This window comes from Carassius gibelio, chromosome A22, assembly GCF_023724105.1.
Source record: "Carassius gibelio isolate Cgi1373 ecotype wild population from Czech Republic chromosome A22, carGib1.2-hapl.c, whole genome shotgun sequence".
NCBI classification, from domain to species: Eukaryota; Metazoa; Chordata; class Actinopteri; order Cypriniformes; family Cyprinidae; genus Carassius; species Carassius gibelio.
The window spans coordinates 15,879,780-16,023,958 of NC_068392.1; the positions used below are offsets into that span (position 1 = coordinate 15,879,780).

The following is a 144,179-nucleotide window of genomic DNA, read 5'->3' on the forward strand; positions in this document are numbered from 1 at the left end:
AACAGACAGGGTATTTAAGCACACAGAAGATAATGAGGGAACTGGAGACAGGTGGGGAATAATCAATTAACCAAAACGAGGAAGGTGACCAAATAAGGGAACAGAAAGTTCATAAACATAACAGTTCCCCCCTCCCGGAAAGGTGCATCCTCGCACCGCATGAGGAATACCAGCAGAGGGAGGGTGGGGGTTCTGGAGGCGGACGAGGAGCAGGTAAGGAGCAGGTAGGGACCAGGGCGGAGTGGGTGGAGGGAGGAGCCAGGGAGGAGCCCGGACCAGGAGGAACCAGATGGTCCTCCAGAGACCAGCCAGGACAGAGATCCGGGGTGAAGTCGATGACGGGAGGAGCCATGGTGGAGAATAAGCCGACGATACCAGGGGGCCGACAGGCGGAGACTGCACCGATGGGTTAGGAGCCCAAGATGGAGCAGCGCAGCCGCAGAGCCAGGGTGGGCCAAGGTGGAGCAGAAGGCTCAGGCAACCAAGGCGGAAGCGGGGTCCTGGAAAACCGCTATGGAGCCGGAGTGACCGAGGATGGAGGTGGAACCAGAGGGAAGGAGGAGCCTGACAGAGCCGGAGGGATGGAGTGACGAGGTGAAACCAGAAGAATGGAGTCCCGAGGCGGCGGATGGTCGACGACTGACCAAGGTGGAGCCGGAGGGACGAGGGAGCCCGGTGGAGCAGGTGGGATGCCAGGCCATGGTGGAGACAAGGGAACTAAGAGCCAAGGCGGAGCCGCTGGGTCGAAGGACCGAGGAGGAGTCCAGGGCTCAGAGGCTGGAGGCGAAGACAGGGCCTTAACACGCCAAGGCTGAGCTGGAGACTGGCAGTCCAGCGGCGAACCATCGCGCCCAGATGGCGCGGACTGAGGATGAGCTGCGGGACTGACTGGCACCAGCAGAGATGATGTCGAGGAACTGGCTGGTCTAGGAGGAGAGAGAGGAATGATGTGAGGAAACACAGGAGGATCAGGGCTGGACGGAACCAGTGGAAGTGGAGCAGGGGAACTGGCCGGTCTAGGAGGAGGTGGGAGAGGGAGGCTGGGGGAAAATACATTAGATACAGGAAATTCAGAAAAAAATGCCGCTAACTAAACTATACTGTTTGGTCTGTGATTCTGTCACAAAATGGTGTGTGTGCTAAACGAAAAACTAAAAAGCTTGAGGAGGATGGTGATCAAAATGAGGAGTTTACTGGATGACGACGGAGAATACAGACTATACACAACACCACGTTAACTTCACAATAGGTTACAATAGACATTCACAATACTATCACTTGTTAACATGCACATCATGGACCAAGAAGAACTAAACAGACGGGGTATTTAAGCACACAGAAGATAATGAGGGAACTGGAGACAGGTGGGGAAGAATCAATTAACCAAAACGAGGAAGGTGACCAAATAAGGGAACAGAAAGTTCATAAACGTAACATCTGGTTATTGTCCTGGCATCTTCATCTGATGGGATTGGACAGTTTGCTTATGATAATCCACCAAGATCCAATCAAAATGTAACAAACTTTTGTCCACTATAGTGGTTAGAGAGGGTCCCCGCCTCTCTATGCGCACTTATGTGCAAATTTGAAGTGTAGACTAAGTATGTGTGTTAGATCAATATGTGTATAAATGCATAAATAGTGTTGTGTGTTCGACAGTTATTGTCAAGTGTTCATGAGATGGATTGCCTGGAGGAAGAAACTGTTCCTGTGTCTGGCCATTCTGGTGCTAAGAGCTCTGTAGCATCGACCAGATGGCAACAGTTCACAGAGGAAGTGTGCTGGATGTGAGGGGTCCAGAGTGGCAATAATGGCAGTCACCAATTTGTGTGCCTGGGCCATACACACTTCTGAGGTGATGGGTTCCATTCCAGTTCACAAATCTGCTTCAGAGCTCACTCGAGTCCATAAGTCCCCTGCTCAGCCTGCTCCATTCCATAAATCCACTCCAGAGCCCGCTTCATTCCATAAATTCACTCCAGTCCCCGCTCCATTCCATAAATCCACTCCAGACCCCACTCCATTCCATAAATCTACTCCAGACTCTGCTCCATTCCATAAATCCACTCTAGAGGCCGCTCTAGTACGTGAATCTGTACCCGAGGTCACTCAAGCCCCAGAGCTCAGTCCTGTGTAGGTACCAGACCTGTGTCAACCTTTGAAGTCACTGTTGAACTCTCTGTTTGCTTTGTCTCAGCCATGGAGGTCGTCCTTGACCTCTTTGCTTGTTTGTTTCGGTCAAGAAGGCCGTCTCTGAGTGTCTGCTTCCTCTGTCACTGCCAATGAAGCTGTCTCTGAGCTCTTCACCTATCCTGTAATCTGACATGGTGATCATCTTAACCAGTCTCTTTAAAAACACTTAAAAAAGTACTAATCCATTAATCACAAACTGTGATTGGTTCAAACTGGCTGCCACTAAAAAAAAAAAAAAAAAAAAAAAAAAAAAAAAAACAGGTAAGACATGATATAACACAGTTTTCCACTACTTCACCTGAATAATTTAGCAAAAATTATATAATTATTATTCATACTCTAAACATTAAATGTATATTGTACCCATGTACTCCAATTTTTATTTGATTTATAATGTCTAATTGTAAAGCTCTAGTAATGTTAGTCTTAAAACATTCATGCAGACAGGAAATGTATTTCTTTAAAATAACATTCATGCATTGTTGCTTATAGTTTTTAATCCCCTAAAACTTATAACTGCTGATTAAGTAATCATGTGGGAGAAGTGAGAATTGTTCTTTAAATGAACTGAGTAACTTACATTAAAAAAAATAAAAATAAAAACATATAGTCAGTTTTTTATATTTCTATATCAGCACTTGCTACCTGGTAATAAAAAAATTGCTCAGTAAAAAAATTAGGTCCTAGAATACATATGTAAACTGTGTTATAATGGCTAAATGTGAATAAAAACACATTTCAACTTTTTCTCTCAATGCACAAAGCTATTTTAACAATTAAACAAACTCTTTCTTTTGAGATTATTAAGAAAACTGTGAGAACATGTTGTAGAATAAATTAAATAAATAATAATAAAGACATCTCAGTTTACACCCCCTCTTTTCAAAAAGTTGAGACGTTGTGCTTCTTTTCTTGTTACATGTGATAAAACATTTTCCATCTCTAAACACCTTACATGTGTACTTCATATGAAGTCAACAACTCTAAAGAGGTGTTAAAGCCACAGGTTGAGCTAAGTGCTGCAGAGACCAAAATACAAAGTTAGAAGGCTGTTTGCATTGTTCATTCGAGCTTGGAACAAAATGATGATGGCAAAATGTTGACATTTCATTTCAGAGGTAAACAATGAGCGCACAATATGTTTTGTAACAGCTTTAATGAACAAAAGCAACAGTATGTGTATGTTGCGCATGAACATGCCTTGTGTCTCACACACACACGTTTGTTTTTGTGAAAAGTGGGGACATCCCATAGGCGTAATGGTTTTTATACTGTACAAACTGTATATTCTATGGCCCTACACCAACCCTACACCTAACCATAACCCTCACAGGAAACTTGGGGACATGGGTTATGTCCTCATAATTTACCCTCTCCTTGTGATACCTGTGTCATACCCATGTCATTATACAGAGTTGTGTCCTGATATGTCACAAAAACAAGAGCGCGCACACACACACACACACACACACACACACACACACAGACACACACAGACACATTTCATATACTGAAACGTATATTACAAAAGGGATCATGTACAATCAAACTGGCCGTTCGTTATCCTACTCATAAGATTCCTTACAAAAAAAAAAATGGAACTGAAATTAGAATATTACAAAAGTAGAAGAGAATTTAAAGTAATGAGAAACAATAAAGGAGCACAGCTATGTAGGAAATAAGTTTAATGATCAATATACAAAGACATCTGAACACTGAATCACCATCAAGAATACTAATAAGTTATCATAAATAAATACATTTTGAGCTTGTTCTGTTGTTTGGCTTACAGCTTAAATCTACAACAATTGTGATAAGCTCAACATTTTTTTTAAAGCACAAATCAAATAAAAACTTATCAACATTACAGTATTGAGCAGTATTTCTGCCAATGCAATTGATCATTTTTCAAGCTCAAAAAATAAAAATAAAAGTCATGTCAGTTTACTATGTCACATCAAAGTAGATACAATACTGAATGAAACAACTCTTTGGGTCAAAAACATCTAATGAGCTTAATATGTTAATTCAAGAGATCTACATGTGTATGGTTATGCAATATCTGATTTGTTTTCAAATATAATGAGAAAAAATAAATAAAAGGGTCAGAGGTTATTATCTGTTGTTGATTCTGGCAGCTCTAGAAGTGCATATGTCTCATTTATTTGGCGGGGCTGAAACTTTTTACATGGTGTGGAAAAGTCTGCCACTGTGTCCTGAAAAAAATAAAAATAAATTAGTACCATTTAATTTTAATGCAGATGTGATAGTTTTCTGTATCACAATTTTCTCCAAAAATATATTATTTTGAGTTCCATGGAATTAATAGAGACAGGTATGAAACAACATGAGGGTGAATAAATGATGAGTGAATATTCATTCCGGGGTAACTATCACTTTAAAGGGTACATATATTTTTTTCTCTTATTTTGATTGTTTCAATTTTAATTGTTTTACCTGTGCTTGGCTTGAGTTCTGTGGTTCTTCAAGATCCATAGCTTGAGGCTGTTGTAGGTGTGCATCTTGAGATTGTTTTGAGTTGTCTCTGGTTCTCTTGCTTCCAAGAGCAAACATCTTTACTAGTGCTTAGAAGGACAGTGAATCCAGATTAAATCCAGGTGTTCTAATTTTTAGAGACAGAAAACACATTTCAAATAACTCACCTATGATCACAAAGATCAGAAGAGCGTTGATGCCAGCAGAGATGAGGAAAATATGCCATTGTGTCTGATTCTGATCAATATACTTCACCACTGTATGATTCTTGTTCTCTAGATTTAGAGTTAGTTCTGTGCAATCATTGAAATGGTTTAAAATTAATATTGAATATTTTGTGTCTATCAAATGATTTAGTGTTTAATTTCAGTGAATGGTCACTCACCAGTGATGTACAGTCTGGTGCCGTTGTTGTATTTTGGAGGTGGACTTGAGGTCACACAGTAATAAAGTCCTAAATCATCAAGAGTGACATTATTTATGAACAGATGATGTTTACCCTGCACTGAATATTTGTGTTTAAATGTTTTATCGTAGTAAAAAGTAGCTGAAGTTGTAGAAGAGAGTAATATCATCACTGGAGGATCTGGTAGTTTCAGTAATAACCAGTTAACCTCCTGTTCATCAAAATCACAGTTTATAGACACATTTAGACCCAAATCTGTGAGTTGATCTGTTAAAGTCTCTGCTGCTTGACACCATATGAGCAGAACTGTGAAATAAAACACACACACATGTACAATATTTAACACAGCACTGTTAAACATCAGAAATCAATGTAGTTTAAAAGCTCATACAAACACATTTATGAAATATAACTCACATAGATGAAGCTGCATGATCTTCATGATGCACTTCAACATGATGCAGTGTAAATTTCTGCTGTTTGAGAGGAACCTTTACCCCAGAGGTTTCAAGCGGGGAATTCAGCCACATCAAGAGGAAGTTGAACTCAGGTTTGCACTGCCCACATTTTGTAGTTACTTTGCAATTAAATTAGCTTTCAGTCTGCTTTGAGCTATTCTTTCATGGTTGTGTGCTAGTTATACATTAATTCTTCTCAACTGGTTTTACACCGAACATGTAGTGGAAACCCAAGTTTATAGTACAATAGTATAAAAAAATCTAACTTTGAAATAGGAAATACAATTAACTGCATATATACATAAGTATGCTAAATTGTAAACATGACAGAAGCTGAATAGGAAAGCTGAATCTTTAGTTTAACATTTTCTGCGCAGTGTGTGTGTGTTGTGTGTGTGTGTTTGGTTTCTGTCTGTTGAATGCTGATGGGTTTAATGCTGTCTGCAGCCAGTACTCATTGTGGTTGGCACAAACCTTGTTTATTTTCACAGTAAATGAACTGTTTTTTTTTTTTTTTTTTTTTTTCTAGTATTGTATCTAAAGTTGACACCTACAGTAGGGTCTAGGGGGTCTACCAATTATTGATTAATCTCAAACTAATTGTGAAAACAATTAGAAACATACATAAAAAGATGTTCATTTAGAACACACACGCATTCTGAAGCAGAATACCCCTTAAAAAGGTTCCTGGCCTCAAAAATGACTATTAAGCAAACTTTACTACAAGGGTGTCAAAATCAATTCCTGCCGGAGCCATGCAGAGTTTTGTTCCAACACTGCTCTAACACATATAACCATGTTTTCAAATAAGCTTAAATGACTTGATTAGTTGGATCGTTTGTCACCCCTTCTCAACAAGATTGTGAGGCTACTGTGAGAAATCAGGAATGGCCTTCAGAGGACAACAAAGCTTTGAAAAGGAAAATTTAGCATTTGTTCTCTTTTAGTTAGCATTATTATTAGGGGCCAGCACCAAAGGTTCTTCTTGCGTTTGTTCCTCCAATGCGTCCATGGCAGGGGATCTAACCATTTGCGGGAAAGTTGTGAAATTTAGCACATAGATAGAGGACAGTCTCATTATCAACCATAGCAAATTTGGAGTCTCCATCTTAAACTCTCTAGTGCCACCACTTGTCCAAAAATTATTTTTTCCTCTGAACCCTTGGCTCATGTTGCGTCAATTGGATATTAAAATGCAATGTTTTTTTAATTGTTCATAAAACCTACTATTTCAAACTCATCCTAGACAGTTTGTCTGATTTTCTCCAAAATTGGCTCATATCATCTTTAGACCATGCTGGCAAAAAGTTATGAAATTCAAGTTGATTCGTCCAACAGTTCTCGAATAAGAGGCTATATCTCTGCAATGGTTTGGCATATTGAGACCAAACTTGGTGTGTGTCCTAACAAGCATAACCTGAGGCTACCTGCTGTGTCTTGGCACAGTGCCACCTAGTGGTCAGGAGATATAAAAAACTAATATTTTTGTTTATAACTTCTGAATGTTTCAACTAAAAAACACAAATTATAGTTATAATGAAATTTCTAAAAATGCTAAGAACTTTTGCTTAAATTAGCCTATTGCAATTAGACTGATATTGATAGATTCCTTGAATCATGCCGAGAATATCAAAACCAATTTTCCCATAATTGGCTTAACTTATTGTCTGCCATTTTGATTTATGTCACATAAATTTGTAACAGCACTACATAAACCATAAACCATTTATTAACCATTAATTAGGAAATTTACAAAAAATTCTGATAAATTTTCATAGTATTAGTCTATGCTTATAGTCTGTAAAAGAGAGCCACTCGAGTGGGTTTTATGGGTGTTGGGGGGTGGGTTGGGGAGTTGTGTGGGTTTTTCCTCCACCATGGATGTGCTTTGGTGTCACCCCTTCAGTTTTTGTGTTGTCTCCATTATAACTGACATTTTGTGACAAATTCTGTAACAAATAATCTACATTATATAGTTTCTCAATGACTTCTATGAGTGATTTTCCTGGAGGTGGCATTGTTTGTGGGTGGTGGGTGTGTGTGCATGTCTAATCATTCTGCATTGTGAAGGTGTATATGAGTTGTGGTTTCATTTTGTTGAATTCTGTGGTCTGAGTGTGACTTTTTTTTTCACACTTACATACAACTGTCACACCCATGGACTGTTTTTTGTTTGTTTTGCTGCCTCTTACCTTCCTCCATGTTTGCATTTACATTTTTTTTTTTTTTTTACCATTAGGTGTGTCCCCTGGAAATTGAACTCATGACCTTTTGCGATGCTAACACAATGCTTTACACAGTCCCACAGTCGTATTATTTATGCCCCCTGTTTTCCTTTGTCCAGCATCTAGTGTTAAACGTCCTTAGGTTCCTGTGCTACATGTGTGTTAATAAAGTATGTTGTTTCTGTATTCTCAGATGTCTCTTCACTCCTTGTCTCCCACACAGTAGCAGCAGCAATGTGGCAACCAGATATCAATCCAGTTATTTTTTTATTTTACTTGTAAAGCTACCAAGTGTTGACAACCTCATGCCATTTAAATAAAGGGAACTTTATTTTTTATTTTTTTTATTTCAGCAATGTCAACAGCATCTAAGGGTAAATCAAGCAGCTTTACAGTATTAAACTTAAAGAAAAAAACTGTGGTAGTGTCGCTTTCAAATGAACCGGAGAAGATTTCCACATCATGAGCAAACCTACCTATTATGTAATTGCCATGGACCAGTGGTAGTTTTAAGGTATTGACCAGCCAGTACAAAGTTTTCTTTGATGAACTTCACTTTGCATGACCCTGTTATTTCCACATTTGACTTAAGGTTAACTGGTATGTCCTGATTTTGCACAGTTAAGCCCCAATTGGATGAGACCGCTATTATACTTAAATGTGGGTTGATGTAATAATCAACAGATTCTCTATAATTGTGAATGCCATCTGAATGACCATTTCAGTAATTGTTACAGGTTTTCTCTGGACTGCATGTTCATGTGCCAGTAAGCACATATTTTACCCTCTGTTATGACCATCTGGGTCAGTTGAAACAAATCAAGGATGCTCACTTGCATCAGTTAATGCCAAACAGTAAATATGTTTATTTACAAAAAAAAGCTAAGAAATCCACTTCAAGGGATCAACTTCAGAAGTGGACCAAGCCAAAATAAACAAATATGGCTAAACTGAAACCCCTTTATATTACCCAAAAGAATGAAAAACCACATCAAAAGAAAAATACAGTGTACCTTCCCTAACTCCCTTAACCCCAAAACATAGAAACAAACCATATGTACAAGAGAAAAAAAAAAAACCCTATGACTTTGCGTTGTGTAATAAAAAAAACCCGGAGTCCAATGGCTGGTTCAGAGGTTCTTTATCTGCATGAGTTGAAAAACACAGTAATCATTTGTTGCTTTCAATGAAGTGCATATTTGATCAGTCTTCTCCTGTCAACAGCTCGCTCTGCTCAGACCTCCTGCGGACTCAAGCTAGAGCTCACAAATGTACATTTACAATAATAAAGAATATAAAGAAAATAGTAACAATTAATATCACATCAGGTGTATCAACGGTCCATAAAAAAAAAAAAATATATATATATATATATATATATATATATATATATAGACGCTGATTCCTCTGGGCCGTTCTGGTCCTGTGAAGACATGTAGAGAGTAGGGGTGGAATTAGGGGAGGGTGGGGAATGACCCCTGACAGACCTGCGTAAGCGGTCCAGATCCGGGAGAGGCCAACGGCATTCGTGTTGGCGGCCCCGGCTCGATGGCAAACTTCAAAGTGGAAGTCCTGGAGCGCTAGGAACCAGTGAGTCACCCTGGCGTTGTAGTCCTTGGCGCGGGCCATCCACTGCAGGGGCGCATGGTCGGTTACCAGGGTGAACTTGCGGCCCAGGAGGTAGTACTGGAGCTCCAGGACTGCCCACCTGATGGTCAGGGCTTCCTTCTCCACGGCGGCGTACTTCCTCTCGGCAAGGGACAGCTTCCTGCTGATGTAAATGATAGGATGCTCCTCACTTTCTTGAATCTGGGAGAGGGTCGCACCCAGTCCCATGTCGGAGGCATCCGTCTCCAGCAGGAAGGGGCAGCTAAAGTCCGGGGCGCGGAGTACCGGCGAGGACGTGAGTGCTGCTTTAACCTGGGTGAAGGCCTCTTCCGCCGACGGGGTCCAACATATTTTCTCAGGCTGCCCCTTCCTGGTCAGGTCTGTCAGGGGGGCGGCTAAAGAGGAGAAGTTGGGGATAAAACATCGGTAATAACCCGCCAACCCCAAGAAGGCTCGTACCTGGGTCTTTGTCTGGGGTCTTGGGGCGGCGCGGATGGCTTCGACTTTCTTGTCTTGCGGCCGGATGAGTCCTCAGCCGAATTGGTAGCCCAGGTACTTGGCCTCAGAGAGGGCAGAAATTTGCAAGCGGAGCTGGGGACCAGGACCATGACGTGGTCTCCCGGTTGGAACTCCCGTTGTTGGGCTGCCCGGTTGTAATGCTGTGCCTGCTGGGCCCTGGTGAGGTGTTCCCGGAATAACGGCATCACCCAGTCGATCGAGGGGCCGGCTGCTGTTCCCACGCTTCCCAGGCCATGTCCAAGAGGCCCCGAGGTTGACGGCCAAACAGGAGCTCGATGGGGGTGAAGCCAGTTGAGGCCTGGGTAACTCCGTGGATCCCAAAGAGCACGTAGGGGATCATGAGGTCCCAATCCCGCTTGTCCTCCGCCGCTATGCGTCTGAGCATTTGCTTGAGGGTCTGGTTAAATCTCTCTACGAGCCCATCGGTTTGGGGGTGATAGACTGTGGTCCTCAACTGCTTCACCCGCAGCAGCCGGCAGAGGTCTGCCATAAGCCGGGACATGAAGGGGGTTCCCTAGTCAGTCAAGATCTCCGAGGGGAGGCCGACTCGGCTGGCCAGCAGAAACAGCTCCTGGGCGATGGACTCCGCAGTGGCCTTCCGCAGGGGGACTGCTTCAGTGTACCAGGTGGCATAGTTGACGATGACCAGGATGTGCTCATGCCCTCGGGCAGACTTTGGCAACGGCCCCACTATGTCCATTCCAATCCGCTCGAAGGGCACCTCAATGATAGGCAGCGGGATGAGCGGGCTGGGGGGAGGAGTGCTGGGCGACGTGGCCTGACAAGTCGGGCAGGCTTGGCAGAACCGCTTTACTTCGGCCTCCAGGCCCGGCCAGTGGAAGCGGTCGCGGATGCGTTGAGCGATGTTGTCTGTGGCGAGGTGTCCTGCCATGGGGTGGGAATGGGTCAGTTCTAGGATGGTCTCGGTCTTGGCTCGAGGCACGACTAGTAACTTTTTCTCCTCCCCCCTCCGCTGGGCGACACAATACAGCAGGCCATTCTCTACAACAAAATGTGGGAGAGGGTGGGGCCGGGGGAGGACATCCTCTCCATCTATTACTCGCACCTGATTCCAACAGTGCTTGAGTCGGTCATCCTCCCGCTGTTCCTTGGCGAAAGAGCCCCCTCCAGCGGCCTGTTGGTACACATCATAGAACAGATTAGTAGATTGGGAGGGGGCCTTACCTTCTCTCCCACTGTCGGAGACGAGCAGGGCCGGTCGGTGGCGGGGTCCAGGCGGCCTTCTTGGTCTTCGACGGTTCCCCTTCCAAGCAGTACGGCCACTGGCAGGTCCTTCACCAGGCCTACCTCCACCGGCCAGGTGCCTTGGGGGGACGAAATGACCATCTCACGGGCCGGTACATGGCGAGTGTCTCCGTGCACACAGGTAATCGTTAGGAAGTTTCTCCGGCCGCTTCGAGGGGCGCACAGCCGCGACTGGATGAGGGGGGCCACACTGCCTTAGTCCAACAGGGCCCGGAACCGTCTTCCATCCACCTTCACCTCTGCTTCGGGGGCTCCCGCCGGTACTCGCTGGTGGACGATGCAGCCTGCCAGCCAGGCTCGCGGAGGCGATGGTGGATCTGCGCTTGGCATGGGCTCATCTCACGGTGGGGCAACCGTCGGCCTGCTGACTGGTCGCGCGGTACCTTCAAGTGGACGTCGCTCCTGGATCACCCTCCGGGAGAATGGCGGCAGCCGGTCCCCTGCCCCGCTGTGATGGACAGCATCCGCCAGCTCAATCGCCTCCACTAGTTCCCGGACGTCACTTGGGTTCCTCATGCGGATGGCCTGTCGGTGGGCGTGAGGTAGTGTGTGCAGGAGGCGATCGACCACCACTCGTTCCGCTACCTGTGTTGAGGTGGGGTCTCCTTCCAACAACCAGTGCTGGGTGATGCGGCTGAGCTCGGCTGCCTGGGCACGGGCTGGCACCCGGGGCTTGTATTCCTATTTGTGGAACTTCTGGGCGGCGCACACAGGGGAGAGGTCCAGCCTCGCCAGGATCTCTCGCTTAACTTCGGCATAACTGTCGGCAGTCGTCAGGGGGAGCGAGAAGTAAGCCCTCTGTGCTTCACCAGTGAGGAGGGGTGCCAGCGCACTTGCCCACTCATCCTCGGGCAATCCCTTGCGGTGGGCAGTGTTTTCGAAGACCTGAAGGAAGGCCTCCACATCGTCATCGGGCTGTCATCTTGGGTAACAGGCGGGTGGCTTGTGCCCGAGGCTTAGGTAGGCAAGGCAAGTTTATTTATATAGCACATTCTGTACACAATGGTAATTCAAAGTGCTTTACATAAAAGAAAGTAAAATAATAATGAAGAAAAACAACAACAACCAGAATAAAAGCAATTTTAAAAAACTTGTAAAATTATTAAAAAGTGTACTGATTTAAAATGAATTTAAAACAGTTAGAAAATGATTTTACATAAAATAAAATAAATAAAAAGACCTTGAAAAAAAGGTAGCGGAACGCGCTGGGCTGCAGCAGCCCGGACGGCGGCAAGTTCATCCTCCGTCCTGCCCAGGTGAGTGGCGAGGTGTTCCGCTATTTGCTGCTGGCGGATGCTTACTTCAGCGAGGCGTTGGAAGACGTCCTCCATTGCGGGGACGCGCACGCCGCCTTCCGTGGTGCTGGTGACACAAACAGGGAAAGAGGGAAAAAAATTAGGAGTTAGCTTTCTGGTGGCAGGTGCTTCCCGTGAGCTCTCCGTGCTCTTCGGTGCCAGTTAAGGTGAAAGTGTGTGTCCTGACGTGCTCCAAAGTGAGTGGGCTGTCGGTCACTTGCTGCTTTCTGTGAAGAGGTGAGACAGGGGTTAGACCAGCGTTGCATTCGGTTCGAGACCGTCATTTGAGTGCAGCGTGTGCTCCTTAAGAGTGTGCAGGCTGATGGGGAGCAGCTGTGACCGATCAGCTGGTGACGAGGACGTGCAGTTGTTTTCTTTTGGTTGCCAGGGCGACGCTGATTCCTCTGGGAGTGCTCGTCACTATATATATATATATATATATATATATATATATATATATATATATATATATATATATATATATATATATATATATATATATATATTGACACTAACCAAACTCATAAAAGATAGATCTTTAAATCACCCACATTCCAGCATTTTATATTTTCAATTAGGTTGAACACCTCTAACAAAGAAATCATAAAACCAATTCATAAATATACATGCATAAGTTGAAAAACACAGTAATCATATGTTGTATTCAATGTAGTGCATATTTGATCAGCATTCTACTGTCAACAGCTGAACATAAAGAAGAAATATCAGCACACATGGTTCACAGGCCAACTTTCACACTAACATACAACATGACTTGATACTGCATTCACTCGGTTAAACTTTCACTTATGCAGGAAAAACAGCTACAGTTCTTTGTAGTCAAAAGTCTCATTGGGATATTAATAATTAGATTGCAGATATCTTTAAATGAGTTTTGACTAGTCATAATTCCAATTCAATGTTTGAATATGCTTTGCCTAGTCAAAACTCCAATTCTAGATATCTACAACTGTAATTTGACTAGTCATAAATGAATTGCAGATATCTAAAAATTTATTTTGGATATCTTTATAAATTGTAAACAATTTTAAGGCCAATGCACGCTGGAACCGTGCTCAAAGAACAGTGAAGACTAAAAGCATGGCTAAAATCAAATGCTAGGAAGCAAAGCTACAAGCTAAAAGCAGGCATGACTAATAGCAGAAGCAAGCAGAATTTTATGGTGTCCTGAGTATTTAAACTGGCCTGTTGGCCACACCTCAAATGTTGTCTTGACCAATCAGATATCGTCTTTGCTCAGGGTATCATAAATCATATGTTATCTTATCAAGCACCTGGTCCGAATTTTCCCGCTCTTGCAGGGTATAATTTTGGACATGATTCCTATAACAAGAATATGATACATTTGACAAATAACTGATGGTCAGATACATTTCAAGCAAGTAGATTCAAACACATACATACTAGGGGTGTAACGATTCAATCGTTTTCTCGATGCATTGATTACAAACCCTGTCGATTCATATGCATCGATCTTGAAACATGATTTTTGAATCGTGAATCGCCGATCTTGGACAGTAATCGATTCAAAATGCTAAGAATCGAATGAATCGCGATTTCTATAGCGATTCAATGCTTTCAAAATGTATACACATTAAATTGCTACACGCACGAATTAATGGAGACCTTGAAGAGTGTTTGTGAATTGTGCCTCTTATCTGTCCTTCACACGCTTCACTGTTTGCCACCTGAGACTGTCACAGGATTGCGCTCACGCTCCGTTCGTCTCTGACGCAGCTGACGTGTGATCTATAGGACTCGTGGCCAGTAATGCTAACGTGAAATAGTTTTACTTTTCTGTAGTTTGTCAATGGCTCTCTGCATTTTACCGACGGAGTTACCGGAGCCGTCGACAGCTGTATTTATTGCATGGACGGAGCAGAAATGTAAGTGTCTAAATCATACGCACAGATCCATTGAATGATAAATGTTTTTAAACAATGCGGATGAACCGAATATACGAAGGAAACTTTTAAAATTAACCACAGCATTAACAACGACCTTGAAATAAGAGTGTGAGATTTATCTGATAATCAGATGTATGAAAGTAGCGTTTGTTTCATTAGCAAACAGACATCTGGCGCGTTTTCTCTCAGAATCATTCGCTGATGGAGAGGAAAAGTTAAATAGAGATGAAGACGTTTTCACACTGAAAGAGAAGCGATCTCGCTCTCATAGACGTGCCAGGCTATATCTGCAGCTAAACTAAATAAAAGCAGAATGAACTGATGAAACAAACAAACAAAAAAACACAAACAATTTATGAATGATGCAGTGCTAATTGGAAAAAAATATCGATTACAAATGATTGATTATTGTCCAGCAGTGTATTTGATTTATTAGAGCTAATTAAAAGTAATTAAAAAAGAAGATAATTCCTTGTAAAAAAATAAAATAAAAATAATAATAATAATAATAATAATTATTATTATTATTATTATTATTATTATTATTATATAGGCTACATACATTATAAGAAACACAAGACTTTAACAGCCAGTGACATTTACAGCTGGGGAGCTGGGGAGACTGATTTTCTACTGCTTAGTGTTAATCATCATCTTACTCAACCAGTCAAGTAATACATTTAGCCTTAGATGTTATAAGAATATAGTCCCTGAAGCATAGGTTTTATTAGCTGACAATAATAATAAATAAATAAACATTATAGGCACAAATACAAATGTACCTTTAGAAATAGTTTTTGCAAAATTTGGTGTTATTGATTTGGCAAGTTTAAATTAAAACTCTAACTATGAAAACTTGTGTGATATTCCTTTAACATAACGCCTACTATCAAATAAAAAACTAAATGAATAAATTATATTATTTACAAATGAGAATTGTAGCTCTCGTCATTTACCTATGGCTATAACGTTATTATGACTCTAATTTATTTTATAGTCTCAAGCATTCAGATATCATGCAAAAGGAAATTAAGCATTAAATTATCATTTACTATGATAAAACCATGGTTTATTTTTGTAAGGGTTGTGATATGCACTTTTTTTGTTGAAGAAATTATAAAGCCTGTGTCATCTATAGCAACAAGGTGGCCAAAAATTAAAGATTAAGTGAATATTTGAATTAAATGTTTGGTCAGTAGCCTAAACAAGATTTTGATTGTCATGTAAGTCTAAACAGCAGCAATTACATGGCATTTGGCTCCCTTTGCAGGCATTTGTAATAACATGTAGATAAATTGTTTATTTTGTATTTGCCTACATTACGTATTTTAACAGGAATGTGCCTGAAAGTGATAAACTGACCTTGTTTTTACCTAAATGATTTACAATTTATTTTAATATATATAAAAAATGTATAAGGTGTTCATTGTAGCTGACACCTAAATGAATTTTAACTAAACCAAATTTGCGTTTGAGTCCATGTGAAAAAGTAGCATAATTTACATATGATTTACAGTTTATTTTAATAAATATCAAACATTCAATTAAATTGTGCATTATAGCTGAGAACTAAATGAACAATTAAAAAAATTTATAAGGTGTTCATTGTAGCTGACACCTAAATGGATTTTAACTAAACCAAATTTGCGTTTGAGTCCATGTGAAAAAGTAGCATAACTTACATATGATTTACAGTTTATTTTAATAAATATCAAACATTCAATTAAATTTTGCATTATAGCTGAGACCTAAATGAACAATTACAGTTGTTTTTGTGACTGTAAGTCATTCTCCTCAAATGCTACTGAAGTTAGAAAAGTGTATAACAATACCGCATGTAACTTTACAGACGGTCCCTAATTTTAAGACCCTCGAACTTTATACCTGTTTTTTTTTCTTATTTATTTTTTTATACTTTCTTTAGTTTTCTTTTCTCTGCGTCGGATTGCTGATGTCCTTTACCCGGGTATAGATGTCCATCCATCAATTATGCCGCAAATCATTCAGCTGCAAACCTGAGGTGCGAGTGGTCGCGAGAACGGATGGGAGAATGGCGGAAGGATTTTTTTTTTTTTGAGCTACTGGGATGGTGCCCCTTCTGGGAGTTGGTGCCCTACGCAGACTGCGTACTCTGCATGTAGGGAGCGACGGAACTGAACACCTTTAATATTCACAGACACTTGTCCATATCGAGATTTGATTAAATGTACTTTTGATTTATTCATTCAAAAATGGCTGAATTCCGTGATGTTCTGCTTTATATAGCATTTATATAGCTGAATTCCGCGATTCAATCCGCTTTGCAAACACAGACGGCTGAATTTATGAATGAAAGTGTGAAAGTTCTGACACAAAACGAACTTGTTACTTATCCTCACGTTTTTTAAAAGTGGGTAACGTATCACGTAGTAGACTAACGTTACACCACTGTAACGTTAGTTGTTTATCGTCGCAAAGTCTGTGCTTTCATTAAACCTTCATTTTTCTTCATAGATAGATAATCCATTTTTACCTTTTTCCTCCTGTGTCTCATGGTTCCCTCGCTTTGCGCACACTGAGAAAATTTTCCAAACAAATCAGTCTCTTGCCGCTCTGGCGTCCTCTCATGCTGCTGCATTCATTGCAGTCGGACATTGGAGATTTGCGCTCGTAAATTTTCAAATTGGCCATAACTTTTAATTTCGTTGCTGCCAACTGGGGTGGCAGCAGGGGTGGCAAAGCTTTCTTTTAGGGTGGCACTTGCCACCCCATGCCACCCCGGTAGATCCGCCCCTGCATGTCGCATCATTAAACTATTTTTAAACTAAATCATTAAACTAAACTTGTTTTTTTTTCTAACCTATGGTTCTCTAACCATAAATGCTACTGTAATTTGCCCCCTGACTAAGCATTTAAAGAATTTAGTAGAAGCATTTAAATAATCCCATGAATGCACTTAAAGAATGCAGAATCGAAAAGTTATAATCGAATCAAATTTAATTGTGAATCGAATTGAATTTAATCATTCTAAATTTGCAAAAATCGTTCTTGAATCGAATCGAAAACCTATGAATCGTAATCTAATCGAATCGCTGCCTTGCCAAAGATTCACAGCCCTAATACATACTAAATATGAATATGAATCCTTAAGCTATTCAATAGTTATTAAAAGACATACACAATAAGTGATTATAAACATGATAGTCAAATGTGTGGGTTACATATAAATGAATATAGAGTTAAGTGATGGACTGATATTCATTTATAAGTCATTTTGAGTTCATTTTGGTCCATTTATATCTAGAAAAGACAGTTTCTGTGCCATTCTCTGACATAAAAATTTCTGTGGAGACCAGAGGTTAAAAGGCTTACCTTAGGAATTTCAGTCTGGTTCTGCTAGGTGGGGGGAAGTCAATCCAAGGATCTTGTTTATTACTCTCATGGGTTCACATGTGATGTCCGGCATTGCATTACTTGCCCCAAATTTGACAATCTCTTCTACGAATTGAAATTGTCAATAATTGTTCTAATGGTGTTAATGTAGAAAGCTGTTCTGTGAAAGAGTTGGTTGGTTGGTTGGTTAACTTGTTTGTTACTTGTTACTTGACTTGTGGCACTAGGAATGATTTATGACCTCCTGTTGCCTTTCTAAGGAATTCGGCTCGTGTTTCAACCACAGTCCTGATCGACTCTTTAATTTGTCTGATTCGGGTCAGATACACTGTACTAATGATCTGAGTGGTCTGATAGGTTTTTATTCAGTGAACATATCTGCAATGTATTTTGGTCCTAGGTCATTGAGTGACTTATAGATGAGTAAAAGTATTTTAAAATCAATCCTTAATGTAACTGGAAGCCAGTGTAGGGAACTGAGGACTGGTGTGATATGCTCAGATTTTCTGGTTCTAGTCAGAGGAGCTGCAGCTGTCTAATGTTTTTATTGGGAAGGCCAGTGAGGAGATCATTACAATAGTCTACCCTGCTGGTGATAAAGGCATTAACAAGTTTCTCCAAGTCTTGGCTGGAAACAAAACATCTAATTCTTGCAATGTTTTTTTAAATGATAGTATGCTGATTTAGTTACTGCTTTGACATGACTACTGAAACTAAGGTCTGTCTCCAGAATCACACCAATATTCCTGACTTGATTTTTAGTTGTTTGTCCCATAGAGTCAAGGAATGCAATCACCTTGAAAACTTCATATTTGTTTCCAAATGCAATGACTAAAGTTTTTTCCTTGTTTAACTGAAGAAAGTTCTGGAACATCCAACTATTAATTTCAACAATGCTTTGGCAGAGGGAGTCAATGCGGCTGTAGTCATTTGGAGATAAGGCTAGGTAAATCTGGGTATCATCAGCATAGCTGTGATAGGCAATATGGTTATTTTACTTATTGGAAGCATATACAGGCTAAACAAGAGCGATGCAAGAATTGAGCCTTGTGGGACTCCACATGTCATGAACGTCCACTTAGACTTATGCTCTCCTAGACTCACATAATAACCTTCTAAGTATGACCTGCACCATTTGAGTACCATCCCAGAAAGCCCAGTTTCCCAGTCACTCTAGTAGTAAGTTATGATCGACAGTGTCAAATGCAGCACTGAGAACTAGCAACACCTGCACTGATATTTTGCCAGAGTCAGAATTTAAGCCAATATCATTTATTATCTTAATGAGTGCTGTCTCCGTGCTGTGATGTGGTCGGAAACAAGATTGAAAAATGTCCAGGTATCCATTTGAGTTTAAGTATTTATTCAGCTGATTAAAAACTAAATTTTCTATAATTTTGCCTATAAAAGGAAGATTACATATTAGTCTATAATGGCTCAAAATGATGTTATCAAGAGTGCTCTTTTTCAGGTGGGGCTTAACATCTGCTGTTTTCAGGGAGTTTTGGAAATGTCCCAGAAAGAATTGAAGTGTTCACAACTTCTAAGAGATCTGCTTCTAAACAGTTAAGCACACTTTTGAAAAAAGATGTGGGAAATGTGTCAAGATAACAGGTTGACGATTTTAGGTGCTGCACTATGTCTTCCAAAATTTTGCTATCAACTGCTTCAAAAATAGACATAGTATCTTTTCATTACTTGAGGATGGGCTAATCGCCTTCCTGATATTGATGTTTTTCTCAGAAAAGAAGGAAGCAAACTCATTGCATTTGCAGTCTAAGAGCATTTCACTGGGAATTTGACATGGGGGGGGGGGTTGTCAGTCTCTAAAGAATCAGTGGCAAAAAGAGTATGAATGTTGTTTAAGTTACTGTTTATAAGGTTTGTACTGACCAAATAACACTTTCTTACATTGATATGTTTAAATAGAGCAGCTACACCTCCACCTCTCCGTACAGTCCTGCAGAAACTCATGAAAGTAAAGTAAGGAGGGCTGCTTCATTGAGGATTGTTGCACTGCAGCTGTTTTGCCATGTTTTGTTTAGAAACATAAAATCCAGTGTGTTTATAAAGTCATTGATTAGAAATGATTTTTTTTTTTAGTGAGTGAATGTTTAAAGATGCTAACTTGATGGCTGTGTTTTGTGTCTTTACATCAATCTTAGTTTGATGCATAATACGATGCAGATTAGATGAGTTTGCCCTTCAGCTTGAGAAGGCCTTAAACTTAAACTTATCACATGATAAAACTGAAATAGAGAAAGCTACAGGCACACTGGGCTCCCTCTTATTCTGTAAACATTTGTGAATGTTGCTGCTATTATAGCAGGGAGCTGACACATATCACTGAGAGCTGCTATCAGTTGTTTTTGGCAGGGGCCACAGGCTTTGGTGGTTGGGGGCCCGCCATTTTTTTATATCTGCGGGCTTGCAGCTAATGAATTTAGTCCCATCATACATCTTCCATTTTCTTTGAGAAGCACAGAAGTGGAGATGCTGGAGAGAAGGATAATGTGTCTGCTGAGATGGGATGTGTCTCTGGTGTTTCCGGTGGCTGTAATATGTTGTCCTGGCTTCCCTGGCTGTTTTCCAGAAAGTCATCCTTGGGTGCTGAGTCTTGTAGCTGTTTTAATACATCACAGTCTGTCTGTGAGGAGCTCTGTGGGCAGGGCTCAGCCGGGATAGTCAGCAGTGCTTGTTGTGGCTGCATGGTGTTATCATTGTCCTTGTGGGATATGGCAACCTCATGATGACTCGGACCCGGTGTGTGTGTGTTGAATGGATTGACTCACTCTGCTGAAGGATGACGGAGTGAAAAGTATATATTGTCCTTAAGCACTCTAGAACCAAGTTTTCTTGGGTGGAGGCTTACCAGTTAAAACAGTTGTCTATGGCCTCAGAAAAGACTGAAATTATCGATGAAATTCACTTCTTTTATATTGCAAGATATTGGTAGCCATGTGTTCAGCCCAAGCATCAGTGAAAACATATTAGTTCCCCTTGCTGGGAGTTGTCCACAGATGAAAGACTGAACTTTTGAGTCTTTGAAGTGTTTCAAAAATTTCAATGAAGTCCTTCTTAAGGAGTTCGGACTGCTCTTTCCGAATATCATTCTTCACCACATGGATTATGATTCGATTTGCAGTCTTCATCAGAATGCTCTGAAGTTCCTTGTTTACATTAGAGACCATTGCTTGAGGAAGGCAGCATGTTGTTGTTGTCCTGCTACTAATGTTTCTGATAATAGAGTCAGCCACTATCAGAGTCCTGGGCTCGGCTGCGCTCTGAGCTGAATGCCGCTGTCTGCTCGACCTTGAACGCCTGTTAGTAGAGGTGTTAGCTGCTGGCTGATCCAATCCATGTTAAATCACATTTTGGGATTCCTGTCCCGCATTCATTAATGTTTCAAATCTGTTCTCAAAATGTATATAGGGGGTGGTAGAATAGCAGTATTCACAAGCCATGTCATAGTCGAATCTGGGGTAGAGGAAGCTAAGGCAGCAATTCAAGAAACTTGTGACAATCTGATGTCTCGTGTTCCTATGGGTCTCGCTCCCTGTTTGTGCCATTGATTTGTGTGGTGATGAGTTTTGGCTTGTTCCTCTACACTTGGTATAAACTGTTGAGATTCAGAAGATTCATGAGTCTCCATGACGTTGAGGAGTGTTCCGCCTGTTTTGGAAGTTCAGCAAGTAACTTTGTTCCAAGAATCACAATCCTTTGTAGAAGTTTGATCCAACAGGAGACATTTTCTCTCGCTTCTGTTTGAATGTAGGTAGTTTTTATCCCATCTCCGGAATGTAAGCTGCTGGCAGTGGGAGGCAAAGTCTTCTTTCTGTAGTATTATTCCAGTCACAAAGAGTTTTTAGTTTTAGAGTATGTGTCAAAAATCTGTTGTTTGAGCACTGTGCTGAAGTAAAAATTTTTAGAAAAATCTGAGAAAAGTACAGAAATAAGAAGTAAAGCAGAGAGCAGTAAATAATAACGTCTGAACGGTAGTGAAGCCGGAAGCAAAAAAAAAAAACAAAAAAAAAACATATATAATATCTTGAGTTTGAATTACGACTAGTCAAAACTAATTTGAAAATATCTTAAAATATTTTTCAATGAAGTCAATGGAAGATTATAGAATTGTAGACATCTGGAATGTGTTTTATGACCAGTCAAAATTACATTGTAGATATCTACACTTACACACAAAATCATCTCAAAATAATTGTCTCTGCAAGTATTCTCGTAAACACAGTCACACCATAAAAAATTATTGTGATTCTAACAGTAAAAGACTGTAAAAATACTACAGTAAATACCTTTTAATTGGTTATCAGTAAGTTTCCATACTATATACAGTGAATAACTGTGATTACATATAATGTAATTTTACAGTAAAATACTGTTAAAATCATGTTTTTTGGAATTGAAAAAGAAAAAGTAATTTTCTAGTTTACAGTGAAAAATAAAAACATAATTTGACACTCCCAGTATTTCCTGCATGGCACTTCATATGTTGTTTTTTCGTTGAAATAACGTTTCTTATTCATTTTTTTTCTTATCAGTTGTATTAATTAGGATTTTATCTTACATCTAAAGTTGTTAAATTAATGTTTATTGCATTATTTCAGTATCATGTGTGTTACCATGATGGAGTTTAGTGTTCCTGTGAATAACACTGTGCACCTATATAAATATATAAATCCCTTCTCAGCTTGTGGAATAGCTGTTTGTGATGAGCTTTGATTCATCACCACCTGTTTGGTGGTTATTAGTATTGCAATGGTTCAAAACAGGTATTAGCAGGCTACTTTAAGATGCTGGTTCATTAACATTACATCAGTTAATTAAATACGGTATTTTATAATGAATTTAATTTAAGTTTGTAAAACCAAAAATGTTGCTACCATATTTTTAACACTGAAGTTCTGGCAACCACAGCTGCCGGTATTTTACCGTAAATGTCAGATTTTTTTTTTTTTTACACTGCAGTTTTGTCTTAAGTGAACATATACAGTGGAGAAAGAAATTATTGCTGTGCATTATTACATTGGATCCGTGCAATCAGTCTTAAAGGGGCAGCAGCCTTTAAATACCTGCTGTTCCAGTAGTGGCACCTGCTGTCATAGAGTGACATTTGCGTCTCATTTACAAAGGTAAAATCAGACCATTCTGCTTTTACAAAAAAAAAAAAAAAAAAAAAAAAAAAAAATTATATAATCCAAATAACATGTATTTAGCATCTTCTTTTATATAGCAATTCAAATGGTTTACTCTGATTTAAAATAGAGCACAGACAATCTTTTTTTGTTTAAATTTGGATATTTCTTTTAGTTGTATGATTTTTTAAATTTGATTTAGGATTTTTTTTTCATGTTCAAGTTTCAATTTGACAAAGAAATATGCAGCATTTTTTTCTGAGAAATAATAAAAGGACACATTTTTATTTATAATTTGTCTTAAATCTCATTTGGTAATAAATAAACATAGAAATAAATTGTAATAAAACTGTTTGGTGTAAACTGTACTGTGAATGTTATTGCATCATAAGTTTATTGAATAGTAACATCTGGATATGCTACTAGTTTTTGCTGATAATGCTGATTTGTCCACAGTAAAGTGCATCCAATGTCTTTTTTTATTTTTTATTCCGAGCTAGTTAAATAGATTTTTGGCTATCAAAACCTGAAGAATGCTTGCCAGAAGGGCTACCAGGCAATTTGAAATTTTGCGACCCCTGAGGTGTGTTTCCCAAAAGCATCGTTAATAACAACATTGCTTGTGACCGCGGGAAACGAGCCCTGTCAATTTTGACTCAGCAATTCATTTGCGACTTTTTTCACTTAAAGTTTGGTCCATTCATTAAACAAATCTATTGTATAACCTGGATAACTGTACCAGCTGTTTTAGGTACTTTTATTAATTTTATGTTTTGCTTTTATGTGTTTTATTACTTTTATGTATTTGGTGTGTCTGGATTTGTTTTGAAACTTGGAATGCAACATGAAACGCCGCAGAATCCCATTCATTGTATTCAAATTTAATTTATATTGATTTGGAGATTTAAATGACGTAAAAAAAAATTGTTGTCCATAGAAATTCTGTGGAAAAATTGATGTTCTTAAAATAAAATGCAAAGAAAACACAAATCGTATGGCTGGTAGATGTCGGAAAGCATAAAAGCAAGACATCAATTTAATATGTTCCTTTGTGTTACAAAGCTAAAGTACTCTAAAGTATTTAGATGAAGTTACTAAACCTGAATAATCTAACAAAATATGTTACTGATTACTTTTCAAAGCTTGTATTTTGTAATCTATAGTGAAATACATTTTAAAAGTAATTTTCCAGCCCTGGAAATATGTAAAATCTCCGGGTCCACACCAACAAACCTTGTTCTTTTTCTGAGTGGGTCTCGAACTCGGGTCTCCGGCATGGGAGGTAGACGCACTATTTAATATAGATAAATAAAGATTAATTCTGATCTTATTCATCATATCTCACATGCACTGCAGCGTCGCAATTACTAGTTTAGAGCACTGACACCCTGTTGTAAAACAACTTGTTTCCAAATGTTTTAATGATGTTCGATTCTTGAGGGAATCGTTCTTTTGAGCCAGTTCTCAGGAAGTACCCGGGTGAGTTGTTCAAATCGAACTGAATCAAATTTTAGATCTGGGTTGATGATGCAGGATGCAAGGCTGAAGTAGCGGGTCTGACTCAAAAAGAACCGAACTGGTTTAATGAACTGTCTAAGTATTCAGAGGATTCTGATGAACAAGTTGACTGCATGTGTATCACCGATGACTTGAACGAGCTTGATACATTAAGTTTCTTTAATATAACATATAGGCTATATATGCCATGAATAATTTTATTGAAAAGTCCTGGATTTTTACTAAAACATGGAAAAACCTCAATTTGAGCAAGGATTATTCTGCATGCAGATCAAATTTTTAAGTTGTTTAAGTGAAATCAAGGATTTTATAAGACAATTTTATTTTTTTCTTTATATGTCAGATATGACTGAACAATATTGACTAACCTTGGCTACAACACATGCTAGATAAGAACTAAACGAATAGCACATCTGCGTTTGTGCAGTTGTGTGTGAATTAACACGCTGCACCTTTAATTATAATGCAAGGCGTGAACGCAGCAGTCTCATCTAACCCCAATCAAACACACCTGAACAAGCTAATCAAGGTCTTCCAGATTACTAGAAAGCTACAGGCAGGTGAGATTGATCAAGTTTGGAGTTTACATGATCTCCTTTAATCTTTAAAACAGAGTATTTTTTTGATGCAACGACACGTTTATTCATTTTATTTTCGTGTCTCTCATTGTCTGCTTTTCCTGATGCACTAATTCAACGCATTTCCCAGCAGAGATCACTGTGAGACCGCAGGTCGGGAGGATGACAGCACGAGTGTACCGCTCATTGATGGCTGTTTTATCATGTCTGTCTGGAAACTTGATCATAACAGAGGCCACATGTGAGAAGATCTGTTAACTGCATTATACTGCCTGAAGGGATTCAGAAATGTGTCTTTCGGTCTTTGAAAGTAACTCTACTATATTAGACCCAAATGTTTCAGGAGTCTGGACACAGAATAGGACCTACTTCTTTGATCGCTAGACATTCATTTCCTATTAGGTTTTATGCATATGCTTTATATTAACTTTTAAATCTTTGTTTAATCCTCAACAACAATTTGGTGCTAAAGTCTAATTTTTGTGGGTTTTTTTTTTTTTTTTTTTTTTTTTTTTTTTTTTTTTTAATGGGATAACTTGTAATCTGTAACTTATTGCATTTCCAAAGTTGGCTTCCCAGCAATGGTGTTCGGTTTCTGTCCGATGAAGCTAACTGTCGTGCCGTCTCGTCGAGGATGTTTCTTTGATGGAGATTGCCCTGGAGGAGAAAAATGCTGTATATTTGAGTCTGGGTCTGCGTGTGTGCCACCTGTTTCCAGTGAGTTAATAATTGATTCAAGCCCCACCCCAAAAAAAGACTGAAGTGTAATTAAATACTATAACTGTTATTTTTATAATATATAGTGGATAGAATTATTCAGCAGTCATGGATTAAGCCAGGACTGTGTCCACCCCCAACCTATGGAAGAAGATCGTGTACCTCATTCTGTAACGGTGACTCTGACTGTCCCAACAATGAGAAGTGCTGCAGCAATGGATGTGGTCATTACTGTACAGCTCCATATACAGGTGTGTGTTAATACTGATTTGGTTACTTGTTGTTGTTGTTAATAATAATGATAAACTCATTTTAGTTTTATGTTCTTAAAAGTATGTCTGAATTAATCACTTAGGACAGCTTTAAATAGTATTGCTGTAGGAAATAAAAAGTACTAATATAGTACTCATTCTGTAGGTAAAACATGCTATTCTTGCTTTGAGTGTTTCTTGCTGTATACTGAAGTGGAATACAGTGCATATGCATGGACTAAAGCTGACTATCTGTGTTCATGCAGTGAAGCCAGGTCAATGTCCCAAACCGAAGAAAACTCCAGAATGTGCTGAAAGCTGTTTCCATGATGGCCAGTGTCCTTTCACAAAGAAATGTTGCCCAACCACCTGTGGCCATGCATGTAGTGAAGCAAATGATCTAGAACATGATCAGGGAAGTGTTCACGCAAGTGTTCACGTAAGTGTTCAGTCAGATGATCATGGAAGTGGTTCTGGAAGTGCTCAGGGAAGTAGTTCTGGAAGTGGAAGTAGTTATGGAAGTGGAAGTGCTCAGGGAAGTGGTTCTGGAAGTGGAAGTGGTTCTGGAAGTGGAAGTGCTCAGGGAAGTGGTTCTGGAAGTGGAAGTGGTTCTGGAAGTGGAAGTGCTCAGGGAAGTGGTTCTGGAAGTGGAAGTAGTTCTGGAAGTGGAAGTGCTCAGGGAAGTGGTTCTGGAAGTGGAAGTGCTCAGGGAAGTAGTTCTGGAAGTGGATCAGATCAGGGAAGCGGTCAGGCTCAGGGAAGTAGCTCTGCAAGTAGTTCTGGAAGTGGATCAGATCAGGGAAGTAGCTCTGCAAGTAGTTCTGGAAGTGGATCAGATCAGGGAAGTAGCTCTGCAAGTAGTTCTGGAAGTGGTCAGGCTCAGGGAAGTAGCTCTGCAAGTAGTTCTGGAAGTGGTCAGGCTCAGGGAAGTAGCTCTGGAAGTGGATCAGATCAGGGAAGTAGCTCTGCAAGTAGTTCTGGAAGCGGTCAGGCTCAGGGAAGTAGCTCTGCAAGTAGTTCTGGAAGTGGATCAGATCAGGGAAGTAGCTCTGCAAGTAGTTCTGGAAGTGGATCAGATCAGGGAAGTAGCTCTGCAAGTAGTTCTGGAAGTGGTCAGGCTCAGGGAAGTAGCTCTGCAAGTAGTTCTGGAAGTGGTCAGGCTCAGGGAAGTAGCTCTGGAAGTGGATCAGATCAGGGAAGTAGCTCTGCAAGTAGTTCTGGAAGTGGATCAGATCAGGGAAGTAGCTCTGCAAGTAGTTCTGGAAGTGGTCAGGCTCAGGGAAGTAGCTCTGCAAGTAGTTCTGGAAGTGGACCAGATCAGGGAAGCGGTCCGGCTCAAGGAAGTAGTTCTGGAAGTGATCAGGGAAGCGGTCATGCTCAGGGAAGTGGCTTTGCAAGTAGTTCTGGAAGTGGAAGCAGTCAGGCTCAGGGAAGTAGTTCTGGAAGTGGAAGTAATTATGTTTTTGTGTCAATATAACAAATTATGATGGCTATTTCTAAATAAATGCATTACAAAATACTTTTGTAATGACACTTTCATTATAATATGAAACTGAGAATAAGAATAAATCTATAGATGCAAGAGGAAAAATGTACTGTTCTCTACACTGGCAGTTTTTTTTTTTTTTTTTTTTTTTTGGGGGGGGCGCGATTAATGAGAACTGAATGAAATTTAAATTGTCGCCAGAGGGCGCCCTTGCATAGAGTCTCCACGAGAGACTCTCTGATGACCTTTCGAGGAAATCCCTTATGTGGACAGACTTTAACTGAATAACACGCAGATATAAGTTTTACTGATGTAACATTTAAGAAGAGAAACTAGGACTGCGACAAATACAGGGTACACCTGTTTATGATCTCTTAAAATGAAAATCTCTAAATTTCACACTAGTTCTTTTGAGGTTGAAGATGTTTCCAAATGAACCGGGAGTCATCGTAGTTCTGTTTTTGAGCTTTTAATTCCTGACTAGTAACCATTGCAATAGTGACTTCCCAGCTATACTATTACTTTTTCTGTAGGTGAAACATGCTATTTGTGCTTTAAGTGTTTCTTGCTGTATACTGAACTGGCATACAGCGCATATGCATGGACTAATCTGTGTTCATATGGTGAAGCCAGGTCAATGTCCCAAACCAAATAACTTTAGTTATCCATCGTGGTGATGTTCTAGTGGAATGTTGCTGGAACGTGATGAGTATGTCCTAACGACCAAACTGGCATGTTGTGAGGACGTGACATTACTGGATCATATTGGTCACAGCAACGTACAAAGTATGTCCCAATGACCAAAATGCCACGTCCACCTTTATTTGTAATATTTTTATCTCACCATTATCATGAAAAACAAACTCAATCCACCTCTGGTGCAAAATAAACCTTATGAAATCTAATTATGGGTGATTCATAGTTAATGCATTCATTACATACATGCAATGCAAACCAATACAAAAACATTTCCTAATTGAAAATAGACAAAAGCACACTGCATTCGTTCACAAATCAACATTTATTAAGCACTACTTTCTACAAATGTTAAGCCAAAAAATTTTGAATGATGCACCTGTTCTTTAACCATGCAAAGCATTACCTAGTTATGAGCACAGAAAACCAAACGAATCAATGCCTAGATTACACTATAAAAACAACAGAAAATGTTTGTCTTCTTAAGGATGGGGATAGTTAATGACATTATCGGTGAAAATTATAAATAATTCAGTACACTTATTGTAACAACTCTACACAATTTGGTGCAAAAAATAAAGACATGATAAAAATATATGAAACAATTCAGCAGACACTGCATTTCTTTTCAAAAAAGTTAAAATTGTTTGCTGAGCGTCGTGTATTTGAGGCACCTGGTATAAATGTCTGGTGGTGATCTGCATTAATTACAGTTTTATTGTAATTAATGTAATTAACACTGCATGCAGGAAAAAAGTCTGCTAAATCGTGTGCACGATTACTATTTCATTCCCTCGATTTGCTTAATCGTACACTATAAATCTAGAGAACGAATTAGTAAATTGTGCGGATGGTTTAGCAAATCCATGAAATGTAAAAGTAATCATGCATGTTTTAGTACATCAAGGGAACGAATTAGTAAATTGTGCACAGTTTTTTTTTTTTTTTTTTCTTGCATGTAATTTGAGGGGCCCCGTGCTCTTTATCAGAGGATAAACCTAAACAATATTGCTATTACCTTAATTCTTGAGCTTCTCACCATATTAAAAATAAATAAAACCTTCATAAAGAGTAAATATATGAAAAATTAACAATATAGTGATTTCTAGCATCTCTCCTGTATTATCTGTCCCACCCCAAAAAATATGAACAGTTTTTAAGAAAATGAGCGTATTGACTTTCTCAGGAGAATCTGTGATCTCTGATAACTGAGTGTGGAGAAGACACTTTCAGACAGTGCTGAGGAGGCAGAGTTAGGTGCTGGACAGCGGTGAGAGAAGAGGAAGAGTGTCTTTCTTACCCCAGCAACAGAAGACAGGCTCTTCTGAGGGAAGGACATGAGGCTTGATGCAGGCTGCATCTGAAAACTGAAAAAAAAAAAAAGCCAAAATAAAGATGGCATCTGAAAGTTGTGGTCGGTGGTAATTTTTTGTGTAAATGTATGTTTCTGATCAAAGTTTTCCACTTTTTATTTCATTTCTAGCAAAACATTAATATTGCAGTAATGAAATATCCACTTAGTTATCACCAAAGCTCTCTATATTTTGCTGTAGATCATTAAACCATTACTCTGCCCCAGATGCCTGTCGGAAATCCATTTCATGAGGTGCCTTCGTTCAAAAACATTGTTGTTGTTTGTTTTCCTGAAAGCATTGTTAGCTTCATTAGTTCCACTGAACTCTATTTGTAACGATGGAACTTGTGACCATAGTTGGTTTTGGGAAATGCACCCCATATTAGAAATGATGGGGAAGAAAACCACAAATCAAATAATACGAATAATGCAAATTGCATGTAAACAGGAGTGAAGATCTTTGCTCTTGAGATGTAAACAACATAATGTGATTAATTCCTTATTCTGACTATTGGAAATAATCACATTATTTGTGCACATGGTACAGTTGTGCTACTTAATATTTTTGTGTATTTCATGAATTTTTTCTTAATGATTATTTTATAAATACAAAGTTCAAAACATTGGGAAAAAAAACTAATCATTACAAAACTATTTTCTGAAGACTGGAGTAAGTATGCTGAAAATACAGCTGCACATTACAGAAATAAATTATACTTTAAAATATATTTCAAACTTTTGACCAGCAGTGTACATTGCTACATTTAAATGTAAACACAACTTGTAATAAACAATGCACACATTATCAAAGAACTTACATTCTGGTGATAACTTCCTTCCCTTACTGTTGTCTTCTTTAGTCATTCCCAGACCTTATTTTTCATCTTTCCCTCAAATCTACACAAACATACAAAAATAAATTAAACAATTTTATAGACAATTTGGATGTCACCAATTGCAATGGTTATATAAATCACAATACTCAATTATGGCAATATATATTTAATCGGCACACAAGTATCGGGATAGTACTGAATCTGCAGATTAGCGAATCGTCCCAGTCCCAGTTAATATATTTGAACAATGAAACTCTCTTCAACATTCCCGCTTCAACATTCCCAATGGGACTAACTACCGACGTCTTTTGAGGATGTGCCCACGACATTTCTGGGACGTTATCCGCGATTCCCAAAAATGGAACTTTACCACGATGTCCTCACAACGTCGCCATTTAGTAAGGTCGAACTGACCAAATGATGATGAACTGGTGGCGTCCTCACAACGTTCTGTGTTTGCTGGGTTGTATCTATTTAAATATTAATAGTAAGCATTCATTAGATACAGGGATGTAAATAAATAAAGATACACATGAGTATCGCAATATTTTGTTTGGAAACACTGCATCAATTAAAAAAAACGGAATATATATTTCTGTTTATTATAAATCGATTTTTTTACAATTGATTTTCATTTGTCATTATTTTCTATTGATTAAGTCTTTCTTTACAGACTTTCTGTGTGGATACTGTTTTCATTTGTTGATCTGGTTTCATTTCAATTCATTTTCTTATAAATGCATTTGTTTAGTTTATTTCTTCTGTTTTCTAAATGGATATAAAGATATAAAAAGTTAATTCCTGTCTTTATTGTTTGTGGTTATACACTGGGGAATATACTAAGATTTTGTAGTAATGTGTTCTTAGTTGGTGGGCCCCTCCTATTATTCTGATATATATATAACTGCATGCTAGTAAAGGGGACAGTGGTTATAGTGTGTTCACATCAAAGACCAGGGGTCATCAACTATATTTGTCCAAGGGCCAGAATTTTTCTCTGCAGACACTGTTAGGGCCAGATACTAGTAATATAAAATAAAATTCGAATTGTATCCTAATATGTTATTATTTGATATTTTATGTTATTTTTTACATATTACCTGTACTGTAGCAAGCCACCAGGGGGCAATAGCGATATTTTAGGCTTCATATTTGTGAGGCTGTCAAGCTGTCCATCACTGTCACTAGACAGATCACTAAAAGGAAGGCCTTCTGAATTTGAATGAAAAGTGTCACTCTCAAAGAGCCTTAAGCGAAAAGTTGTTTTAATAAAGAATGGACTGATAAGTACGTATTCATAGTGCCTACTTTTAGAAATGCTGTACCTGTGTACCTCATTTGCAACGAAACTGTCGCTGTCGCTAAAGAGTACAATCTGAGGCGTCACCACAGCACAAAGCATGCAAGCTTCAAGGAGTCTAATCCTGAACAGTCAGAGGCCCATCAGAGAAAAGTTGCTGCTTTGAAATCTCAGTACTCCCATGCCAGCGGAATTATTAACCAAACTTCAACTGAACAAGACAGTGCAACAAGTGCGTCTCTGCAGGCTGCCTGGATACTCTCCAGGCATAACAAGCCATTTACCGATGCAGAGGTTTTTAAGGAGTGCATGGTGGCTGTTCTGGAGGAACTTGCCACTGACAAATCTACGGACAGGATAATTGCGTGTGTTAAGCAGATACCTCTGTCTGCTAAAACTGCTGTTCGCCGTGTCCATGTTTTAGCAGAGGATGTCCAACGACTTGTAATTGATGAGATCAAAGAAGCCAGATACCTATCGCTGGCTATTGATGAGTCCACCGACAATACTGACATTTCCCAAATGTGCGTTTTCGTCAGATTTTTTAATGGCAAAGATTTCAAAGAGGAGCTGCTGGCCTTGATTCCACTGGAGGGCCTGACCACTGGCGCTATTATCTTTGGTAAGCTAGAGGAACTATTTCAAAAGCATGGACTGTCATTTGAAAAAGTCCATGTCACAAAAAATGGTGTAAAGATGGTGCTTCTGCCATGATTGGCAGAAACAGGGGAGTAGTGAGCAGAATTAAGGCTGTCGCTCCCAGCATTAACGCACTTCACTGTCTCATTCACCTAAGAGTGCTGTGCGCAAAATTAAGTGGCGATCTTAAAGAGGTTATAGACAAAACAATGAAAATAATAAACTTCATCAGGGGGAATTCAAGCACACAGCACCGTTTATTCCGCAAATTTGTGCAGGAATCTGAAGGCTCTTATGATGACCTCTTACTCCACAACGACGTGCTCTGGCTCAGTAAGGGCAAAGCACTGGAGCGTTTCGTTGAACTCAGGGATCAAGTTGTAGATTTTTTAATGCAAATTCAATCAGAAGCGGCAGCTGACCACCTGCGCATCATTCAAGACACAGAATACATGTGCAACGTTGCATTTTTAACAGACATATTTTCTCATTTGAACGCACTAAATTTACAACTACAGGGGAAAGAAAAAACTGTGGTGAATATGGTGGAAAAACTTGATGCCTTTGGAAACAAACTGTATCTTTTCCACGAAGATTTGTTGTTGGGGAGGCTGCTACACTTTATCACACTTAAGACAGTGGGTCACAGCAAGGTCACAGAGAACATGAAGACATTTATCACACAGCTGAGGGAAAATTTCTCTGCCAGATTTGATGACTTTGCCATTTCCAGGGATGTCATTGGATTTGTGCGTGACCCGTTCACTATCAGCCCAGGTGGAGAATTCTCCGCTAATGTGAGGAAGGTGATGCTCCTGGACAAGGCGGCTATTCAAAGTGAACTGATTGACATCCAGGCCGCTGGTGACATGAAGGCAGCTCTCCGTGGTTCTGAAAGCTTGAGCGCCTTTTGGGTGGCTTGTCCCCAAGAGTATAAAACAAAAAACTCAAAAATGAACTCTATAAAAACGCATGAGAGGAACCGACAGTCAAACCAGTCTTTGGAGGACTGTTTGCATATGAGCCTGACAGCTGTCAAGCTGGATTTCAAAAAGATGGTGTAGGAGGGGAAATGTAACTTCTCCCATTAAGCAAACGTAGGTATTTTAGTCTGAGATTTTCTCGGTTTTATTTCATTTGTGTTTATTGGTTGGATCACAGGCTACTTTAATTGTATGTAAATAGTAACATTTCTAATAACTGAGGCCTGTCGCTTTTATTTGTCATTAGAACTATTTGCTGATGTGCAAGGCTTGCAATTACCATGTTCCTCTCTGTTATGTTGATGGATGTTATTGAGACACCGCTATTGTGCGCAAATCCCAGACATTTGTGAAAAAATGAGCACGTGAAACAATAAACGATGTTCAATGAGAGCAACGCTTTTATCATTATTCTTGACTGAAGGCAGGCTATGGCACAAGCTACTTTTCAGAAGGCTTTTTTTTCGATAGATTTAAAAATAATTAAATATGGAACGGACCCGAATAATCGAATATTCGTACGGTGGGTTGGTATTCGACTAGAAAATGTGACATTCGAATATTCGTTTTTTTTTTTTTTTTTTTTGGCACACCTGGGATTCCACGAGAAACAACCCCCCCCCCCCCCCCCCCCCCCTCTGAGCCTGTGTTTTGTTGCTTTGGCATTGTGGAAAATAGAATAATAGAAACAAAATGTATTAGCATTTTTATCCGTTATCAATCTAAATTAATCTCGTTTTTAATTTAACTTAATTTTGTTTTGTCTTCATTTAAATTTCGTTTTTTCTTTATTTAAATTTCGTTTTTTCTTTATTTAATTTTCGTTTATCTTTATTTAAATTTCGTTTTTTCTTTATTTAAATTAATTTTTTTCTTTATTTAAATTTATTTTTTCTTTATTTAAATCTGCCCTTATTGTGCCAATTTGTTAGTCAGAAAAATATTAGACTACCTTAAAAGTATTGCTTAATTTAACATACATGTGTGTGTGCGTTTTATATCACTAGTGCATTGTCCGTTCTTGGAGCATAAGCCATCCCCGCGTGAGGTGCGCTGCTTCCCGCTCGCGCTATTCTGACTGTAGTTTACTAAAAGTTTATTAATTCTGAATGTGTCGTGTCTCGCGTGTCCATCTATATTGCACCAAATGCGACACGGCACTCCCTTGTGAAGTCAACTGGATGAACGGTTCTTGAAATAATAAAAATGCAAATGTGGTACCTGTACTCACTCACATCATTAACACATCCCTCCACACTGGTGTTTTTCCCTCATCATTTAGACAGGTCATATAATTCCACTACTTAAGAAACCCACCCTCAACCCATCTCTTTTAGAGAACTACAGACCAGTTTCCCTTCTTCCTTTCACTGCAAAAACACTTGAACGAGCTGTGTTCAACCGAGTTTCTTTCTTTCTCACACAGAACAACTTTGTTGACAGCAACCAGTCTGGCTTCAGAAGTGGACATTCAACTGAGACTGCCTTGCTCTCAGTTGTAGAAGCCCTAAGACTGGCAAGAGCGGAATTAAAATATTCAGTACTTATCTTGCTTGATCTTTCCACTGCTTTTGACACGGTTAACCACCAGATCCTTCTGTCAACCCTACTGGTAAAGGGCATCTCAGGAACCGCACTCCAGTGGTTTGAGTCTTACCTATCCTTCAAAGTATCTTGGAGAGGTGAGGTGTCCAAGTCACAACATCTAACTACTGGGGTGCCTCAGGGCTCAGTTCTTGGACCACTTAATAACAATAATTCCTTACATTTATATAGCGCTTTTCTAGACACTCAAAGCGCTTACATAGTCAGGGGTTATCTCCTCATCCACCACCAGTGTGCAGCATCCACCTGGATGATGCGACGGCAGCCATATTGCGCCAGAACGCCCACCACACACCAGCTTACTGGTGGAGAGGAGACAGAGTGATGAAGCCAATCAGCAGATATGGGGATTGTTAGGAGGCCATGATGGTCAGAGGCCAATGGGCGAATTTAGCCAGGATGCCGAGGTCACACCTCTACTCTTTTCGAAAGACATCCTGGGATTTTAATGACCACAGAGAGTCAGGACCTCGGTTTAACGTCACATCCGAAGGACGGTGCTTGTTGACAGTATAGTGTCCCCATCACTACACTGGGGCACTAGGACCCACACAGACCACAGGGTGAGCACCCCCTGCTGGCCTCACTAGCACCTCTTCCAGCAGCAACCTAGTTTTCTCAGGAGGTCTCCCATCCAGGTACTGACCAGGCTCAGCCCTGCTTAGCTTCAGTGGGAAACTGGTCTTGGGCTACAGGGTGATATGACTTCTCTTCTCTGTCTACATAGCAGTGGTATTAAAAGCCATGTTTCTGAATGACAGAACCTAATGATGCCATGCTGATAACACCACTCTACCTTTCATTCCATTATGATGATCCGACGGTAGCTACTCGCATCTCAGCTTGTCTAACAGAAATTTCTTACTGGATGAAGGGACCATCAACTTCAACTCAACCTGGCCAAGATAGAACTGCTTATGGTTCCAGCATACCCATTGTTTCATCACAATTTCACCATCAAGTTGGGCACATCAACCTTAAGGCCGGCGACACACTGGATACATGGCGTAAGCGTCTCAGCTGCGTGGCGTGTCCATTTTTAATTCGGCTCCCATGTTAACAGGTTAAAGCTTGCAGACTGCCTGCGTGAGATGCGCGTCTCAGAGCCGTGCGGAAAATGTGTGCATGCTAGAAATAGAACCAATGCCTATTTTTCCCGCTCGTGTTGGAAGCATTTCCAGGAAAAATAGAATAGGAAAATATGTTTATATGTCATTTTGTACACAAATGCATATTAATTCATGACATTTTGATGTTTGAAAGTCTATAGGTTGACATAAATTCAGATATAAATGTAATTAAATAAATGAATAATTATCGATTTTCAAGTATTGCACCTGCCAAACATAGTCTTTTTTGCCATCAATACTGTTGACAGTGTCATTAATCAATATGCTTTATATTTATGCTCATCATGAAGTATAGATATTGTTGTCTTGAAGACAAGAGCCTGGTCTGTCGGCGGCCTCCCTCCATGACACCTACAGCAGCAGCAGCGCGCCAGCGCCGTGTCAGGCACGGTTCTGGTGTGTAAAGACACAGAAAACGCGAAGCAGCCGCCACACTCACGCCACGCAGCCAGTGTGTCACCGGCCTAACTACTTCAAAAACAGTCAGAAACCTTGGAGTTATGATTGATGATCAGCTAACATTCTCATTCACATTGCTAAAACTGTCCGGTCCTGCAGATTCGCTTTATTCAACATTAAGAAGACCAGGCTCTTTCTTTCGGAACATGCTGCACAACTCCTTGTTCAAGCTCTTGTTCTGTCCAGGCTGGACTATAGCAATACTCTCTTGGCAGGTCTTCCAGCCAGTTCAATCAAACCTTTACAATTAATCCAGAACACTGCAGAAAGATTAATTTTTAATGAGCCGAAGAGAATACTCATCACACCTCTGTTTATCAGTTTACACTGGCTACCAATAACTGCTCGCATAAAATTCAAGGCATTGAAGTTTGCCTACAAAACCAACACTGGGTCTGCACCCATTTACCTAAATTTGTTAGTTCAGACATATGTGCCTTCTAGAAGCTTGCATTCTGCAAGTGAACGTCGCTTTATTGTGCCATCACCAAAAAAGAAGAAAGTCACTTTCATGGACTTTTAAATTTAATGTCCCCTCCCGGTAGAATGACCCCAACTCAATCCGAGCAGCTGAGTCCTAAGCCATCTTCAAGAATATTCCATCTTTATTTGACTCTCTAACTTTAGCATTCACTGTTCTAATTCAATTCTTATATATATATATATATATATATATATATATATATATATATATATATATATATATATATATATATATATATATACGTGCTAGGAAACACTTGTATGTTTACTGTGTTGAGATGTGCCACGAATGGTCTCATACTCTATCTTATACGTTGCAAGTTTTGTTCGCTTGCTTAGACCTTTGTTGTGATAAACATCAAAGTGCGTTCAGCTGAATTCATATTCTGTTTTATTGGATATAAAAAAGATAAGTATATTGCAGCAGCCCTCCAGTTCAGTCCTCCTTGTGTGAAGACCGAAGAGTGTAAAGACCATCGCGTCTACCGTGCAACTCCACCGGGCAGTGACACCGACAGGGAATATAAGTATTGTTTTGATTAATCTCTTTCTCCTTCTCCTTGTTTCATTTCTGTTTCAGTTGTTTTTTTGTATATAATCAATTCTTACTATGTGTTTCCAGATCCCTACTATCACTACCACTCGCAAACCACACATCACACAATGTAGGCAGCACAATCTTAACAACCTGCGCACTTTGCCTATATCTGCTAATACACTAATTTATTTTTCTATTGGTCTCTGGAATTGCCATTCTGCTGTAAACAAAGCTGATTTTCATTACTTCTATTATTAGTCATTCAAAGCTTAATCTCATGGCCCTAACAGAGACCTGGATCAAACCAGAGGACACTGCTACACCTGCAGCACTCTCCAATAATTTCTCATTTTCCCACTCCCCCGTTTGACTGGAAGAGGTGGAGGTACTGGTCTGCTCATCTCTAATGATTGGAAATGTAATCCTTTACCATATTTGGGTATCAACAGTTCCTTTGAATCTCATTCAGTTACTGTTACCTACCCTTTTAAAATACATTTTTTAGTTGTCTATCGACCCCCAGGACCACTGGGTAACTTTTTGGATAAATTAGATGTGTTGCTCTCAACCTTTTCTGAGGATGGTACTCCCCTAGTTATGCTTGGAGATTTCAACATTCATATAGATAAACCTCTGTTTGCTGATTTCCAAACTCTGCTTGCCTCTTTTGATCTCAACCGAGTGTCAACTACTGCTAATCACAAATCAGGCAACCAACTGGACCTTATTTATACGCTACACTGCTCTACTGATCATATTCTGGTTACTCCACTGCTCACGTCGGATCACTTCCTCCTCACTTTAACCTCAATATGGTCCCTGACACATCACCCCTCCACATGTCATCTTTCGATGTAACCTACGCACACTTTCACCCTCCCAACTATCTACAATGGTTTCATCTTAACTTCCTTCCCTTAAACTGTTAGCTTCTTTTGATGCTAACTATGCTGTTGATACTTTCTGCTCCCCCCTACATCTTGTTTAGACACTGTTTGCCCCTTATCTTCTAGGCCAGCCCGTAACACCCCTTCTGCCCCTTGGTTATCTGATGTTCTACACGAACACCGTTCTAAGCTTAGAGCTGCTGAAAGGGTGTGGTGCAAATCCAAAAATACTACTAACCTTAATGTGTATCAGTCACTCCTACCTTCCTTCTATGCCAATGTCTCCACTGCTAAAATGACATGCTACCATAACAAAATTAATAATTCGTCTAACTCTTGCATGCTTTTTTAAAACATTTTCCTCACTTATTTGTCCTTCTCCTCCCCCTCCTAATTCATCTCGAATAGCTGATGACTTTGCCACGTTTTTCATTAATAAAATTAAACACATCAGTGCACAATTTCCCACACCACAATCAGTCAAGCTCATATCACCAGCAAACATATACTCATTTACATCCTTCTCTTCATACTCTGAGGCAGAAGTCTCAAAACTCATCCTTTCTAATCACCCTACTACTTGCCCGCTTGATCCTATTCCATCTCATCTCTTTCAAGCCATTTCTTCTGCAGTTGTACCTGCACTCACTCACATCATCAACACTTCCCTCCACACTGGTGTTTTCCCCTCATCATTTAGACAGGCACGTATAACTCCACTACTTAAGAAACCCACCCTCAACCCATCTCTTTTAGAGAACTACAGACCAGTTTCCCTTCATCCTTTCGTTGCAAAAACACTTGAACGAGCTGTGTTCGACCAAGTCTCTACATTTCTCACACACAACAACCTCCTTGCCAGCAACCAATCTGGCTTCAGAAGTGGACATTCTACTGAGACTGCCTTGATCTCAGTTGTTGAAGCTCTAAGACTGGCAAGAGCGGAATCCAAATCTTCAGTACTTATTGGGACGAGTGGGGCGGGGCCGAGGGACGTGAGAACGAGGAGCAAGGCCGGTGGAGTGATTGGAGATGAGCTACACCTGCGACCCACCACCGGTCTCGAGTCCCACGTAGGAGATGGAAGGATATAAAACTGGAGCGACGACAGTGAAGGACGAGAGAGGACCAGGCCTGGGCTTTATTTTATGTTTTGGCTTTTATTTGTGTGCGTCAGTCGTCCGTGAGGGGCTGATGCGCTGTTTTGTGTTTATTTTGAGTTATTAAAGTTTCATTTTGATTGTCCGCTGGTTCCCGTCTCCTTCTTCCTGATGATTATGGAGTTTTTATTATTACAGTGATGCTGGAACCTGGGAAAAGGAGGGACGCGCTGCTGAAGATCCCTCCCCGCTGTGGTGAATCCGCGGTGCCATCGAGCATGCGAGGAGGGTGCCGCCATGGACGCTTGAGGCGGTGGGCTGGAGTGAGTTGCTGGGGACGGGCGAGCTCGCTGCCGGCCGCCTGCGATGTTGAGGGGCGGCTGCCGTCCGTGAGGGAGCGGAGGAGTCGGCGCCGTTCGCCAGAGATCCAGAGCCTGCTGCCGTCCGCCTGAACGGGGAGGAGCAGAGAACGGGGGACTCCTGCCGGCTTCCCAAAACCGGAGGAGCCATTGCCGTCCACCGGGCGGCAGAGGAGTGTCGTGCTCTCCGCCGAGGGCCGTCCAGTGCCACCGCCAGGCACCGCGGAGGAGATCACCCAGTTGGTGAAGGGCCGAGCAGCAGTGCGTCTGGGAACTGGAATTTTTCCTCTCTCCCCTCTCTCGTCTCTGTCGCTCCTCCTTCCATCTCCTTTTCTCTCGCCTCGTCTGTCCTACCCCCAGGTTCCCGCATGTCCCCGTGAGCGGTCCCCCCCAGAGGGAGGGGGTGGGGGGAGCAGAGCGCAGTCTCGGGAGTACCCCCGGCCTGCGAGGGGCGATGGGGGTATGTGACGAGTGGGGCGGGGCCGAGGGACGTGGGAACGAGGAGCGAGGCCGGTGGAGTGATTGGAGATGAGCTACACCTGCGACCCACCACCGGTCTCGAGTCCCACGTAGGAGATGGAAGGATATAAAACTGGAGCGACGACAGTGAAGGACGAGAGAGGACCAGGCCTGGGCTTTATTTTATGTTTTGGCTCTTATTTGTGCGCATCAGTCGTCCGTGAGGGGCTGATGCGCTGTTTTGTGTTTATTTTGAGTTATTAAAGTTTCATTTTGATTGTCTGCCGGTTCCCGCCTCCTTCTTTCCGATGATTATGGAGTTTTTATTATTACACTTATCTTGCTTGATCTTTCCGCTGCTTTTGACATGGTTAACCATCCTGTCCGATCCTGCAGATTTGCTTTATTCAACATCAAGAAGATCAAGCCCTTTCTTTCAGAACATGCTACACAACTCCTTGTTCAAGCTTTTGTTCTGTTCAGGCTGGAATTATTGCAATGCCCTCTTGGCAGGTCTTCTAGCCAATTCTATCAAACCTTTACAATTAATCCAGAACGCGGCAGCAAGATAAATTGTTTTTATTAATAATAAAAATAATACATGTATGATAAATGTTCCCTCCTGGTGGAATGACCTCCCCAACTCAATCTGAGCAGCTGAGTCCTTAGCCATCTTTAAGAATCGGATTAAAACCCATCTCTTCCATCTTTATTTGACCCTCTAACTGTAACACTCACTATTCTAAATCTTTTTTTTTTTTTTTAAATCTAACTACCTTTGTAATCTTTTTGTATTCTATTTTCTTTTCATTTATTATGCAATTGTGTATGCAAATGGTATGTTTTTTGTGTGTGTAAAGACCTCTAACTCTAGCTTGCTCTATTCTTTTTTTATTCTATCTGTTTTCTTTTTTTCTATAATATTATTTAAAAGCCCATGCTACGTGTACTGTGTTAATATAACTGAGACTTGTTATAGCACTTATATATCATTGCTCTTTTTGTTGTTTTTGATTGCTAACAATGTCCTCATTTGTAAGTCGCTTTGGATAAAAGCGTCTGCTAAATGATTAAAAAAAAAAATATATATATATATATATATATATACACATTAAATGTAATGTGTGTATATATATATATATATATATATATATATATATATATATATATATATATATACTCTAACTACCTTTCTATTTTTTTCTACTCTATCAATTTTCTTTTCATTTATTATAAATAAGACCTCTAACACTTGCTTGCTCTATTCTTTTTCTATTAAATCTGTTTTCTTTTTATTTATTATATTATTTAAAAAGCCCTTGCTACGTGTTCTCCGTTTAAGCTAACTGGACTTATTATAGCATTTATATATCATTGCTCTTTTGTTGTTTTTGATTTGCTTCCATTGTTCTCACTTGTAAGCCACTTTGGATAAAAGTGTATGCTAAATTTCTAAAATGTAATGCAAAGTAAATGTAATGTAAAACACTGCAAACTATTTTCACTTAAAGCGGGCATGCTATTGCGTGACAGGACCAGTTGCGTTTCCACTGTCACTTTCGGGGCTTGAACGCTTCCTCGGGGCCAATGGCCAGGGTTTTTTGGCCCGACGAAAACCTTGGGCCAAAGCGGGCCAGCTGGGGCTGGAGGAGGGGTTATGAACAAAGGCGCAGTTTCTCTGAGTCTGGAGAGCGTCAGCGCTGCAGATTATTTCAGAGAGATAACAGCTTTAACACCGGTATTAAAGACTTTTTAAAATAAATTGAGATCAAAACTCACTCTTAGTCAGCAGCGAGTGATTGAAATAACTTGATCCAATGTGGATTATAATCACTAAACAAGGCAGAAATATTTATAAGCGATGTAAAAGACATAAAACATAATGGATAAACAAAAGGATAAACATAATGTTACCATAGTAAACATGATAAATGCAACCACTTGGAGAAATCAGACGTCAGCTTTTTATTCTCTATCACAATTGTGTATTTATTTAGCAACATATTTATCTGTCGTCTTGTCTCGAGAGTTTAGCTCCACGTAGCATAGCCTATAATCAAATATTATAATGATTTTTGTTCGGGAGCTTTTATAAAAATATAGAGTCTGTGCTGCGGATCATTTCTATAACACCAGCATTAAACACTTTCGAGCTCAAAACTCACTTTCAGTCAGCAGGAGTGATTGCAATAACTTGATCAGATGTGAATTACAATCACCATACAAGGCAGAAATATTTATAAACCATGCAAAAGACTATGAACGCTGGGCATTAACATTACCACAGTAAACATGGTAAATATGACCATTTGAGGAAATCAGATGTCAGCTTCTTATTCTCTACCACAATCGTTTAACTATTTAGTAACTTATATTATCTGTCATAAGTATCGTCTCGAGAGTTTAGCTCCATGTAGCCATTCATAAAAATATAATGTTTTATGTTCGGGAGCTTTTATAAAAATAGACATATTATCATTCATTCTAAATGTGACTTATAGGCCACTGTGGCTACAAATAAACAGAAACAGACTCAGCTGAATAATCAGGCTATTTTCATAAGCGTTAGAAAATAAATAAATAAAATAGAAATAATTTTATTTCTGTGTGATTAATTTTGAGTCCTGATAAATTAATTAATTATGATCAATCTATCACTTATTCTACTTTAGTAAAACATAGATGCTTTTGAATTTGAATATTTACCAAAGCATGCAAACAAACGGCCGCTTTAATCATGTTCGTGTGTGATCCCGCATGTTCCAGTGACTTATTTTTTTGTTTTCTGATAACTTCACTTTGGCGGTGAAATGATGAGGTTGCGTGACGTTGTTCCTGAGAGGCGTATAAAGGGCATGTTTTAGTGACGCGCAGCGGAGCCTGTCCCGTTTTAAGCCCTGGCTCACACTGGCCCGACAGTGGAAATGCGGCTATTGTTTAACCACTAGACGGCCTTATTGATGTTTAATATATACATGCATTTAGCTCTACTCTAGTTGCTCAAAACAGTATTGCTAGTCATAACTGCTTATTTTTTAGGTTTTGCTTTTTAACGTACATTTAGACATTATCAAACACTCGCAATCAAATGATGCATTAAAAAGGTTCATTACTGACAAGCAAATTAGGAATTTAACCCAATGAAGAAGTTTAAATTCTTTTAACAAAACATAATAATAATTAAAAACAACAGAGTTATATTGCAACTCTGGTACAGCGATACGCAGTAAGATATACATATAAAAGATGTTGCATTACTTGTCAACCAGAGAATACCTGAATGACAAGATGAATCTAGTGTCTTAAAACCTATAAAAGTGTTTTACAAATAACTGATACATATCATAGAACACAAATTTCTTTCTTGGCAAGTCGTGATAGCTGGCGTTGTTAATTGTTCGGGCATCGACCAATAAAATGTCTTAATTTGCACCAAAGCCCCGCCCCCGGCTCTGCTCTCTCACATCTGCATATACAAGTGCACAAGTGAGTTTTGCTAAAGGAATACTGGGAGCAGCAAAAGTCAGAGCACTAAGATGTGAACTTGTCCTGCCAGATCTGAGAGGTTGTAAATGCTGTCTTGACGTTGTGCAGTGAAACTGAAGTTAAGTGCAAAAGAAAAAATGTTGTAAACATTTATGTATGTCATTTTCTTTGTGTGAATGTCATTTTACACATTTGTAAATTATTAATCTACAACATCCAATTCAAAACACAGTTGTTTTGATCATTGTCTGTGTGTGCAAATTGAAAGATTCAGCTTTTCACATTAGAGCTGTGAGTGTAAATTTCAACATACAAATATTAATATGACAAGTTCCTTTTGTCCTGACACTCGTAAAGAAAAACTTCCATATCTTCCTTAATTTGGAATCGAAACATGAAAGGCTCTTTGGGCAGTTGTCTATCATCATTCATTTCTGCCTGATCAAGTTGAGGAAGGGCTTTTTCCTGGTCTTTCTTGTTTGATTTCATACACAGCTCTTCCACACAGTTTTTTTTTTTTTTCATTTTCATTAACTTTTGTTTGCGGGAATTGAGAAACTTGTGTATTAAATAAATTCAATGCAGAAAGACTGAAGTAATTTAAGTCTTTGGTTCTTTTAATTGTGAGGATTTTGGCTCACATTTAACAAAAACCCACCAATTCAGAATCTCAAAAAATGTGAATATGGCGACATGCCAATCAACTAATCAACTGCAACTAAAACACCTGCAAAGGTTTCCTGAGGCTTTAAAATGGTCTCTCAGTTTGAATCACTTGGCTACACAATCATGGGGAAGACTGCTGATCTGACAGTTGTCCAGATGACAATCATTGACACCCTTCACAAGGAGGGTAAGCCACAAACATTCATTGTCGAAGAAGCTGGCTGTTCACAGAGTGCTGTATCCAAGCATGTTAAAGGGGGGGTGAAATGCTAGTTTTCACTCAATATCCTGTTAATCTTGAGTACCTATAGAGTAGTACTGCATCCTTCATAACTCCAAAAAGTATTTAGTTTTATTATATTCATAAGAGAAAGATAGTCTGTACCGATTTTACGCACTAACAAGGAGGCAGAGATATTTTAAGCAGTTTTACTCACCGCCTGTGGTTCCAGCACACAATCGTGACCCTTTTTCGTTGGGATTGCATCATCCTTAAGAAATAAACGATACGCAAATCCGTCGTCAAACTGGGCCTTGTTTGTAAAACAAATGCAGGGAACAAACACAAACACTTGCACAACTCCATTCATGCTCTGTAAAAATAAACTCCATCCACTGGTCCCTTAATGCTGTTTTTTCTTTGGTAATCTGTGCAGGGTTGTCTTGCCCTAGCAACCAAAAACACACTCCTTTTGTGACATTTCGCGACGCTCTCACTCTGATCAGTGATCGTCTGTGCACAGCCTCTCTCTGCTCTACTATATGGGAGCGCGCGCTCTTCCAGCAAACGTGCACTCAGGACCCATATAAGGAAATTCCGCTCCATCTAACGTCACACAGAGCCATACTCGAAAAAAACTTTCCGAAACTTGTGACAAACCGGAAGGAGTATTTTTGGAACAGAAATACTCCTTCAAACGTACAACTTAATTTTTGAAACTTTGTCCATGTTTAGCATGGGAATCCAACTCTTTAACAGTGTAAAAAACTCAGTATGCATGAAATAGCATTTCACCCCCCCCCCCCCCCTTTAACAGAAAGTTGAGTGAAAGGAAAAGTGTGGAAGAAAAAGATGCACAACAAACTGAGAGAACTGCAGCCTTATGAGGATTGTCAAGCTTAATAAATTCAAGAATTTGATTAAACTCCACAAGAATAGACTGACGCTGGGGTCAAGGCATTCAGAAGTGTCAAGGAATTTGGCTACAGTTGTCATTTTCTTCTTGTTAAGCCACTCCTAAACCACAGACAACTTCAGAGGCGTTGGGGTAATGGTCTGCTTGTATTGGTGCATTGTGTTTTTTTGAAAACCAAAGTCACTGCACCCGTTAACCAAGAAATCTTGGAGCACTTCATGCTTCCTTATGCTGACCAGCTTAACAAGAGACCAAACAATGCAGATGAGCTGAAGACCACTGTCAAAGAATCCTGGGCATCCATACCACCTCAGCAGTGCCACAAAATGATCACCTCCATGCCCCGCCGAATTGAGGCAGTAATTAAAGCAAAAGGAGCCCCTACCAAGTATTGAGTACATGTACAGTAAATTAATATGCTTTCCAGAAGGCCAACTATTTCCTAAAAACGTTTATTATTTTTTCTAATAGCATTACATTCAATTGATCTAACACTGTAGGGATGACAAGCGAATAGATGCATATTATAAGTATGTGTGTACATATATATATTTATTTTATTTGATATATAAAATAAAACACTGCTCCCAGTGAATATGATTGCAGAAAAGATCTGCTCATTAAGGTTTGTTAATGAGCGGTGCTGAAAGCTTCCCTGAGGAGGAGAGAGGAAATTCCTGCCTGATCATTTTCTATAATCAACTTTCAATCAATCTTTTTCAATCAACAGTTGTCTCCGCGGTGTCAAGTCAAGTTACCTTTATTTATATAGCGTTTTAAACAAAATACATTGCGTCAAAGCAACTGAACAACATTCTTTAGGAAAACAGTGTGTCAATAATGCAAAATGATAGTTAAAGGCAGTTCATCATTGAATTCAGTGATGTCATCTCCATGTTCAGTTTAAATAGTGTCTGTGCATTTATTTGCAATCAAGTCAAAGATATCGCTGTAGATGAAGTGACTCCAACTAAGCAAGCCAGAGGCGACAGCGGCAAGGAACGAAACTCCATCAGTGAAAGAATGGAGAAAAAAAACCTTGGGAGAAACCAGGCTCAGTTGGGGGGTCAGTTCTCCTCTGACCAGACGAAACCAGTAGTTCAATTCCAGGCTGCAGCAAAGTCAGATTGTGCAGAAGAATCTTCTGTTTCCTGTGGTCTTGCCCTGGTGGTCCTCTGAGACAAGGTCTTTACAGGGGGTCTGTATCTGGGGCTCTAGTTGTCCTGGTCTCCACTGTCTTTCAGGGCAGTAGAAGTCCTTTCTAGGTGCTAATCCACCATCTGGTCTGGATACGTATTGGATCCGAGTGACTGCAGTGACCCTCTGATCTGGATATAGACTGGATCTGGTGGCTACGGTGACCTCGGAATAAGAGAGAAACAGACTAATATTAGTGTAGATGTCATTCTTCTAATGATGTAACAAGTACATCGGGTGTTATGGGAAGTGTTCCCGGTTCCGGTTTACCTAATTAATGCAGCCTAAAAATCCTTTAACAGATTTGGATATTAAAAGCATATTAGTATTTTATGTGTAAGCCAGGTTAAAGAGATGGGTCTTTAATCTAGATTTAAACTGCACGAGTGTGTCTGCCTCCCGAACAATGTTAGGTAGGTTATTCCAGAGTTTAGGCGCCAAATAGGAAAAGGATCTGCCACCTGCAGTTGATTTTGATATTCTAGGTATCAAATTGTTTTGAGAACTTAGCGGACGTAAAGGATTATAATGTAAAAGAAGCTCATTCAAATAATGAGGTGCTAAACCATTCAGGGCTTTATTAGTAATAAGCAATATTTTAAAATCTATACAATGTTTGATAGGGAGCCAGTGCAGTGTTTACAGGACCTGGCTAATATGGTCATACTTCCTGGTTCTAGTAAGAACTCTTGCTGCTGTATTTTGGACTAGCTGTAGTTTGTTTACTAAGCGTGCAGAACAACCACCCAATAAAGCATTACAATAATCTAACCTTGAGATCATAAATGCATGGATTAACATTTCTGCATTTGACATTGAGAGCATAGGCCGTAATTTAGATATATTTTTGAGATGGAAAAATGCAGTTTTACAAATGCTAGAAACGTGGCTTTCTAAGGAAAGATTTCAATCAAATAGCACACCTAGGTTCCTAACAGATGACAAAGAATTGAAAGAACAACCATCAAGTCTTAGACAGTGTTCTAGGTTATTACATGGAGAGTTTTTAGGTCCTATAATTAACACCTCTGTTTTTTTAGAATTTAGCAGTAAGAAATTACTCGTCATCCAGTTTTTTATAATCGACTATGCATTCCATTAGTTTTTTCAAATTGGTGTGTTTCACCGGGCCGTGAAGAAATATAGAGCTGAGTATCATCAGCATAACAGTGAAAGCTAACACCATGTTTCCTGATGATATCTCCCAATGGTAACATATAAAGTGTGAAGAGTAGCGGCCCTAATACTGAGTCTTGAGGTACTTGTGATCGATATGATACATCTTCATTCACTGCTATGAACTGATGGCGATCATATAAGTACGATTTAAACCATGCTAATGCACTTCCATTAATGCCAACAAAGTGTTCAAGTCTATGCAAAAGAATGTTGTGGTCAGTTGTGTCAAACACAGCACTAAGATCCAATAAAACTAACAGACTAATAGAGAGATACAACCACGATCAGATGATAAGAGCAGATCATTTGTAACTCTAAGGAGAGCAGTCTCAGTATTATGATACTGTCTAAATCCTGACTGAAAATCCTCACATATACCATTATTCTCTAAGAAGGAATATAATTGTGAGGATACCACCTTTTCTAATATCTTGGAGAGAAAAGGGAGATTCGAGATTGGACTATAATTAACTAGTTCTTTGGGGTAAAGTTGTGGTTTTTTGATGAGAGGCTTAATAACAGCCAGTTTGAATGTTTTGAGGACATATCCTAATGACAATGAGGAATTAATAATAGTCAGAAGAGGATCTATGACTTCTGGAAGCACCTCTTTTAGGAGCTTAGATGGTATAGGGTCTAACATACATGTTGTTGGTTTAGCATCTACTTTAGATGATTTAACAAGTTTCTTTAAATTCTTCCTCTCCTATAGTAGAGAATGAGTGGAACTGTTCCTCAGGGGGTCTATAGTACACTGTCTGATGTGATACTGTAGCTGACGGCTGAATGGTTGCAATTTTATCTCTAATAGTATCGATTTTAGAAGTAAAGTAGTTCATAAAGTCATTACTGCTGTGATGTTGGGTAATGTCAACAACTGTTGAGGCTTTATTTTTTGTTAATTCAGCCACTGTATTGAATAAATACCTGGGGTTATGTTTGTTTTCTTCTAAAAGAGAAGAAAAGTAATCGGATCTAGCAGTTTTTTATGTTTTTCTGTAGGATAGGTTACTTTCCCGCCAAGCAATATGAAATACCTCTAGTTTTGTTTTCCTCCAGCTGCGCTCCATTTTTCGGCCTGCTCTCTTTAGGGTGCGAGTATGCTCATGTGCCATTTTTATATGAAGAATAAATGCAACATCAAATGCTATATTAATCCAACTCTAGTAGACTGTGACGTGTTGCATTGATTGAACACCACCAACAAATTAATCTCACAGTTGTTCATAACACCACAAAATTATTTAGAGCAATTAAGGTTTCTGGTACCACAAGGTACAACACCAAAGTTAAAAGCAATATGATTAATGCCACACTCTAAAGAAAGGAAAGGTTTTTCTGGAGATTCATCATGATTTCTATTAGCAGACATTTATAAATATAACCATAATTGTAGTTAAATAAAATAAACAAATAAAGATGGTCACGTACCGAGCCTCGTCTGGAGTCTGCTCTCTAAACAGAGCCCTGTAGATTACTGAAGCTGACATTCCCTCAATAATCATTCCCTCAATAATCCCTCAATAATCAACCGTAAACTTTCTGCTTACTTCCCATACAAGGGCTTTTATAATCACATATAAAGTATATGGTGTTTAGTCATGGTCTTGGACAAAAGGCCAAGTTCAGCAAACAAAGATTCACAACAACACATGTAAACAGATTTTAAACATTTATTGTTGTCAGGAGCATTTAATTTGTGCTGTGAGTTAATTATCTGGTTACTGACTGCAACTTTATACAAAATAGAAATAGACAGATGAGAAAAGCACAGAACAAGTCTTGCAGAAAGTATGAATATCACATTATTTCATTGTTCCTGACACTAGAACTATGTGATTAGGACAAATACAGTCTCTCATGCATATTTAGGTATTATGTTCATTTATTTATATATATAACACACACTGGTGTGTAAAATTTCAGCACATATACATAAGCTTTATACTTAAACATGGAGTGAGATGTGTTTATATACTTTATATACTGTACAGACTTCATATTTTCATGCAATTTATCCGTGTTTGGCTTGAGTCTTGAGATCCTGTTCAAAATCCAGAAAGTGAAGATTTGTATCTTGAAATGGTTTCAGGTTGCTTCTGTTTCTTCCATCAACAAGAAGCTTTAAAAATCTTTAATAGTCCTTAAAAGTTAATTCAGATTTAACATTCAGCCAAAAACATATTTGTTCTTATTGACATAATTATTGTAGTCACTATTAAGAGCTATGACTGTAAGAGCTGTTCAAATATTCCTTAACATTTTTAAAAATAGCACACACAGATAATATAATCTGAATTTAGGCCCATAATATGTGGAGCCATTCAGGTGTAATCAAAGACTCACCTATGACCACAATGATCAGAAGAGCGTTGATTCCAGCAGAGATGAGGATAATCTGCCATTGTGTCTGATTCTGATTAATATACTTCACCACTGTATGATTCTTGTTCTCTAGATTTAGAGTTAGTTCTGTGCAATCATTGAAATGGTTTAACATTAATATTGAATATTTTGTGTCTATAAAATTATTTAGTGTTTAATTTCAGTGAATGGTCACTTACCAGCGATGTACAGTCTGGTGCCGTTGTTGTATTTTGGAGGTGGACTTGAGGTCACACAGTAATAAAGTCCTAAATCATCAAGAGTGACATTATTTATGAACAGATGATGTTTACCCTGCACTGAATATTTGTGTTTAAATGTTTTAGCATAGTAAAAATTAGCTGAAGTTGTAGAAGAGAGTAATATCATCACTGGAGGATCTGGTAGTTTCAGTAATAACCAGTTAACCTCCTGTTCATCAAGATCACAGTTTATAGACACATTTAGACCCAAATCTGTTAGTTGATCTGTTAAAGTCTCTGCTGATTGACACCATATGAGCAGAACTGTGAAATAAAACACACACACACACACACACACACACACTCAATGGCTTATTATAGTCTCAAAAAACATTAGAAATCAACATATAAAGAAAAATAAACCATTCATGAAGAAGAATAAACTCACAGAGAAGGAGCTTGAAGATCTTCAGGATGTTCAAACACTTCAGCATGATGCAGTCTTGTTTCTTTCACACGGGTTTAGAGCAGCTTTCTAAATAACAGGGACCTGAACCACAGTCAAGAGGAAGTTAAGACAGGTTTGCTTCTGATCTAGTGTTGTGTCCGTTTGGTCAAATCTCAAACACTGACCCACGTATAACCTGTTGTCATTAAAAATAATGATGATAATAATAATAATAAAATAGAAATCACATTTTTCCTCTTAATGCAAAGCAACAGGAGAAAGCCACACTGGTCTCTTCACATAGCCGCTCCAAACAATCATGTGGTGAAATAATCTTTGTTAATAAATAAAATAAAGCTGTTCATTGTTAGTTCATTATAATAAATGGAAACTTGCTGATTATTGCCATGATATTTTGTGTCCTTTTCACTCGGTCAAACTTTAACCCACATGATGCATGCAAGTGTGTGAGATCATGCTGTTCATCAAGCCACCAAACCAGTGGAAAACGTAATTTGCAATATACATGCCAAAAAAAATCTCTTTAGCGTGACATGAGCAGATTGTAATTGGAAGACGGACACAGAGGATCTAAGCACAAATGAACATTTAATGGAAACCAAACCAAGAACCAAGAGAAGATACAGACATGAGCAGGAAAAACTACAAAGGACTACAAACATGGTAGTAGAAACAGGAAGTACAACAGAAGTCTATACTTTGAGTTTACTCTGAATACAGTTTTATGAGAGAGGTCTGGCACTACACATATCATTTTATGAGATCCGAGACTTCATGAAACTGAAAGCATTTCACACAATTTGATTAGTTCTGTCAATCTCACCGATGGTAAGCACTAAAAGTGTCCCTGCTTCCGGGAGTTTGAGAGTTTGAATACCCTCCAAAAATGTTTTCTGGCATGTTTGAATACTTTTGACTCCAGCTGGACTGCTGGAGGGGTTGAACAGTTATGACTAACATGTCTGAACTATTTAAACAACTGTTTCTACACATTCAGATACTGCAAGTCTACATCCACATTCATCCGGATAAGATATGGACTTTGGTTTCAGAAGTTCTCCATCCACACTAGTGCAGGCTACTTCCAGATATTTTCCAAAAGTTGTTTAAAATGCTGATATTACCTTATTGTGTGTTTGTTTAACATCATAAAGTTCATTGAGACCTAGCCTAAAGTTATTATAAACTATAACATAATAAAACACAAGCACACTGCTCAAATTGGACACCTTTGAATGACCTGATCTGTTCTGTTTTCTTGTGGTCAATAACAGTAAAAGTCTTTTTGATCTGTCCATGTTTCAGCTTCATGTAAGTTGGAGGAAGATGGCCACTTAAGAACAGTGTAACTTTTTATTTAATTCTATTTTATTCCATTTAATATTTTTCCTGAGGTCCACTTATAATGTCAAGAGTTTGTGTTTATTGACGACACTCTTTATGGCCCTTGTTTCCTGTTGTTTCAGTATTAAACAAAGGAAATAGTTAAAGGAATAGTTCACCCAAAAAGAACATTTGCTGATATTTTACTCTCAGGCCATCCATGATGGAGATGAGTTTGTTTCTTCATCAGATTTGAACATATTTAGCATTATAACGATAGTGATTAGTCATTACATCACTTGATCAGAATGGATACCGGGTGCCGTCAGAATGAGAGTCCAAACAGCTGATAATAACATTGCAAAAACATAAGGGTAAGTAAACATTCCATATATGATAGGAACAATATGAACAATTGTTGGATAATTGTTGGATCAGACTTTAAAATTTCTGTCATGATCACAATTAAATGAAAACAGGCACAATAAAAATATATTGAAATATATTTTTTCACTCTTTCTCTCTCTCTCTCTCTCTCTCTATATATATATATATATTCACTGGCCACTTTATTAGGTACATCTTGTTAGTACCAGGTTGGACCCCTTATTCCTCAGAGATTTTGGTCCATATTGACATGACATCATCACACAGTTGCTGCAGATTTGTCAGCTGTACATCCATGATGCGAATCTCCCATTCCACCACATCCCAAAGCTGTTTTTGTGTATCTCGACAACAATCTGATGTTTTTCTCCCTCTCTCCAAGTTCACGTAAAACACGTATGCCGGGTCCTCCAGTGCCTTCTTGAGAACCGACTCTTTGTTAAGGCTGAGAAGTGTACCTTTCACGCGCGCACAGTTACTTTTTTCGGTCTGTTATCTCGGCAGAGGGGATTAGCATGGACTCTACTAAGGTTCAGGCGGTCACCGATTGGCCAGTCCCTGACACAGGCGCTGCACTTCAGTGTTTCCTTAATTTTTATCGACGTTTCATACAAAACTTTAGCCAAGTGGCCGTGCCGTTGAGTCCGCCCAGAGGCTTTTGATCTTCTTAAAACTCTTTTTACTACCGCTCCTATTCTTATGACCCCCAAAGTTTCTAGACAATTCATAGTCGAGGTCAACACTTCAGATGGGCGTTGGTGCTATTGTTTCTCAACGTTCCTCCTCAGATGAGAAGGTTCACCCCTGCGCTTATTTCTCTCACCGCCTATCGCCCACACACGTAATTACGATGTGGGGAATCGTGTACTGCTTGCCATTTGTTTAGCTTTGGGAGAATTGCGACGTGGTTGGAGGGGGCGGTCGTTCCGTTCATTGTCTGGACTGACCACAGGAACTTAGAGTACATCCGTTCCACTAAGAGACTAAACACGCGCCCGTTGGGCTTTGTTTTTTGCTCATTTCAATTTCTCAATTTCTTACCATCCCGGTTCTAAGAATGTGAAACCTGATGCTCTTTCCCGTCTTTTTGATTCCTCTGAGGTCCCCTCAACCCAGGAGGTTATTATTCCTCAGGGTCGTGTAGTTGGCGCTGCTATCTGGGGAATCGAGAGACTGGTAAAGCGCGCTCTTTCTCACTCCACCTCTCCTGAGAATCGCCTTTTTGTTCCTGTTTCTGCACGTTTAGCGGCCCTTCAGTGGGGTCACGCGTCCAAATTGACTGCCCATCCTGGCGTTAGGGGTACACTCACTAGTATTCGCCAATGCTTTTTGTGGCCCGTGCATGAACGAGATACGCGTCGCTTTATTGCCTTTTGCGCCGTGTGTGCCCAGACTAAGTTGAGTAACTCTCCTCCAGCGGGTCTTTTTAGACCTCTCCCCATCCCGTCACGTCCTTGATCACACATTGCCCTTGATTTTATCACTGGGCTTCCTCCGTTGGTGGGTAATACTCTGATACTTACCGTCGTTGATCGATTTTTTATCCCACTCGCTAAACTCCCCTCTGCCAAGGAGATGGCTCAGATTATGGTCAGTCATGTTTTCAAACTTCACGGTCTCCCCTCTAACGTTGTTTCTGATAGGGGCCTCAATTCACGTCCCAGTACTGGAAGGAATTTTGACGTTTAATCGGAGCTTCCGTCGGTCTTTTCATTGGGTTTTCACCCACAGACCAATGGTCAGGCTGAACGAGCCAATCAAATTGTCGGTCATATCTTGCACAGCCTGGCTTTTCGCAACCCTGCGTCCTGGACTGAGCAGCTCCCCTGGGCTGAATATGCCCGTAATTCCCTGCCCACGCCCGCCACCGGTCTGTTGCCGTTTCATTTCAACCTGCCACTCCCGTCTGTCTCCCGCAAATTGGCACCCCGGTTTATTGGTCCGTTTCAGATCATTAAGATTATAAACCAAGTTACTGTCAAACTCAAACTATCTCCTAACCTATGTCGCATTCACCCAGTCTTTCACGTTTCGTGCATAAAGCCTGTCATGCGTGCTTCTCTTCGCCCTACTCTTTCTTCCGTTCGTGTCAAGAGAGCTCCGGTTTACAGGGTTCATAAGCTCCTTGATATTCGCCGCCGGGGTCATGGACACCAGTTCTTAGTGTACTGGGAGGGGTATGGTCCTGAGGAGAGAAACTGGGTTCCCTCCCGGGATGTCCTGGACCTCTCCCTCATTAAAGATTTCCTCCATACCCGCCAGGGTCCTCCCTTGGTATCCGTCTCAGTCTCCCTCTACTGGTTACTCACTAACTCACACTCTCCATCACACTCACTCTCTTCCACACGCACCTTCACTCACCTCAGCTGTTTCTAGTTTGCTTTCAGCATTTGTGTTAATTCTCTCGCACCTGTTCTCCTTTCCCTCTGATTGTGTTTGCTACTTCTAGCTTCCCATTTCCCTGCTTCATTGCCAGATTATTCCTAGAGTTATCTATGCAGACGCTTTCTCTCCTTTCCATGTTCCTGTCTAGTCTGAGTCCTGTCTGGATCTGGTCTGTACAATTTACTGCTCTGTGTTTGCTGATTATTTGGTTGCTCTGCACTCTGTCCAGTTTACCTGCTGTTGTCTGCCGGCCTGAGCTTCCTACCCGCCAGCTGTGTGCCATACCTCCTCTGAGAGACTGGGTCTTGACACCGCCAGACCTGTTCCCTCTGCTGTGCTTTTTCTTTGTTTTTCATGAGGATATTGATGAATGATTTGCATTAATGAATGTGAGTGAGGAATCCCCAAATGTGATTAAACATGGATCTGATCAGCCAGCAGCTAACACCGCTACTGACAGGTGCTCAAGGTTGAGCAGACAGTGGCATTCAGCTCAGAGCTCAGCCGAGCCCAAGAGTCTGATAGTTGGTGACTCTATTATCAGAAACATTAATAGCAGGACTACAACAACATGCTGCCTTCCTCAAGCAACGGTCTCTGATGTGAACAAGGAATTTCAGACTATTCTGATGAAGCACAAGACTGCAAATCGAATAATCATCCATGTGGGAAAAATTATATTCGGAAAGAGCAGTCAGAACTTCCTTAAGAAGGAATTCAGCTAACTCTTTGAAACACTTTGAAGACTCAAAGTTCAGTCGTTCATCAGTGGACCATTCCCAACAAATATGTTTTCACAGTTGCTTGGGCTGAACACATGGCTACAAAGATCTTGTAATATAAAAGGAGTGAATTTCATCAACAACATATTTTCTGGGGAAATAGACAATTGTTTAAACCGGATGGCCTCCGCCCAAACAAACATGTTGCTAGAGCGTTTAAGGACAATATCTACTTTTCCCTCTGTCATCGTTCAGCAGAGTGTGTCAATCCATTCAGCACACACACACCGAATCCGAGTCATCATGTGGTTGACATATCCCACAAGGACACTGATAACTCCATGCAGCCAAAACAAGCACTGCTGATAGACACTCTCCCGGCTGAGCCCTGCCAACAGAGCTCCTCACAGACAGACTGTGATGTATCAAAACTGCTACAAGATTCAGCACCCAAAGACGACTTTCTGGAAAACAGCCAGGGAAGCCAGGACAACTTTCACAGCCACCGGAAACACCAGACACATTATCCCTCTCTCCAGCACCCAACTTCTGTGCTTTTCACAGAAAATGGAGGAATTGGTGTATACTGGGACTAAACTCTCTCACTCTTTTGCTGTAAGCCCGCAGATATCAACAAAAAAACGGCGGGCCCTTCAACCACCAAAGCCTGTGGGCTCTGCTCCTGTTAGAGCTCTCTGACCGCTGCCACAACTCCAGGGCCCAAACCCTGTATCTGCTGAAAGTGAACCAAAAACAACTGATAGCAGCCCTCAGTAGGGCTGTATTACTCTGACTTGTCTCAGACTTGTTGCGTTTGCACTTGGACTTGGCCATTTGACTCACCAAATGTTATCATTGGTCTCGACCGAGTCCAGCAAAAAAATTAAAAATAAAATAATAATAATATTCCTTCAAAACAAAATCACATTTGCATGATGTTGCGACTGAAAACGTTTGGAAACCGCTAGGTGCGCTGCTTTTTCCTTTTTTTCCAAAGCACTCTGTAGCCTGCTCTACACTTGAGCTCCAGTGGCGTCTGCTGCTGCTAGGCAACTGTGACCTGCTCTCCATGAAGACGCAGAAGTTTCAGCAAAGGATAAATGGATTTCCAGCACTAAAAATTCCTTCCAGTAGATCTGCTAATAAATTCTTTTTTAAAAAAAAAATGCTATCCTTGTATAGCTATGATCAGCTGTTTCTCCATCTTGGCTTAGCTTTCAGATTTGTTACAGGAAAGGATGTTCGTGACCAGTGGTTGTCACAGTCTTCAGCTGGTGGTAGTACAGTTTCCAGTCTGCCTGTTTGTCCCCCTCGGGGTGGTTTTTGTTAGTTTTGTTTCATTTTTTGTATTAAAAGGACCATTCTGCCTGCATTTGAGTCTTCACCTCTTTCTTACCGTGACAGAACAGATCAGACAACTTGAAGACTCAGTGGGAATTTTTTATACCCGGCTGCCAGACAACAGAGGATCCAGGCCCGTAGAGGGAAACAGAGAGAAAATAGACAGGAGAGAGCACATGGCACCAAATAACACACAACACTCACAAAAGGACAGTGTCATCTGGTTGCTCTCCCGGGCACACCAGCTGAAGACTGTGACAGTGGTGAACTTACTGCATTCTGAAAAGTTTAGATGTTTCTAACTTAATTTTCTGCCTGTTAGATTGTGTTTTATTTACGTCTACACCTAGATAGCCTTAAACTTACCATATACAATAATGAAATACTAATTAATGTTGTACAGTATAGGGGTTGCAAGATTAATGATTTCTACAAGTCGATTTTTTTATTAAAACAAATGGTTCATGCTACTGTAAATGAAAACACATTAAATGGTTGTTTTTTTATCAATAAATGCTTATTAATGTATAGCCTTATGCAACAATTACATATGTAAATTTTATACATATTTAAATTTGCATGTAACAGCCAGTATTTGTATCTGTAACAATCACAACATTTTTCGTATCTGCATTTGGATACAACATTGTACAGTTACTTGATAAGACCGTTATGACTTTTTATCTTTTGTCGTAGTTATCACTGAACAAGTATGTCATGTTAAACTAAAATTATTTATATTTAGAAAACTAAAATTTATTTTATATATTAAATTATTTATAATTATTAATTTCTAAAATAATATTTATCATGCAAGCAGAAAGATATCATGACAAACGCAGAACTCTTTAAGCGATTCTTAATGTTTAGTGAAGTGTGCGTGCCGCGTAAAAAAGCAAAAGGTAAAGATGCAAACATGCAGGACAAGTAGAAAATGTATCTGTATCCAAGCTGATTATTAGCCTACTCTTGAGAGAGAACTGGTTTGGTTTTTGAGAGACTGAGATGCGCAGCATGGCTGTTTGATTGTTGAGCGCGATGTGCTTATTAATTCATTCGTTTTAGGCAACAGCAATGTGGTGTTTGATTTGCGCACTCAGATCATTAGGATCGAGTCAGTTAGAAATACCAAGGGTTCACACCAAACAAGGGGAGTCCGCCTTTAGTTACTATACCGCCTGCAGTTGGAATCAGCTGCCAGACGGGATCAAATGTGCTAAAACACTAGTCAAATTTAAATCTAGATTTAAATCTCATCTGTTTAGCTGTGCATTTATTGAATGAGCACATTATATGATGATTGCACTATATTTTCACTGTTTTCTTTTTAAATGTAAAATCATTTTCTAACTGTTTTAAATTCATTTTAAATAAGTAAATTTTTTAATAATTTTAAAAATGCTTGTTTTGTTCTTGTTATTATTTTTATTCATTATTATTTTTCTTTCATGTAAAGCACTTTGAATTACCATTGTGTACGAAATGTGCTATATAAATAAACTTGCCTTGCCTAAGCTGACATCCAAACAGTCAAACCTATGTCACCAGGAAAGGTCCTCAAATGCAGAGGGGAGGGGCATTTTCATATTTTCCATTGCATTTTTTTTAGTAAATTAGAATTTTGATTAAAGACTATGAAGCCATTAAGATTTCTTAATTTCATACAGCAGTAGTGTTGTGCTTGTGAAATTGACTTAACTGTTTTATAGTGCATGCAAAGTTGAAAATATCTTCAGTTGTGTTAATATTCAATTATTATCAAAGAATTGCAGACTGTAGTTTCTCAAAACACTCTCGTGGTACTTTGATGAAACACTTGACTGTCATGTTGGCATCGCCGCCGTCTCAAGTCAGACAAAATTTCTTACCGCCACTCCATTCAAGTCAGATTGTTATCGTTTTGCGCAATGCTGCATGAAGTCGAACGCAACTATAGACCCCTTAATCGCTTAATGTCACTGTGGCGTCACCACTCTCGCTGGAGGCAAAAACAAAAGGCAGAACTCATAGCAGGTGCGCTAAAAGTTTGAGGTTTTGACTTTAAAATGTCTTCTTGTTGGGTTTTTGGCTGCCATAATAGAAGGAACAGCACTTTTGTTTCAAAACTAAAGTTTTACCGGATCCCAGCAGACATTCCTTCACAGAAATCAAGAAGAAAATTGTGGTTGAATGCAATATGGCGTACAGACTGGATGGAGATGATCATAAATAACGTGTTTGCAGTGCACACTTTATATCAGGTAAAATAATCTATGCATATGAACTGGTGTGTTGGTTTTATCTAGTAAATCAGCAAGTTTCTGTTTTATAGGTGAAAAGTCGCCAACCTTCAGCGCACTAGCTAGTTTAAATGTTAAACAAACATACAAACATAGTTTGGCTGGTCCTGCGACTTATAGTCAGTTGCGACTTATTTATCAAAATTAAATTGACATGAACCAAGAGAAATGAACTAAGAGACATGAAACAACAGAAAACATTACCGTCTACAGCCGCGAGAGGGCGCTCTATGCTGCTCAGTGCTCCTGTAGTCTACACTGAGCAGCATAGATCGCCCTCTCGCGGCTGAAGACGGTAATGTTTTCTCTTGGTTCTTGGTTCTAAATAAATGCGACTTATAGTCCAGTGCGACTTATATATGTTTTTTTCCTCATCATGACCTATTTTTGGACAATGCGACTTATACTCAGGTGCGACTTATAGTCTGAAAAATACAGTAAGCTGTTAACTTTTTCAATGTGGCTGACACTCTCTCGGAGTTAAAAAACAATATCCCGAAGTAATTAATTTACTCAAACATTACACTGAATGAACTGCTGTGAAGAGAGAGCTGAAGATGAACACGAGCCGAGCCAGATATCAAAATAAACGAAAGATTGACTCGAGTCAATCTTTCGTTTATTTCGTTTTCTGGCTCGGCTCGTGTTCAACTTCAGTTTCTGTCGGACGCGTCCGATTAGAGAACCGAGGAGCTGATGATACTCAGAATGTGTGATTCAGTGTGAAGCAGACTGAAAGACAGAGCGTCTGAACCAAACTGATTCTTTTGGTGATGGATTCTGAACTGATTCTGTGCTAGACAGGTCCAAATAGATACTTTGTGCACTCGGCTACAATAAAGAATGTATTTTTTGAGAAGGCTCAGACTTTACGGTGTCAGTACTAAGATTATGATGATGTTTTACAAGGCTGTATTGGAGAATGTGATCGGAAACGGAATACATCTTTGGTATGGTAATTTATCAGTACATCTGAAATCTAGGCTTGGACGTCTTATTAAGACAGCCATGAAGATCATGGGCAGAACAGAACCTTTTTATCTCCAGACCCTATATGAAAGATCTATACTGAGGGAGGCAAATAAGATTCTGTATGACATAACACATACCCTGTATTCTGAGTTTGAATTGTTGCCATCGGGGAGAAGATTACGAATGCCTAGCTGTAGACTAAACCATTTCAAGAACTCATTCATTCCTTCAGCTGTTAAGTTATATACAATAATATCAAGTAGAAATTATTATTCTAAGTTTGGTATTTGTGTAAGTTTTTTTTTTTTTTTTTTTTCTAATTGTGTATTTTTATTTTCTATTATTATATTATGTGTTTGTTTTATATTTTTTGTCAATGCAGTGGTTGTATACGTGAGGCTAAAACAAGTTTCCCATTGGGACAATAAAGTACACATAACCTAATGTTATGAGCCCAGGTAAACCGAAGGCTTGAATCAAGGGCAATCCTCGCAAATGACGTCATTACATCGAGCGCAAATGAACCAGTGAACCGTTTTCTTCAACCGGTCTATTGAATCGAACTGTCTGAATGAACTGGTTTGCGGAAAAGAACCAAACTTCCCATCACTACTGGTGATCCGAAAACCGATGCAACCGGTTCTTGACTCGTGAATGAGTCAATCTTTCGTTCATTATCTGTCTCGGCTCGGTGTTCATCTTCATCTCTCTCTTCACAGCAGTTCAGTCAGTGTACTGTTTGAGTAAATTACACCAGGATATTGGTTTGTTTTAACTCATAGGGAGTGTCAGCCACATTAAAAAAGTTAACAGCTTAAGTCATTTGTGGATTAATGCTTATTGGAGACACGGTTTGTTTAAAACGATTCAGTTATATTTGGTGAACTGGTTCAAGAAGATCCGGTTACATCGAATGATTCGTTCACGAACCGGATATCACAAACTGCTTTGTTTTGAACTCGCTCACAACAGACACGACCGAGAAGACAATGCTGAATAAACTCTTAGTTTTTGCTATTTTTGGATCAAAATGTATTTTCGATGCTTCAACAAATTCTAACTGACCCTCTGATGTCACATGGACTACTTTGATGATGTTTTTCTTATCTTTCTGGACATGGACAGTATACCGTAAACACAGCTTCAATGGAGGGACAGAAAGCTCTCGGACTAAATCTAAAATATCTTAAACTGTGTTCCGAAGATGAACGGAGGTCTTACAGGTTTGAAACAACATCAATAATGACATAATTTTAATATTGGGTGAACTAACCCTTTAATGTCACTTAAAATAATGTTACTATTATACTCTGACTAATTTTTTAATTAGATAATTTAGTAATTCTAAATATTTGACAAACCTAGTTTTCTAGAGTAACACTTTACAATAAGGTTTCTTTTGCTGACTGATGTATTAACTAACATTAACTAACTTATTAAACTTTGTTAGTTAAAGGGGGGGTGAAATGCTATTTCATGCATACTGAGTTTTTTACACTGTTAAAGAGTTGGATTCCCATGCTAAACATGGACAAAGTTTCAAAAATTAAGTTGTACGTTTGAAGGAGTATTTCTGTTCCCAAAATACTCTTTCCGGTTTGTCACAAGTTTCGGAAAGTTTTTTTCGAGTATGGCTCTGTGTGACGTTAGATGGAGCGGAATTTCCTTATATGGGTCCTGAGGGCACGTCTGCCGGAAGAGCGCACGCTCCCGTATAGCAGATCAGAGAGATTCACTGATCAGAGCGAGAGCGTCGCGAAAAGTCACAAAACAAGACAACCCTGCACAGATTACCAAAAGAGAAACAGCATTAAGGGACCAGTGGATGGAGTTTATTTTTACAGAGCATCAACGGAGTTGTGCAAGTGTTTTTGTTTGTTCCCTGCATTTCGAAGATGCTTGTTTTACAAACAAGGCCCAGTTTGACGCCGGATTTGCACATTGTTTATTTCTTAAGGATAATGCAGTCCCAACGAAAAAGGGTCACGATCGTGTGTTGGAACAGCATGTGGTGAGTAAAACTGCTTAAAATATCTCTGTGTTGTTAACTTAGCTATTAGCGCATAAGCACATCAAGTAAACAACATGCGATGTTGTCATCAAACTGCACTTTCCACATGTACAGTTTAAAAAAAAAAAAAAAAAAAAAAAAAGACGACATAAAGTGGAACTTAGTCATTTTCCAAAACCATACAGTTTCAGTACATACCACATAGAGACGCCTTTGCTGATGCTGCTCTTGTTAAATTTCAGCCTCTGGATCTGTGTCACAGCTACCGAACGCTCTCAACGCAAAAGCCTACTGGCGCTAGTGATTCTTTAGCTCCGCCCACACGTCACGACTCCAGCCGGTGGTGTTTTTCGGGAAAATCGGTACAGACTATCTTTCTCTTATCAATTTAATAAAAATAAAGACTTTTTGGAGTTATGAAGGATGCAGTACTACTCTATAGGTACTCAAGATTAACAGGATATTGAGTGAAAACGAGCATTTCACCCCCCCTTTTATAAAAAATACAGCTGCTTGTTGTTTGTTCTTGTTAGTTCACTTCACAGTTCATTAACTAATGTTAAAAACAACTTTTGACTTCAGCTTAAGAACAATTAGTGCGACTATAACCGTGTTAAGAGAAGTTCTCGAAAAATAATTGTAATTTTGTTTTTGATTACTGATAAATCAAGACCGACACTGGCGGCGGTGATGACGTCAGTAACCCGATCCATGAAGTTTTAAGGGTACTTTCAAAAGTAATTTAAAATAATATTCTTAATATTTTAAACGCCGTTTTTATCTTGGAAGAATTACTTTTTTTAGAATTATTTTTTAACAGCCAGATTTCGCATTACATTTTTCGTTTCACCAATGAGAACACTTTTGGCACACACCCCTTTTGGCATGTCCATTGCTCCAGGCTGCAGCCACCCCTAATGCCTCCGTTAGTCTAGTTCAGCGTTTCTCAAACTGTGGGGCGCGCCCCACTGGTGGACAGGAGAAGGGTCTGGCTGCAGACCATGGGCGAGTGGAGCTCCACTCTCAAACCGGAAGTACGTCACCTCCACTTGAAAACATCAAGATGGCGTCGCCGGGAGTACTTCAAACTTAAAATCAGGTAATTTTATCTCTGCATCGCTAAAATGGTGAACTGACGCTGTTGTAACGTGCAGTGTAATAAAAACGCACAGGGCTTACGTGAAATTACTCACAAAAGGATTAATAAACACTATGGATTTATAGATTTATATCGCGAGCAATGTTGATGTCAATCCTGTAATGAAGAGACTTTGCAAATATCTTTAGTTCATTCTTCCATCCGCTGAAGTGAGGTTTAACCTTTAAAAAATTTACATCTATGAATCTAGTATTTGCACAAAGTAATTAAGTTATTTATCAAAAAGTCTAGGATCTTTTCCTTCAACAATACTCCAACCTTAACTGAGATCACAGTCAAAGGGTGTATTGATATCTGTTTGAAATGAAGTCAGTTTTGAAATTCCAGCCAAAAAGTCTGTACAGATTCACATTGGAAAAACATATGATCTACAGTTTCAATATCTTTCTCACAGAACCTGCATGACTTGTTCTCACAATTAAATCTTTCTTGTAGGAAGTTATTAGATGGATAAATGTCCTTTAGGATTTTAAATGTTACTACTTTTGGCTTTAGGAAGAACTGGATAAGTAAAATAACACTTCCTTATTTTCTTTGCCTCTTCTTCACTAAATTCTTGAAGAACATACTTTCTTTTCAGTTGACTGGGGAAGTACAGTTTGGATAATACATTTCTGAAAAACTTATTTGTTAATTGTTTGCTCTTTAAATTTTTACCTTCAGTACATGATGGATAGCATAGATGTAACTTAGTTTTTGGTGGCTTGTGGTAAAATAATGTAGTAAATAATGAAAGGACACGATTGTTTTGTATGTGTATGCCTTTATCATTTGTTATATAATGTTAAAAAGGTCATATGAGGTGGTTGTTTTCATATTTAATTTTTCATTCACTTCCAGGGATAGGATTGGCATGGAAGATGCAGCACTCTTTACATTTTAAATTTGTTGCCACCCTAGAAGTCAAAGTCTTTTTACATGTGACATTAACATGTACATATTTATTTTTTCTATTTTGTTGTTCTGTTATTCTATTGTTTTACTTTTTGTTTCAGATCAAATGTATATCAAGTGTTATCCATCCTTGATAACACCTCCACAAATAGAGACTGGAACTTCTGAGCACCATCACCTTGTCTGCTTTGGGACTGTCATAGGAGAATGATGCAGTACTATTCTGTGTTGAATTTACAAAACGTCAGTACACAGACATAGTTTTGTTCCAGTTTTGCTGTGCTCATGTCTTCTTTGTGTCCCCAGCCCAGCAATCAGATGCATCAGAACAACAAAGCACAACTGTGGTGGACCAGGCACCTTCAGCAACAAGTAAATTGCTTTAACTTTAATGATAATGAAATGTCAGTATTGTAATTAAACTTGACCCATCTGACGTAATTGTTCATGCCAGAGATTTAACAACACTGTCAGTCAGGAGCATATTTAACAGGAGCCACACTCAACTGGCTTGATGGTGACTTCAGTAAGTGTGGTTGACCCTCTTGTTTTTGTGGCTATAATAATTAGGCTAAGTAAACTCACTCTCTTCCATTTCCCTAACATGAAACTTGACTGAAACATGAAAATGATACTTAACCGGTGCAGTGAAGATATTTAAAGAAACACTATCACTATCTAAAGTACAGAAAGCCTTACATCATCTCTAGGTCCAGTCGCCTACAGTGCAGCCAGCTTCACAAAGACTGTGGGGCTGGTCACCAGGAAAATGGACAACAGGGAGTGCTTTTGGGGTTTTACTCCTCAGATGACCACCCTGGCTACTGTAGCTAGGATTGCTTCACAGACGATGGAGGTCTTGAAGAGTAAAGTGTGCGTGCGTGCGCACACATTGTGTTTTTACTGTAACAATTATGGTCACTTGCAGTTAATTTGTTTTTAGTGTAGTGTAAGATGTGTTAATTATTATTATTACTCAAAAACCATTAAAACTTCTAAATTGTGGAAGTTATTCTTCATTATGTTACTGTGGTTATTTTGTATATGTTATTATTTCGATTAAAATACAAAATTCAACACACAAATTCTGGTTGAGGTATTATTTTAATAATTTATTTAATATTTCATTATTTTTTCACTGCTAAATATTACAAACATAGGGTTAACTTTCTAAAATGTATGGAATGTTACATTGTCAGTTGTACATTGGTAAAACAAACATGAACAAAAGGCAGAAGCCCTAAAAATATGGATTGTGGATGTCGGTAGTGCAAATTGCTGAGGGGAAATAAAAAAAAAATTGCTGTCGTGTCATAAACCGTGAAAGATTAGTATATTATTATTTTAATTATTTCTACTAGGTAAAAGTAACAACGATAAAAGTACAGGACATATGAACATTACGTACAAAGAGGTGACATAACTTGCAAAGCACCCCTTATACATGTATATAACAAGTAATAATATAAAACGAAAGTTTGGTGGAGTTGACGTATTTTCGCTCTTGAATGGAGCTCCACTCGCCGCCATGGAGGTGACGTAATTCTACGGAAAGTGTTGCCCGGTCCAACATGGCGGCCGCATCATTAGTGGAGGCGACGTAATTCCACGGAAAGTATGGCCCGGTCCAACATGGCGGCGGCGTCGCTAGTGGAGGTGATGTATTTCCGCTCTTGAGTGGAGCTCCACTCGCCCATATGTCTGCAGCCAGACCCTCTTGGGAATCTGGAGCAAGGCCGCGCATTATGGGCCTTTCACACAGGACGCGGCTTGCGCCGCACAAGGACGTTTTGTTGCTGCGTCGACCAAAGCGCAAGTGCAGCGGTGCGCATCATTTGCGTGCTTGCGCGCACGCCGCGGTTCTCTGGGATTTTTATTTTATTTCGGTCCCACATATGGGATTTAGAATGTTCAGTGTCGTGACATCACTGCCAGATTAAAATTATGCTTTCGCGCGTTGGTTGGCGCTGAGCCAGAGACGGACGCGCTCAGCGCTGTCATATATCACAACTATACAGTGTTTTCAACCTCATAAAGTTTATTTTAGGTTTCAGCCATTTTAATACACCTAATCACTAGTGTAACAATACATTTGGAGTTTGTAATACACACTGATATCTGTAGAAGCAGCAATAAGAATCTATTCAAATATAATTTGCCGACGTGTGTTATTTCATGGATTATGGATCCATTCAATGCAGCAGGTTGGTATTTTGACATTTTATTGAATATTATACTCATATATTATACATGCATTTTATTTATGGTATGCCACTTATTAACTGGAATAGACTGTTGTCAAATATATTTCTTTGTCTTTATTATGCAATGACAAATAAAGTAAGCCTATTTATTTATGTTCTGTCTGCAGCACCTGCTGATTTTGGGTCTGCTGAGGAGGACCAGTTTATTGATCTGACATGACTCCACCCTGAGGCTCAGGTTTATAGCTCAGAATCTTAGTGAATTCGGGTTTGGAGTGGAGAGGGAGTATCATCCACTCCAGTGTTCGAACTATACCGTGTCCTTTGGGGGAGCCCACTTCTTTTTTTTGGGGGGGGGGGGGGGGGGGGGGGTAGAGGTCGTGCACATGCGCATGCCTCAAATAAGGACTTACAACAGCTACAAGTGTATGCACTTTACATTATCGACACGAGTGTCTCAAAAAAGGACATATAATGACTTACAAAGATACATAACAGCTACAATATGCACTATTATACTTTATCGACACAAATTGATAGGTCAGGATGACAGCCTTGAATGATGTTGCGCTCTCCTCCGTTAATTTAGAATTCACCTCAATTACTTTATTTGCCAGAATCGCCTTTTGCTTAGTCAATGCCACTTCAATGGCCATCTTGTGTGCAATGCTGTCCCTGTATTTATATATAATTTTTCGCGACTGGTTCTGAGCATTAATCATTAATCCACTCCTCAGACAAGTGCGTGCCAGGTACCTTTTCAGACAGAAGAAGGTTTTTTGCGTCCTTACAAGTTGTAACGAGTGGAAAAAAATGTGGCCCCTTTAAGAGTTGCGCGCTCCCTGTAAAACGGTATGCACTCTGTATGATAATGTATACACGCGCGACTCGAATCCCCCATGTATGCGGGTAATCTCTGTTTGGAAATCATTTTGTTTTAATCTTGTTTGTTTTGTTTTGGTTACGCTGTGGACGGTGGAACATGGGACAGACAATTGCCCGAGTTCGATTGGAGAAATAAAACGAGTCGTTGTTAAATGTCAATCGCCTCCTTGAGTTTTGTCTGGCCTAATAACTTTGTGAGCTATCCATATTTTTTCCCCCTCCTGACACAACGCGTTACAAAGTGATACACCCCAAGCTTCCATCCTTAACACACAGCCATGTATATTGGCTCTTCCAGTCTCTCCACTGCTGGCTGTTCCAGTTTAACGCGAGAGAGGACTCGAAGCAAGAGGGGTTAGGATCCCAGAGATTACTTTTCTTCAGCTTCATGCGTTTTCACAGTGGGCATGGCTTGAGGTTTACCAGTGCTTGCAGCAGGTGAATCAGTCGTGCGATATATCACTACACAATTTCTTAATAATACCAAAATTAATTGAACTACCTTGTTTTCTTTTTGCCCTGGCTATGATGCTATTACTGCATAATGGAAGGACTTTGCGCACGATAAATGGCCTCCAACGTTTATTTTTTTCTACGAACCTATAACATACTAACATGGAATTTGCAGCGCAGCGCCCCCACACCTTGATGCTGTGACGTCTTTAATCTTTATTGAAGTTAATTAGGTTTTAATCGCCGTCATGCATGAATGAATAATATTTTTGCCATCATAATCACGTTACAAAACTGAAATTGCACTTAAAAATATTCACATTGTCAGTATTTTTTAAGACCCCCCAAAATTTCAGATTTCTCGTTTTCAGGGGAGCCCATGTCTTATTAAGGGGAGCCGAGCTCCCCCTAGCTCCCCCGTAGTTCGCACTATGATCCACTCATCGGGCAGAGAGCTGTGTGCATTCTTCTTCCCTTTGCCACATCATATCTCTGTGAGATGGGGTTTTCAGCTGTTGCTTCACTGAAAACGAAGTACAGATCTCAGCTGAAAATTGAGCATGACTTGAGTGGCAGTATCAAGCCTGCAACCCCGCTTTGAGAAATTGTGCAATGCAAAACAGGCCCATTGCAGCCACTAATGCAGGGATAACCTGCCGAATGGATTTCTTTTCTTTTTCTTTTTTTTACAGATGGCAAAGTGGCACTTTTATATCTTATCTATTTTTGAAATTAGTAAAAAATTTGACACAGCTGCACTTTTATTTTCTCTATTTTTTTTTAATTTCATGCAAGTTATGATGACACAGCTGCACTTTTATTTTCTTTATTTTTGAACATTCTGTTGTTTTTTTTTTTTAATATATAATAGTTTGTATTTTAGATACATCTTGTTACTCTGATAATACTTGTTAGTTCAATAAATTGGAACATGTTAAGCTTGTTGCGCATTTCATTAGCATTGTGTTGGGGCGATGGGGGTAGGTGGGGCTTTAAAATTCCCCCTTGTCTAAAGTGGGGAATGACCAACCACTGGTCTAGTTTATGCCCGTTTCCAAGAACCGAACTTCCCACGGGTCTGGCTGCAGACCGTGGGTTAGTGGATTTCCACTCTCGAATTTCTACGGGAAGTGTTGCCCGGACCAACATGCCCGGACCAACATGGCGGCCATGTCTCTAGTGAAGGTGACGAATTTCCGCTCTTGAGTGGAGCCAGTGCCACCATAGATATACATAATAAAGGCTAGATGTCTTACGGCGGAGTCTCTAACGTCATCACAGGCAAGCTCTCTGACGGACTCTACAGTAACTGATGTAAGGTGAGTGATCTGCTCGAACACAAATACTCTTATTTCGCTGAAATCTTGACGGATTTTCACTTGGTTTGGTTTATTACAAATGTTATTAACGTTGCTGTATAGTGCGCGTGCAACTGTAGCACGCATACTCTGAACAGCTAGTAACGCTCAAAGAGGAGAGGAAGCTGAGAAATCGAGTGATTATACCGTTGTTTAACTTGTTAAAAGTTTATTTAAAGACGCTAAAAGGGAAAATAAGAAATAATGATACTTATGTCAGCTGCATCTCAAACGAACAATTTGGGGTGAATCAACTATTGGTGAGTTGTTGATCTCGTTACTGTATTTGCTGATTTGTACAGTAGTAACGTTATGCCATAACAAAGCAAATTATATTTTTCATTTTTTTCCCCTCTGTTTTTACATTACACACAAACAGAACTTTACTACGTTTATGGGATGAAATGAACAGTATAATACACCTCAAAGGGAATTTAAAATGAGTTATAATATCAACTTCTACATATTGTTTAATGCTTTATTGTTCTGTGTTGGGATTGTATTTGCTATTATTATTGTTGTTGTTACAGTAAAGTGTTGTTTTTAGGGATGCACCAGTTGACCGGCCATAAATCGGAACCGGCCGGTTTTTGCTTAAAATACGTGATCAGTTTTTGTTCTTTGCCCAGCCGATTTTTCTGGAAGAGAAATCTGAATCACCCACCGAATCAGCAATCGTGAACAGGAGCACATTTTGGTAAGTATTCTGATTAATTATCTCCCTTGACTTTATGCCTCTGCATCCCCCCGATTGCCTCTTAGAAAGTAAAAGATTTTCTGCAAGCTTCTCCTCCTGTCCATACGGTAATTTCTGTTCTGTGCAACAGAGAGTCGCAGGTTATGATGCAATCGTTAGCCTATTAAAAAAAAAAAAAAAAAAACTGCTTCAACGGGACCATAACGTAAGATAAAAGGTTTGAAAAGCCAGAAGTAAACGTCAGGGTTTTCACGATGCGTCATCAATCCGGAAGTCGGCCATTTTGGAGGCACAGAGCGTAAACAATGCCACTGTACGGACTCGCAAATTTGACTGATTATTGCTGCTAAAAAATGGTCACGTTTTGATCTGTACTAATCGGTCGCATCGGTTCAAAACATTTCGAGTTCTGTCAAAAGTTAAAGAGAAGAGAGCAAAAAAAAAAAGTGATTAAAGAAGGCGTGTGTGGTTGAGAGAGGTACAGTTACATCAAATGTGTAAATGAAGCGTCGACTATGGCTTAAATGTTGACGTAGTTAACTATGGCTACATTCACACTGTTAGTCCAAATACGATCCGATTGGAATCTGATCTAAGATAATGATGTCCACACTGTATATCTGTTCAGATCTGTTTTGTGTGTCCATGCAGCTCTTTGGCAATACAGGAATGACGTTGCGTTGATGGAGGTGTTTACATTTGCGATAGATATGTTGTTTTATTAAAATTTTACAACTTGGAAATGCGTAGCCGACGCGCTGGACTACTGCGTCTTAAGCTGCAGAACTGTAGGAGGCTGGTATGTAACGTTACAGCTTTTTTCCGCTCTGGTTTATAAAATACTAATTGTCTGCTCGTCCGGTAAAGACTTATTTCAGCAGCGACTTTAAGCATGTTCCCTATAACATAATTATTTTATAATACTTTGTATTCAACAGTTGCTCAGGTCCACATTTTAAGCCTGCTGGAGCACATTAAGCAGCAGCAGGACCGGCTGGTGGCCAAGGTCAGTCACCTGAGCAGCAGGTTGCTCAAGAGCCAGCGTGTCCTGAATGCATTCAGCTGCCCATTGAGTCACTGGAAAAATTAATTTACACATGTGCATGTGGTTGATGAGCTGATGCTGTAACTGTACCTCTCTAAACCGCAAACGCCTTCTTTAATCACTTTTTTTGCTCTCTTCTCTTTAACTTTTGACAGAACTCGAAATGTTTTTAACCGATGCGACCGATACTTTAAAAATTGACTTAAAATGAATTTAAGACCGTTTAAAAGTAGAAAATGATTTTACATAAAATACAGTGCAACTGCCTCAAGTGGAGGAGTTCAGGTATCTTGGGGTCTTGTTCACGAGTGAGGGAAGGATGTTACGAGAGATTGACAGACGGATCGGTGCAGCTTCTGCAGTAATGCAGTCGCTGTACCGGTCTGTCGTGGTGAAGAAGGAGCTGAGCTGTAAGGAAAAGCTCTCGATTTACCGGTCAATCTAAGTTCCTACTCTCACTTATGGTCATGAGCTGTGGGTCATGACCGAAAGGACAAGATCCCGGATACAGGCGGCCAAAATGAGTTTTCTCCGTCGGGTGGCTGGGCGCTCCCTTAGAGATAGGATGAGAAGCTCGGTCACTCGGGAGGAGCTCAGAGTAGAGTCATTGCTCCTCCACATCGAGAGGTGGATCGGGCATCTATTTCGGATGCCTCCTGGACGCCTTCCCAAGGAGGTGTTCCAGGTACGTCCCACCGGGAGGACATGCTGGAGGGACTATGTCTCCCAGCTGGCCTGGGAACACCTCTGGGTTCCCCCGGAAGAGCTGGAGGAAGTGGCTAGGGAGAGGGAAGTCTGGGCGTCTCTGCTTAGACTGTTGCCCCCGCGACCCGGCCCCGGATAAGCGGAAGATGATGGATGGATGGATGGATGGACAGTGCAATACATAAAAATATAGTGTAATCCGTTCGCATAGTGCTCATTCAATAAATGCACAGCTAAACAATGAGCAATAGTTACATTTGATATAGATGTTATTATTCTTCGTTAAAAAAGCTTAAAAGTTTTAGTTCATGTTAGCTCATTAAATAACACAGTTGCAACTTTAAATTTTAACAATATGTTATTAAATATTGGAATACCTAAGATTAATGAATGTTCAGAATAATTTTTTCATTGGCAGTGTATGTTAACTAATGAAGCCATAATGTAAAGTGTGAATGAACAATAAAAAATCAATACACTTTCAAAGAATATCTAGGGCATTTGTAGTCCAGATAAAAAAAAAAGAATGTTTGAAGATAAATGGCCTATTAATCTAAATATTTCAGTAGTTGGCACTGTAATAAACACCATAGGGAAAACATAAATCTGAATGGTTATTTAAGAATATTTTTGTTTACAGGGTAAGGGCTGCATTTAGTGCCATCTGCTGTCAGAGAGTGAATGGGCTTTCATTAGCGCGTCTCTCACGTGTTTTCATCAGAGCGCATGCGCTCTTTCAAGCAGCATACAGCGATGTTGAGCATTTTAAGCAGCTGATGGGAATAATATTCTTAAAATACATTCCAAATTCTGAATAATTTGTAATGTATATTTATATTTATTCACGGTATTGTGCCCACGATAACAATATCGTGCATATTAATCACCGCAATATATCGCATTACCGAATACCGGCACAAGTCTAGTACAGACCAAAACTCGACCATTTTTTAGCAGCAATAATCAGTCAAATTTGCGATGTCCGTTCAGTGGCATTGTTTACGTTCTGTGCATCCAAAATGGCCGGCTTCCGGATTGATGACGCGTCCGTGAAAACCCTCTATAGGATGATTCATTTTATTTCACCTTAAAATTATATTGACTTAATTTGATTTAAAAATCACCTGCTGGAGCACACATAAAAAAAAAGTGTTTAATTCATCCAATTAAAAAAAATTTGGCTAATGATTCACATCTATATTTTTTTTTTTAACTTGAGCCAATAGTTATTTATTTTTCATTGGCTCAAGTAAAAAAATATAGATTTGAATCATTACCCTATTTTTTTTTTTTTTTAATTGGACGAATGAAACCCTTTGCATCTTTGTTTTATTTGCACCAACATTTATTTGATTTTAAAATTTTGGAATCATTTATTTATATAGCGTACTTATATTTAGTTTCACTGGTAAAGACCTTTTTAAAACTAAAACAACCTTTAAAAACTAAAACAAATACCAAATGCTGATTAAGAAATCTCTTATTGAATGTGTGTTGATTGTGTTTGGACTACAGAACTATGCATGGCCTTTAATTTCGCATGGTTACAGTTAATGTTTTCATTTAAGTCCAGTTCTATGTAGTTTCAACCCAATTCAAATAGAAAAGCTAAACGCTGATGTCTGTACCATCTATGTTTGTATTGAATGTAGGCAACTTACTGTGCAGTTACTGCCGTTAAGTTCAGATGGTTACGGTTGTGGTTTTCAATAGCCAAAAGCCAGTTTGGCCTATCAAATACCAAATAAACATATTGTTTATGCATACTTTACTTTTTCTTGTTTGTCTCAACTCAAGGATTTTTATATTCAACTTTTGGTCTCTTATACGCTTATGTTCCTCCTCACTCCTTCCGAATCTAGAACTGGTCCAGTGGATATTTATATTGGAGGACACAAGTGCTATATACTGTGTTTGTGTGTGTGTGTGTGTGTGTGCGCGCAATCCATTATCAATGCCTTAGACATTTTTGCACTGATGCTGTGTGCTGCACAAATGACCTCTCATGTTGTTAACAATGTTAGCACAAGGTTGTGTTAAATAAAATGAACAATGTCTACTTCAGGGCAAACTGCAAGTACACAATTTTTTTTTTCATGAAACAAATACAATGGACAAGTGTACCTTTTAGAATAATAATAATAAAAAAAAAATCCTATATAAACAGTCAACCAACTGGAGCCCATTAAAATCCTATAGGAATGATCCTAAAGGAGATTTATGTCTTGTTCTATAAGACTATTCCTATTGGAATCCTATAGGAATGGTTCTAAAATATGATAGAAATTCCAATTAGAATGCTGTAGAGTTTTCTTATTGGAATCCTTAAGGATTTTTTTACAAGGGAATTCTGGATGCCTGAACATGTTGAATTGCAGCTTTCCTTTCCAAGAAACGACTTAATCATGCAGAATAGTTGTGTATCATGGCTAACGCTACATGCGCATGTTATCAAGGCTGAGACCAAAATCGAGCTGTACAGTAATATCGGTTTTACTGAAACAACTAAACTTTTATCTATTACAATAGTTGTGGATGTGTTTGTAGTTATTAGCTGGCTAAAACACTAAGTGACACAAAGTGTCAGCAAATGCTTGTATTGTTTTCAGTTTGTCGGTCCATATGTTCTTAATTTTTGTAAAATGTGTTACCTGGAAGAGTCACAAACCATTTTGAGTATTTAGTAAAATGCCTGTGTTTGACTATCTGTTTGCAGAATTCATCACCACTGATACAGTCTGAATTATATGATAATGTCATCCAACTTAATGTATGTGGTAATATCATTCTGGGGTGGCTAGTTCTAATTAGTCTTTTTTTTTTTTTAAGCCTAAAACATTTTAAAGCATGTATTGAATATCTGTATACTATACTCCTATATCGTGTGTGTGTGTGTGTGTTTTTAAGGTGGCTGGAATAACAACCCTAATGCCGGCCAGTTGAAGTACATCTTTAGGAAGCTAATGGCCCGGTGTGGGGTTGTTAAACCATGCAGAGTCAATGTGATGACACAGGATGATCCAGAGACCTTCCCAAGTGTCATTGACACCTCTACAATTCTGTCAGCTGTGGATATATCCTCTTCAGCAGGAGGAGATCATCTTCCATCCCCGTTTGCTGACATTCCTGCCCTATTACATGACCACAGCTACCTCCCCGTCCACTTCGATGGTCTTGTGGACAACGCTCTGGTGTACATTTCAGTTAAAGGCTGACTGAAAGTCAATTTTTCAATAGTGCCAATAGTCAAATTCTGGGGGAAAACGATCTCAAGAGCGTTCAAAAAGAAAAATGTTCCCTTAAATTTCACCTGCTTATTAATTATTGTTATTATTATAAGTTATGATATTATTATACTAACTCTAATTTCAGGATTTGTTGTGCGACGGGCTCTGAAGAAGCTGTGACGCTGCATCTGTCATCAAGGACCAGAGCTACCACCTGCTGATTTTAAAACGCAATGGAGGTCTGGTGATTCCCTCAGAAGGCACAGTGAGGGTCAGCAGAGTGGGTCATTCGTCAGGCATCAGCCAGTACCAGACAATCACAGCCCATCAAACTGCTAGAGGTCATGTACATTGTACGGAGGAGCATAGGGCCAGAGGATGTGTTTGTGGAATCGCAGTATGGCATAGACGGCCACCACCATACTCTGTTAACATTAGCTGTGTCCCTGCACCACATCGCTAAATTGACTAACCTTACCTCACAGAGCAACAACATGCTACTGAACAAAACAGTCTTTTTCAAGGGGCATAAGCCCTTTTTGTTTATGTCCTCCACAGTTGTTTAGTTCTCTCTACAGGGTGGGGATTTCAACAAACCGCATTTCTTTATGTATATTTGTAAAGGGGAATCTTTGCAAATAAATGTCACTTTTAAAAGAAGTTTAAAACTAGAGACTTTTTGTGTAATTATTCCATATTTTGTGTAGTCATTCTATATCAGAACCCCTACATACATAGTGTTCCCTTTCATTGGAGACCAGGATTCTGCTTCTACACCAAGAGGTTGTCACACAGTAAGCCTGTTATTGTCACTATGCATTTTGGGTAACCAAAAGTCCTACGGGGAGTTTCCACAGGGCATTTTACAAAATGCATGATCATACTTTGGCAAATAAATGGTCTAAAGTACTCATAATTCATTCTATATTAATTTTGCTTTGCACACAGCTTCACAAGACCGTGTTTGGGCTCAGTTGTGTTTCTAAAGTAAAACCTAGAGGGCTGAACTGTGGTCAGTTGAGATGCTTGTTATCAAGCAGAAAGAAAAAAACAATATAGCCTCTATAATTCTGTGCCACACAGACCACAGGGTGAGCACCCCCTGCTGGCCTCACTAGCACCTCTTCCAGCAGCAACCTAGTTTTCTCAGGAGGTCTCCTACTGACCAGGCTCAGAGAGAGAGAATTTATTCATTGCACCTATCAATGTTATTTTCATATTGAAGTCCATGGTTATAAGTATTCTTAAGTATGCAGTGTCATACATCTCGTTTATAACAAACCAAACGGTTTGAAAATCGGTTGAAAATTTTGCAAGTTAAGGTTATTTAAAAACTAAAGCATCATTAAAACAGTGTTACGAGTGAGCGAGCTGACTGTGACAAGATGGCCGCCAGGTGCGGACGTGGTCCTCCACTGACCAGCAGCGCGGACGAGACATCTAGCCTTTATTATGTATATCTATGGAAGCCCCAGTCGCCCCTATGTCTGCAGCCAGATGGGAAATGTGGAAAATACCATAGGGAAGGTTCCGAAGCCTTACAATTTATTGATTTAAAAGAACCAATCTTTTTAATTTTTTATATTCACAACATTTATTTTATTATTTAACCTTTTGAGACATGGCCTCCAGGTAACGTTATTTGGTCCGATAGAAATCAAAATAAAAAAGTTCGTAGCCTCGGCTAAATGCTAATAGATACAGACCACCCGATAAACAAGAGTTCAAAACGGTTTGAAGTGGACAGTAGAGGGAGGAAAAACACCTCTAGTTTTAAGTTTTGTGACATGATGTTTGAAGACTGGACTGGACTGCTACAGAAGTAACTGACTAGACCTTGTGTATATTTGAACTATGTAAATGTTTTCTATACAGACAGATACCGTAACTATAGTCTACACCCACATAATTACGGATAAAGATACGATCTTCGGTTTCAAAACACTTTCCGTCCACACCAGCTCTATTTCAAGCATTTTCCAGCTGTAGTTTCCATAACGAACTTTTTGGACTTAGCCTAAACATATGTTATGTCGTTTCTGACAATCTGCATCCAATTGAGAAAATCCTAGACGATCTTGTGTGCACATACACACTCAGACATTACATGTGATTTTTATAGACAACAAATTTAAAAAGATATCACATTTAAAACGTTCTCTATCCACTTGACATCTGATGACAGCATTTCTAGGTGCAAACAACTGCCATATTGTCCATTAGGCCTAGCACAGATAATAATTCCCATTTTTGTTTATAGTGATACCTTAACCAAACAAATCACATATATACATATATATATATATATATATATATATATATATATATATATATATATATATATAGTGCTGTGTGTGTGTGTGTGTGTGTGTGTGTGAATTCTTTCTGTTTACAGGGGCTACATTGTTTTACTTCATCTGGCAATAGTGACAAAAGAAGGTTAGCACTAAGGATATGTCTTTTAAAAAGAAACCTTTTGTTAATAAGTTTTGTTTTTGTTTTGTTGTGTTTTTGTTTTTTTGCATAAAAACACGTCTCTTCTCTCTGTTTTCAGTGTCTCTACTGGACACCGTCGTGGGTGTCATAGGAGGTTCTGTGGTTTTACCGTGTTTCTCTAAAGAACCTCAGCTTACACCTGAAGACATTACAGTCAACTGGAAACACCATAACAGACTGAAAGTATATGACATTGTTAAGGGTAAAGGCTCTGTGGAAGGACAGGATCCACAGTACAAGAACAGAGTTGAAGGTGACTCTGAGCAGCATCTGAGAGGAAACTTCTCGTTCAAACTCAAGAATCTTCTGTACAGTGATGCAGGACAGTACCAGTGCTACATCATAGATGAATCAGTAATGAAGAAAGTGGAGCTACATATCAAAGGTATTTTTTTTCTTATTTTTATTTAAAGGTCCCCTTCTTCATGATTCCATGTTTTAAACTTTAGTTAGGGTGTAATGTTCTTAGAGTATAAACAATATCTGTAAAATTCTAAAGCTCAAAGTTCAATGCCAAGCGAGATATTTTATTTAACAGAATTCGCCTACAAAAACGACCCGTTTGGACTACAGCCCTCTAGTTCCTGTAGTAATGACGTAATTAAAACAGTTTTTTGACTAACCTCCGCCCACATTAATTCACAAAAAGGGGGGCGTGGTCTTGTTGTGCTCCGACGGAGAAGAAGGACGAGCTGTGTTTGTGTTTGTCGCCATGTCGTTGAAACGCTGTTATTTTCATCTCGGAGTCCAATTATCTTTGTTTGGCCTTCCTAGGGACACTGTACCTGGAGATTAATGGTTACAATTGATGTTTAACTCCTTTCCCGAAAATTATAATCTACATGTAAAACTATGTGCTGTTCATTTTGCTGAAGACAGCTTGCGGAGGACAACTTCCTCAATCTCAATCAGTTTAATGCCGGATTCGCAAAAAGATTATTCTTGAAAGAAGGAGCAGTTCTCTTTGTCTGGAGAAGGCGTTGTTTATGGACCACAACCGTTAAGTGTATTTTATTATTTAAGTTGGTGCGTTTAACAGTTTCTGTAACTTACTACACAAAGGGCAACACTGTTTAGCTTTGTGAACTAGATGTTAGGGCTGTGCAAAAAAACGAATGCGATTTTCATGCGCATCTCGTCAGTAAAAACACTCCTGTGATTATAAATACATCTTCAGCACGTGCGTTCTAGCCCAATCACGTTACCAGGAGGGCAGCGCGCGCTCAGCTGCTGTCGAATCACAACACAGGAACCGCTGGCCCAATCAGAAGTCGTTACGTATTTCTGAAGGAGGGACTTTATAGAACAAGGAAGTCATCAGCCCGTTTTTATGATAGTGAAAACAGCGGTATACAGATAGGTGAATTGTGTGAAAAATACTGTGTTTTTTACACGCAAAACATGAACACGTTATATTGTACACTGTAAACACAATCAAAGCTTCAAAAAAAAAGCGCTATTATGCCTCTTGATTTAGTTTGTGGGGTGTACTAGAATAGGTTATCATGCTTGATTAGCCCAAAAACGTGTTATTTTTCACATATTTTAAAGTATTTCAGTTGATTATTGTATATTATTCTATAGGTGCTTCGTTCCTGTTTCAATGAAACCACTCTTTCCGAAAGGCGTGCTGTTATTGGTTATCTGGCCCAGTGTGTGAGTAAGGGTCTAACTGCAGAACCGCAAAACCGTTTGTCATATCAGTGAGATCTCAACAGTCTGGTGCAGGAAGTGTGTGGAGCAAGTGCTGCTTTACTAGGCATTCCGCTACTTCTGTGTTTTGGACCATTTCAAAGTTTAAAACCACGTTTTTTGCTCTTAAATGGCAAAAGCATCACCCGCTAGCTGTATCTGATCCAAATACAATTAATTAAAAATACATAATTACAATAATTAAAGAAAATAAACAAGATTAAATCAGTCCAAAGAAAATAAATTGAATACTAGTTTTTCAGGCAAAATCTGAGGTGCCCTTTGGCCGGACACTCGTAAAGAAAAACTTCCATATCTTCCTGGATTTGGAATAAAAACATGAAAGGCTCTTTGGGCAGTTAATGTCTGTCATCAAGTTGAGGAATGGCCTTTTTCCTGGTCTTTCTTTTTTAATTTCATACACTGCTCTTCCACAAATCCTCTGAAGGCATGGTGGTTTTTTCCATTTTCATAAACTTTTGACTGAGCAGTCTACTTATGCCATGATCGACTTCTTACAGTGTTTTTCATCATTATAGTTTACATGAGCTCTGCCCACTTCCGATCTGATACTGCGACTCCACTCATTTCCTGCATTAGACTGTTAGGCTGGCACTGTTGTCTTAACACTGTTGTCCGAACTGCTTCGAGTGTGTTCCTGGAATGTCACGCCTCTTACCATAACCACAGATTTCATCTGTTCAGCTGTAAAAATAAATGATGGGATTGATTTTGCCATTACCAGTTTGAGCTCAGTTTATACCTTGAGAATATTTGCAAACAAGAGGAGTATGCAGAGCAAGCACAAATTTTACAGGACGTTTTTAAGCTTATAATATGGTCTCCAGTGCAGTTTAAACAGGCCTTGTTTATCATATTGAGTGATATTATGACTTCACAATTTCCAGAGGAAGCATGCTGCAGTCCTAACGAGCCATTTCTTGTAGTTCTTGAGAAGTGTTTTCTGTTTACAATTAGGTCTCCTTCAGAGTTGACTTTGAGCTTTGCAGGTCTTTTTATGCTCAAGCAGCAATATTACACAGTAACTAAAGTTGAAAAAGAGAAAAAAAAAGTCATATGGTCTTCACAGGTTTCTTCAGTTAGAAATGAAGTGGGAACTGCCAATTAAGATTGTTTGTTTGGTTGCATGATGTTTTGTTACTTTAACAATCGCTGTGTTGTTCTTTGTAATTCACTTTATGCCCAATAAAACCAATGGAATAGCATTGTTGCTGAAAGTAAACTCTAGTCCAGTGGTTTTAAACCCTTGTCCTGGGGACCCACTGCTCTCCACATTTTGTACAGGTGCATCTCAATAAATTAGAATGTTGGGGAAAAGTTCATTTTATTCAGTAAATCAACTCAGATTGTGAAACTTGTGTATTAAATAAGTTCAATGCAAACAGACTGAAGTAATTTAAGTCTTTGGTTCTTTTAATTGTGAAGATTTTGGCTCACATTTGACAAAAACCCACCAAATCACTCAACAAATTAGAATATGGTGACATGCCAATCAGCTAATCAACTCAAAACACCTGCAAAGGTTTCCTGATTCTTCAAAATTATATCTCAGTTTGGTTCAGTAGGCTACACAATCATGGGGAAGACTGCTGATCTGACAGTTGTCCAGAAGACAAACATTGACACCGTTCACAAGGAGGGTAAGCTACAAACATTCATTGCCAAAGAAGCTGGCTGTTCACAGAGTGCTGTATCCAAGCATGTTAACAGAAAGTTGCGTGGAAGGAAAAAGTTTGGAAGAAAAATATGCACAACCAACCACACGCAGCCTTATGATGATTGTCAAGCATAATGGATTCAAGAATTGGAGTGAACTTCACAAGAAATGGACAGAGGCTGGGGTCAAGGCATCAAGAGCCATCACACACAGACGTGTCAAGGAATTTGGCTACAGTATTCCTCTTTTTAAGCCACTCCTGAACCACAGACAATGTCAGAGGCATCTTACCTGGGCTAAGAAGAAGAATAACTGGGCTGTTGCCCAGTGGTCCAAAGTCCTCTTTTCAGATGAGTTTTGTATTTCATTTGGAAACCAATGTCCTAGAGTCTGGAGGAAGGGTGGAGAAGCTAAGTGGAAGTTTAATGTCCATGCTGTTAGTGTGCTTGGCTGGCCAGCAAACTCACCTGTCCTGAACCCCAGAGATAATCTATGGGGTATTGTCAAGAGGAAAATGAGAAACTAGACCAAACAATGCAGTTGAGCTGATGGCCACTGTCAAAGAAACCTTGACCTCCATACCACATCAACATTGCCACAAACTGATCAACTCCATGCCACGCTGAACTGAGGCATTCATTAAAGCAAAAAGAGCCCTTACCAAGTATTGAGTACATGTACAGTAAATTAACATACTTTCCAGAAGGCCAACAATTGACTAAAAAATTATTTTTTAAATAGGTCTTATGAAGTATTCTAATTTGTTGAGAATTGGTGGGTTTTTGTTAAATGTGAGCCAAAATCACAATTAAAAGAACCAAAGACTATTTCAGTCTGTGTGCATTGAATTTATTTAATACACAAGTTTCACAACTTGAGTTGAATTACTGAAATTAACTTTTCCACTACATTCTAATTTATTGAGATGCACCTGTATGTCTCATTTATCTGACACAACTGAGTTAATGGATCTCTTTCCTAATAAGCTGATGATTTTAGGGTGTACTCTCACTAGGCACAGTTGCCTTGAACCGAGCCTGAGCACGATTAATGATGACCGTAGCACTCACAAAATAGTATCTTGTCCATGCTCTGGTACAGTTAGCAATCACACTACATGTCTACTGTGCCTGAGCCCAACTGTACCATACTCTGGCCCACCTCTTCCAACCGGCCTCGAGCGTGGCACGGAGCAATCACAGTAGTCAAACGAACCGAGCTTTGGGAGTTAAACATGTTCGGGCATGGTTAAGATTTAGTGTGAGTACACCCTTAAATCAGGTGTGGAGAGATACAAAATGTGCAGAGGACCAGGATTCAAAACCACTGCTCAAGTCTATATACGCTATTTAGTCAACAGTCAGTCATGAAGCAAACTTTTTGCATGAAAAACGTTTTCATTTATCACAACTTTTCTCTGTTTTCAGAGCATCTACAGCAACGATGTGTGGCTTCTGTTGGCGGTTCTGTGGTTTTACCTTGTTCTTCTAAAAAATCTCAGTTTACAACAGAAGACATTACAGTGGGCTGGAAACACAACGACACCCTGAAAGTGTATGACATTATTAAGGGCAAAGTCTCTCTGGAAAATCAGGATTCAGCATATTACAACAGAACTGAAATGATCCATGAGAATTATCAGAATGGAAACTTCTCCCTCAAACTCAGCAACGTTCAGCTCAGCGATACAGGAATCTACACATGCCACATCACAAATGAATTTATAATTCAAAGTGTGAAACTAGGTTTGTGAGAAAAAAGCTAATATAATAATATAAGTTTGTTGGGATGATTTTAATGAAGTCAGAATGGAATTGTTTAACAATTTATTTTTATTTACTTTATTTTTTGTCTTTGTTTCCAACAGAATTTAGCCGAACAGAATTTAGCCAAGGAGCACAAGCAAGACCAGAGAAGATTTTATTAGTGCCTTTACTTTCTGTTGTGATTCTGCTCTGTATGTGAGTTTTGAGAGGAGAAATAATTTGTCTACAGTATTGAAACAGTCAATGAATATTATTCATCTCAATGTATTATCAGCTCAGCACATACATGCTTAAACTAAAAGTGATGCCATATAACCTTTGAGTGAACGGTTAATTTTTACAGTTGGCTAAAGCATTTCAGTGTTCTGTGAAAAATCACACAGTGATGCAAGTCTGTATATGAAAATGCAATACAAAACACTAAAAGGAAAAAACAAAAACCTTTATAAATGGAATGTCAATGAATGTTACAGGACAGAACTTGTATCGTATGAATTGACAGATAATAGTTTTACTGAATGTGCAACATTTACTCAACTATAACCTTAGTGTTAGCTGACAGGGACGTGTTCATTTCATATTTACATCTAATTTGCTTTTAGTTGATGTAGGTTGGCTATTTTTTTACAAATTTTGTTGTTGTTGTTTAAAAAAGTAAATGTATATAGCAAGTCTAAGCCCACGTCCATGTTTTCTATTAGCATTACATTCACTTGATCCACACAATAGGGATGACAAGCGAATAGATGCATAAAGAGGAAATTCCTGCCTGATGATCTTCTACAAATGATGCAGAAAAAGCTTTCCATTTAGTTTAGTAAAATTCATTATTATGTTCACTGTTGGCCAAAGCAATATTTCTGATATTTATTTTGTTAGCATTCTCATTTCCAAATAGTAGATTTTTATATTTATGCATTTAACTATTATAGTTTTTTTATAATTTATATGTAGTATTTATTTAACCTTCATTTAAATGAATAAATGGATTGGTATATGAATAACTAGTAAACAAAACACATCCATAACATTTGTATGATAAATACATTCACTCGGTTACATATAACGCGCAACCCAGAAGAGTCCCATAAAAACAATAAAATCACATTTCAATTTCACAAGAACACACTCAATGATAGAATTAACACTGAAATTCAGAATAAACACAACATCAAAAGCTGTATTAATCAAACTCTAGTAGACTGTGGCACGTTGCATTGATTGAATCCAAACAGCACGACTAAAACTTGTTCCCATATTCCCAAATTAATATACAGCAGTGATCCTCAAATCTGGTTCGCGAGATCCACTTTCCTGCGAAGTTTAGCTCTAACCCTAATCAAACACGCATGAGTTTGCTAATCAGTTTCTTCGGGATCATTAGAAAATCACAGGCATGTGTGTTTAATTGGAGTCGGAGCTAAACTCTGCAGGAAACTCGCGAGCCAGATTTGAGGATCACTGATATACAGCCATCACCACCACAAACAAATTAATCTTTTCACAGTTGTTTATAAATTATTTAGAGCAATTAAGGTTTCTGATACAACACCAAAGTTAAAAGAAATTGGATTAATGTCACGCTCTAAAGAAAGGAAAGGTTTTTCTGTAGATTCAGCATGATTTATATTAGCAGACATTTAAAAATATAACCATAATTTCAGTTAACTAAAATAAACAAATAAAGATAGTCACGTACCGAGCCTCGTCTGGAGTCTGCTCTCTAAACAGAGTCCTGTAGATTACTGAAGCTGAAACTCCCTCAATAATCACTTCCTCAGTCCCTCCCTCACAACCATAAACATCTGTTTACTTCCCTTTTATAATCACATATAAGTATATGGTGTCAAGTCATGTCTTGGACATATATTTTATACCAGAATCAGAAAAAAAGAAAAAAAAAAATTAAAGTTTGAGACATGTTTCATGTCAACTAGGCTACTTACAGGCATATATGTAGCTCAACCAAAATCCAGATCCTTAGATGAAGTCTTTACACAAAACATGTTCAGCAAACACAGATTCACAACACAGTGGAAATGCAAACAGATTTTGAACATTTATTGTGGTCAAGAGCATTTAATTTGTGCTGTGGCTTAATTATCTGGTTACTGACTGCAACTTTATACAAAAATAGAAATAGAAATAGACCGATGAGAGAAGCACAGAACAAGTCTTGCAGAAAGCAGGAAAATCACATTATTTCATTGTTCCTGACTTTAGAACTATGTGATTAGGGCAAATACAGTCTCTCATGCATAATTAGGTATTATGTTCGTATATACATACATATATATATATATATATATATATATATATATATATATATATATATATATATATATATATATATATATATATATATATATATATATATTGACATGCCCCTAAACAGCACATACACTGGTGTATAAAAGCATTATCAGCACATATACATAAGCTTTATACTTAAACAAGGATTGAGATGTTTATATACTGTACTTCATATTTTCGTGTAACGTATCCGTGTTTGGCTTGAGTCTTGAGATTGTTCAAAATCCAGAATGTGAAGATTTGTATCCTGAAATGTTTTCAGGTTGTCTCTGTTCCTTCCGTCAACAAGAATCTTTAATAGTCCTTAAAAGTAAATTCAGATTTAACATTCAGCCAAAAACATATAATTTGTTCTTATTAACATAACCATTGTAGTCACTATAAAAAGTTATAACTCTAATAGATGTTCAAATGTTCATTAAACATGTTAAAAATTGCACACACAGATATTATGATCTGAATTTAAGCCCATAGTGTTCTAATGTGGATTCATTCAGGTGTAATCAAAGACTCACCTATGACCACAATGATCAGAAGAGCGTTGATTCCAGCAGAGATGAGGATAATCAGCCATTGTGTCTGATTCTGATCAATATACTTCACCACTGTATGATTCTTGTTCTCTAGATTTAGAGTTAGTTCTGTGCAATCATTGAAATGGTTTAACATTAATATTGAATATTTTGTGTCTATCAAATGATTTAGTGTTTAGTTTCAGTGAATGGTCACTCACCAGTGATGTACAGTCTGGTGCCGTTGCTGTATTTTGGAGGTGGACTTGAGGTCACACAGTAATAAAGTCCTAAATCATCAAGAGTGACATTATTTATGAACAGATGATGTTTACCCTGCACTGAATATTTGTGTTTAAATGTTTTAGCATAGTAAAAAGTAGCTGAAGTTGTAGAAGAGAGTAATATCATCACTGGAGGATCTGGTAGTTTCAGTAATAACCAGTTAACCTCCTGTTCATCATGATCACAGTTTATAGACACATTTAGACCCAAATCTGTTAGTTGATCTGTTAAAGTCTCTGCTGATTGACACCATATGAGCAGAACTGTGAAATAAAACACACACACACACAAACACTCAATGGATTATTATAGTCTCAAAAAACATTAGAAATCAATGTATAAAGAAAAATAAACCATTGATGAAGAAGAATAAACTCACAGAGAAGGAGCTTGAAGATCTTCAGGATGTTCAAACACTTCAGCATGATGCAGTCTTGTTTCTTTCACACGGGTTTAGAGCAGCTTTGTTAATAACAAGGACCTGAACCACAGTCAAGAGGAAGTTAAGACAGGTTTGCTTCTGATCTAGTGTTGTGTCCGTTTGTTCAAATCTCAACCACTGACTTATGTATAACCTGTTGTCATTAAAAAAGATGATAATAATAATAATAAAATAGAAATCACATTTTTCATCTTTATGCAAAGTAACAGGAGAAAGCCACACTGTTCTCTTCACGAAGCCGCTCCAAACAATCATGTGGTGAAATAATCTTTGTTAATAAATAAAATAAAGCTGTTCATTGTTAGTTCACGATAATAAATGGAACATTATTGTAAATTATTGGCATGATATTTTGTGTCATTTCACTCGGTCAAACTTTAGACCACATGATGCATGCAAGTGTGTGAGATCATGCTGTTCATCAAGCCACCAAACCAGTGGAAAACGTCATTTGCACAAAACCATGCTTGTGTTAACCACAGACAGAGAGAGTGAAACTGTGTAGAAATTAGATGTTATTAAATATGTGTGGGAAAATATTTCAAACAATATGCATTGCCAAAAAAATAAAAAAAATAATCTCTTTATTGTGACATGAGCAGATTGAGAATAAAAGACGACTCAGAGGATCTAAGCACAAATGTACATTTAATGGAAACAGAGCAAAACCCAAAACAAGAGAAGATACAGGGATGAGCAGGAAAAAACTAAAGGACTACAAACATGGTAGAAGAAACAGGAAGTACAACAGAAGTCTATACTTTGAGTTTACTCTGAATACTGTGAATTATTGAAAGTTTCACACAATTTGATTAGTTCTGTCAATCTCACCGATGTTAAGCACTAAAAGTGTCCCTGCTTCCCTGAGTTTGAGAGTTTGAATACCCTCCAAAAATGTTTTCTGGCATGTTTGAATACTTTTGACTCCCGCTGGACTGCTGGAGGGGTTGAACAGTTATGACTAACACAAATGAACTATTTAAACAACTGTTTCTACAAGTTCAGATACTGCAAGTCTACATCCACATTCATCCGGATAAGATATGGACTTTGGTTTCAGAAGTTCTCCATCCACACTAGCACAGGCTAGTTTCAGATATTTTCCAAAAGTTGTTTAAAATGCTGAAATTACCTTGTTAATGATCTGATCTAAAGAACACTTGATAATAACTGTGGAACACATTACACTATTTATATACACATACACTTATTTATATAACACACATACTTAGTATACACTTAAAGGGGGGGGGTGAAATGCTCGTTTTCACTCAATATCCTGTTAATCTTGAGTACCTATAGAGTAGTACTGCATCCTTCATAACTCCAAAAAGTCTTTAGTTTTATTATATTCATAAGAGAAAGATAGTCTGTACCGATTTTTCCCGGAAAAACACGACCGACTGGAGGCGTGACATGTGGGCGGAGCTAAAGAATCACGAGCGCGAGTAGGCTTTTGCGTTGAGAGTGTTTGGAAGCTGTCCAAAAAAACTTTGTCCATGTTTAGCATGGGAATCCAACTCTTTAACAGTGTAAAAAACTCAGTATGCATGAAATAGCATTTCACCCCCCCCCCCCCCCCCCCCCCCTTTAAACTTTTGCACATAATATACCTGTAAATACATAACTGCTCATTGTAATATACCTGCCATACCTACTTATTTGTGTTTTTTGTATTTTTTATTCTTTTATTGTGTTTTTGGTTCTGTCACTGTCATTAAGTTGCACTGCGAAGCTTCTGTCACGAAAACAAATTCCTCCTATGTGTGAACATTCTGATTCTGATTCTGATCTGTTCTGTCCTCTGGTGGTCGATAACAGTAAAATCTTTTGATCTGTCCATGTTTGAGTCTCATAATGGGGGAGAATGGCCACTTAAGAACAGTGTAACTTTTATTTAACTCTATTGTATTCCATTTATTATTTTCCCTCAGGTCCACTTATGATGTTAAGAGTTTGTGTTTATTGACCGCACTCTTTATGGCCCTTGTTTCCTGTTGTGTCATTATTAAAAGAAGGAAAAGAAGATTCATGTTAAAGGAATAGTTCACCCAAAAATAACATTTGCTGATATTTTACACACTCTCAGGCCATCCGTGATGTAGATGAGTTTGTTTCTTCATCAGATTTGAACATATTTAGCATTAGGTGGGTAGAGTACCCAAAAACTGATGTACCCAAAAATCTATGTAATGTGTGTATGTATAAATATATATATTTCATCAGCCTTTACTCCAGTCGTCAGTGTCTCATAATCCTTCAGAAATCATTATAATATGTTGATTTACTATCAATTATGTTCTTTTTAGCTTTCTATACATCAAATAATCCTAAACAAAATGTCACAGGCTCCAAAAAATATTAAGCATCAAAACTGTTATATTTTGAAGGATCCTAACTCTGAAAACTGGAAGAACAGCTGATGAAAATTCTGAATGCATCACAAAATAAATTATATTTTAAAGTCAGTGCTTTAAGTGGGCCGATATGCACCGGTACTCAGTACCGCCACTTCCAAATATAGCTCTTGAGCGTACCGCCACCTCTCCGTGCGCCAGGAACGTGCTTTTAGCGTACCGGTACGCTCATTTGGACATCTGTTTTAATAGAGGTTTTAATCCTTTGCCAGTGCTGCCGTTTTTCAGAGCGCCCTTCACAATGTAAGCTTCCTAATTCATCCCACCGAGAGCAGACTACATCACCCACACACCCAGGGGCGTAGCAAGCTTTTCAAAAGTGTGGGGGATGGATGTGGTTTGTTTATAAACAATAAAAATGATGAACACATTGACAGAGGGGTACAAAATGCAGGGCTTAAAGTTCTCTGGCACTGTGTGAGATTTCCGGCTTGCAGTGTTTGGCTGGGAAAAAAATAATCCTACATTAAAAAAAAAGAAAAAAGTAAAAAAAAAAAAAAAATCAGAAAAGGAGAGAAAAAAGACGCCCACACAAAGCTTTTTCTCTGGTGGTATAAATAATGTAACAATTTGCTGTTTTTAAACATTAAAATAATATACACTTTAATTATTTCATAGTTCTTCAACAGGTATGCAAACAATACCCAATAATAGCAATTAGCATTAGTCTAAAAAACTAAATATAATACCAAAAACACTCGACATGTCAACAAAACGATTAACAGAACATCTTCCCAAACGGGACTTAAGGCAGAACAGCCAATCATCAGCCGGCCACACTCAAAGCCGGTGTCAAGTTTGAGAGGGGGGGGGGGGTGGGGGAGGAGGCAGTCGCGGCGAGCGCAGACACAGAGCGGTCAGAGAAACGGAGGAACGACTGTAGTAAGGCGTTTGTGCAAAACTGCAGAAAAACTGCAGAAAATGGGGCCTCTCACCGGGAAAAGTGTGGGTGTTAAAACCCACACATCCCCCACGGGTGCGACGCCCCTGCACACACCCATGACTTTTACAAGTGAGAAGCGCATGCGTTGCTTTTGTCGCTGTCAGTAACAACCTAACGTGGCCGGAGAGAATTTGTGAAACGCGCACAAAAATTCAAATATAGTGAACAAAACGTAATATGCTCTCCTGGCTTCAGAGTACTACAACAAAATGTTCAAACCCAGATGACTCGCTGGCTGACACCCTGCCATATCGTTGAAGGTCAGACACAAACTAATGAAGTAATGCAGTAGCTCTTTCAGGCAGGGTGACCAGATGTCCCGAAAAATTCCGGACAGTCCCGAAATCGAAACTGTTATCCCGAATCTGGCCCTAATTGTCCCGAAAATTATACTAAAGCAAAATCTTGAGTAGTTATTGTCTGAAAACTGTCTGCGGAGGTTGAGTCGTTCTGCAACCAGGCCCCGCCTGCTGCTCATTGGCTGCACGATCTTTTTTCTAAGTTCTAAAAAAATACCGTAGGCGGCTAGGCTCGAATTTAGATATTCATTTATCGAAATAATCTATATGCACAAAGACAATACGACCTTTTTATCCCCTTTTTGTTTTAAAGCTTGATGAAGAGAGCGCAAGTTGCTGCAGCTGCGAGGAGGACAGTGATGCACGCGCACAGGAGTGATTGACAGTTCGCGGCACTGTGTACAAAAAAATACTCCGTTCCACATTTATATTTATAATAAAAACAATAATAGAGTACCGGCACCTCTTTTGGGCCACTTAAAGCACTGTTTAAAGTATGTATAAATTATGTATAAATACCCTCTGACACAGGGAAGAGAGAAAACTCCTCACATGAGCACTAATTTACTGAACATCTGAACAAAATTAACCAAATGCACATTATTGCATTCATAAGCTCAACAAAATCGTGTGTGATTGGTTATAATGCACAAAGCTTCTGTCGATGGCTCAGCGCCAGCAAACGCAGATCTGAATTTAGCAGCTGCCCAGCAAACACAGAACGTTGTGAGGACGTCGCCAGTTAGTCGTCATTTGGTCAGCGCGACATTACTTTATGGCAACGTTGTGAGGACGTCGTGGTAAAGTTCCATTTTTTAAAATCTTGGCTAACTTCCCAGAAACGTTGTGGGCACGTACTCAAAAGACGTCGCTAGTTAGTCCCATTGGGGACGTTGTAGCGACGTGGTCAGCTGGTCTTCAGATAACTTTTAATATTATTGCACTAGATGTATTATTATTATTAAGATACCATTTGAACAGCATATTCTTTGGGAAATATACAAAAAAATTAATCAAGCATGTTAAAATAATTATATATATATATATATATATATATATATATATATATATATATATATATATATGCCATCAGTTTAAGAACAATCAAATAAACAATTTACTGAGCAAATGGTGATAATGTTTGTTAATGAAAGAGAGTACGGGACAAATTAACATTTAAACCTTAAACTAGCAGCGCACGTCACTTTCTGAGTGAAGTGCGCGACGTGCGCGTGCCCGTCATTTTGTAACGGTCAACTTCCAGCGGACGGACACGGAGGAAAGGTAAGTCCTGTAAATCTACTTTTATTCATAGATTTTAACTGATATAACGTTAAATGCCATCAAAGAGGAGTAGTGTTTTGTATTTTTGTAGGTTTTCTCTTTCAATTTAATAAATAAATGCTCTGTTTGGTTAATTAGCTCAAAAGCATTCTCAGAGGTGGTCTAAGGTAACGGTAACTGTTAAAATCGAATATAACCTTACCTGTTTTAAATTATTTGACATTTATCACTATAAACTATACAGTATTAATACTAATTATTAATACTAAGGTAACGGTAACTGTTAAAATCGAATATAACCTTACCTGTTTTAAATTATTTGACATTTATCACTATAAACTATACAGTATTTTCTAATTATTAAATGGTTAACCGTAGTAACGTTAATTAGTTTGTTTGAATACCTGCTGCTCGAGCTTGATGATGCTCATGCTAGCCATGCTGTGAACTTGAATATAAACCGATAGAACGTTAAATATAAAGTTTAACGTTAATTAGACCGAGGCTGCCGAAATCATGTTCAGTGTAACGTTATGTGGGATTAAAAATTTCCCCTTTTCTCCCTCAAGTGGCAGGCTTGTAAATTCTGTCATCTGTTCATTATTGGTGTTGATGGTGTTTTTCACATGCATGCTTTTTAATGCTAGTTTAATTCTCAAATTGATCTGATACTTTCGTTTCACAAAAAGTAAACAAATTGTTCACTTTCTTAGGGCCTGACAACCACCAGTTGAGTCCATGATCAGTGAGTTCCTTATAAGGAAATATATTTGTTACCACCTAGTAATTTAAATGTATTATTTATTGCTTTAAAATGAACACATATATTTATCATCAGGGGAAGAGACAGTCTGGGCAGCAGCAACAAGACAACTATTACAAGTAGAGATGGGTTTCAAGAACTGGTACTAATTTGGTTCCTGACTTGTTCGGTACTGAAAACATTTACATAAGCTACAGGATCAATAGTGCTCAGGCCCGTCGTCAAGGGGGGGCATCGGGGGGCAGTGCCCCCCCAAATGACTTTTTGTGCCCCCCTAAACGTAACGCACAGAACAATTAACCAAACTTGCATTACTGTGCATTCACACCGCCGGCGTCGAGAGCGTCAAAGTGGCCGGAAGTCATTCATTTTCAATGTAAACCAGCGAGGAGCGGCGCGGCGCGACTTGGCCAGAGCGTCGAGCAGAGTTCAAATCAAGGCAACTTTATGGTAATGAGCTATGACGCGGTTGGGCAGCAACCAATCGGAACGTAGAAGTCAACCGCTTGAGAGGATTCCAGAGGACGCAGCTCCGATCACATTAGTTCCCAAGCAAAATAGAGGACAGGTTGATTATTGCTGTTTCGCGTTTGCAGTAATCTATGATGTGTCCCTGTTTGGGTACAGGGACATAAAAAAATAATTAAAATTGATACGTGGACCAAGGTGTCTGAGATCGTTCATTTTAAGTAAAGGAACTTAATATTTCGTCCACAACAACATTTAATGAGATCAACTTATAACGTTAACCTCCTTGTGGTTAGTCTGCATAAGATCAACAAGTCTGTTTGCTTTGCTTCCACTTTTAGTACGTATTCGGTCTACGTAAGATCATCTGAGTTCTCACGAGTTTTTCTACAGTGTCAAGAGCAGAGCGACAAGAGCGATGTTTGACGCGCCCGACGCCGCCGATATGAACGCGCAGTAAGACGGTCGATGTTGAACGTTATTAATTTAGTTCATTGCACTAATAACATTGTTTCAGCAGAACTTCACTCACAGGAACAGTAATCACTACAACGGTAACACTAGAAATGCATAACACATTACCTTCAGAAATGATTCAGACGATTCATTATTCAACGCATTATTACACAGAACATAATTTTAAATATAATTATATTCATAAATGACTGTTAAAACATCCCAAAACAGCACCCAAACCTTGCAAAGACCTACCTCATTAATTATTCAAATACAACAGCCAATGGCAAGTCTCCAGCAGCAGACCTTTCAATATGTTATTTTTGTGTTAGTAGTTTTATTAATTCAAATTACAATATGCAGTTTGTGTGCAAGTATATGTATATATAAATCATGCAATTCATTTAGTTAAGCATACAGTATTGTATTGTTTATATGCAATTCCTTTGCGCAGCTGAGCTGTGGGTTGCATGCGATCTCAGAATAAATTTTTGGCGGTTTTGGAAATGTTAAGAGACAATAAACAGAGACGTTGAGATCAAACGGTGAAGTATTTTATTTGAATAATTGAACAAAACAAGACTATTGTGGTCTATTTTAGTTATAGCCTAATATGGGTTTATGTTATGGTCTGTCTCAGATCATTAAAAAAATTGTGCCCCCCTATGAAAATTAAATGCCCCCCCATTTGGTTTGTTCTGGCGACGGCCCTGATAGTGCTGCTATCAGTATTCTTGTAACATTGATTCATTACCCTTTAGACAGAACCACATATCCTCCAAATCATCTCTGCGTGGATGGCAGCAAGGATCCAGGATCAAGAGATCATTCTTCATGGAGACTGTTCCACAGGAAGCAGTTTCTCCTGGGTGAAAAACTAAACCTGGTTGTTTCAGCATCACTCAGGCAAGACTAAATACTTTTAAATTGACTTCAGTTGGTTATGTGTTTCAGGTCATCCTGACCATTCTGCTGTCCTGGATGTAAGGCCGTGCTGGAACTACATTTCTCGTTGTTGAAAGATTAGTGCAGCGGTATCCAGGCATCAACGCCTCTCGTTTACTTTTAAATGAAGTGACGTCAAGGATGGTGAAATTAATTCTAGAAATTAATTCTAAATAGAAGTTGAAGACTTCTCAAGCACCAATGCAGCCGTTCTCCAGTCAGAACATCTTATGCAAATACCCAAGCGCAGACGCAAGCCAATCAAGTGCATGCAATACCAGAAAACTAATGTGATTGGCTGTCACTATGAGAAGAGACAGTAATTCTGATCCGATATCAGTGTCGTTTTTTGCTAAAAAAAATTTAAATCAATGTAGAATTTTCTATACTTCTGTGTAGGGATGTCAATTTTCAATCATTTCCATGATCGATCGTCGTTTAAATTAATGATCAAATAATCGATTAATCGTTAACCTTAATGCTGCAAAGTCTATTGCAGTAACTCCCAGTCACTGGTATGACAGGATGTGCAAAAGTGTGTGTGTGTATATATATATATATATATATAAAACTGTAAAATATATATTTTACAGTAAAGACCAAAAGTTTGGACACACCTTCTCATTCAAAGAGTTTTCTTTATTTTCATGACTATGAAAATTGTAGAGTCACACTGAAGTCATCAAGGGCTATTTGAGCAAGAAGGAGAGTGATGGAGTGCTGCACCAGATGACCTGGCCTCCACAGTCACCGGACCTGAAACCAATCCAGATGGTTTAGGGGTGAGCTGGACCGCAAACTGAAGGCAAAAGGGCCAACAAGTGCTAAGCATCTCTCGGGGAACTCCTTCAAGACTGTTGAAGACCATTTCAGGTGACTACCTCTTGAAGCTCATCAAGAGAATGCCAAGAGTGTGCAAAGCAGTAATTAAAGCAAAAGGTGGCTACTTTGAAGAACCTACAATATGACATATTTTCAGTTGTTTCACACTTTTTTGTTATGTATATAATTCCATATATAATTCCATATGTGTTAATTCATAGTTTCGATGCCTTCAGTGTGAATCTACAATTTTCATAGTCATGAAAATAAAGAAAACACTTTAAATGAGAAGGTGTGTCCAAACCTTTGGTCTCAAACTGAGATATATATATATATATATATATATATATATATATATATATATATATATATATATATATATATATATATATATATATATATATATATTAGACAGTTTCATCGGATGCACGCGCCTGGACCTAAGTTAACTTCCGGTCTGTGTTGTGCCTTCTGCAGTGCCTTCTACAAACGCAGTTAAAGGCAAGGTGATGAGTAGACTGAAGTTGTGCTCAGGTGGTTGTGCTGCGGGATGTTTCCCATACATTTATTTATTTTTGGAGACTCGCCACAATTTTAAAACTGATCGATTTTCAAAAAGGCTTCGTTGAATAAACATGAGTAACGTTACGTACTGCACGTTTAATAATTCCTAACATTTATATGTTTAAATATCAAAGCGAGGCACAGGTGTTTTTATATAGCTGTATTTCTGAAGGAAGACTTGCATGTTATATGCCTGATAAAGCAGCGTGTGAGCGTACCAGCTCTGCTTTGTTTACAGCTGTTAATGGGGAAACCTCTATTTCTCGCACTTTATGTCTATGCTTTAAAACATCTCCTGCTGGCAAAGGATGAATTTGCATTTTCATCAAGTCCGCCTGATCCACGCAGCAAACATATTTTGTTTGTTATCAAAAAATATCTACTCTAGAGGGACTTGGCTGTTGTTATTGATTCTATTTGGAAGTCTACCGGTTAGGTCAGGTCCACAAAAGCGCGCATGTGCAGTAACGTTTGTTTATGTTGTTGCCGTTGAAACCGTCTATATATATATATATGTGTGTGTGTGTGTGTGTGTGTGTGTGTAATGTATGTGTGTGTAAAATACATTTCTTTTAAATGTATAGCACAGTAATGAAGGCAGCAACATGTGGTAGATGGGACAGAACAAGAATCTATCATTGTGCTAATGTATTATAATACGAAAGGGAATGGCTCCTATACAGCGTGCAGCGCGTAAACACAACCAGTGCGCAGAATGATGCACTTGAAGCAACACAAAGTCACAGCGTGTAGCATTACTCATAGAAATATTCAAAACACCAAAGGAAGAGATATTGTTGTGTATTATATGTGTGCAGTATTTTGAGCCTTTTCTTTTAACAGTTTTAAATATCAGTTATTGTGCGCTCTCGAAGAGAGTTTCATTGATTTGACTGTAGTAACTAGGGCTGGGATGATATGCTAATCTGCCAAATCAATACTATCCCGATACTTGTGTGCCTATTCAATATATATTTATAATTATATATATATATATATATAATTTAGCATTGTGATTATAGTTATATAACTATTGCAATTCGTGACTTATCCAAATTGTTTATAAAATGATCTTTGTTTCTGTAGATTTGAGGGAAAGATTAAAAACAAGGAGGTCTGGGAATGACTGAAGGGAACTGACAGCAGTGAGGGAAGGAAGTAATCACCAGAATGTAAGTTCTTTGAGAATGTGTGCATTGTTTATTACAAGTTGAGTTTTCATTTAAATGTAGCAATGTACACAGTTGGTCAAACGTTTTAAATATATTTTAAAAGTTTAATTTACTTCTATAATGCACAGCTATATTTTCAGCATTAATTACTCCAGTCTTCAGTGTCACATGATCTTCAGAAATCATTCTAATATGATGATTTACTGCTCAATACATTTTTCTGATTATTATCAGTGTTGGAAACAGTTGTGCTGCCCAAACATTTTGTCTACACTACAGTTAAATTTATTTATTTATTATAATTTATGTGTTTTATAAAATAATAATGAAGAAAAAATTCAACTTTCCAGAAATGCTAAGTTTTCTTCCCCATCATTTCTAATATGGGGTGCGTTTCCCTAAAACCAACTTTGGTCACAAGTTCCTTCTTTACCAATAGAGTTCAGTGGAACTAACAACCGTAGTAAGCTAACTGCAGATGTGATTCACATCATGTATGTCATGAGCAGATGTACACTTTGATCATAGCGCCAATAATGTGATTAGGTGCATGTAAATGAACTGATTTGTGATAATCAGCAATGTTTCCCGATCAGCAAATCGGTATATGAAAAAGATCATGTGACACTGAAGACTGGAGTAAAGTTACTGAAAAATTCAGCTTTGCCTCATAATTATTTCAATAAATATGTTTAAGTATATTCAAAAAAGAGTATGAAAACTGTTTTTTCTTTCTTTCTTTCGGTTTGTTTTTTTGTTTTGTTTTTTTTACAATTACTTTAAAACATTATTTTTATCAAATTAATCTAGCCTTGGTGAGTAGAAGAGACTTCTCTTGAAAACCATAAAGAAAAGATTCCAGATTTTTGACTGGTTGTGAACATACATGAGCAACATTAACAAGATGATCCTCCCTTTCAGCTCAGAGAAGGATGTTGACAGCAGGCCCAGGATGAAGAAGAGGAGGAAGAACATGTTTAACAATTTTCTATAAGCTTGCCATGTGTTATAATAAAAACAATGAACATGACTACAATAATATGCTAAATGTTATTAAAAGATTCCAGTTTGCAAGAAATCTGAGTGTCTGACTCTACACTAGAGGAACTCTTTCCTGAAGAAGATCAGGTGCTGAGAAGAAGCCTTGTTCTACAGCAAAACACTGCATCAAGCCTCCTGTCCTTCCCTCAGAAGAGTCTGTCTTCTGCTGCTGGGGTAAGAAACACACTCTTCCTCTTCTCTATCAGCTGTCCAGCACCTAACTCTGCCTCCTCAGCACTGTCTGAAAGAGTCTTCTCCACAGTCAGTAATCACAGATCACAGATTCTTCTGAGAAAGTCGATATGCTCATTTTCTTAAAAAACTTTGTTTTTTCGGGTGGGACAAATAATACAGGAGAGATGCTAGAAATCTCTATATTGTTTATTTTTCATATCTTTACGCTTTATGAATGTTTTTCTTCTGAGAAGCTCAAAAATTATGGTTCTTTGGTAATTGTTATATTGTTTAGGTTTATCCTCTGATAGTGAGCACAGAGCCCTGATCATGACATGCAAGAAAAAGAAAGAAATCATGTCCATGATTTACTAATTCCTTCCCTCTATGTACTAAAACGTGCACGATTACTTTTACATTTCATTGATTTGCTAAATCGTATGCACAATTTACTAATTCGTTCTCTTGATGTATAAATAGTGTACACATTTTAGCAAATCGAGGGAATGAAATAGAAAATCGTGCGCATGAATTAGCCTAATTTTTTTCCTGCATGTCGTGTAATTAAAGCACATCACCACCAGACATTTATACCAGGAGCCTCATATACGACGCTCACAGTTTTACTTTGTGCAGTATCTCTGTGCAGTATCTGCTGAATTGTTTCATATCTATTTATCATGTATTTTTTGTTGCACTAAATTATGTTGTATCAACAAGTTTACTGATAATTATTTATAATTTTCACTAATAACGTCATTAACCATCTCCCCATCTTTAAGACAAAAATTTTCTATTGTTTATATTGTGTAATCTATGAATTGATGTGTTTAGTTTTCTGTGCTCATAACTTAGTAACATTTTGCATGTTTAAAGAACAGGTGCGATGTTCAAAATGTTTTGGCTTCGTATTTGTACAAAGTAGTGCTGAATAAATATTGATTTGTGAATGAATGCAGTGTGTTTTTGTCTATTTTATATTAGAATGTAATGTTTTTGTATTTGTTTGCATTGCATGTATGTAATTAATGTATTAACTATGAATCCCCTATAATTAGATTACAATTAGATTTCATAAGGTTTATTTTTTTGCACCAGAGATGGATTGAGTTTATTAGTTCTTTATGTATTTCAAGGTAATGGTGAGGTGAAAATATGAATTACCAATATGATCCTGTAATGTCACGTCCTCATAACGTGCCAGTTTGGTCGTCAGGACATACTCATCACGTTCCAGCGACGTTCCACTATAACGTCGCCACGACGGATATGGGAATCACAAAGTTACGTCACTGGAACGTTATGTGGTACGTCGCTGAGACCAATATGGTATTTTATAGGAACGTCCTCATAACGTGACAGTTTGGTCGTTGGGACGTACTCATCACGTTCCAGCGACGTTCCACTATAACGTCGCCACGACGGATATGGGAATCACAAAGTTACGTCACTGGAACGTTATATGGTACGTCGCTGCGACCAACATGGTACTTTATAGTAACGTTCTCATAACGTGCCAGTTTGGTCGCTGGGACGTACTCATCACGTTCCAGCGACGTTCCACTATAACGTCGCCACGACGGATATGGGAATCACAAAGTTACGTCGCTGGAACGTTATTTGGGATGTCGCTGCAACGAATATGGTCTGGTCCAGTTACGTCGTCACGACGTAACTGTGTTAGCTGGGTGGTGATATGACTCGCTGAACGTACTATTAATTAAAATTAATAAAATATTAATCAGCTTTTTTTTTTTTTTTGTCTTTTGGAAGCTGGTTCCCCTCTGTTATAGGCCACACGTACAACAAACTATTGACACAGTGGTATCTTGTATTGTAATCTAATGAAGCCTAAGGCCGGGCATACACTGTGCGATTTTCATCCGATTTTGAGTCGAATTCTGACTCTTGCGACTCTTTTTCGGGTCGGGTCGATTTTCAGCATTTTCGTGCATCGTTTGTCATGCAGTGTTCGTTCGGTGTACAAGGGGAAACAAGAGGTGATTAACCTCTCCCGACCGGCAATTGGTTGGTCGGATGGATTTCTGACATGTCAGAAATTTTGGCTGCCTCTCGTGAGGTATCGCACTATTTAACAGGGCTATGAACCGTTTTCCGCGTTTCCCTCACTGCGCATGCGCGAAACCATAAACGAAATCATGGTGATACGGCGTGTAGTGTAGACTGAAGAGATAGAGGGAAAAATTGTGGAGTTATGGCAAAGAAAAATAAAAATAAAAGAGGGAAGAAAACGCCTGCTTGCCTCCAGTTCGCGTTGCAAAATGGATAAACCATATTGGCCACGGCCTCCAAGCCAACTGCGCGTCTAGATACGCAGATGCCTTTTTTTCTTTTTTGGACGTTTCAGCACACAGAATTGCGCAAACAGAATACAGTGATGTCAACCTTTATTTTGATAAGCAGTTATTTTATGACCCAGAACACGTTAGTTAAACTCATGCATCCAGCAAGAACTTAATACACAAAATAATCATATTATCTTTAAGTATGTTTACTGTTTAAAATTATTAAAAAAAAAAAATGATATTGTAGATCACATAAATATTACAATTATTAAATGTTACTATGACAAGTACAGAAGTAATTGCTTTATGAATATAACTCAAATTGAAAAAACAAAAGGAAAGTTGTGTGAAAGTAAGCATGGAATGAAGCAATGCAAAATTAGGTGATTGTCTGGGATATTTATTTTCTATGGATGAGAACAGCCTCCATGTATGTCCAGTTCATACAATGATCAGCTACTGTACCAGTGACTTCAGCTCTCTCATCCAGTCTAAACCATTTTTTTTCACAAAGCTGGACTTACACAATGCTTATGGGGGATGAATGGAAGATCGCCTTTAATACCCCCAGAGGGCACTTTGAATACTTGATCATGCCTTTCCAACACCCCATCGGTCTTCCAGACACTCGTCAACGACGATCACCTCTGACCCAGCACGTCAGTTTGTAGTGGAAGTCGATGGGTCGGAGGTGGGGGTAGAAGCGGTGTTATCTCAACATTCTCCCTCAGACGACAAGGTCCACCCATGCGCGTATTTTTCTTATCGTTTATCTCCTGCTGAACGAAATTATGATATTGGTAACCGAGAATTATTGGCAGTTAAGATGGCATTAGAGGAATGGCGCCACTGGTTAGAAGGATTGGGGGTTCCTTTTATTGTACGGACAGACCACAATAATTTATAATACATTAGCACTGCCAAAAGGTTGAACTCCAGGCAGGCTCGGTGGTCACTTTTTTTCGGACGTTTTGATTTTATTATCTCGTACCGCCCGGGTTCCAAAAATATTAAACCCGACACTTTGTCACGTATTTTTGACCGTTCCGAACGCCCGTCCACTCCCGAGTGTATTTTTCCTGAGACATTAGTGGTCTCCACACTCACATGGGAGATCGAATCAAAGGTCAAGAGGGCCTTAGAAGGGGTAACGCCTCCGCCTGGGTGCCCACCGAATCGCTTATTTGTGCCGGAGGGATTACGGTCCAACGTTATCCAGTGGGGACATTGCTCTAATGTGGCTTGCCATCCAGGAGTTAACCGTGCTAAATTTTTGGTAAAGCTACGATTCTGGTGGCCACTTATGGCTCGTGACATTCACAGATTTGTTTTGGCTTGCTCGGTTTGTGCCACTGGTAAGACTTCCAATCGGCCCCCTGACGGGTTACTTCAACCGCTGCCGGTCCCTTCGAGACCCTGGTCCCACATCGCTCTACATTTTATTACCGCCCTCCCAGGGCAACACGGTAGTTTTGACCGAGGTGGACCAATTTGTGTCCAAATTTTGGCGAGAATTCTGTAGATTACTGGGAGCGACTGTAAGTCTGTCCTCAGGGTTTCATCCCCAGAACAATGGTCAAACCGAAAGAGCCAACCAAGATTTGGAAAGGGTGTTTCGATGTTTGGTCTCCAAGAATCCTTCCTCCTGGAGCCAACAATTGTCTATGGTGGAGTACACCCACAATACCTTACCAATATCAGCTACAGGCCTATCTCCTTTTGAGTATAGTGTAGGTCACCAGCCACCTATTTTTCCCAGTCTGGAATCTGAAGTCGCGGTCCCCTCCATTCACGCCTTCGTCCAGAGGTGTCACCGCACTTGGACTAGAGCCCGCGAGACTCAACTCCAAGTGGGGGCGAGCACTAAGGCCAAAGCCGATCGCCACCGGTCTAGGCCTCCCGTATACGTCATTGGTCAAAAAGTGTGGCTTTCTACTAAGAATATTCCTCTCCGCTCCGTATCTAATAAATTGGCTCCCAAATTTATTGGTTCGTTTACTGTCACCAAGATCATTAGCCCGGTGGCAGTCCGCCTTAAACTCCCTCCTGCATACAGGAGAATTCATCCCGCCTTTCATGTGTCTAAAATAAAGCCCGTATTTTATTCTCCCATTAATCATTCACGGATCTATCACCACCATCACCTCTACCAACGCACTCAAATCACCCACTCACCTGTCTGTGCTGCCGTCGAGGTGTATATATGTATATATATATATATATAGTGGAACATTTCTTAATTAACATGCAAGCCATAAATATATATATGTATTGTTACAAACACGCCAGGTTCCACCTCCACACAATCACAAAGCACACCCTCACCTGAATACTAGATCACCACCACCTGTTCCTCATCTCCCTCTCATCAGCGCTGCACCATAAAAGCCCCACACACGCACTCAGTCTTTGTCCAGTCACGTTCGCAACAAGACAACTCTCTCACACACACACACACACACACACACACACACACACACACACACACACACACACACACACACACACACACACACACACACACTCTCTCACACACACACACACACTCTCTCACACACACACACACACACACACACACACACACACACACACACACTCTCTCTCTCACACACACACTCTCTCTCACACACACACACACACTCTCACACACACACACACTCTCTCACACACACACACACACACACACACACACACACACTCTCTCTCACACACACACACACACACACTCTCTCTCACACACACACACACTCTCTCACACACACACACACACTCTCTCTCACACACACACACACACTCTCTCACACACACACACTCTCACACACACACACACACACACACACACACACTCTCTCACACACACATACTCTCACACACACACACACACACACACACACACACACACACACAGAGGTCTGGTCAGCTTATACACTAAATTACATGCATATAGACATGCGGTTTAAACTTAAACCAAGTGAAGGTGGGTTTCCTTTTTGCCTGACGATTTTTATTTTATTTTTATAAATAATAAAAAATTTACTTGAAATCATTTTATTACTCAGTTTCTCATGATTGTTATGAGATGCTCAACGAAACCATCTGTGTCTCAAAACCAGGAAGTACAGCAATTATCATTGCTGCAAAAACTGACATTCAACTTTTATGACTTCATGTCTTCCAGCAGCTTCTGAGCAACTATCTTTGAGATGAATGCTAAAATATGCAGTGGCTTTTGGACCCAAAAACATAAAAAAAAAGAAAAAAAAGAATCCATATTTAACAAAGTGTAATGGTAACCGAACTAACCAACATCATAATTTGCTCATTAACTAAAAATAAAAAGCTTCCAATATTTTGTTAATGACATCAACGTCTTAAACTCTAATGAAGAAAACTTACAATATTTTATTCTATTCAGTATCTTAATCAATTTGCATATTGTTTAGCCTATGCAGTTCTTGGTGATACTAAAATATATGGTGATAAATAACTTCTGGGGTTATATAAATGTGGCTTTATTTGTTAATAAAAAAACAAATAAAAAAACATTGATTTTATTTTAAAGGGAAAGTTCCCCTTGAAATTAAAATTAACTTCCCTTTATGTAATTACTTCTGGTCTTCATTTTTATTATTGGTCTTGTTTTTCTCCATATTTTACGGCATCAACACAAGATCACTGTACCAGTTACGAATCAGTTGTGCAGTTGATTGTTGGATTTCAGTTAATTAATCTAGTAAAGGTGTATGGTTTTATTTTTGCATGTTGGTAGTATATATACTGCATGGAACGTCATGGAGTGATTGACCTTTGACCCACCCCCACACAACCTTGACATTTTGACCTTGACCCCTTTTGTCTGGTGAACATAGGGCAAAAGTGAGTGAAGTGACATTCAGCCAAGTATGGTGACCCATACTCAGAATTTGTGCTCTGCATTTAACCCATACGAAATGCACACACACAGAGCAGTGAACACACACACACACACTGTGAGCACACACCCGGAGCAGTGGGCAGCCATTTATGCTGCGGCGCCCGGGGAGCAGTTGGGGGTTCGATGCCTTGCTCAAGGACACCTAAGTCGTGGTATTGAAGGTGGAGAGAGAACTGTACATGCACTCCCCCCACCCACAATTCCTGCCGGCCCGGGACTAGAACCCACAACCCTTAGATTGGGAGTCCAACCCTCTAACCATTAGGCCACGACTTCCCCTTTTATGGTTTTATGGTCTGATTTTATGGTCTGTCACATGTGGGGCGGGGTTTCCCCAGCAGTGGCGTCATCGGATTGGATTCACTTAGATAGGATCCCCCTTGGATTTCTGAGGAAATCAGAAAAAGAGCTGAGAAAAATACATAGACATGGACTTCTTATACTCACCTAAAACCCCCGAGAAGGAATTGGTCGAAGAGATGATGGAAAGGCTAACTTTGGCGAGGAGAAAGCCGTATAACAGTAATTTGTGCCTAATTATACTAATAATTAAATGGAAATAAAACTGTATAAAGAAGGTTTTAAATACAAATCCAAATAAATAAATGGAAATAAAACAATCAATAAAGAGGTCGTATAATAAATGTTTTAAAATAGATTCCTAATAATTAAGTGGAAAATAAAACAATCAATAAAAAGTGTATAATGTTAGGTTTTCAATAAAAATTCTAACAATAAAAGTTTACTCTTAGCACTAGAGTGATATTGTACAGTTGAAACCTCTAAAACATGGTCCTCTCTTTCACCCATCTATTACGCCGCCTTCACGCTGGCAGTTGAAATCAGCTCCAGTACGGCAACGAAACGACCGGAAGTAATTTATTTCCTATGGAGATTCGCATACCGCATGCGAATGGCTACAAACCGGGTTCGAACGAGTGCGGTGGGAAAAAAATCGTGTCCGTTGGTCATCCGGATGCGTTCAAAAAATGTAACTCTTGCGAAAGGCCACGGACGGTTGTCATGTCATTTTTTTATTTTCATGATTTTCTAACATTATAAGGGCAGTTAATACAATTAAAATGAATAATTAAATATCGTGCCCCCCGCTCTCGAACACACTCGGTCTCTCTCGCTCGAGTGCAGGGTTGTTGCAGTCGTATATACCACTATATTACATTTAGCTGACCTGACATGCACATTCAGATACAGACAATATCAATTGCTCTAATCTCTCCACCATTTTTGTGCTACTTGCTTCCGAAGCTTTTCAGCGGTGTAGGACGACGTCCACTGGGGGAGTATTGCGTATTACGGAGCGTATTTCAACTGCCAGTGTGAAGGCGGCGTTACAGTCATTCTGCGTGTGTGTGTGTGAAGCGGTTCACTGGGAGTGGTAATGTTTAAGAACATCAGCAGCGTTGAAACCGTGGCTATGGAACTGCACTGAATTGAAAGCAATTGTGCAAAGGCTATTATTTACGGAAGTCCTAAGCGGCCATGCATTATAATTTTTCCTTTTTGTTTTCTTGTTATAACGGCGTAATTTTCTCGAAGAAGTTACAAAACTGCGCCGGCACTGTAGACCTGGACATAACTGATGGGGTGTTGTACACTGTCCACTTTACTGTACGCGGACCTTCCTTGTGATCGCTATAATTTGTGCAGTCTTGTTCATTAGGCTACTGATATTTAATTAATTCATATGTTAAATGCTTGAATCGATATGATTATTTTGTGTATTAAGTTCTTGCTGGATGCATGAGTTTAACTAACGTGTTCTGGGTCATAAAATAACTGCTTATCAAAATAAAGGTTGACATCTATGGAGTGAGTTTTGGTTCTTTATTACATGCGAGAAAATAAAAGATCTGAGAGAAAAAAAAAAGTTTGAGAGAAAAAGTTATCACACTGATAGCAAAAAAACATTTCATGAGAGAAAAAAGAATATTTGAGAGAAAAAGTTTTCATGCCAATAGCAAAAAATAATAATATTTGAGACTAAAAAAAGTTTTGAGAGAAAATATTTTCTCAAAGAACATAAAAAAATATACATTTGAATTTTTTTTAATTATTTCTGAGAAAAAAAATCTCTCTCAAAATACTTTGAAAAAAACTCAAATATATATTTTTTGCTATCAGTGTGAAAATTTTTTCTCAAAAAAAAAAAAGTGTTTCTCTCGAAATGCTTTTCTTTGCTCTTGATGCAATTTCTTGCTCTGGTGTCAGGAGTTTGCTTTCACTGTGAGAATTGTGTCATGGGCGGGGCCACGTTCCTATTGGCCAGTCGGGTGAGCATCGTCTTGTCTTGGGAGTCGAACTGAATCATTACACCATTGTTCGGTTCACCTGCATAGATGCCGCCTCTGCCTTATGGCTAGTTAAGTTGAGCACGGACACTCCAATGTTTGGGCAAGATGATGACACACAGCTGGCTGAGCAAGTTCAGTATCACTGAAGATTAAACATTAAAAAATAGCACTCATATTCATGAATGAATGTGTATTATATTATTTGCTTGCTAATCGCTAGTAAAGCTAACCAGCCATCATGCTAGGTAAACTTGCAAACTCACCTGGTTTATACTATGTTTAAATCAAATGCCAAATTAATGTTTTGATTTAGATAGTTTCACGCCTTATTTAGTGAGTAGTGAGCAGTGATTGATATACCGTTTGAAAGTGTCCCACCTAGTTTTGTTTAAAATAGTCTTTGTATGGTTGTTGCACTACATGTTTAGCTACACTAAATGTATAGTTCACAAACTCAGCTACACGGGGCTTATTCTAAATATTTTTTACCATCTAGCCGAGGTCTAAAGCTGACAAGGTAAATTGCAGGTCTAGGACTAACTCTTACATTAGCAACCCACAAATATGTTTGTGCCTGTACTGTCATGGTAATAATTTTTTTCTTTTAAATCTTTCAAACGGTATGTCAATCTTTGTCTAACGTTAGCTAGTTGTAGGGTTGCCACCTTCCATGCATACTAACGTTAGTTGAAAGTTGTACGGGAGGTTGTATGAACAAGCAGTTACTCTTCAGGTGCTTTGAGGCTAGCAAGTGCAAAGGTAGAAACTAGCTCACCACTCACTAAATAAGGCGTGAAACTATCTAAATCAAAACATTAATTTGGCATTTGATTTAAACATAGTATAAACCAGGTGAGTTTGCAAGTTTACCTAGCATGATGGCTGGTTAGCTTTACTAGCGATTAGCAAGCAAATAATATAATACACATTCATTCATGAATATGAGTGCTAATTTTTAATGTTTAATCTTCAGTGATACTGAACTTGCTCAGCCAGCTGTGTGTCATCATCTTGCCCAAACATTGGAGTGTCCGTGCTCAACTTAACTAGCCATAAGGCAGAGGCGGCATCTATGCAGGTGAACCGAACAATGGTGTAATGATTCAGTTCGACTCGCAAGACAAGACAATGCTCACCCGACTGGCCAATAGGAACGTGGCCCCGCCCATGACACAATTCTCACAGTGAAAGCAAAATCCTGACACGAGAGCAAGAAATTGCATCAAGAGCAAAGAAAAGCGTTTCGAGAGAAACACTTTTTTTTTTAGAGAAAATATTTTCACACTGATAGCAAACAATATATATTTGAGAGTTTTTTTTCAAAGTATTTTGAGAGAGATTTTTTTTCTCAGAAAAAAAAAAATCAAATGTATATTTTTTTATGTTCTATGAGAAAATACTTTCTCTCAAACCTTTTTTTAGTCTCAAATAAAATTATTTTTTGCTATTGGCATGAAAACTTTTTCTCTCAAATATTCTTTTTTCTCTCATGAAATGTTTTTTTGCTATCAGTGTGATAACTTTTTCTCTCAAACTTTTTTTTTCTCTCAGATCTTTTATTTTCTCGCATGTAATAAAGAACCAAAACTCACTCCATAGACATCACTGTATTCTGTTTGCGCAATTCTGTGTGCTGAAACGTCCAAAAAAGAAAAAAAAGGCATCTGCGTATCTAGACGTTGGAGGCCGTGGCCAATATGGTTTATTCATTTTGCAACGCGAACTGGAGGCAAGCAGGCGTTTTCTTCCCTCTTTTATTTTTATTTTTCTTTGCCATAACACCACAAGTTTTCCCTCCATCTCTTCAGTCTACAGTACACTACACGCCGTATCACCATGATTTCGTTTATGGTTTCGCGCATGCGCAGTGAGGGAAACGCGGAAAATCGGTTCATAGCCCTGTTAAATAGTGCGATACCTCACGAGAGGCAGCCAAAATTTCTGACATGTCAGAAATCCATCCGACCAACCGATTGCCGGTCGGGAGAGGTTAATCACCTCTTGTTTCCCCTTGTACACCGAACGAACACTGCATGACAAACGATGCACGAAAATGCTGAAAATCGACCCGACCCGAGGGGAACCAGCTTCCAAAAGACAAAAAAAAAAAGCTGATTAATATTTTATTAATTTTAATACAATCAGTATACTGAGTACGTTCAGCGAGTCATATCATCAGCTGCTAAATTCAGATCTGCGTTCGCTGGCGCTGAGCCATAGACAGAAGCGTTGTGCATTATAACCAATCACACACGATTTTGTTGAGCTTATGAATGCAATAATGTGCATTTGGTTCATTTTGTTCAGATGTTCAGTAAATTAGTGCTCATGTGAGGAGTTTTCTCTCTTCTCTGTGTCAGAGGTTATTTATACATATTTTATACATACTTTAAAATATAATTTATTTTGTGATGCAATTCTGAATTTTCATCAGCTGTTACTCCAGTTTTCAGAGTTAGGATTGAGTTTTTTTGCTTGATATTTTTTGGAACCTGTGACATTTTGTTTAGGATTATTTGATGTATAGAAAGCTAAAAAGAACATAATTGATAGTAAATCAACATATTAGAATGATTTCTGAAGGATTATGAGACACTGACGACCGGAGTAAAGGCTGATGAAATATATATATTTATACATACGCACACATTACATAGATTTTATCTATATATCTAAATAAAAATAGAATCAGTATATATGACCCAAAGTAACTAGTAACTAACTACTTGAGTAGATTTTGTATCCGATACCTTTTTACTCTTCTGAGAAAGTCGATATGCTCATTTTCTTAAAAAACTTTGTTTTTTCGGGTGGGACAAATAATACAGGAGAGATGCTAGAAATCTCTATATTGTTTATTTTTCATATCTTTACGCTTTATGAATGTTTTTCTTCTGAGAAGCTCAAAAATTATGGTTCTTTGGTAATTGTTATATTGTTTAGGTTTATCCTCTGATAGTGAGCACAGAGCCCTGATCATGACATGCAAGAAAAAGAAAGAAATCATGTCCATGATTTACTAATTCCTTCCCTCTATGTACTAAAACGTGCACGATTACTTTTACATTTCATTGATTTGCTAAATCGTATGCACAATTTACTAATTCGTTCTCTTGATGTATAAATAGTGTACACATTTTAGCAAATCGAGGGAATGAAATAGAAAATCGTGCGCATGAATTAGCCTAATTTTTTTCCTGCATGTCGTGTAATTAAAGCACATCACCACCAGACATTTATACCAGGAGCCTCATATACGACGCTCACAGTTTTACTTTGTGCAGTATCTCTGTGCAGTATCTGCTGAATTGTTTCATATCTATTTATCATGTATTTTTTGTTGCACTAAATTATGTTGTATCAACAAGTTTACTGATAATTATTTATAATTTTCACTAATAACGTCATTAACCATCTCCCCATCTTTAAGACAAAAATTTTCTATTGTTTATATTGTGTAATCTATGAATTGATGTGTTTAGTTTTCTGTGCTCATAACTTAGTAACATTTTGCATGTTTAAAGAACAGGTGCGATGTTCAAAATGTTTTGGCTTCGTATTTGTACAAAGTAGTGCTGAATAAATATTGATTTGTGAATGAATGCAGTGTGTTTTTGTCTATTTTATATTAGAATGTAATGTTTTTGTATTTGTTTGCATTGCATGTATGTAATTAATGTATTAACTATGAATCCCCTATAATTAGATTACAATTAGATTTCATAAGGTTTATTTTTTTGCACCAGAGATGGATTGAGTTTATTAGTTCTTTATGTATTTCAAGGTAATGGTGAGGTGAAAATATGAATTACCAATATGATCCTGTAATGTCACGTCCTCATAACGTGCCAGTTTGGTCGTCAGGACATACTCATCACGTTCCAGCGACGTTCCACTATAACGTCGCCACGACGGATATGGGAATCACAAAGTTACGTCACTGGAACGTTATGTGGTACGTCGCTGAGACCAATATGGTATTTTATAGGAACGTCCTCATAACGTGACAGTTTGGTCGTTGGGACGTACTCATCACGTTCCAGCGACGTTCCACTATAACGTCGCCACGACGGATATGGGAATCACAAAGTTACGTCACTGGAACGTTATATGGTACGTCGCTGCGACCAACATGGTACTTTATAGTAACGTTCTCATAACGTGCCAGTTTGGTCGCTGGGACGTACTCATCACGTTCCAGCGACGTTCCACTATAACGTCGCCACGACGGATATGGGAATCACAAAGTTACGTCGCTGGAACGTTATTTGGGATGTCGCTGCAACGAATATGGTCTGGTCCAGTTACGTCGTCACGACGTAACTGTGTTAGCTGGGTGGTGATATGACTCGCTGAACGTACTATTAATTAAAATTAATAAAATATTAATCAGCTTTTTTTTTTTTTTTGTCTTTTGGAAGCTGGTTCCCCTCTGTTATAGGCCACACGTACAACAAACTATTGACACAGTGGTATCTTGTATTGTAATCTAATGAAGCCTAAGGCCGGGCATACACTGTGCGATTTTCATCCGATTTTGAGTCGAATTCTGACTCTTGCGACTCTTTTTCGGGTCGGGTCGATTTTCAGCATTTTCGTGCATCGTTTGTCATGCAGTGTTCGTTCGGTGTACAAGGGGAAACAAGAGGTGATTAACCTCTCCCGACCGGCAATTGGTTGGTCGGATGGATTTCTGACATGTCAGAAATTTTGGCTGCCTCTCGTGAGGTATCGCACTATTTAACAGGGCTATGAACCGTTTTCCGCGTTTCCCTCACTGCGCATGCGCGAAACCATAAACGAAATCATGGTGATACGGCGTGTAGTGTAGACTGAAGAGATAGAGGGAAAAATTGTGGAGTTATGGCAAAGAAAAATAAAAATAAAAGAGGGAAGAAAACGCCTGCTTGCCTCCAGTTCGCGTTGCAAAATGGATAAACCATATTGGCCACGGCCTCCAAGCCAACTGCGCGTCTAGATACGCAGATGCCTTTTTTTCTTTTTTGGACGTTTCAGCACACAGAATTGCGCAAACAGAATACAGTGATGTCAACCTTTATTTTGATAAGCAGTTATTTTATGACCCAGAACACGTTAGTTAAACTCATGCATCCAGCAAGAACTTAATACACAAAATAATCATATTATCTTTAAGTATGTTTACTGTTTAAAATTATTAAAAAAAAAAAATGATATTGTAGATCACATAAATATTACAATTATTAAATGTTACTATGACAAGTACAGAAGTAATTGCTTTATGAATATAACTCAAATTGAAAAAACAAAAGGAAAGTTGTGTGAAAGTAAGCATGGAATGAAGCAATGCAAAATTAGGTGATTGTCTGGGATATTTATTTTCTATGGATGAGAACAGCCTCCATGTATGTCCAGTTCATACAATGATCAGCTACTGTACCAGTGACTTCAGCTCTCTCATCCAGTCTAAACCATTTTTTTTCACAAAGCTGGACTTACACAATGCTTATGGGGGATGAATGGAAGATCGCCTTTAATACCCCCAGAGGGCACTTTGAATACTTGATCATGCCTTTCCAACACCCCATCGGTCTTCCAGACACTCGTCAACGACGATCACCTCTGACCCAGCACGTCAGTTTGTAGTGGAAGTCGATGGGTCGGAGGTGGGGGTAGAAGCGGTGTTATCTCAACATTCTCCCTCAGACGACAAGGTCCACCCATGCGCGTATTTTTCTTATCGTTTATCTCCTGCTGAACGAAATTATGATATTGGTAACCGAGAATTATTGGCAGTTAAGATGGCATTAGAGGAATGGCGCCACTGGTTAGAAGGATTGGGGGTTCCTTTTATTGTACGGACAGACCACAATAATTTATAATACATTAGCACTGCCAAAAGGTTGAACTCCAGGCAGGCTCGGTGGTCACTTTTTTTCGGACGTTTTGATTTTATTATCTCGTACCGCCCGGGTTCCAAAAATATTAAACCCGACACTTTGTCACGTATTTTTGACCGTTCCGAACGCCCGTCCACTCCCGAGTGTATTTTTCCTGAGACATTAGTGGTCTCCACACTCACATGGGAGATCGAATCAAAGGTCAAGAGGGCCTTAGAAGGGGTAACGCCTCCGCCTGGGTGCCCACCGAATCGCTTATTTGTGCCGGAGGGATTACGGTCCAACGTTATCCAGTGGGGACATTGCTCTAATGTGGCTTGCCATCCAGGAGTTAACCGTGCTAAATTTTTGGTAAAGCTACGATTCTGGTGGCCACTTATGGCTCGTGACATTCACAGATTTGTTTTGGCTTGCTCGGTTTGTGCCACTGGTAAGACTTCCAATCGGCCCCCTGACGGGTTACTTCAACCGCTGCCGGTCCCTTCGAGACCCTGGTCCCACATCGCTCTACATTTTATTACCGCCCTCCCAGGGCAACACGGTAGTTTTGACCGAGGTGGACCAATTTGTGTCCAAATTTTGGCGAGAATTCTGTAGATTACTGGGAGCGACTGTAAGTCTGTCCTCAGGGTTTCATCCCCAGAACAATGGTCAAACCGAAAGAGCCAACCAAGATTTGGAAAGGGTGTTTCGATGTTTGGTCTCCAAGAATCCTTCCTCCTGGAGCCAACAATTGTCTATGGTGGAGTACACCCACAATACCTTACCAATATCAGCTACAGGCCTATCTCCTTTTGAGTATAGTGTAGGTCACCAGCCACCTATTTTTCCCAGTCTGGAATCTGAAGTCGCGGTCCCCTCCATTCACGCCTTCGTCCAGAGGTGTCACCGCACTTGGACTAGAGCCCGCGAGACTCAACTCCAAGTGGGGGCGAGCACTAAGGCCAAAGCCGATCGCCACCGGTCTAGGCCTCCCGTATACGTCATTGGTCAAAAAGTGTGGCTTTCTACTAAGAATATTCCTCTCCGCTCCGTATCTAATAAATTGGCTCCCAAATTTATTGGTTCGTTTACTGTCACCAAGATCATTAGCCCGGTGGCAGTCCGCCTTAAACTCCCTCCTGCATACAGGAGAATTCATCCCGCCTTTCATGTGTCTAAAATAAAGCCCGTATTTTATTCTCCCATTAATCATTCACGGATCTATCACCACCATCACCTCTACCAACGCACTCAAATCACCCACTCACCTGTCTGTGCTGCCGTCGAGGTGTATATATGTATATATATATATATAGTGGAACATTTCTTAATTAACATGCAAGCCATAAATATATATATGTATTGTTACAAACACGCCAGGTTCCACCTCCACACAATCACAAAGCACACCCTCACCTGAATACTAGATCACCACCACCTGTTCCTCATCTCCCTCTCATCAGCGCTGCACCATAAAAGCCCCACACACGCACTCAGTCTTTGTCCAGTCACGTTCGCAACAAGACAACTCTCTCACACACACACACACACACACACACACACACACACACACACACACACACACACACACACACACACACACACACTCTCTCTCACACACACACACACACTCTCACACACACACACACACACACACACACACACACACACACACTCTCTCTCTCACACACACACTCTCTCTCACACACACACACACACTCTCACACACACACACACTCTCTCACACACACACACACACACACACACACACACACTCTCTCTCACACACACACACACACACACACTCTCTCTCACACACACACACACTCTCTCACACACACACACACACTCTCTCTCACACACACACACACACTCTCTCACACACACACACTCTCACACACACACACACACACACACACACACACTCTCTCACACACACATACTCTCACACACACACACACACACACACACACACACACACACAGAGGTCTGGTCAGCTTATACACTAAATTACATGCATATAGACATGCGGTTTAAACTTAAACCAAGTGAAGGTGGGTTTCCTTTTTGCCTGACGATTTTTATTTTATTTTTATAAATAATAAAAAATTTACTTGAAATCATTTTATTACTCAGTTTCTCATGATTGTTATGAGATGCTCAACGAAACCATCTGTGTCTCAAAACCAGGAAGTACAGCAATTATCATTGCTGCAAAAACTGACATTCAACTTTTATGACTTCATGTCTTCCAGCAGCTTCTGAGCAACTATCTTTGAGATGAATGCTAAAATATGCAGTGGCTTTTGGACCCAAAAACATAAAAAAAAAGAAAAAAAAGAATCCATATTTAACAAAGTGTAATGGTAACCGAACTAACCAACATCATAATTTGCTCATTAACTAAAAATAAAAAGCTTCCAATATTTTGTTAATGACATCAACGTCTTAAACTCTAATGAAGAAAACTTACAATATTTTATTCTATTCAGTATCTTAATCAATTTGCATATTGTTTAGCCTATGCAGTTCTTGGTGATACTAAAATATATGGTGATAAATAACTTCTGGGGTTATATAAATGTGGCTTTATTTGTTAATAAAAAAACAAATAAAAAAACATTGATTTTATTTTAAAGGGAAAGTTCCCCTTGAAATTAAAATTAACTTCCCTTTATGTAATTACTTCTGGTCTTCATTTTTATTATTGGTCTTGTTTTTCTCCATATTTTACGGCATCAACACAAGATCACTGTACCAGTTACGAATCAGTTGTGCAGTTGATTGTTGGATTTCAGTTAATTAATCTAGTAAAGGTGTATGGTTTTATTTTTGCATGTTGGTAGTATATATACTGCATGGAACGTCATGGAGTGATTGACCTTTGACCCACCCCCACACAACCTTGACATTTTGACCTTGACCCCTTTTGTCTGGTGAACATAGGGCAAAAGTGAGTGAAGTGACATTCAGCCAAGTATGGTGACCCATACTCAGAATTTGTGCTCTGCATTTAACCCATACGAAATGCACACACACAGAGCAGTGAACACACACACACACACTGTGAGCACACACCCGGAGCAGTGGGCAGCCATTTATGCTGCGGCGCCCGGGGAGCAGTTGGGGGTTCGATGCCTTGCTCAAGGACACCTAAGTCGTGGTATTGAAGGTGGAGAGAGAACTGTACATGCACTCCCCCCACCCACAATTCCTGCCGGCCCGGGACTAGAACCCACAACCCTTAGATTGGGAGTCCAACCCTCTAACCATTAGGCCACGACTTCCCCTTTTATGGTTTTATGGTCTGATTTTATGGTCTGTCACATGTGGGGCGGGGTTTCCCCAGCAGTGGCGTCATCGGATTGGATTCACTTAGATAGGATCCCCCTTGGATTTCTGAGGAAATCAGAAAAAGAGCTGAGAAAAATACATAGACATGGACTTCTTATACTCACCTAAAACCCCCGAGAAGGAATTGGTCGAAGAGATGATGGAAAGGCTAACTTTGGCGAGGAGAAAGCCGTATAACAGTAATTTGTGCCTAATTATACTAATAATTAAATGGAAATAAAACTGTATAAAGAAGGTTTTAAATACAAATCCAAATAAATAAATGGAAATAAAACAATCAATAAAGAGGTCGTATAATAAATGTTTTAAAATAGATTCCTAATAATTAAGTGGAAAATAAAACAATCAATAAAAAGTGTATAATGTTAGGTTTTCAATAAAAATTCTAACAATAAAAGTTTACTCTTAGCACTAGAGTGATATTGTACAGTTGAAACCTCTAAAACATGGTCCTCTCTTTCACCCATCTATTACGCCGCCTTCACGCTGGCAGTTGAAATCAGCTCCAGTACGGCAACGAAACGACCGGAAGTAATTTATTTCCTATGGAGATTCGCATACCGCATGCGAATGGCTACAAACCGGGTTCGAACGAGTGCGGTGGGAAAAAAATCGTGTCCGTTGGTCATCCGGATGCGTTCAAAAAATGTAACTCTTGCGAAAGGCCACGGACGGTTGTCATGTCATTTTTTTATTTTCATGATTTTCTAACATTATAAGGGCAGTTAATACAATTAAAATGAATAATTAAATATCGTGCCCCCCGCTCTCGAACACACTCGGTCTCTCTCGCTCGAGTGCAGGGTTGTTGCAGTCGTATATACCACTATATTACATTTAGCTGACCTGACATGCACATTCAGATACAGACAATATCAATTGCTCTAATCTCTCCACCATTTTTGTGCTACTTGCTTCCGAAGCTTTTCAGCGGTGTAGGACGACGTCCACTGGGGGAGTATTGCGTATTACGGAGCGTATTTCAACTGCCAGTGTGAAGGCGGCGTTACAGTCATTCTGCGTGTGTGTGTGTGAAGCGGTTCACTGGGAGTGGTAATGTTTAAGAACATCAGCAGCGTTGAAACCGTGGCTATGGAACTGCACTGAATTGAAAGCAATTGTGCAAAGGCTATTATTTACGGAAGTCCTAAGCGGCCATGCATTATAATTTTTCCTTTTTGTTTTCTTGTTATAAAGGCGTAATTTTCTCGAAGAAGTTACAAAACTGCGCCGGCACTGTAGACCTGGACATAACTGATGGGGTGTTGTACACTGTCCACTTTACTGTACGCGGACCTTCCTTGTGATCGCTATAATTTGTGCAGTCTTGTTCATTAGGCTACTGATATTTAATTAATTCATATGTTAAATGCTTGAATCGATATGATTATTTTGTGTATTAAGTTCTTGCTGGATGCATGAGTTTAACTAACGTGTTCTGGGTCATAAAATAACTGCTTATCAAAATAAAGGTTGACATCTATGGAGTGAGTTTTGGTTCTTTATTACATGCGAGAAAATAAAAGATCTGAGAGAAAAAAAAAAGTTTTGAGAGAAAAAGTTATCACACTGATAGCAAAAAAACATTTCATGAGAGAAAAAAGAATATTTGAGAGAAAAAGTTTTCATGCCAATAGCAAAAAATAATAATATTTGAGACTAAAAAAAGTTTTGAGAGAAAATATTTTCTCAAAGAACATAAAAAAATATACATTTGAATTTTTTTTAATTATTTCTGAGAAAAAAAATCTCTCTCAAAATACTTTGAAAAAAACTCAAATATATATTTTTTGCTATCAGTGTGAAAATTTTTTCTCAAAAAAAAAAAAGTGTTTCTCTCGAAATGCTTTTCTTTGCTCTTGATGCAATTTCTTGCTCTGGTGTCAGGAGTTTGCTTTCACTGTGAGAATTGTGTCATGGGCGGGGCCACGTTCCTATTGGCCAGTCGGGTGAGCATCGTCTTGTCTTGGGAGTCGAACTGAATCATTACACCATTGTTCGGTTCACCTGCATAGATGCCGCCTCTGCCTTATGGCTAGTTAAGTTGAGCACGGACACTCCAATGTTTGGGCAAGATGATGACACACAGCTGGCTGAGCAAGTTCAGTATCACTGAAGATTAAACATTAAAAAATAGCACTCATATTCATGAATGAATGTGTATTATATTATTTGCTTGCTAATCGCTAGTAAAGCTAACCAGCCATCATGCTAGGTAAACTTGCAAACTCACCTGGTTTATACTATGTTTAAATCAAATGCCAAATTAATGTTTTGATTTAGATAGTTTCACGCCTTATTTAGTGAGTAGTGAGCAGTGATTGATATACCGTTTGAAAGTGTCCCACCTAGTTTTGTTTAAAATAGTCTTTGTATGGTTGTTGCACTACATGTTTAGCTACACTAAATGTATAGTTCACAAACTCAGCTACACGGGGCTTATTCTAAATATTTTTTACCATCTAGCCGAGGTCTAAAGCTGACAAGGTAAATTGCAGGTCTAGGACTAACTCTTACATTAGCAACCCACAAATATGTTTGTGCCTGTACTGTCATGGTAATAATTTTTTTCTTTTAAATCTTTCAAACGGTATGTCAATCTTTGTCTAACGTTAGCTAGTTGTAGGGTTGCCACCTTCCATGCATACTAACGTTAGTTGAAAGTTGTACGGGAGGTTGTATGAACAAGCAGTTACTCTTCAGGTGCTTTGAGGCTAGCAAGTGCAAAGGTAGAAACTAGCTCACCACTCACTAAATAAGGCGTGAAACTATCTAAATCAAAACATTAATTTGGCATTTGATTTAAACATAGTATAAACCAGGTGAGTTTGCAAGTTTACCTAGCATGATGGCTGGTTAGCTTTACTAGCGATTAGCAAGCAAATAATATAATACACATTCATTCATGAATATGAGTGCTAATTTTTAATGTTTAATCTTCAGTGATACTGAACTTGCTCAGCCAGCTGTGTGTCATCATCTTGCCCAAACATTGGAGTGTCCGTGCTCAACTTAACTAGCCATAAGGCAGAGGCGGCATCTATGCAGGTGAACCGAACAATGGTGTAATGATTCAGTTCGACTCGCAAGACAAGACAATGCTCACCCGACTGGCCAATAGGAACGTGGCCCCGCCCATGACACAATTCTCACAGTGAAAGCAAAATCCTGACACGAGAGCAAGAAATTGCATCAAGAGCAAAGAAAAGCGTTTCGAGAGAAACACTTTTTTTTTTAGAGAAAATATTTTCACACTGATAGCAAACAATATATATTTGAGAGTTTTTTTTCAAAGTATTTTGAGAGAGATTTTTTTTCTCAGAAAAAAAAAAATCAAATGTATATTTTTTTATGTTCTATGAGAAAATACTTTCTCTCAAACCTTTTTTTAGTCTCAAATAAAATTATTTTTTGCTATTGGCATGAAAACTTTTTCTCTCAAATATTCTTTTTTCTCTCATGAAATGTTTTTTTGCTATCAGTGTGATAACTTTTTCTCTCAAACTTTTTTTTTCTCTCAGATCTTTTATTTTCTCGCATGTAATAAAGAACCAAAACTCACTCCATAGACATCACTGTATTCTGTTTGCGCAATTCTGTGTGCTGAAACGTCCAAAAAAGAAAAAAAAGGCATCTGCGTATCTAGACGTTGGAGGCCGTGGCCAATATGGTTTATTCATTTTGCAACGCGAACTGGAGGCAAGCAGGCGTTTTCTTCCCTCTTTTATTTTTATTTTTCTTTGCCATAACACCACAAGTTTTCCCTCCATCTCTTCAGTCTACAGTACACTACACGCCGTATCACCATGATTTCGTTTATGGTTTCGCGCATGCGCAGTGAGGGAAACGCGGAAAATCGGTTCATAGCCCTGTTAAATAGTGCGATACCTCACGAGAGGCAGCCAAAATTTCTGACATGTCAGAAATCCATCCGACCAACCGATTGCCGGTCGGGAGAGGTTAATCACCTCTTGTTTCCCCTTGTACACCGAACGAACACTGCATGACAAACGATGCACGAAAATGCTGAAAATCGACCCGACCCGAGGGGAACCAGCTTCCAAAAGACAAAAAAAAAAAGCTGATTAATATTTTATTAATTTTAATACAATCAGTATACTGAGTACGTTCAGCGAGTCATATCATCAGCTGCTAAATTCAGATCTGCGTTCGCTGGCGCTGAGCCATAGACAGAAGCGTTGTGCATTATAACCAATCACACACGATTTTGTTGAGCTTATGAATGCAATAATGTGCATTTGGTTCATTTTGTTCAGATGTTCAGTAAATTAGTGCTCATGTGAGGAGTTTTCTCTCTTCTCTGTGTCAGAGGTTATTTATACATATTTTATACATACTTTAAAATATAATTTATTTTGTGATGCAATTCTGAATTTTCATCAGCTGTTACTCCAGTTTTCAGAGTTAGGATTGAGTTTTTTTGCTTGATATTTTTTGGAACCTGTGACATTTTGTTTAGGATTATTTGATGTATAGAAAGCTAAAAAGAACATAATTGATAGTAAATCAACATATTAGAATGATTTCTGAAGGATTATGAGACACTGACGACCGGAGTAAAGGCTGATGAAATATATATATTTATACATACGCACACATTACATAGATTTTATCTATATATCTAAATAAAAATAGAATCAGTATATATGACCCAAAGTAACTAGTAACTAACTACTTGAGTAGATTTTGTATCCGATACCTTTTTACTCTTACTCAAGTAACTATTCGGACTAGTACTTTCACTTTTACTTGAGTAAATATTTCCATAATTTTATTTTTATTTTTACTTGAGTACAGTTTTTGGGTACTCTACCCACTTAATGCTAAATATGTTCAAATCTGATGAAGAAACAAACTCATCTACATCACGGATGGCCTGAGAGTGTGTAAAATATCAGCAAATGTTATTTTTGGGTGAACTATTCCTTTAACATGAATCTTCTTTTCCTTCTTTTAATAATGACACAACAGGAAACAAGGGCCATAAAGAGTGCGGTCAATAAACACAAACTCTTGACATTATAAGTGGAACTTATAAATGGAATACAATAGAGTTAAATAAAAGTTACACTGTTCTTAAGTGGCCATTCTCCCCCATTATGAGACTCAAACATGGACAGATCAAAAGATTTTACTGTTATCGACCACCAGAGGACAGAACAGATCAGAATCAGAATCAGAATGTTCACACATAGGAGGAATTTGTTTTCGTGACAGAAGCTTCGCAGTGCAACATAATGACAGTGACAGAACCAAAAACACAATAAAAGAATAAAAAATACAAAAAACACAAATAAGTAGGTATGGCAGGTATATTACAATGAGCAGTTATGTATTTACAGGTATATTATGTGCAAAAATGTAAGTATATACTAAGTATGTGTGTTAGATAAATAAGTGTATGTGTATATAAATCTAAATAGTGTAATATAGCTTTATGATGTTAAACATGCACACAGTAAGGTAATTTCAACATTTTGGAAAATATCTGAAAGTAGCCTGTGCTAGTGTGGATGGAGAACATCTGAAACCAGTCCAGATCTTATCTGGATGAATGTAGATGTAGACTTGCAGTATCTGAACTTGTAGAAACAGTTCGTCCCCTTGGAATTAGAAGGTTTTATCTGCATTCCGAGTAGTTTTGAGATATTGAGCTTCAAAGTTTTTGTGTTCCATTCGACTGTGTAGATAGAACCTTATTGTTTTTTAAATAAAAAGTCCCATAATATACAGAACATTAAAAAATCTATCACATAATGTAAATACGTTGACACAGAATAAGAATGTGAATAACTAAATTTTGACAAAAATGTCAGATAGAACCTTATAATTCCAAGGGGACGAGTTGTTTAAATAGTTTAGATGTGTTAGTCATAACTGTTCAACCCCTCCAACAGTCCAGCTGGAGTCAAAAGTATTCAAACATGTCAGAAAACATTTTTGTAGGGTATTCAAACTCTCAAACTCGGGGGAAGCAGGGACACTTTTAGTGCTTAACATCGGTGAGATTGATAGAACTAATCAAATTGTGTGAAACTTTCAATATTTCACAGTATTCAGAGTAAACTCAAAGTATAGACTTCTGTTGTACTTCCTGTTCCTTCTACCATGTTTGTAGTCCTTTAGTTTTTTCCTGCTCCTACTCTGTTTCCATTAAATGTACATTTGTGCTTAGATCCTCTGAGTCGTCTTTTATTCTCAATCTGCTCATGTCACAATAAAGAGATTTTTTTTTTTTTTTTTTGGCAATGCATATTGTTTGAAATATTTTCCCACAAATATTTAATAACATCTAATTTCTACACAGTTTCTCTCTCTCCGTCTGTGGTTAACACAAGCATGGTTTTGTGCAAATGACGTTTTCCACTGGTTTGGTGGCTTGATGAACAGCATGATCTCACACACTTGCATGCATCATGTGGTCTAAAGTTTGACCGAGTGAAATGACACAAAATATCATGCCAATAATTTACAATAATGTTCCATTTATTATCGTGAACTAACAATGAACAGCTTTACTTTATTTATTAACAAAGATTATTTCACCACATGATTGTTTGGAGCGGCTTCGTGAAGAGAACAGTGTGGCTTTCTCCTGTTACTTTGCATAAAGATGAAAAATGTGATTTCTATTTTATTATTATTATTATCATCATTATTTTTAATAACAACAGGTTATACATAAGTCAGTGGTTGAGTTTTGAACAAACGGACACAACACTAGATCAGAAGCAAACCTGTCTTAACTTCCTCTTGACTGTGGTTCAGGTCCCTGTTATTTAGAAAGCTGCTCTAAACCCGTGTGAAAGAAACAAGACTGCATCATGCTGAAGTGTTTGAACATCCTGAAGATCATGCAGCTCCTTCTCTGTGAGTTTATTCTTCTTCATGAATGGTTTATTTTTCTTTATACATTGATTTCTAATGTTTTTTGGGACTATAATAAGCCATTGAGTGTGTGTGTGTGTGTGTGTCTGTGTGTCTGTGTGTGTGTGTGTGTTTTATTTCACAGTTCTGCTCATATGGTGTCAATCAGCAGAGACTTTAACAGATCAACTAACAGATTTGGGTCTAAATGTGTCTATAAACTGTGATCTTGATGAACAGGAAGTTAACTGGTTATTACTGAAACTACCAGATCCTCCAGTGATGATATTACTCTCTTCTACAACTTCAGCTACTTTTTACTACGATAAAACATTTAAACACAAATATTCAGTGCAGGGTAAACATCATCTGTTCATAAATAATGTCACTCTTGATGATTTAGGACTTTATTACTGTGTGACCTCAAGTCCACCTCCAAAATACAGCAACGGCACCAGACTGTACATCGCTGGTGAGTGACCATTCACTGAAATTAAACACTAAATCATTTTATAGGCACAAAATATTCAATATTAATGTTAAACCATTTCAATGATTGCACAGAACTAACTCTAAATCTAGAGAACAAGAATCATACAGTGGTGAAGTATATTGATCAGAATCAGACACAATGGCTGATTATCCTCATCTCTGCTGGAATCAACGCTCTTCTGATCATTGTGGTCATAGGTGAGTCTTTGATTACACCTGAATGAATCCACATTAGAACACTATGGGCTTAAATTCAGATCATAATATCTGTGTGTGCAATTTTTAACATATTTAATGAACATTTGAACATCTATTAGAGTTATAGCTTTTTATAGTGACTACAATGGTTATGTTAATAAGAACAAATTATATGTTTTTGGCTGAATGTTAAATCTGAATTTACTTTTAAGGACTATTAAAGATTCTTGTTGACGGAAGGAACAGAGACAACCTGAAAACATTTCAGGATACAAATCTTCACGTTCTGGATTTCGAACAATCTCAAGACTCAAGCCAAACACGGATACGTTACACGAAAATATGAAGTATGTACAGTATATAAACATCTCACTCCATGTTTAAGTATACAGCTTATGTATATGTGCTGATAATGCTTTTATACACCAGTGTATGTGCTGTTTAGGGGCATGTCAATATATATATATATATATATATATATATATATTATATATATATATATATATATATATATATATATATATATATATACGAACATAATACCTAATTATGCATGAGAGACTGTATTTGTCCTAATCACATAGTTCTAGATTCAGGAACAATGAAATAATGTGATATTCATGCTTTCTGCAAGACTTCTGTGCTTTTCTCATCGGTCTATTTCTATTTTGTATAAAGTTGCAGTCAGTAACCAGATAATTAACTCACAGCACAATAAATGTTCAAAATCTGTTTGCATTTCCGCTGTGTTGTGAATCTTTGTTTGCTGAACGGGGCCGTGTGTTTTGTGTAAGCACTATTACATTTTTGTGGTATAGTGAGATACATGTGTGAACAGTAGGGGCTCGCATATATGCCAGTGGGCACAGATATGTCATGAAGAAGTGAAAGTAAACTGAGAATAAAGATAGTTGAAAGCACGCAGCTTGAGATCCTGAAGTTCATTACTGTGCAATACACAACATATTGGCGACAAGGATGGCCCTTCTTGCCCTCTCGCCTCCTCCTGCTTTTTTGGAAACCCCTGGTGAGCCGACTATACCGTTTAATTCATGGATTCGCATGTTTGATAACTACGTGACTGCACTGTCGGACGAGGATATTGCGGAAAAGAGGAAACGCGCTTTGCTTATCCATTGCTTGGGTACGGAGGGACAGAGGATTTTTATACACTTACAGTGGCTGATGATGGTTATCAGACTGCGCTGACTGCCTTGCGAGCATTTTTTGTACAGAAAGTGAACGTGGTTGCTGAGAGAAATAAATTTCGTCAGCGCGCTCAGAAACTCGGTGAACCTATCGTGCAGTATGTGGCTGCGCTGCGTGAGTTGCTCGTGAACTGCGAATTTGGCGCGCTCGCGGACGATATGATGAGGGATCAGATCGTAGAGAAGAAATGCAGTCCGTGCATACAGGAACGGCTGCTTCTGGAAACGGACCTTACTCTGCAAAAGGCGATCACTATAGCGGGACAAATTGAGTCTGCAGTAGCTGAAGCTAAAGCTATGGAGAGCACTGAAACTTCAGTTAATGCAGTGCACACTGGCTCACGTGATGGTGCAAAACAGCGGTGGAGACCGAGATCTGCTCCACATAAATCCACATTTTCACATCAGATGCCTTCAAATGAATCACAGAAAAATAAGGATGCAAAAACATGCTTCCGCTGTGGCACTACAACACATTTAGCAAACTACTCTAAATGTCCAGCTAAACAATCAACCTCTGCAGACTTTGTGGGAAATTTGGACATTTTGCGAGAGTTTGTCGTAGTTCTGCATCCACCTGCAATGTCCAAGAAGTTGCTGTGCCTGAGTTAACGGTCTTAAGTGTTGAAATGCCTCTGTCTGTGAAACAGAAACACAATCTCACATGTACTGTTTCTTTGCACATTGAGGGTGCAAAATCAGTCGACACTGAACTGCTCGTAGATACTGGTTCAGCTGTTTCTATCCTCCCAGAGCATCTCTACCGTCAGTACTTCTCAGACATTTCACTTACTGTGCCTAATGTTCATCTGGTGACATATATGAAAAAGACTATTCCAGTTGTGGGTTGTCTTGCTATTGCAGTTAGCTATCAGTGTCACCGTGCACATGCTTCATACTACGTTGTACCTGGCGGAACACCATTACTTGGTATGGATCTCTTCAATGCTTTGCACCTTGAAATAAGGGATGGATCTGTTGTATCTTCTGCAGAGAACAGCCAAGTTGCTATAAACCTCACTGAGCCTTTGGGTGTGGCTGCTGGCTTTGTACACAAAGTTAATGTGCGTTCAGATGTGCCACCAGTTCAACAGAAATTGCGTAGACTGCCATTTGCAGTGAGAGATGCAGTCTCAAATGTTAAAGAGGCTGGAATCTGAAGGCATCATAGAAAAAGTAGACTCATCTCCTTGGGTATCACCATTGGTGGTCATTAAAAAGAAGTCTGGAGGAATTCGACTTTGTGTTGATTTAAGACAGCCAAACAAAGCTGTCATCATAGACAGTCACCCTCTGCCACATATTGAGGAGGTTTTTACAGAGTTGCGTGGAGCTTCTATGTTTTCTACAATAGACCTCAAAAATGCATATCACCAAGTGACCTTGCACCAGGATAGTAGGGATTTAACGGCTTTTGTTACCCATGACGGGCTTTATTGTTTTACAAGGGTCCCTTATGGGCTGGCCTCAGCACCTAGTGCATTTCAGAGGATGATGTCTCAAATTTTGGCGGGTCAGGATGGTATGCAATGTTATCTAGATGACATCATTGTTTATGGGAATAATCCAGAGCTGCATGAGAAACGACTTCAATCTGTACTACAGCGGTTGCAAAACAGTGGGTTGAAGCTTAATGTAGAAAAGTGTCACTTCAGGAAAACTGAGTTACCATTCCTTGGCCATGTCATTTCTGAGTCAGGCTTGCATCCAAATCCAGATCATGTTCTAGCTATACAACAAGCTCCTCCTCCTCAGGATGCACAGTCCTTGCATTCTTTTCTTGGACTTGCCGGCTGGTATTCCAAATTTATTCCAAATTATGCAACATTGGTTGAACCTCTCCGTGCACTGCTCCGGAAGTCTATTGGCTTTTGCTGGACAGATGAGGCCCAGGAATATTTTAACCACCTGAAACATCTGATCACTACTAGCCCAGCCCTTGCACTGTATGATCCTTCTTTACCAACAACAGTCACTACAGATGCGTCTGATTATGGTGTCGGTGCTGTGCTGACTCAGAGTCATGGAACTGATGAAAGAACAGTTGCGTTTGCATCTAGAACATTGTCGGATTGTGAAAGGAAGTACTCCACAACAGAAAAGGAGGCCTTGGCTTGTGTTTGGGCGACAGAAAAGTGGCGTACTTATCTCTGGGGTCGCCACTTTACTCTTTGCACTGACCACAGTCCCTTGTCTACGCTGCTTTCCACGAAGGGTCTTGGACGTGCAGGCATGAGGCTGGCTCGATGGTCTGCGCGCCTCTTGTGTTTTAATTACACAATGAAATACAAGCCTAGCCAAGACAATGTGACAGCAGATTGTTTGTCCAGACTTCCCCGTCCTGCTGCTGATTACAGCCAAGAGCAAGAGCTTGAGATGGTGGCAGTACTGTCTCCTGAGTTTGCAGCTGTTACTGTAGAGCAGCTTAAGACAACGTGTGATGCTTGTCCTGTTCTTCAACAGGTAAAGGCTTGCATTGAAAAGGGGTGGCCTCGTAACATGAAAAGTTCAATTATCGCTCCTTATTACTGTATTCGGAATGAGTTGGCTGTGCATGATGGTTACGTAATTCGAGGCACACATCGGGTAATCATTCCAGAAGCCTTGCAATATAAGTTCATTCAGTTGGCTCACGCAACTCATCAAGGGATGGTGCGTACAAAGCAGAGGCTGAGAGACTCGTATTGGTGGCCTGGGATGGATTGTCAAGTGGAAAATGCTGTCAAATCCTGTTCCACCTGCCTCCAGCATGATACAACGGCGAAAACTCATGTAGCTCCACTCTGTCCTGTGCCTACTCCAACAGCTGCTTGGGAAAAGCTGGCTATTGATGTAGTTGGGCCCTTGAATAATGCTCCTCAAGGATGTCGCTATGCTATGAACAAAGATCTTGGCTACAAAGATCTTGTAATATAAAAGGAGTAAATTTCATCGACAACTTCAATCTTTTCTGGGGCCATAGACAATTGTTTAAACCGGATGGCCTCCACCCAAACAAACTTGGTGCAAGAGTGTTTAAGGACAATATCTTCTTCTCCCTTTGTCATCCTTCAGCAGAGTGTGTCAATCCATTCAGCACACACACACCGTGTCCGAGCCATCATGTGGTTGACATATCCCACAAGGACACTGATAACACCACGCAGCCAAAACAAGCACTGCTGATAGACACTATCCCTGCTGAGCCCTGCCAACAGAGCTCCTCACAGACAGACTTTGATGTATCAAAACAGCTACAAGATTCACCACCCAAGTTCGACTTTCTGGAAAACAGCCAGGGAAGCCAGGACAACACATCACAGCCACCGGAAACACCAGAGACACAGCCCATCTCACCAGACACATTATCCCTCTCTCCAGCATCTCCACTTCTGTGCCTCTCACAGAAAATGGAGGAATTGGTGTATGTTGGGACTAAACTCTCCCACTCTTTTGCTGCTAGCCCGCAGATATCAACTAAAAAACGGCGGGCCCCCCAACCACCAAAGCCTGTGGGCCCTGTTCCTGTGAGAGCTCTCCGACCACTGCCACAACACCAGGGCCCAAACCCTCTATCTGCTGAAGGTGAACCAAAAACAACTGATAGCAGCTCTCAGTGATATGTGTCGGGTCCCCGCTATAATAGCAGCAACATTGACAAATGCCTACTGAACAAGCGGGAACCCAGTGTGCCTGTAGCTTTCTCTATTTCAGTTTTATCACGTGATAGAAAGTCTAAGGCCTTCTCAAGCCGAAGGGCAAACTCATCTAATCTGCGGCTTATTATGCATCAAACTAAGATTGATGTAAAGACACAAAGCACTGCCATCAAGCTAGCACTTTTAAACATTCGCTCACTAAAAAATAAATCATTTCTAATCAATGACTTTATAACCACAAACAATCTGGATTTTATGTTTCTAAATGAAACATGGCTAGAAGACAGCTGCAGTGCAACAATCCTAGATGAAGCAGCCCCTCCTAACTTCACTTACATGAGTGTTTGCAGGACTGTTAGGAGAGGTGGGGGTGTAGCTGCTCTATTTAAAGATGTCTATCAATGCAAGCAAGTGTCATTTGGTCAGTACTTGTCCTTTGAATATCTAGGGATTGTGCTGAATGGTGCTCCACGCATTCTGTTTATTATTATTTACAGGCCTCCAAAATACTCTCCGTTCTTTGTTGAAGAGGTCACAGAAATGTTATCAATAATTTCCTCAGAGTTTGACTGTTTTGCAATTGCAGGGGATTTTAATATTCACATAGATAATGCAGAAAACAAAACTACAAAAGAAATGATAACGGTTCTAAACACTTTTGACCTGATTCAGCATGTGCATGGACCCACACACAAAGGTGGACACACTCAGGATCTAATCATCAGTAGGGGTCTAAACATTTCATCCATTGTTATTAAGGACGTAGCACTATCTGATCACTTCTGTATTTTCTTTGATATATTGATCTCTGCTACCACTGAATCTAGATCTGTCTCTGTCAGAAGGAGATGCATAAATGAGAACACAAGTGTACTATTTATGGAGGCTATATCTTCAACACCAAGCTTTTCTGCAGACTCTGTTGATATTCTCCTTGATTCCTTCAACTCAAAAGTTCAGAATGTTATTGATGATACTGCTCCAATAATAGTCAGTAAGAAAACAAACAGACAGAAATCAGTTTGGAGAAGATCAACAGCAGTTCAAACTATGAAAAGACAATGCAGAAAAGCCGAGCGGATGTGGAGGAAGACGAAACTTGAAATTCACTATAGCATCTATAAAGACATCCTTCATGCTTTTAATGTGAAACTAGCCACAGCTAGACAGAACTTCTTCTCAAACCTTATAAACAGTAACTTAAATAACACTCATACTCTTTTTGCCACTGTTGAGAGACTGACAAACCCCCCAAGTCAGATTCCCACTGATATGCTATCAGACAGCAAATGCAATGAGTTTGCTTCTTTCTTTTCTGAGAAGATCATAAATATCAGGAAGGCGATTAGCACATCCTCAAGTAATGCAGAGGTCAGACAGATTCGGCCAAAATATCAAAAAGATACTATGTCTATTTTTGAAAAAATTGATAGCAAAATTCTGGAAGACATAGTGCAGCAACTAAAATCATCAACCTGTTGTCTTGACACACTTCCCACATCTTTTTTCAAAAGTGTGCTTGACTGTTTAAAAGCAGATCTCTTAGAAGTGGTGAATGCCTCACTTCTTTCTGGGACATTTCCAAACTCCCTAAAAACTGCAGTTGTAAAGCCCCTCCTGAAAAAGACCAATCTTGATAACACAATTTTGAGCAATTTTAGACCAATATCTAATCTTCCTTTTATAGGCAAAATTATAGAAAAGGTAGTTTTTAACAAGCTGAACAAATACTTAAACTCAAATGGATACCTGGACAATTTTCAATCTGGTTTCCGACCACATCACAGCACAGAGACAGCACTCATTAAGATAATAAATGATATTCGCTTAAATTGTGACTCTGGCAAAATATCGGTGCTGGTATTGCTAGATCTCAGTGCTGCGTTTGACACTGTCGATCATAACATACTAATAGAGAGACTGGAAAACTGGGTCGGGCTTTCTGGGATGGTACTCAAATGGTTCAGATCATACTTAGAAGGGAGAGGCTATTATGTGAGTCTAGGAGAGCATAAGTCTAAGTGGACGTCCATGACATGCGGAGTCCCACAAGGCTCAATTCTTGCACCGCTTTTGTTTAGCCTGTATATGCTCCCACTAAGTCAAATAATGAGAATGAACCAAATTGCCTATCACAGCTATGCTGATGATACCCAGATTTACCTAGCCTTATCTCCAAATGACTACAGCCCCATTGACTCCCTCTGCCAATGCATTGATGAAATTAATAATTGAATGTGCCAGAACTTTCTTCAGTTAAACAAGGAAAAAACTGAAGTCATTGCATTTGGAAACAAAGATGAAGTTTTCAAGGTGAATGCATACCTTGACTCTAGGGGTCAAACAACTAAAAATCAAGTCAGGAATATTGGTGTGATTCTGGAGACAGACCTTAGTTTCAGAAGTCATGTCAAAGCAGTAACTAAATCAGCATACTATCATTTAAAAAACATCGCAAGAATTAGATGTTTTGTTTCCAGTCAAGACTTGGAGAAACTTGTTCATGCCTTTATCACCAGCAGGGTGGACTTTTGTAATGGGCTCCTCACTGGCCTTCCCAAAAAGACCATTAGACAGCTGCAGCTCATCCAGAACATTCTGACTAGAACCAGAAAATCTGAGCATATCACACCAGTCCTCATGTCCTTACACTGGCTTCCAGTTACATTTAGGATTTATTTTAAAGTACTTTTACTCGTATATAAGTCACTAAATTACCTAGGACCGAAATATATTGCAGATATGTTCACTGAATATAAACCTAACAGAGCACTCAGATCATTAGGATCAAGTCAGTTAGAAATACCAAGGGTTCACACAAAACAAGGGGCGTCTGCCTTTAGTTACTATGCTGCCCACAGTTGGAATCAGCTTCCAGAAGAGATCAGATGTGCTAAAACACTAGTCACATTTAAATCTAGACTCAAAACGCATCTTTTTAGCTGTGCATTTGTTGAATGAGCACTGTGCAATGTCCGAACTGATTGCACTATATTTTCACTGTTTTATGTTTTATTGTTTTATTATTATTATTTTTATGTAAAATCATTTTCTAACTGTTTTTAAATGTTTTAATCATTTTAAAAGTTTTAAAATTACTTGTTTTATTTTTGTTATTATTTTTCTTCATGATTATTTTACTTTCTTTTATGTAAAGCACTTTGAATTACCATTGTGTAAGAAATGTGCTATATAAATAAACTTGCCTTGCCTTGCCTATGAAACTAATTGATTACTACAGTAAATGGCCAGAGATTGCATTTGCACCTGATGTTACTCCTGCAACTGTTGTGAAGTTCCTGTCTGCTGCATTCAGTCGTGAGGGAAATCCTCTTGAGCTTGTAACTGATAATGGCTCACAATTTGTTTCGGCTGAGGTTGAGGCATTCCTTGCAGACAGAGATATTAAGCATTACCGAAGCTCTGTCTATTACCCCCAAGCGAATGGGGAGATTGAACGCTTCAATAGAGTGTTCAAAGACTGTTTGCAGACTGCTAGCATTGAAGGTAAAGAGTGGAAATCTTTTGTGACAGATTTTCTACATACATACAGAGCAACTCCACATGCTGTGACAAAACTGTCACCTGCTGAGCTTTTGCATGGTCGACAAATTAAGACAAAACTGCATGTGAGTGGTCTTCCATGCATGGCTCCTCCAAAAGATCAACAGAACCTGAAACAAATCATCCAACAGTCACAAAACAAAATGAAAGAGTACACAGATCGGCGACGCAGTGTACAATCTCCAAACATTCAAGTTGGGACATTTGTGCGTATTAAGAAGCCTGGTATTACCAAGAAAGGACATTCCAAGTTTACTAAACCTTTAAAGGTTGTGGCTCAGAAAGGCTCAGCAACTTATCTCCTTTCAGATGGAAAAGTTTGGAATGCTATGCACCTTGCTCAGACTGCATCCTGCGTCACCAGATCCAATATAGATTCTTTAGCAGAAGACTCCTTCAAGCCTCTCGACATATCTCATACACCCCAAATGTCAGTTTTTCCTTTTTGTGCCTCGCATCCTTGTAGAGTGCGTCGGGCTCCAATATGGACCAAGGACTATGTTACATAAAGGGAAGTCCTTGATAACTTAACAGGGGAGTGGTATAGGAAATACTGGGAATTTTTTTTTTTTTATAGTTTAATAAGCTGTTTGTGACATATTGGCATATAGAAGAGTACTTGTTCATTTTCTAATAGAAGTCAGTAAAAACAATTGAGTAACAAAGTTAGGTATTTTGTTATTATTCAGAACTGTTATTTTTCTAATATTCTGTTATTTTTTTATTTTGGTTATTATATAAGTTTCTTCTTCAGAAAAAAGGGAATATGTGATATAGTGAGATACATGTGTGAATAGTAGGTGTCGCATATATGCCAGTGGGCACAGATATGTCATGAAGAAGTGAAAGTAAACTGAGAATAAAGATAGTTGAAAGCACGCAGCTTGAGATCCTAAAGTTCATTACTGTGCAATACACAACAATTATAGGAGACTTTGTATGGGGAATTAAACAGATGTTTATGAGGGAGGGACTGAGGAAGTGATTATTGAAGGAATGTCTGCTTCAGTAATCTACAGGACTCTGTTTAGAGAGCAGACTCCAGACGAGGTTCGGTACGTGACTATCTTTATTTGTTTATTTTAGTTTACTGCAATCATGGTTATATTTTTAAATGTCTGCTAATATAAATCATGCTGAATCTACAGAAAAACCTTTCCTTTCTTTAGAGCGTGACATCCAATTTCTTTTAACTTTGGTGTTGTACCAGAAACCTTAATTGCTCTAAATAATTTATGAATAACTGTGAAGAGTTGAATTTGTTTGTGGTGGTGATGGCTGTATATGAATTTGGGAATATGGGAACAAGTTTTAGTTGTGCTGGTTGGATTCAATCAATGCAACGTGCCACAGCCTACTAGAGTTTGATTAATATAGCATTTGATGTTGTGTTTATTCTGAATTTCAGTGTTAATTCTATCATTGAGTGTGTTCTTGTTAAATTGAAATGTGATTTTATTGTTTTTATGGGACTCTTCTGGGTTGCGCGTTATGTAACCGAGTGAATGTATTTATCATACAAATGTTATGGATGTGTTTTGTTTAATAGTTATTCATATACCAATCAATTTATTAATTTAAATGAATAAAGGTTAAATAAATAATATATATAAATGATAAAAACTATAATAGTTAAATGCATGAATATAACAATCTACTATTTGGAAATGAAAATGCGAACACAATACATATCAGAAATATTGCTTTGACCAACAGTGAACATAATAATGAATTTTACTAAACTAAATGGAAAGCTGGAATGGTGCGTGTCTGAAGTCTGCAGTACAAGTCGAGGAATATGGCACATTTTAATACAGTAGCTAATAACAGATTATGTTATCAGTTGTTTCACCAACGCTGTGATGCTCAGATTTTTTTTACCTTGAAAGAACAAACACACTACAACAATAGAAGAGAATGAAAACATGCACAAATAGAAAATGGCTCTGCATAGACAACTTTTGATCCCTCAGATGTTTCAGACATTTTCCTGCATCATTTGTAGAAGATCATCAGGCATCATTTCCTCTATACTCCTCAGGGAGCTTTCAGCACGGCTCATTTACAGACTTTCTTTTCTGCAATCATACATAGCTTTTTGCATTTTCCCACATTCATCTGCTACAAAATAGCGGTTTTGTGATCTACAATATATCTCCTGCATCTATTCGCTTGTCATCCCTATTGTGAGGATCAAGTGAATGTAATGCTATTAGAAAACATGGACATAGGCTTACATTTGCTATAAACATTTACTTTTTAAACAACAACAACAAAAATAGCCAACCTACATCAACTAGAAGCAAAATAAATGAAAATATGAAATAAACACGTCCCTGTCAGCTAACACTAAGGTTATAGTTGAGTAAATGTTGCACATTCAGTAAAACTATTATCTGTCAATTCATACGATACAAGTTCTGTCCTGTAACATTCATTGACATTCCATTTATAAAGGTTTTTGTTTTTTCCTTTTAGTGTTTTGTATTGCATTTTCATATACAGACTTGCATCACTGTGTGATTTTTCACAGAACACTGAAATGCTTTAGCCAACTGTAAAAATTAACCGTTCACTCAAAGGTTATTTGGCATCACTTTTAGTTTAAGCATGTATGGGCTGAGCTGATAATGCACTGAGATGAATAATATTCATTGACTGTTTCAATACTGTAGACAAATTATTTCTCCTCTCAAAACTCACATACAGAGCAGGATCACAACAGAAAGTAGTGGCAGTAATAAAATCTTCTCTGGTCTTGCTTGTGCTCCTTGGCTAAATTCTGTTGGACACAAAGACAAAAAATTAAGAGGTCTTAAAACAAAATGTTAAACAATTCCAATCTAATTTCACTAAAATCATCCCAACAAACTTATATTATATTAGCTTTTTCTTTTCACAAACCTAGTTTCACACTTTGGATTAGTAATTCATTTGTGATGTGGCATGTGTAGATTCCTGTATCGCTGCGCTGAACGTTGCTGAGTTTGAGGGAGAAGTTTCCATTCAGATAATTCTCATGGATCATTTCAGTTCTGTTGTAATATGCTGAATCCTGATTTCCCAGAGACACTTTGCCCTTAATAATGTCATACACTTTCAGGGTGTCGTTGTGTTTCCAGCCCACTGTAATGTCTTCTGTTGTAAACTGAGATTTTTTAGAAGAACAAGGTAAGACCACAGAACCGCCAACAGAAGCCACACATCGTTGCTGTAGATGCTCTGAAAACAGAGAGAAGTTGGGATTAATGAAAATGTTTTTCATGCAAAAAGTTTGCTTCATGACTGACTGTTGACTAAATAGCGTCTATAGACTTGAGCAGTGGTTTTGAATCCTCGTCCTCTGCAAATTTCATATATCTCTCCACACCTGATTTAAGGGTGTACTCACACTAGGCAATCTTAACATCTCAATAAATTAGAATGTCGAGGAAAAGTCCATTCATTTCAGTAATTCAACTCAAGTTGTGAAACTTGTGTATTAAATAAATTCAATGCACACAGACTGAAGTAGTTTAAGTCTTTGGTTCTTTTAATTGTGATGATTTTGGCTCACATTTAACAAAAACCCACCAATTCACAATCTCAAAATATTAGAATATGGTGACATGCCAATGAGCTAATCAACTCAAAACACCTGCAAAGGTTTCCTGAGTCTTTAAAATGGTCTAAAATTGTGGGTTTTTGTTAAACGTGAGCCAAAATCATCACAATTAAAAGAAACAAAGACTTAAATTACTTCAGTCTTTGTGCATTGAATTTATTTAATACACGAATATTCTCAATTCCCCTGAGCAAAAAAGGTTTACAAGGCCTGGTTAAACTGCATTGGAGACTATAATATAAACTAAACTAAAAAAAAAAACCTTCTTGAAACGTCCTCTTGTTCGCAAACATTCTCAGGGTATGAACTGAGCTCAAACTGGTAATGGCAAAATCAATCCCATCATTTATTTTTACAGCTGAACAGATGAAATCTGTGGTTATGGTAAGAGGCGTGGCATTCCAGGAACACACTCGAAGCAGTTCGGACAACAGTGTTAAGACAACAGTGCCAGCCTAACAGTCTAATGAAGTGAGTGAAGTCACAGCATCAGATCGGAAGTGGGCAGAGCTCATGTAAATAATTAATGATGAAAAACATAGTAAGAAGTCAATCATGGCATAAGAAGACAGCTCAGTCAAAAGTTAATGAAAATGGAAAAGAAAAACTGTGTGGAAGAGCTGTGTATGAAATTAAAAAAAGAAAGACCAGGAAAAGGCTATTCCTCAACTTGATCAGGCAGAAATGAATGATGACAGACATTATCTGCCCAAAGAGCCTTTCATGTTTCGATTCCAAATCAAGGAAGATATGGAAGATTTTCTTTACGAGTGTCGGGACAAAAGCAACTTGTTATATTAATATTTGTACTTGTATGTTGAAATTTACACTCACAGCTCTGATGTGAAAAGCTGAATCTTTAAGTTTGCACACACAGACAATGATAAAAAAACATGTTTTGAATTGGATGTTGTAGATTAATAATTTACAAATGTGTCAGATGACATTCACACAAAGAAGATGACATACACAAATGTTTACAACATTTTTTCTTTTGATCTTTACTTCAGTTTCACTGCACAACGTCAAGTCAGCACTTACAACATCTCAGATCTTCAAATCCTAGCGCTCTGACTTTTGCATTTGTTCACTTGTATATGCAGACGTGAGAGAGCAGAGCCATCACGACTCGCCAAGAAAGAAATTTCCTGGCCTCCAAATTAGTGATCGACCGATATTGATTTTTTATAACCGATACCGATACCGATTATTTGTATGTTCATGTACCCGATAACCGATATGCAGAACCAATATTTATTTACTGTTATACTTCTGTTTCTGACAATTATTACAAAACAAATGAGCTGAACAAACCATTTTATTTATAACAATCACTCCCTCCTTGCATACAAAAAAACAAAGCATTATATTTATACACAAATAAATAGAGGGGTCTGAGTCCAAAAAATTTAAGCGCACTGTTACTAAGTGTCTTTGTTTTAAAATAAAAGCTTTGATGAGGTAAAAAAATAAAAACAGGTAAAAAAATAAAGCACAAAAATGATTCTAACATATTGGTGGGGGCGGGAGGGCTATTTAGGAGTGCATAGCTATATAGTAGTGTAACTTAATACTCCCAGTTAAGCAGAACTAGGTTTTAGTGTAGAAAACAGAGTCTTTCAGCATTCTGCCCTGTAAGCCTGCTTCCTTCAAAAATTGTATGCAGTGGCCGTGCTTGATGCTTCCTAATCATCAACCCAGTCAGGTGCTGAGCAATATGAACGAACTTTTTTTCCCCGAGACTATATAAAGTTAAACAGCACTTATCAGTTGGCATTTTATGATCTAGATTCAATCTAACATTAGATCATGAAATGCCAACTGACAAAGTGCTGTTTGACTTTAATTTAATCAACCGCGATCGCGCATGGAGATAAAAAATAATTAATTTCCACAAAGCGGTATATGTAGCCTATATGTGTATTAGCGAAATAATTGTTATGTAGTAAATGATAATATAATCTAGGGTGTTTAAACAAGATAATCTTGTCAAAAGTTTCATTCAGTGACATTGCCTGAGGCTTCCTGATCATCAACCCAGTCAGGTGCTGAGCAATATGAACAGACTTTTTTCCCCGAGACTATATAAAGTTAAACAGCACTTGTCAGTTGGCATTTTATGATCTAAATTTAATCTAACGTTAAATCATGAAATGCCAACTGACAAAGTGCTGTTTGACTATAACTTAATCAACCGCGATCGCGCATGGAGATAATAAATAATTAATTTCCATAAAGGTAGGCTATATTTATATGTGTATTAGCGAAATAATTGTTATGTAGTAAATGATAATATAATCTAGGGTGTTTAAACAAGACAATCTTGTCAAAAGTTTAATTCAGTGGCCGTGCTTAAGCCTCCAATGAACAAACTTTCTCTTCTAGACTAATGGTGAGCAAATACAACAGATAAAGAATTAAATTCAACGCTTTTATTTTCAACATGCACTCATTCATATCTGTTTTATTTAATTCATGTAAAGATACGTCTTTATTGGGGCAGGACATGATGAATTACACTACGTGACTCAATGAGTTCGTCTCAATTTTTTAGAAACAAGCTGCATAAATTAACTATATCAGGAATTTATGTCTCAGATCTCATTTGTGCATGTCTGTTATGTTAAATAAAGTTTATTAATCAAAGCAAACCAAGTAGAACATATATTTACCTGTGCACTGAGTTGTTGTTGACTGATCTCCTCAGACGCCCGGGCTGCAATGGCGGAAATCTCAAAACGGCCACAAGATGGCGCAGTAAATCGGCGAATCCGATATTACAAAACCGATACCCGATTATGGAAAAATGCTTAAATATCGGGAAAAATATCGGTAAACAGATACATCGGTCGATCACTACTCCAAATGCCTCTAGTTGCCTCTTTGCACTGGAATTGTTTTTTTTTTTTTTTATTCTCTATTTCAACCCTAAATACTACACCTATTGTGCATATTATTTAGTACCATAATCACTTCAAATTAACTAAACAGGACTTAGCTAAAATGTTGTAGTTATTTTATTGGTTAAACGTTACACTTAAGGTGTTTGATCACATTTGACAACCAAGAAGTATGAGAACATAATGCTGTTTTATTTCCCAGATAAAATGCTATCGTAAAGCATAGACAGCGTAGTTATCCATGGACAATTAATGCAGATTTAATCCCATTAAAACATATTTACAGTGCAGTTTGTTTATTACTATTGATAGCTCCATCATCCACATGATCTCTTGGCAGTGAGATCAAAGCATGTCACTGTTTTCATCTGCTCTGGTACAGCGAGTTTACTCAGCAATATGCAATAATATATACAAAGGAAATATGTTGCATTATTTGCTTTCATTTTGTCATTCAGGTATAAGGTAGACAGTGTCTTAAAATCCTGTAAAAGCTAAGGATATTCAGTGTAAATAGTTTGCAGTGTTTTACATTACATTTACTTTACATTACATTTTAGTAATTTAGAAGACACTTTTATCCAAAATGAGAACAATGGAAGTAAATCAAAAACAACAAAAGAGCAATGATATATAAATGCTATAAGTCCAGTTAGCTTAAACGCAGAACAGGAAGCAAGGGCTTTTAAATAATATAAGAAATAAATCGAATATATATATATATATATATATATATATATATATATATATATATATATATATATATATATATATATATATATAAGAATTGAATTAGAACAGTGTGCATACTAAAGTTAGAGAGTCAAATAAAGATGGAGGAGATGTGTTTTAAGCCGATTCTTCATCAATTTTAAGCCGATACTTGATCATCAATCAATCTTGGCAAGGTTGAGTTGAAGGTGATGATCCTTCATCCAGTAAGAAATGCAAGAGCTGAGATGAAAAGCTGAGATGCGAGTAGCTACCGTCGGATCATCAGGATGGAATGAAAGGTAGAGTTGTGTCATCAGCATGGCATCATTAGGTTCTGTCATTCAGAAACATGGCTTTTCATACCACTGCTATGTAGAGAGAGAGAAGAGAAGTGGTCCAATAACGGAGCCCTGAGGGACTCCAGTAGTTAGATGTTAAGACTTTAACATCTCACCTCTCCAAGATACTTTAAAAGGACCTATCTGATAGGTAAGACCCCCACCATTGAAGTGTGGTTCCTGAGATGCCTTTTGCCAGTAGGGTTGACAGGAGGATCTGGTGGTTAACCGTGTCAAAAGCAGTGGAAAGATCAAGCAAGATAAATATTGAAGATTTGGATTCCGCTCTTGTCAGTCTTAGGGCTTCAACAACTGAGATCAAGGCAGTCTCAGTTGAATGTACACTTCTGAAGCCAGATTGGTTGCTGTCAATGAGGTTGTTGTGTGTGAGAAAGACAGGAACTTGGTTGAACACAGCTCGTTCGAGTGTTTTTGCAGTGAAAGGATGAAGGAAAACTGGTCTGTAGTTCTCTAAAAGAGATGGGTTGAGGGTGGGTTTCTTAAGAAGTGGAGTTATACGAGCCTGTCTACCAGTGTGGAGGGATGTGTTAATGATGTGAGTGAGCGCAGGTATAACTGCAGGAGAAATGGCTTGAAGGAGATGAGATGGAATAGGATTTAAATTTGGAATTTGAATATTTTACAAATAACTGATACATATCATAAAACACAATTTTTCTTTCTCTTGGCAAGTTGCGATGTCTGGCGTTGTTAATTGGTAGGGCATCGACCAATAAAATGTCTTAATTTACACCAAAGCCCCGCCCCCGGCTCTGCTTTTACATCTGCATATACAAGTGCACAAGTGAGTTTTGCAACAGGAATACTGGGAGAAGCAAAAGTCAAAGTGCTAGGATTTGAAGTTGTACTGCCAGATCTGAGATGTTGTAAGTGCTGACTTGACGTTGTGCAGTGAAACTGAAGCAAAGAGCAAAATAAAAAATGTCGTAAACATTTGTGTATGTCATCTTCTTTGTGTGAATGTCATTTGACACATTTGTAACTATTAATTTACAACTTCCAATTCAAAACGCGGGTGTTTTGATCATGGTCTGTGTGTGCAAATTGAGAGATACAGCTTTTCACATCAGAGCTGTGAGTGTAAATTTCAACATACAAATATGAATGTTAATATGACAAGTTCTCACATTCAGATGAAACTTGAAATTCACTATAGCATCTATAAAGACATCCTTCATGCTTTTAATGTGAAACTAGCCACAGCTAGACAGAACTTCTTCTCAAACCTTATAAACAGTAACTTAAATAACACTCATACTCTTTTTGCCACTGTTGAGAGACTGACAAACCCCCCAAGTCAGATTCCCACTGATATGCTATCAGACAGCAAATGCAATGAGTTTGCTTCTTTCTTTTCTGAGAAGATCATAAATATCAGGAAGGCGATTAGCACATCCTCAAGTAATGCAGAGGTCAGACAGATTCGGCCAAAATATCAAAAAGATACTATGTCTATTTTTGAAAAAATTGATAGCAAAATTCTGGAAGACATAGTGCAGCAACTAAAATCATCAACCTGTTGTCTTGACACACTTCCCACATCTTTTTTCAAAAGTGTGCTTGACTGTTTAAAAGCAGATCTCTTAGAAGTGGTGAATGCCTCACTTCTTTCTGGGACATTTCCAAACTCCCTAAAAACTGCAGTTGTAAAGCCCCTCCTGAAAAAGACCAATCTTGATAACACAATTTTGAGCAATTTTAGACCAATATCTAATCTTCCTTTTATAGGCAAAATTATAGAAAAGGTAGTTTTTAACAAGCTGAACAAATACTTAAACTCAAATGGATACCTGGACAATTTTCAATCTGGTTTCCGACCACATCACAGCACAGAGACAGCACTCATTAAGATAATAAATGATATTCGCTTAAATTGTGACTCTGGCAAAATATCGGTGCTGGTATTGCTAGATCTCAGTGCTGCGTTTGACACTGTCGATCATAACATACTAATAGAGAGACTGGAAAACTGGGTCGGGCTTTCTGGGATGGTACTCAAATGGTTCAGATCATACTTAGAAGGGAGAGGCTATTATGTGAGTCTAGGAGAGCATAAGTCTAAGTGGACGTCCATGACATGCGGAGTCCCACAAGGCTCAATTCTTGCACCGCTTTTGTTTAGCCTGTATATGCTCCCACTAAGTCAAATAATGAGAATGAACCAAATTGCCTATCACAGCTATGCTGATGATACCCAGATTTACCTAGCCTTATCTCCAAATGACTACAGCCCCATTGACTCCCTCTGCCAATGCATTGATGAAATTAATAATTGAATGTGCCAGAACTTTCTTCAGTTAAACAAGGAAAAAACTGAAGTCATTGCATTTGGAAACAAAGATGAAGTTTTCAAGGTGAATGCATACCTTGACTCTAGGGGTCAAACAACTAAAAATCAAGTCAGGAATATTGGTGTGATTCTGGAGACAGACCTTAGTTTCAGAAGTCATGTCAAAGCAGTAACTAAATCAGCATACTATCATTTAAAAAACATCGCAAGAATTAGATGTTTTGTTTCCAGTCAAGACTTGGAGAAACTTGTTCATGCCTTTATCACCAGCAGGGTGGACTTTTGTAATGGGCTCCTCACTGGCCTTCCCAAAAAGACCATTAGACAGCTGCAGCTCATCCAGAACATTCTGACTAGAACCAGAAAATCTGAGCATATCACACCAGTCCTCATGTCCTTACACTGGCTTCCAGTTACATTTAGGATTTATTTTAAAGTACTTTTACTCGTATATAAGTCACTAAATGACCTAGGACCGAAATATATTGCAGATATGTTCACTGAATATAAACCTAACAGAGCACTCAGATCATTAGGATCAAGTCAGTTAGAAATACCAAGGGTTCACACAAAACAAGGGGCGTCTGCCTTTAGTTACTATGCTGCCCACAGTTGGAATCAGCTTCCAGAAGAGATCAGATGTGCTAAAACACTAGTCACATTTAAATCTAGACTCAAAACGCATCTTTTTAGCTGTGCATTTGTTGAATGAGCACTGTGCAATGTCCGAACTGATTGCACTATATTTTCACTGTTTTATGTTTTATTGTTTTATTATTATTATTTTTATGTAAAATCATTTTCTAACTGTTTTTAAATGTTTTAATCATTTTAAAAGTTTTAAAATTACTTGTTTTATTTTTGTTATTATTTTTCTTCATGATTATTTTACTTTCTTTTATGTAAAGCACTTTGAATTACCATTGTGTAAGAAATGTGCTATATAAATAAACTTGCCTTGCCTTGCCTATGAAACTAATTGATTACTACAGTAAATGGCCAGAGATTGCATTTGCACCTGATGTTACTCCTGCAACTGTTGTGAAGTTCCTGTCTGCTGCATTCAGTCGTGAGGGAAATCCTCTTGAGCTTGTAACTGATAATGGCTCACAATTTGTTTCGGCTGAGGTTGAGGCATTCCTTGCAGACAGAGATATTAAGCATTACCGAAGCTCTGTCTATTACCCCCAAGCGAATGGGGAGATTGAACGCTTCAATAGAGTGTTCAAAGACTGTTTGCAGACTGCTAGCATTGAAGGTAAAGAGTGGAAATCTTTTGTGACAGATTTTCTACATACATACAGAGCAACTCCACATGCTGTGACAAAACTGTCACCTGCTGAGCTTTTGCATGGTCGACAAATTAAGACAAAACTGCATGTGAGTGGTCTTCCATGCATGGCTCCTCCAAAAGATCAACAGAACCTGAAACAAATCATCCAACAGTCACAAAACAAAATGAAAGAGTACACAGATCGGCGACGCAGTGTACAATCTCCAAACATTCAAGTTGGGACATTTGTGCGTATTAAGAAGCCTGGTATTACCAAGAAAGGACATTCCAAGTTTACTAAACCTTTAAAGGTTGTGGCTCAGAAAGGCTCAGCAACTTATCTCCTTTCAGATGGAAAAGTTTGGAATGCTATGCACCTTGCTCAGACTGCATCCTGCGTCACCAGATCCAATATAGATTCTTTAGCAGAAGACTCCTTCAAGCCTCTCGACATATCTCATACACCCCAAATGTCAGTTTTTCCTTTTTGTGCCTCGCATCCTTGTAGAGTGCGTCGGGCTCCAATATGGACCAAGGACTATGTTACATAAAGGGAAGTCCTTGATAACTTAACAGGGGAGTGGTATAGGAAATACTGGGAATTTTTTTTTTTTTATAGTTTAATAAGCTGTTTGTGACATATTGGCATATAGAAGAGTACTTGTTCATTTTCTAATAGAAGTCAGTAAAAACAATTGAGTAACAAAGTTAGGTATTTTGTTATTATTCAGAACTGTTATTTTTCTAATATTCTGTTATTTTTTTATTTTGGTTATTATATAAGTTTCTTCTTCAGAAAAAAGGGAATATGTGATATAGTGAGATACATGTGTGAATAGTAGGTGTCGCATATATGCCAGTGGGCACAGATATGTCATGAAGAAGTGAAAGTAAACTGAGAATAAAGATAGTTGAAAGCACGCAGCTTGAGATCCTAAAGTTCATTACTGTGCAATACACAACAATTATAGGAGACTTTGTATGGGGAATTAAACAGATGTTTATGAGGGAGGGACTGAGGAAGTGATTATTGAAGGAATGTCTGCTTCAGTAATCTACAGGACTCTGTTTAGAGAGCAGACTCCAGACGAGGTTCGGTACGTGACTATCTTTATTTGTTTATTTTAGTTTACTGCAATCATGGTTATATTTTTAAATGTCTGCTAATATAAATCATGCTGAATCTACAGAAAAACCTTTCCTTTCTTTAGAGCGTGACATCCAATTTCTTTTAACTTTGGTGTTGTACCAGAAACCTTAATTGCTCTAAATAATTTATGAATAACTGTGAAGAGTTGAATTTGTTTGTGGTGGTGATGGCTGTATATGAATTTGGGAATATGGGAACAAGTTTTAGTTGTGCTGGTTGGATTCAATCAATGCAACGTGCCACAGCCTACTAGAGTTTGATTAATATAGCATTTGATGTTGTGTTTATTCTGAATTTCAGTGTTAATTCTATCATTGAGTGTGTTCTTGTTAAATTGAAATGTGATTTTATTGTTTTTATGGGACTCTTCTGGGTTGCGCGTTATGTAACCGAGTGAATGTATTTATCATACAAATGTTATGGATGTGTTTTGTTTAATAGTTATTCATATACCAATCAATTTATTAATTTAAATGAATAAAGGTTAAATAAATAATATATATAAATGATAAAAACTATAATAGTTAAATGCATGAATATAACAATCTACTATTTGGAAAT

The 144,179-nt window shown here is 38.7% G+C and overlaps 4 protein-coding genes and 4 long non-coding RNA genes across 35 annotated transcripts in view; 5 read left to right on the forward strand and 3 right to left on the reverse strand.

The window, feature by feature from the left end:
* Positions 1-3,828: 3,828 nt before the first annotated feature.
* On the reverse strand, positions 3,829-86,324 carry LOC127942625 (uncharacterized). Of its 8 annotated transcripts, XM_052538479.1 has the most exons (7): positions 84,373-84,439; positions 50,974-51,075; positions 50,752-50,849; positions 5,075-5,303; positions 4,857-4,982; positions 4,651-4,778; positions 3,833-4,409 (listed from the first exon to the last, which is right to left on the reverse strand). In XM_052538479.1, exons 2-7 carry the CDS (start codon positions 51,017-51,019, stop codon positions 4,299-4,301), a joined length of 738 nt encoding a protein of 245 aa, XP_052394439.1. In that variant the 5' UTR covers positions 51,020-51,075; positions 84,373-84,439; the 3' UTR covers positions 3,833-4,298. The 8 variants fall into 8 exon arrangements, with proteins under 8 accessions (XP_052394442.1, XP_052394444.1, XP_052394446.1 ...); XM_052538484.1 differs by lacking the exons at positions 50,752-50,849; positions 50,974-51,075; positions 84,373-84,439 and adding exons at positions 85,949-86,046; positions 86,163-86,324 and having other exon boundaries at positions 3,831-4,409; XM_052538486.1 differs by lacking the exons at positions 4,857-4,982; positions 5,075-5,303 and adding an exon at positions 50,305-50,430 and having other exon boundaries at positions 3,831-4,409; positions 4,651-4,750; positions 50,523-50,849; positions 84,373-84,450.
* On the forward strand, positions 25,019-27,499 carry LOC127942622 (uncharacterized). Of its 19 annotated transcripts, none has more exons than XM_052538474.1 (7): positions 25,019-25,253; positions 25,580-25,729; positions 25,816-25,980; positions 26,247-26,582; positions 26,637-26,666; positions 26,697-26,731; positions 26,858-27,499. In XM_052538474.1, the coding sequence occupies exons 1-7, from the start codon at positions 25,175-25,177 to the stop codon at positions 27,455-27,457; spliced, it is 1,395 nt and encodes a 464-aa protein (XP_052394434.1). In that variant the 5' UTR covers positions 25,019-25,174; the 3' UTR covers positions 27,458-27,499. The 19 variants fall into 19 exon arrangements, with proteins under 19 accessions (XP_052394434.1, XP_052394435.1, XP_052394430.1 ...); XM_052538475.1 differs by having other exon boundaries at positions 26,247-26,534; XM_052538470.1 differs by having other exon boundaries at positions 26,247-26,666.
* Positions 63,388-65,552, forward strand: LOC127942626 (uncharacterized). The gene is made up of 2 exons (XR_008149352.1): positions 63,388-63,513; positions 64,569-65,552. It is a non-coding gene; the product is annotated as an uncharacterized LOC127942626 (long non-coding RNA).
* Positions 68,840-75,709, forward strand: LOC127942627 (uncharacterized). Its single transcript, XR_008149353.1, has 3 exons — positions 68,840-69,328; positions 69,915-70,064; positions 74,722-75,709. It is a non-coding gene; the product is annotated as an uncharacterized LOC127942627 (long non-coding RNA).
* Positions 76,399-83,350, forward strand: LOC127942624 (CD276 antigen homolog). Of its 2 annotated transcripts, none has more exons than XM_052538477.1 (5): positions 76,399-76,673; positions 77,437-77,480; positions 77,596-77,922; positions 82,335-82,652; positions 82,790-83,350. In XM_052538477.1, exons 1-5 carry the CDS (start codon positions 76,663-76,665, stop codon positions 82,870-82,872), a joined length of 783 nt encoding a protein of 260 aa, XP_052394437.1. In that variant the 5' UTR covers positions 76,399-76,662; the 3' UTR covers positions 82,873-83,350. The 2 variants fall into 2 exon arrangements, with proteins under 2 accessions (XP_052394437.1, XP_052394436.1); XM_052538476.1 differs by having other exon boundaries at positions 76,438-76,673; positions 82,775-83,350.
* Positions 85,067-85,937, reverse strand: LOC127942628 (uncharacterized). Its single transcript, XR_008149354.1, has 3 exons — positions 85,720-85,937; positions 85,502-85,627; positions 85,067-85,289 (listed from the first exon to the last, which is right to left on the reverse strand). It is a non-coding gene; the product is annotated as an uncharacterized LOC127942628 (long non-coding RNA).
* Positions 86,325-91,017: 4,693 nt separating the features above from the next.
* LOC127942629 (uncharacterized) lies at positions 91,018-98,527 on the forward strand. Its single transcript, XR_008149355.1, has 7 exons — positions 91,018-91,168; positions 91,882-91,913; positions 92,007-92,100; positions 93,617-93,724; positions 93,810-94,673; positions 96,273-96,358; positions 97,280-98,527. It is a non-coding gene; the product is annotated as an uncharacterized LOC127942629 (long non-coding RNA).
* Positions 98,528-133,663: 35,136 nt separating this feature from the next.
* LOC127942630 (CD276 antigen homolog) overlaps positions 133,664-144,179 on the reverse strand; it is a 19,113-nt gene continuing 8,597 nt past the window's right edge. The window contains exons 4-5 of one of the 2 annotated variants that reach the window (XM_052538488.1): positions 134,233-134,550; positions 133,664-134,110 (exon numbers count right to left, since the gene is read on the reverse strand). In XM_052538488.1, the coding sequence (XP_052394448.1) occupies positions 134,028-134,110; positions 134,233-134,550 (401 nt within the window). In that variant the 3' untranslated portion in view covers positions 133,664-134,027. The remainder of the gene's footprint in view (positions 134,111-134,232; positions 134,551-144,179) is intronic. The other variant, XM_052538490.1, reaches the window with a different exon arrangement.

Bases quoted from the DNA above. Each gene is read 5' to 3' on its own strand.
- LOC127942624 (XM_052538476.1), top strand. The intron at 77,481-77,595 runs GTTAGCACTAAG...CTCTGTTTTCAG, and splicing joins GGCAATAGTGACAAAAGAAG to TGTCTCTACTGGACACCGTC. The intron at 77,923-82,334 runs GTATTTTTTTTC...CTCTGTTTTCAG, and splicing joins AGTGGAGCTACATATCAAAG to AGCATCTACAGCAACGATGT.
- LOC127942622 (XM_052538455.1), top strand. From the start codon at position 25,175: ATGACAGCACGAGTGTACCGCTCATTGATGGCTGTTTTATCATGTCTG. The intron at 25,254-25,579 runs GTGAGAAGATCT...GCATTTCCAAAG, and splicing joins GATCATAACAGAGGCCACAT to TTGGCTTCCCAGCAATGGTG. The intron at 25,730-25,815 runs GTGAGTTAATAA...TATAATATATAG, and splicing joins GTGTGTGCCACCTGTTTCCA to TGGATAGAATTATTCAGCAG.
- LOC127942625 (XM_052538482.1), bottom strand. From the start codon at position 86,208: ATGCTGAAGTGTTTGAACATCCTGAAGATCTTCAAGCTCCTTCTCT. The intron at 50,431-50,522 runs GTAAGTGACCAT...ATGATTGCACAG, and splicing joins CACCAGACTGTACATCGCTG to AACTAACTCTAAATCTAGAG. The intron at 4,779-50,304 runs GTGAGTCTTTGA...TGTCCTTCTAAG, and splicing joins TCTGATCATTGTGGTCATAG to CACTAGTAAAGATGTTTGCT.